General features: G+C 40.8%; 2 protein-coding genes across 3 annotated transcripts; one reads left to right on the top strand and one right to left on the bottom strand.

Annotated features, from left to right (window-relative positions):
* The first annotated feature begins 48,028 nt into the window (after positions 1-48,028).
* On the top strand, positions 48,029-125,445 carry LOC112466024 (dipeptidase 1). Of its 2 annotated transcripts, none has more exons than XM_025033880.1 (11): positions 48,029-48,271; positions 50,514-52,723; positions 65,836-65,989; positions 74,271-74,403; positions 80,190-80,340; positions 84,256-84,325; positions 101,302-101,478; positions 101,940-102,024; positions 106,833-106,908; positions 116,645-116,780; positions 122,381-125,445. In XM_025033880.1, the coding sequence occupies exons 2-11, from the start codon at positions 52,599-52,601 to the stop codon at positions 122,495-122,497; spliced, it is 1,224 nt and encodes a 407-aa protein (XP_024889648.1). In that variant the 5' UTR covers positions 48,029-48,271; positions 50,514-52,598; the 3' UTR covers positions 122,498-125,445. The 2 variants fall into 2 exon arrangements, with proteins under 2 accessions (XP_024889648.1, XP_024889649.1); XM_025033881.1 differs by lacking the exon at positions 48,029-48,271 and adding an exon at positions 48,288-48,552.
* A 6,359-nt stretch (positions 125,446-131,804) lies between these two features.
* On the bottom strand, positions 131,805-140,380 carry LOC112466031 (cAMP-responsive element-binding protein-like 2). The gene is made up of 3 exons (XM_025033893.1): positions 140,254-140,380; positions 134,227-134,348; positions 131,805-132,706 (listed from the first exon to the last, which is right to left on the bottom strand). The coding sequence occupies exons 1-3, from the start codon at positions 140,363-140,365 to the stop codon at positions 132,599-132,601; spliced, it is 342 nt and encodes a 113-aa protein (XP_024889661.1). The 5' UTR covers positions 140,366-140,380; the 3' UTR covers positions 131,805-132,598.
* Between the last annotated feature and the right edge of the window lie 3,799 nt (positions 140,381-144,179).

Genomic DNA, 144,179 nt, shown 5'->3' with positions numbered 1-144,179 from the left:
GTGGCCGCTCAAAATCGAAAGTCATAGAAACGTCGAGTAAATCGACTCACGACAAAATTGCGCCGCTAATAGAAACTGCGAGAAAGCATTTTGCTCGAATAAAATTCCGTTTATTCGATTACATTGTTAATATCCGTTCATAAAATTTATAGCCTTCCGTAGATATTTTTTTCCAAGCTGTCGATACGCGCTTTCCCCCTCCTACCGCTTCCCCGACATAAGCTAATTGCTATTCTCGGCTGTGCAGCTCGCGGAAATAACATCTCCATAAATTAAAGTACTTTGATATTTGCAAAATTTTTTGTACGCCAGCGGCAAAATTTTTTTTTCAATTTACACGCTCGCGAAATGATCGCACGAAATCCGAATGAGCTGCGTGTAGAAAATTTTGATGTTGGCACTTAACCGCGTACAATTTCGCGCTTCAATTATGTCTACCAACGCAATTCGTAGTCGCTCCGGGTCAGCTCGTGGTAGAGGGAAATCCTTATTAAACGGCAAAGATAAGGGAAATCACGCCGCCGGATAAATTTACATTCCGGGCTTGTCTCGCTCGACCGGCATTTATATGCGGAAGCGTTTGACATGCAATATCTCCAAAAAGACATCGCGACGGCGCGCGGCGGTTAAAGTCACCCTCGTAAAATAATTTCTCCTGGCGATACTAGTTCCGCCGGATATCCTTCATCCCTCCTAATCAGGTCGGACACTTTTCACACCGAGTAAAGCCGCGGTATAGTTATAAAGCGAGCTCCGCTTGATCATGATTGATTGAAACGTTGGAGTCGTTATCGCGACATCCGCAACATAGAACGTATGTGAGAGAAACCGGGCGTGTCTGGCACGCGAGGAAAAAAAAGCTGGATCAGCTCGTGTCAATCAGCATGATACTCATGTAAGTAATATCTTTTTTTCGTATCGCGAGTCACGTTGCACGCACGCGAGATAGACGTATATCCGCTTGGACGTCGTACGTCGTGCGCCGCGACGTGTCAGCGTGCGGATTAAGAGCTCGGCTCCTAAGCCGGTTAGATAACGCGGAGTTAATTCAGCTAATTGCATTGCGGGGAGAAGAAAAAAAGCGCACGACCAAGTGCGGTTAGTGGATTAATATGGTATTAATCAGAGTAATTGCATATCACGTCGCGGCAGAATTACATGAAAGCGCCCCGTGATACGTTACATAACCGCGCCCCCTCCGCAGGGGGCTACGATGATATATTTTCTTTTCGCGTGACGAATGTGGACGCTTCACCTTTTTACCCTAAACCCCTGCTGGGCGTGTTTTTGCCCTCTTCCCCTTTTTTCTTTCGCGTATCCTGCCCGCGACAAAGTTGACCCGTGGCACACTGGGCCATTACGAGATATCGATTTGCAACGGATATCGCGCTATTTATAGTGGCATGGCGGCGAGAATGAAGATTATAACGAAGTCGACGAGGTCACATCGGAATACCTGAGGATAATCGATCAGTTGGTTTTACGATATAAATGTCTCACCACACGTAATGGGCACGTAGTGGCGCATATTGAATATCAATAATATTTTATAATGCTTATATTTAACGATCATGTTTAAATAGAGATCAGAAAATGTGACAGATACCAGGCGACGTCGAGTCATAGGAATCAATACGTCCGATTTGTATGTACATAGTTAACACATTAAGCGGCTTTGATGGCAATAACCGTCATGGTCGATAGACATGTCGCATCTTGCTTGAAATTCTGTTGGCTACATGTTACATTTCCATGATGACTGTAACCATTAAGATTATTACATATAATTATACATGTTAAATATTAATGTTCTCCCATGAAATGCAATTCTTCCTTTAAATTCGCGAATAAAAAGAAACTTTTGCAAAATAATCTATAAAATACTTTTCAATTTGTAAAATTCGCCACTCCGGAATGTTCAATTAATAAAAACCAAAATGACATAACACAGGGCGACCGTGCGGTTTGGACATCGCGACCTAAATCGCACGTCTGCTTTAAGTTTCAGCATATTCGAAAAATTACAACGTCTCCCGACTCTCGAAACTCGACAAGCATATTTTATTCTCTAACTTCACCGCTTTAGCGCGGGATATAAAAACGCGAATTTATCGCGTGGGTCTGTGTGCTGGCAAAGTTGGCGGTGACCGTGTGAAAAATGAACACCGCGTATGTAGCGGTGGTCGTTATCGATTGTATTGAGAGTGCAAAAACGTAAACCAGAGCCACGAGCGACATTCTTTATCGATGTTCCTATCATGATGGAATTCTATAGTCCAAAAGTATTTACCGAATTTCACAACGTAATATCTCAGCCTGCCTCGTCTCGAAACGGAAATCGTGACTGGGGATAATAAGAGGTACATAACTTTAATGGGAATCTTTCGAAGCTTGAAACGAAATCGCGTTCTTCTTACAAAGCAATAAACGGGCTGTAATAACGTGATTAATTTTTACGCAGGTATTCGCTTTATTGGCCTCATAACAGTCATAACATTCGATAACACGGAGCCAGTTCTGAATCTATCGATTGATCTGACATCGAAATTTCAGCGAGCTATCTTGTTATGAAAGCTATGAAATAGAATTTCCAGCGAGATTTACGATTTGTGTTCAACTTTATTAATTGTTATGCGCGCGCGTCATTGTTATCGAAACGAGATAATTTGGCCGCATGCCGGCGACGTTCGTACGATAAAATTTCGAGAGTTGCGAGGCAGCCAATTGCGACAGTTATAATCTCGCGGAGACGATTATCATTACCGTGAAATTGCCAGACTAATGCAGTCGGTCAATGCAATTCGCCGGCTGGCTGGCGTAATACCTCCGTATTCTCGTTGCTAATTAGAGTTGAGACGGACACGGCTTTAACGAGTGATACAAGACACGGGGAGTTAATGCGCCGGCCTGCAAATGGAACCGTTAATTTCTGTCGCTGCCTGTCACCGCTGACACGCCGCGTTGTGCCTCGACGAATTACAGAGTCGTCCCGTTACCGGACAGCCGTGATAGCCACGATAGCACACGTTAAATATGGTAAAATGAAAAACATATCTGTGTTACATCGTTTTTTTCTTTTTAATCGCAAACGCGTTCAAAATTACGGTGACGGTTAGGTTCGTGTGAAGGTAACTTTACGCAAGAATCGCGCTAACCTGGGGAAAAAACCCGAAAAACGCGAGGTCGACGCACTCGCGATACAGTTCTCGCGAAAACACGATTTTATTGACTCATAACTACGCGTCCGGTCGGAAGTAATTCATAATGGCTGATCATCCAACATTATTGACGACGGATTGCTAACACGAACGATAAATGAAATATATATTCATATTCATTGTATTCCCTAGTATAATACAGACATAAAAAAAGAGAGATACAACAGGAAAGTTTACATTTTACATAAACCCTCTAAAATTTGCCGGAACGTTATAATTACTTGACTAAACAATTTTAGCGCACTCAGCCGTTCTGCGGAGTTGCAGTCGTTGCGTGTTAAGCTACGATATTAATTAGATGCAAAGAGCGGTACTTCTAATAACAGTTTGCAAGTTGCTCAGAAAGCAGGCCAACAATTCGTAAAATAACGCGGCGAATTTCGTTCTTGCTGCCCCCGGGAAACGAACTGAGAGAAAAAGGAGGATGCGTAACACGATTAAAGTGTTTCCCGTCGGGAGGGTGTGGCGACGATCGGTCGGTTTCCCAGAAGTGGGTCAGCTTTCTGCAGGAACGTGTGCCCCGCTGGATGATATCCATCTTGTCGACTGCTCGATCTGGGTGCTCGCTCGATCGAAGACTCAGAAGAGCTCACTTACGTGCTAGAAGAAAAACAACGCAGGACATGCAGGGGTACAAGTGAAAAGCCGGCCAGATGTCAAACGGAGGTGGGAAGGATGGCGCGGTTTACTCGATCGTCGGAGAAAAACTACGGCCAGCCACGGCGAGATAAACAACAAGCAAGGGCAAATCCATCCTTATAAATCAGGGGGTAGTTGATGTTGTCCTTGGTGTCCCTTCTTTTTTGCGTGCCGAAGACCTCCGGCTCTTTTCCCCGTTTTTTTCCCGACATTCCGTCCCACGTGCGGCATATACAAAGCGGAATCTTTATCGCAGCTCCTTGCCTTCGCGCGTGAGCTATCGGGGTTCAGGAAGCTCGTAAAGAGATAGCGATCCTTTCGCGGGACGTGTGGCTTGAGAATCCCGATGATCGATAGAACGAACGAGGACCCTCAGAAGTAATTTAGACTTCGGAAGGTTTATAACTTAAATTTAACTCTTGTACGTATAACCAATCGATTCACGCTCGAATTAAATTAAACGTAAGTGGATTTCAGGTCTCGCCACATGTGTCTAATATTAACGGCACGAGAAGCAAGATTTACGACACGGCACGGCACGGTCATGAGGAATCAAAGAAATCTACGAGAGTGTGCATTCTCATTCTCTAAATCTAGGGTCATCCCTCAACTGGTCGTATCACTACTGCGTGGATAATAAATATTTTATCGAAATAACCACATGCGAGATACGACCGCGAGGACGTACGCGCATTGGTCCGTGCGAGCACAATGCGTGACTATCCATATTTAATCGTTCCTCGAGGAATGGAACGAATGGCAATTCAATCAATTCAGCGAATGACATGACGCAATTATTTACGTTGATAGCTTAATAGAAAGGTTTATGCTAGAATTTTTACAAATCATATCTGATGTTCGTTAAGTTATCACGCTGTTTTTTTCCAGAAAGACATTAATCCTCCGAACATTTTTTTATTGACACAAAACAGTGGTGATAAAGCACTCGATGACTGAGCTTTATTGTATTTTTAATTAAATACCACTAAAAATAATAATTAATGGTATACACGCATATATCTATTTCCAAATAGATGACGCTGTAGCAAGAAAATTAATAATCTACCTCGCCATGATATAAGCGTTCAACCAGCTCAATCCGCTTCCAAAGAGAAGTAATAGAAGAAATAAAATGTAAGTTATACGAGGTTTACGACTCTATAAAAAAATCTTTATAGCAAAACGTACGATGACGCGCGATCGCGCGCAAGTCACGAGTCTCTCCTTAAGATTTATTATTTATTGCGAGCGCGAGTCCATTGTCGTAACACCTAAAATTGAAGTCAAGTCTTCGTTTCCTGCCGTTCTCTTCCGTTTCATAAAATAGACGGGATCCTTCGTTCCTTACGACCCTCGAGCTCAAGGCGAAGGAGAAACGCCGCGAGCTATTCGATCTATCCCTCGTAAAGCCCTTTTATCCGCGGCCCTTTAGAGAAACCGATTCAACGTTCAGCTCTTAAAACAGAGAGAACGGTCGAGAGAACCAATTGGCTTCTGCTGTCTAATGATCGAGCCTCCGCTGTCGATTGTTCGTCGAACAGCGTATTCGTTGCGTATCGATGATGGAGTTATACTCTTGTAAAAAAAAGAGGGCGAACATGATGAAAATTCTCGTAACGAAGAGGAGAAAGCGCGAAGTTACAGAGGACGGAGTGGCGAGCGCTCTCGATGAAGGGCGATGAACGCGATTCCTATCGACTAGCTCGTTTCGCCACGTCGATTAAAAGTTGCAAATTACGCTGGACGCCCAGTGATTTACGCGCAATAATTCCGGCGATCGCACCTTCCAAAAGGGATGATAACTAACTCGGCTAACACAAAGTGAGTTTATTAATCACGCTAATATTGTAATCGCTTCGAACGCGTCGACGTTTCCATTACGATCGCCGTCGATACCGTCGGAAAACGTAATAACTTGCGCATGACGTGCCGCGCGTGTTTAATTTAGAATAAATCCGCTATAAACGCAAAATTCGACGGATCTGGCGTATCGATTGCCGCGTTGTGCTTTCTCAAACGCGCAAACCTTTTATCGCGACATAAAAGTTGCATCGTTTGTTCGACTACGCAAGGGAAGCGTCCATCAACGACGTCGGCGGGTACGCGGGCATCATCGGACAACGCGAAATTCGGGTATGCATTTTGCAAACGAGCTGAATTATGCCCGGGCAGCGCGGGTCAAGATGCCGCGCGACCACAGGCGAAATCGAATTTTGCATATCTTAGCAACGGTATAACTAGCCGATCGTAGCTGGCGAATAGACAATGAACGTCGAATATCAGCGGACTGCATACCTTAATGCATTATATAAACCACTTGCACAGAGAGTGCTCTATATAAACGCAGAACTTGCATATAATCTACCATAAGGATCAGATGAGAGTTCGTCTTCAATAAATACGATAGGATGCCATAATTCCTCTTAAACTTTAAACATTGAATTATTTATCAAGAAGCGTCTTAAAACTTTTTGTTAACTGTTTCTGAGAGCGATGATGACTTTTTCTATCAAGTAACGAATTCACCGTTATATTGTGCGATTTTACACGTATATATCTCTTCGCGTGATTTAACCCTTTACTTTTTTCGCGGACGGCTGAAATGTTTTTACCACTTCGCGATCATTATGAGGAAAGGGGAGTCTGTGACCTGCAGAGCTAAAATGGCTACCGACGAGCAGCGATTCGTCGGGTAATTGCGTTTTCATCGTGGAACCGGTGGTTACAGCAAAAACCCGGTTAGAGACGCTCGAAACCAATCGCCGATGAAGGAGCGCTTTCTCCAGCTTAGCAATTAAACTTCCGGTGAATCTCGGCGTTCGACGCGTTATTAAATGTTTTCTCGTGCCGAAGCCCCACTATGATTACGCTGCAGCGACTACTTTCGGAAACTGCTGTCCGCGTAAGAACATCGACCGGGAAACAATTAGATCAGCGATTTCTACACTGATACACTTCACCCGCATCCGCAGATTTCCAGAGTATAATTGGCAAAACACAAATAATCGTTGTAAGTGAGAGCTTTTGTAAACTTCTGCCTAAAAGAGCAAATTATCTCTGCTCAATACTCGGTTTTATTCCCACACCAGTCAAATATAATTTCTTATATCATAGATATAATAAACGATAAAATTATACAGCCGTTATAAAATTGCATGAACATTACTCGATCAATTAAACTTATGAATACATAATCAGAGTAATTTTCCGCTTACGTCAGTGCTCGCGTTAAACGACAACATGCGGTTGTTTTTCTTTTAAAAACGATCGGTTAAAAGCATCAGGTTTTTTTCGCGCTATTTTTCCAGAAGTAATCAATGAGCACCTTTCAGCGCACTTTTTTACAGCCGAGAATAAAATTGAAGCGCGCACCTCTTTTCAATACGTTTATTTTGATATTATATGGAAAAATGAAGGCTAAATATTTTTCAATGCGCTAACTGTGAAAATATCGGCGAGCACTGCGTGGGAATCGTGCGCGATAATCCCGCGATTGCGGTATCCCGTGAATCAACGTAAAATTTTCAATCCCGCAATGCGCGACGTCGATCAAAAGGATCTGGCATTTTGGGCGGGCTTCCAATCTACAGTCCATTTACCGCGGATGATAGTAATTCGGTAACTGGAGAATATATCGACGATTTACCCGAAGCGACACCGTAATCGCTCGTGGAATTACAAAAAAATCCTCTACACAATGTCCCCGTCATCGCTCATAAAATATGCCTTGGTAGCCGATAAAATTTTAACGTAGTCGCCATGCAATCTTCTACCGTGTCCTATTACCGGATCAAACGGCCGCAAGAAAAATACATACGCAGATAAGCGTACTTGAAAGAATTAGATCTTCTCTAAACGCGGTATTACACGCGGATTTGTGTATTTATCTTATTATATATAAGCAAGCCCGTCTCCAACTTCCGTCTTTGCGTCTGACAAGTTTGGACACAGTCATAACTCGTATTGTGGTTTCCGGCTGCTGGAGAGACCGTATTTCTTTGACCGAGGTGCTTGACGGTTACAGTACAATTAAACAGATAGATATTTCCATAGAACTTCCGCAATATGAACTATTAGCGAGCCAAAGAGGCGACATCGTGAACTTCGCGGTCGCGTCGGACGTATATGTCCCGTCAACATCGCCAAAAAATCGAATAAACTCTTGTCCAAGCTCAACAAATTTCAGTTTCGCAGGTCGAGAATTTCGTACTTACGTGACCGGGATGCACTATCGTGGCTTCCTCAAATCTCCCGACAACCGCCCCCGGGGCGCGCAAGTGGTTCCGATCGTGTCGCCCGCATTAATCTCAGTATCGGAAACGTTCCGTGGGGCATCGCATTATGTAAACACGGAAGAAAAAAGCAAAAGAAGTACAAGAACTGATACTTCGCGCGCACAAAATGCTAATATCAGCATAAATTATGCAGTTGCAGTTCATTAAATAATTGCGGCTATAAAGTAACGTCGAATGAGGCCTTTAACCCGCCTGCCTCTTATATCTGCGTTATTGAACTTATTCGATTTATAATATGAATATTTAGTATTTGCGAAGCTCGTACGTGCCTCTAAAAATATTCCTTCTCACGTCGCGGAGTGCGTACTATCTCTGTGTAAAAATATTTCCAGAGAATGCACACGCAGAGAAACTACGTACGCTTGCGATATTTTAACGATTCGTGTCTGGTTGCGCTGGCAGCGTCATTTAAATGAAAGAAAAATCCATGCGGGAAACGCGAAACTTTTTAAAGAAACAAAGATACTACGGGTTACGTAGCGGCATCTTGTTTTCAGAGAGACTCCGGTGGGAGACCAGAGAGCGACGCACCCCTAGCAGAATAGTATTTACTCCGGGTAAACAAACTGGCTCGTGTTTAATCATCCTCGCTTCTGCACGATAGCAACTGCTGCAGACAATACGCGTTGACGTCTGCACTTTGATTGTGATATTTGTTCAGGTTGTCGGGACAGAGGGAAGGCGGCTTCAAAGAGCAACGCAAAACTCCTTCAAACCGTCCATCTTAGGTCGATGATAATCGAAAGCTGGAGAGATGTCGGAGGCACTAGACCACGAGATAGGCAAATAAAGACAAGAAATATTTAGCAACATTAATTCGCGGCGCGAAGAGACGAGCGGTTATTGAGATAAAATGACTTCGTTAATGGATGTCTTCGTAATATTGCGGACCTCGAAGGGTAGGGCAGAACTTAAACGAATAACTCGGGTCGCGAATAAAACGAAGATCTTTGCGAAACTTCTGTTCGGAAGAGGGAAACTTTCGAGCTATCGAAAAAGAAAGAGAGAGAGGGGGGGAGGGAGGAAAAAAACAAAGAAAGCAAAGAACGTGAGGTACGAATCGATGAAGCCTTTAGGGATACCGCGAAGAGAGTAAGGTGAAGAAAAAGGTGACCAAAGACTCGGAAGCCAGAAGACGAGAAAAAGAAGCCGGTGAAGTTCGGTAGGCTCGGAAGAAACGGATTATGCAAATCTTCGACGACACGGTGCTAAAACCGAGAAGAGATGGCGGTGCTGATAAAAAGTTTGTCCTTTGGTGAAAGTAAGTACTAGTCGGGGATATCAGTAATTGGATTTAGCGGTCTCTTATATATTCTAACAAATCTCTCCCACATAGATCTCTTGAGGCGTTTTTAGACCGCGCTTGCAGATTACAGCGTTATAACAAGGCAGAGTAAAAATTAATTATTCTTATCATCGTTATTTCCAAAACTGTGTTCATAAATAATCAGTAGCGATTGTTTACACGGAAATACATTTTATTCGTTTTGCAAACGTGAAAAATTTTAAACGCAATTCAATATCGTCGCTTGATAATAATTGACGTGAGACAATATTGGATCGCTTTGTGGTAACATGAAAGCAAGGGGGGAAGGGATAGCATAAAGCTTTCGAACAAATAAATACGTGTAAGGGATATAAGTCATCCATTATTAATCTCGCGTGTTGAACTTTACCCGTTATCTCGTAAATTCTCATACATCGAAGTTGCTACCACAGGCGTTCCTTTCTTTGCCCCGCAATTCTCTACTTTCGCCCATCGTCTGCTTCTCCTCATCTTCTTCGCCAACGCTAGTTACAAGATGCGCGTCCGCAACTTTCATAACTTTGTCGGCGACCAAGAGTATCGTACTTGCGGGGACATAATTTATTTCTCTCTGCTTCTTGTTAAGATGAGAAGGGATCGATTAACTTTGTCAAAGCGGTCATAAGCAAGTCATCGAAAAAAGGGACATAACAAAAACGTAGACTAAAAGCGTACATTAATTGCTATTTTGAAAGTTTATTTCGTTATGATGAAGAATTTTAAGTTTTTCAATTTTCTCCAAAGTTTTTCTTTCTCGATAAAAATTTCATATTAATAATTTTTAAATTATAAAAATACATAATGAAAACTTAATTATAAATTATAGAATTTAGTTATACTATTATTAATTATTTGGAGAGTTATTAATTAATAATCAATTACTAGAAGAATGGAACACATTAAAAATAACACTGCGTTTTAGTTTATTCAAAGATTTTAAAGAATTTAAAGAAATACAGCTTTAGAGAAAAAATTTTTAAATCACAATTGTTTTAAAAGGTATTACGTAAAGACTGATCAAATATAAAAAAAAATCAGCAGAAGGATGTGTGAAGGATAGCCGAAAGGATCAGAAGACTGAAATGCATGGCGCTGAAGGTTCGTGTAGCTTCCGTAAAAGATCCTCGGGACAGAATACGTAATCGCAGCCTCTTATAAGTAGTGCAGCCTTGTTACCGGGGGATTTTTCCCCCTTGGAAATCCGTGGAGCGAGACTTGCGTGACACCAACGACGTGAGAAGGATCTAAAGGGTCTAAACGGAGCGCGTGATTCCGATATTCTCGCAGCTTTGCAAACGGAATCGATTTCTCATTTAGAAAGAACTATCTTTATGAGTCAACGCGCCGCAATAAATAATTTTTCATCGACATTTTCTGTTTAAATGAAAGACATATTCTATCGCCAAATAAGAATATTTTACTTTAAAGATTATAAAAGTTTATGATGTACAATAAAGAAAAATTTCTTTATTTTTATCTTGTAATAACTTATATTGGGAATAATATACTTTTAACTTGAAAATATAGTTATATCATGCTAGAATAAAATAAAAAATAGCGCGATTCGAACCGCTACATTTTTATATACTTTACAATGTCAAAACCGTTTATCCTTAGAATCGTGAGGTTAAGGAATCCAGGTCCTTTCAAGGACCTCGGGGCAGACGACCTGCGTTACGCCAACGACGTGAGAGGGATTTAAAGAACGCGTATCCTTCCATTCACTGACTACCTCGGTAAACGGATTTGAAATTCTGTTGCAGGATTTTCGATAGGAAAAATATTATGATCGCGCGACGAAACTTGATGTCGTTTTAAATGTCGTTGAGCGATTTAAACCTTTTCTGTCTGCATGGTTATCGCGTATCATGTTTCCACGGCGTTTTCTCTAATATCGCTTTATGGGCGCGGAAAACGCTATAAATTTGTTAGCGATTTTTCTTAAGGAAAAAATACGGGTTGCATGCCGGGCAAGACCGAGCGAGGTTTGATTTCGCCACGCTAAATTTATTCGTTTCGCTCATCTGGATGAGCGGCGAGACGTGTATATCCCTCTATGAAATTGTGCGCTGCCGGTCCGCGACCTCGTTTGCACTTAACTACCAACTAGGATGTCGCATGATATTGCCATTTCCGCAGAAAGATAAATAATACAGATGCACTCGGGAGACGTTATTTCGACGGTAGTCAGGTTGCAAAGAGATTTTCTCTTCAAGAGAGACTACACATTCTTACCACTGAAATATGAAAACTTGTCGGAGGGAAAAACAGAAGAAATATATCATTAACATCGTCAACGGTCTTAAAAGGATCATCTCGTAATTGCGCGTCCGCTTTGCGATATAAGGATACCGGCCGGAGGCAGCAATAAGAATTTTCATAGATTTAATAAGCGTATGAAGCACGATGAAATATTCGAGCACGCATGAAGTAAATTTTGCCACTCGGAAAGATCGGGCGATCTTGACTTAAAGTTACAACAACGTCAATTATAAAGTCTACCCTCGTCACTCGCGGGAATTAAAGTTGTGACGCTTATTAAGAGGCCGCTTGTTAACGGCGTATGGATAATGAATATTTACTCATCAACGCGACCTTCCGCGTTAAGAATATTCAAGCAGAATAAAAGCTGCTGCATTTTAAGCAGCAAAGGAGTAAAAGGAGTGTGTCCCCTGGAGACATAAATCACAATTTATCACATATTATACATTTCCAAGAAATATCCTCAGATATATTTGAACTGAAAGTGATTTAAATTAATTTCCGATTCCTTCATGAATAAAACAGACAATCTAATTTTTGTAAAAAATTTTATAAAAATTAAATTTAATATAATTACAAAACGCCATAGTACGTGAATTGAATATTCGAAAATCGCGTGGCCAGAATATTAACAAAAAAATTAAAATAAGAGGGAGGACCAGCGCAGCGAGCCAAATGAATATTGTACATATTTGCGGAAAAAAATATGTTGCAATGGTAGTTTTAGGAACGAAATATTTGCTGCCGTGAAAATCAGCTGAAGCGTTTATTACGGATGTTCCTCCGCGTCCAGTTTTACGCCAGAATTTTTACGCGCGGAAGTGTGTTTCGCTCCGAGCGACGGGACGCACGAAAACAGTATATATGCATGCGCGATTAGCATTTCTGAACTGCCTTCACTGCCGCTGCTTCATATTCAACTTGCCGGGGCCGCAGCCAATCAGCACGTGCTCTCGGTGTGTGAATGAAAGATTCAGCGCGTCGGCAAGCGTTTCAACACTTGTCTTGTGTATAATCCACAGTGGGCGCAAATGATATTCAGTTTTCACAACCCACCGGGGATCAAAAAGCTAAACTAGTTTTGCATCTAATTTTCTCCGCGAATCTGTGTCCCGAATTAAATCTAAATTAAACGAGTCGACGAAATGGCAATCGAAATGAAATTTACCGCGATTTCAGGAGCGCCAGGTAAGTCAAGGGCGAGAAAAACAAGCGTGTGCCGGGAGTTTGCCGGTATTTAAATCTAGCCGCGATAAATCAACATGCTATGCGTCCGCAGTATGCAGATAATTACAATTTACATTTCGGCAGGGCTTTGACGCAAATACGTATTTATTCTGGATAAATAAAGACCACTGAATTTACGCATAAGCGATCACATATCCAACTACACTTGAAAGATTCGATCCCGTCGACACGCAATTATTACCTGCTGCATAAACGAACAAAGTGATTATATTTGCCTCGATATTGTGCACCTCTATATAGGCGTAACAATGCTGTAACGCAGCGCAGCTAATCATCAAAAAAGCATTAACTTGTTTATTCAGCGAGACTCGATAATCGACACGTAATATCGTCCACAGAGAGCTAGATAATTATTATATAGAATCGCACGATTGGTTGTGAATAATAGTTGCAGCTTTTAATTATGCAGTTAAGAATAGTTATGAGGGAGGGGGTAAGGTAAAAACCTAACCTGGCAAAATCGAGTTGCCGAGCAGGAAGACGAAAGCGAACGGGCGAATAGGAAATCCTACCGGATAAAATACCGGGCCGGCAATCGGCGCGCGCGAACGCGTTTGCGACGACGTCTCGCAGAACACCCGCCCGGTCGGCGTTCCCGGCACTCGGCCGGGAGAATGTAATTACCGATTTAATTAATTGGACTTACGGACGTAGAACAAAGTGGCTCGCACTGACCCTCCCCCTTCCCCTCGCGCGACTCGCTCGGTAGCCACGCCAAGTTACCCCGGAGTGGACACTGTTTGGCGATGATAACAATGGAAGTGTATCAATTATGAGCGCCAGCATTGTTGCCCGAGCGTATATACGCTCGCTCTCGCCGCTTTCGCAAGTAATTCTATTGTATCATCGGAACCGACAGAGAAGATCCGTTCGCTGCAGCCGTTTATATAACTCTCCCCCTCCCCCAACCGCGCGATAACGATTAATCGCGGCAACGCACTGCCAACTCTTGCACGGTCTCTCAATTCAAACGCAACTTTAGAGCACGCTTTTGTACATTTACCACGGTGCTTCTACGGTAAATAATTATTTAAAGTTTCTCTCTCTCTCTCTCTTGTACTGTTTTCGTCTAAACTCGAAATTGCATCGGCATCGTGTAAGAAAGTTGCGAGTAAGCATTTCACTTCGTAAATTTATAAATTATAGATAGAGTTGACGCTGTCAGTTTTGCATTTTGGGGCATGCTCGGTGAAAATATTGAAAGAGACCAACACCTGCGTTAAAAGGGGAATATATGCTCCAAAAACAAGAATATTGAACAATTTTTGTGATACAAGTAACTTACCATAACAGACTATGTTTATATTAGCATATATTTTTTCGTTTTAGCAACACATAAAAACGCGTACGTAAAAGTCTTTGCGCAACGTTCCAGTTTTATTCTCGTTCCACCCACTGTGGCCGCCGCGCGGTTCGCGATCTCAATAATAAATATCATCAATAAATATCACTTAAAAATCTATATACCCAGGTATCTCGTAAAAAAAAAATTCTTTTTGGTGGTGGCAAAAAAGTTCCATCGTTTTCTGTATTTTTTCCATCAGGACTATCAGGAGAAAAATACCGGCTCATTTTTCACGCCTGGCACGCACGAAACCAAGTACCGACAGCGAGCAGGGTGGCTCTCGGATAATATTGACATACGAAGGGTTGGATGAAGTAAAGAGAGATAGACAGAAAGAGAGAGAGAGAGAGAGAGAGAGAGAGAGAGAGAGAGAGAGAGAGAGAGAGAGAGAGACAACGAGAGAGAGAGAAGGAAGAGGACGAGAGACAGAATGGCAGACAGAGAGAAAAGGGGATGGGAGCGAACGAGCTGCGCGAACGTGTCTCATGCATGTATTTCACACGAGGATGTTTACATCGGGCATCGTTGCTTCATCGTCCCTCCCATGGCTGTAAATTAATGTTGATGTACACGAAACGCGGATGACGCGAGCGTATACGTTTCATTAATAAAAACTATCACGCCGGAGATTAATTATTATGGAAATTCACTTTTAATCAGTTTTACGACCGCGCGAATGCGTCGCCGCCTGTGTAATTTTTCTCTCACTTGATACGCGCCGTAAATGGCGAATCCGCCGATTCGCAAGGGGAATTATTAACAACTGAATAACAACAGTTACAGACCGATCGATCACTTGGCTTCGACTGCATCTGATCAAATCGGCTCGACGTTGGAGTCGTCATATTATTTCAACGACACAGAAGTGTCATCATAAGTGTCACGAGTAGTGCTAATTTTATTTGATAATTAACATAAATCAGAATATTATTGCAAATAGCAGATAATTAAATGCAATTTCGATCGAATAATCGGGCATTATTAACGGTCAATCCCCGACAATGGGTGTTCCGTGTTCGCATAAATTCCACATTAATTTAATGGCTCCGAAGCATTATCGCGCGCATCCTAGACCGTCGCTGCTCGAGGGTGATCCTTCGAGTGGTAACGGAGTAATACCGGTAATTACAGTTCAAACATGCAATCGGCTTATAAGGACGTCGATCAAACAGAATCGCGTTTGATCATCGTCGATTGTACCCCTCCTTTCTTCCCTACCCCCCGTCTTTATCCAACCTGTTATTAAATTGTTAGGAGCGACACTCGTACTCCGATATCCATCGACCGAGTATCTCCGAATTCTCTGAAGACTCGATAACAAAAGGGTTAGACAATGGGGAAGACAAAGGCATTTCCTTGTCCGTAACAGTGGCATAGAGCGATAGCCCTTTGCCACTGTCTGAAGAGAGGGATCTTCCTCCTCAGGTTTTCGGATAATATTGACACTGGGCAGAGGCTCCGTCGTAGACGGACGAACGACGTATAATTCACGACCAGGGTTGGCTGTTTACGCGCGCGCTGGTGCTAACGACGTTCTCACCCCGGGTTTTAACAAGTCAACGAATAATTCAGCGCTTTAATTACGACGTATGCCCCGAGGGTAGCTCAATATTGCAAGCGGCGCGGCGTGTGCCTGTCGGTAATGCTTCTTCGTCGGTTAGGCGCGCGTAAACACGTGTACATGTACACACGTGCATATACATAGATGGATTCGTATTTGGCGAGAGTCCCGTGTCAAGAACATTCGTTCCAACTTTTCCCATCCTTTAACGCCGCCTTCTCTACTCCGCTCGCTTTATCAAAGCCAACCGACTCGAATTGACTCAAGGATCGCGAGAAATATCGTTTCCCAGATCGAAAGTGCACTGTTTCCACCCCGACGATATGTTCCGGAAAACACAACAAGCCCGGCATTTTCTTCGCGAGACAAGACAAGTATCTCAAAATGTTCACAAGCTCGATATTAAACGACTTAACAATGTTTCCTCATAATTTCAATATCTCGGTCCGACTGTTTCCTTCTGCGAAGAAATATTGCAAGGGCGACAGGCAATGATTATCCTTATATTTACCGCGTAAATAGCCTTGATGCACGGCCAAAAGTCAGGGAATCATAACTTCTCTACTGTATAAAGGGAAATTTCGACGGCACGTCATAATTCTCGAGTCTCTCGAGCCGGAAGTGTTCCTAAATTCGGCATTTGGCCGTCTACCTAATGTACCTCGGCGCAGTCATTATTTACAGACGGTGCCTTCATAAGCACGAGAGCTTCGAACCTTGCACATCCTGCGAATCGTTATTCAAAGTCGACGAGATTTCCGGTCTGCGTGTAATACCATGCAAATGATAATATTTTCTGCTGAACAAGTCTGCGATAGCAATCTATATGAAGTTATTCTAAATCTTTTTCATTTCTTTCCTATAATATTTTTCGAAAAAATCATCCTTATTTTCTCTTAATACAACAAAAATATTTTTTTTCTTATTATTGATTCTCCCAAAACGTAATCCTTTAAACCTAATGAACATCCGGCAGGAAATTTGAACTCGACGCGAAGATAGGAGAGAAGATTATTCTTGTTATCGATATTCTTGACGCTAGAATTACACAGTCGATGTAGTTCCATTCTGTAAATCTACACTGGTCGCCCGCCACTCTTTTTGCCGACCGTCCAATTATTCTCGATGGGGTGGATAAAATGCACAATCGCCGGCGTTGTTCATTCAGAACGATCTCGCTATAGCGTTACATCGCATCTTAACGATGAACATGATGGAAGGAATGTTCAAAGAGAATACAGATCGATTTCAGATACTTTGGCAGCAGCCGAAGAAAATTCTAAGAAAACTCCGGAAAGAATAAGATAACTAAACGAAAAAAACGTGCCGGAAATCAGGAATAGAGATCAAATACATTATCGTTATCTCGGTATTCTACGACTCTACGTGATAATGAAAAAAAATAAAATCTCTGCGCTCTGCGATCTTTCAGTTTTCTTTCAATTATTAGATCTGTCAATTTTTAAATAAAGTAAAGATATCTTTCTAATATAATATTATTAGCTAATTCCATATGAAATATCGTATTCTGAAAGCCTGTTTATGAAACTTTCTTATTAAGTAAATGTCTTCTATGGTAATCAGATATTGTCATGTTACATGATTACATTAAGATAAAGTGGTTATTCAACAAGAGAATAACTCAGATGTTCATTTTCTAAATTAAAAATATGTATTACCCAAATTAATTTCTATACAATGTAAAAATAAAAATTAAAATATACATATCATGAGAGAAGTATATTGTCTGATAATGGTTAGTCCTTCTTCATCCCTAAATAGCTTATTCCGAAATACATATATACCTTGTACCATTTTTTCTTTTTTTTTATTGCGCCTGAAATTTAATTGGGAGCTGTCTACATATTTTCCGCCATTCAATTATTCTCGATCGATCGAACACGTCTACATCGTCGCTCGCCAAAAACGACCTCGGCGCGGCGCGGCGTGCCGCGTCATTCTCCCGCGGCATAAAGTCCTCCAGGAAGTCCTGATTTGAATCTACACGGCCTGTAAAGTTCATTAGATTTAAATATTTATGAGGTGGGCGCGCGCGGGCCGCACAGGGGGCACACGGGCCCCGGGTCAATTTGGTGGCGTAGAGAGAAAACGACTTCGATTCTTTATTCCCGCGGGGAACGCGATGCGGCGGCGGTGCGCGGTGGCTGCATCTTTCTCGAGCGAAAAGTTTTCCAACCACGGATTGCGAGAGGGGGAGACGACCACCCCCGAAGACAAATGGCGAATTTAATTGGCCGGACCGTTCCACGAATTGGAAGTCTTGCCAAGCGTCGCGCAAAACAACCGGCGTCGGCCGGATTGATTGCATAATGCGTGCGGCCGATTTTACTTTCAGATCACGTATTGTTTATTCCCCGTTCCGCGCGTCCCGCAACGCCCGATATTCGTTTTCCTTTCTCGTTATGCGGCTTAGCAATGATAAGCGAGCTCCTCGCTTATCGATAATACAGTGATCGAATTTCCGTAGTCGGCGTCGATCGATACTTCACTTCGTTCGTCGCGATGCAGCGGAACAACTTTAATCGAAATACCGTCATAATTTTTCCAGCTTGGTGAATTATTGGCGACGCCAGTTGACGGATCGGGAATTACGAGAAAAAGACGATACGAAAAATCCCGGAAGCGGAATTCGCCTCAAAGCGACGATCCCCCAATGATACGAATTGTGTTTACGACCAATCTGAAAATGAGACTGTAAACGGTGGGTGGATATGAAATTGCAACAAAAGAGATCGGATCGGCCGTATATGGATACTTATGAGCTGGCTGGATATAAATTTGTCTCTACTCAGGGTTAAAACACGGCTTCCTATACGTGCCGGATCCCACGAAACCCGTGGATTCCAACGCCCGTGCCGGAAGCTCCCGCATTGCACGGATTCCCGCGGGATTCGATCGCCAGCGGGAGCGCGGTTTGATGGACGGGGCGATAAAACTTTGGCAGCGGCGTAAATCAACCGAGATCGGGCTCGGAGAATACCAGCAGCTCGGAGAGCCTAATGCGGACCTTTACTGGGTTAGGACGACGTAGTGGTCAAACCCCATGACGGCAAGATCTTCGCTTGCCCCCCTCCCCCTGCCCCTCCCTCCCCTCCTCGGCCGAGATCTCTTCGCGTGAAAACTCGCATCCGGAACCATAGATCTCTTAGGCTTCTCGCCCGGGGGACTCGCGTTCCAATTTCACGGGGTCGTCGGTCGCCAGCCAAATAAAAGCTTTCGGAAGTTCCTTTGCTTTGCCGCTTTTAACGCAAGCGGGGAAATCGATCGAGAGATGAAACTTACCGGCACGGAACTTCGGGAAAATATAATGAGGTGTTGCGTTACCACCAGGGCATATCTTAAGACGATACACCATTATAAAGTATCATTATCGGCGCTTGTAATCATTAGTCGTAGCAAACTTATCATAAATCACTCTTCTGAAGTTTTCATCCCTCAGCTTTTTTTATATTCTCGTAAGAATGACAGCGCGAGGCATATTTTATAAATCATTCACAAATTGTCATGTAATCAATATGTTAATGATCTATTCATGTTCCAAGTCAAGACGTCAGCGGACGAATCATTAGAAATCGACGATACCGACTCGCAATTATCAGAGATATTATTATAGAACTTTAAAAATTATTAATACGTACGCATATAATTTATACCCAATAAATTTTGAGTCGCTAGACACAGAGCTCAAACTGTGTCTTTTTTCTTCATTTAGATTCCTGAACTGAATCGCGAATCGCTCAATAAACTGTACTTTTCGAATTCTTTAACAAAAACGTGAAATTACGGATTTAAGTGACTACCTTTCCGTTCGCTTCTCATAAAGTTCGCTCAACCGGGAAGAAATCATCATCGAAACAAGGTTGAAATAAGACGATAACTTTGACGATCACCACTCGACACACTTTCGCATAAATATCAATGCAGAAACTAGATAGTTGTTGAATTGTTCGGTACTTTTTGTCTCTAGTCAATATATACAATGTTAGATAACTATAGATAATTGCGAAAGACAAGAAAAGAGTTAGAAAACGAAAGCGGAAATCGATCTCGCTGTCAAACTGTTAATGTAACAACAAAATGTAAAATATATTTTATAAAATCGTACAAAGATCTATGAATTTAATTAGAATGTTTATCAAAATACCTGCTCGCCCGAAAAATTAATACAATCTGCGAAAATTATCTTCAATATATAGATTCACTTAATTATAATACACTTTTCCTCTAACTATTTGATTGAATTTTAATAATTTAGCAAAGATTATAAAATCTGCCGAACATTCTTTAAAAATTCCTTAAACTAGCAAGCAAAGTGATCGCACATTTTTAATCACTCAGGTAACAAATGATCGTCCGCGCTGTTCCATGGTTAGATAGAAAAAAAAAAGAAGGAAAAGAGGAAACCAAGCGAATCGAGAATAGACACGAAGAATGTGCGTCATGGTGGGAAACACCATCGGTAAAATTGGCGGTAGCTCCCGCGTAACGAAAAGACGCGCCAACAGCGGCATGTGGGAAGGGAGAGGTACGGATCCCCGGATAAGAGGAGGAAAAGAATAACAACCACGTGCCTTTATACGGACGTGTACCGACTGTCGCCCCTTGCCAATAAACCCGCCAGGATTTCGAGGCAGCGGAATGAAATCCAGCATTCCGACGGAAACGCTCCACGACCGTCTTTTCCGGGACCGCATAGACGGCGGCGGCACAGCGACTGAAATAATCGCGTCCGCCAGGACGAGGGGAGGGATGGAATTTCCATCCTAGAGAACGGCTAATGGTTTTAAGGCGGCCGGCAATCAGCACGGTCTGCACGGTGGCGGCTAAACAGCGGTTTCTGCAGCAGCACCTCCTCCGTCTCCTCTTATGCGCCTTTTAAACGCATATTGCTTCAGCGTTCCCGCCGCGTGTTCGCAATGGAATAGTCGCATGCCGATGAAATTTTACGAAGCACTTAAAATAAAAGAAAAAAAGAAGAGAAGACAAAAGCTCGTGAGTACTCTGAGAGCGCGAGAGATGAAAGTTAAAATTGAACACAATCGCGGACGAGTGGGAAATGAGACGCCCGCGTGCAAATACGAACGAGAAAAAAGAGAATTGCCGTATGCATCGCACGGCCGCGTGATGTTTGTTGGGCCAGGGCGAATTTATGGCGCCGACCGCGACCGGTAAGTCGGGATTTAGGAAGAAAAATGCTGCCGAGACGCGTATGATTGCGCGGGCTCGCGTTTAATCACGCGCGCGCACAACGGAGCGTGCGGACGAATTTTTCTTCCCAAAGCGGATTAGTCGCAGACACGAGCCCGTGGCAATTATCGCACCGACCGGCGATGTAGTGGCTTATTATTGTGTAATGCGTAAACTTCGTGGCCCGTAAATTACTCGAGAAAAGAGTCGTAACTCTTGCGCGGCGACCGAAAGTCTTGACAAATCTGTAAGAATTTCTGCCAACTGCGATAAAAATGCGATATAACTTAGCGCGTAATTCTCCGCGCCGTTAAAAAGAATATTAGCAAAGTTTTGTTCAAATTTTAAAATAAAAATTGAAGAATGGGTAGTAATAATAGCCCGCTTTATGCGTAGGCGCATTTTCCTGTTAACCGACGTATTCAGAACGTATTCATTTATCAAACTTTGAATCATTCTTCGTGGGGAAGACGCCTGACAAGACGATGGGGTCGAATTCGTTCATAAATTCGTAAGTACTTATGATTTGTCAGACGTTCTTCCCTGTTTAACGCGCGACTCGCTTCGAACTTGCAGCGCTTCAGAAGCGAGGACGAACAAATTGTTCGGAGCTCAATGCGCAGCGCTACGTCTTTGGAATGCAAATTCCGCGTTTCGAGATACGGCAAGAGCTTTCATAATTTAAGCCGATTCTTAATTCGTAGGAGGTCGTTGAGACAACAGACTGGTAAACTTCGAACTTCCGCCTTATTCCGCGAACTGGCATCGAAAAGAGACGAACAAGATGGTTGGAGTAACGAAAGAATAAGAGAAATAGAGTCCTCGTTATATCGCTTATGATAAATGCGCTCTTCTGATAAAACTGCTACTTTAATGTTGCATTAAATAAGCAATGATAAATATAATCATAAAAAAGAGTAGATATAAGTGTCTGTCACGATAACACTAATGCACAATTTTTTGCTGACATGTACTTAGTTATACGATCATCTATACAAACGTCCATCATCTCCTCTTCCTCGTATCGTCCCCTTTTTTCGTACATCAATAACATTTTATTATTATTTTTCCAAGAGAGAGAAACAAGTATAATCATTTACCCACACCATATGTCTCTATTCGCAAAATGTCGTCTGATTCTCGAAACCCTAAGATCTACCATCTCTCGGGACAAAGGAGAGAACTGCACCGCAATCGAAAGTGCAAAAACTCATAATTTTCTCAAATGCATTCGTGAGTAGGCGTTGCGAGTGTGCCGAGTGTTTGTCGTTACTTTCGCTTGCAAGAAACGACCTAGACTCTAAGAGGCACGCAATTATCCTAGCTTCCCTCTAATATACCCGGTAGCGGCTGGAAGAAAGATGCAATGACACAAAATTTCTTCGTGGATATGCCAATAATAATTGTTATCATTAAAGAGAACAGCGCATTCTCTCGAAGGCGGAAACCCTCTTCTTTCCTCTTGCTTGCAGCGTCGTCGGTCCTGAGAACGACAGGGCATGACAATGGAAGACGAAACGAAGGTGACGAATGTCGGAGAAACGACGCGCTTCCGTGCCAGTTGTTTTACGAGGGTGTATCCGGCGTCTATTTACCGTACTTTTTATCCCCACTTCTGTCCCACTCGTTCTCTCACCCTCTTCTACCGTCCTTCCGTCCCTCGCCCCGACGGCTGTTCATCCCGGACTTCTTTAGCGGTTTTACTCGTGCCCCTTACTGCTGTTCCTGCCACGGATGAAGAATAAATGATGTTGTACGGCATGACGTCCCGACGCCATCGTCGACGCCGTCGTTTTTCACGAGATATCCCCGCGCCGGAGCGTCTTTCGTTTCCGATTAACTCGTCGTTATTTTTGACGTCCCTTCCTCCCGTACCCTATTTATTATGCTTGCTATGTACATCATATAGTACTATCGCGTGTCATTATTTCCGGTTATAATCGCAAATGTTAAACATTAAATACATGTATACTTCTTGTGTGTGTAAAAGTTGACCTATGTATAATGTATACATGTGTATAGGGCTAAACGTTTTCAAACCAACTTGATTTATGCTTGTTTACGCTTCGTATCGATTATCCTCACCACACTCAGCTGATCTGTGTATGTTAACGATAATATATGGACGAATACTAAACATTAAAAATAGCACTTTGATTAATATTGGCAATACATAACGGCGCTTATAATAGCGCTTTGGTCGACAACGTGTTATAGCGAACTAACACTTATCTAGAACTCGAGTGACCTAAATTAAAAATTCATTGTTAGAATTCACGTTTTAAATAAAGCCGTGATACACTAGGATGCAATTATATCGCATAATATAGTTATGATATATTATAGAAATTATTATTATATCTTCTTGCAATGCAATCTTTATATTATCTATAAATGTAAAATAGAAAATTAAATTTAATTGTTGCGAGATGAACGATTTTTCTTAGTCTCTTTTTCTCCGTAAAATAAGAACCGTGAAATGCTAGGTGATCATAAATCCTTGTACGACCATTTCGTCAACACAAATGCAACCGGCTTTGTACTCTCGGCACTCGTTAGCGAACTTCTTGCTGATTATTCAGAATTCCTCGCCACGTGCTAGCTTTCTTTCCCGTCTTTCCTCCTGACCCTCGAAGGCGTTAACAAGTAGGCGGCTTTGTGGCGGACAATGCGTTGCACGATGGCGCATTCTTAACGACAGTCACTGCAATTCGTGACCATTCGCGGCCACGACAAAAACGCGGTCGCTGATCTTCACTGGCAGCACGAAAAACCAGCAATTTTATTTTTTATTGTTTTCTCGAAAAAAATAAAACATTCGCGAAGTACATTGCATCATTCCTTTTTATAAAACAGCGTGTTATTTATACGGAGTAATTCAAAAAAAGTTGAAAGATTTTCAGGCATCAGGTATTTGCAAAAATAGACAAAAGGAAATGTCTGTTTAATCAAGATAAGATAAAATGTATTTTTATTTCAAACTGGGCTTTCATATTTCCGTCTTCCACAATAGATATTATAAATATCTTTCGTCTCAAAATAAAATTGGAGATTTTCGTAGGATTACGTAAATAAAGACCCCGAGATAAATCAATCTTTGACCTTATTTTTCGTTTTACGTCTGTCAGAATTATCTATTCATTTTTATGAACGCTACGTAATTACAAATTCTTTTGACTTCTTTTCAGAGCAATTCATACATTTTCCAGTACGTACAATTACCGAATTGTTTGCCTTCTATCGCATTCCGTAAATAACGTGGATAGCATAACATGTCAAAAACCCAATTCCGTTAAACGCGCAAAACAAGCTTCATGCACCGCTAATTTTTGCAACAGAATGCACATACTTTTTTATATTGCTCGATGCTGCAACGCGATATTCTGCCTTGAAAAATTCAGGGCATCAGCGAGATATGACAGAAAACGGGCGCAAAAAAGAAATGCGAGTAGAGAAAATTCAAAAGCTGCGAAATGCAAAATTGCCGGCGATGCATATCGCATGAGTTGCGACGCCGTCATTATTATAATTACGCCTACTGTCGCGATTATTGTGTGTTCACTGAATAATGAAACTTTCTCCTATTTTCCATGAATTTTATTCCGTTTGAAACGCACAATGGATATACCAAACTAATCATGCGTTTGAAATAAATAAATGGTCGGGAAAAATGAAACGTCCGCGAAGTATTGAAAATTAATCTTACAGATACGATTATACGTCGACGTTGTAATGATCGAAGAAACAGAAAGAAGAAAAAAACTAATGGCACTGATATGGCGCATAAATGGCCGTTCTACTCGCCGTTCTATTATCACAACGGGACGCTAATGCTTAAATCGATAACGCCGGCGAAGATGTCAAGTCAAAAAATTTCCCTTATCGCATTTATGAAACATTCTCGCGTCGATGTGTAACTCGCTCTGTAATTATCCTCTCGCTACCATACAATTGTAAAAGATGCTACACCGGAACGACCCGAATTGCACGAAGATACCGTAACGAACATCTCGATCGATTCGGAGATCTCGTTTGTTTCCTAAATTTCGACGCGGCGCCATATCGTCGAGAAAGTCGTGCGGAAATAATTACCAGACCGCTGGTAATGCTACAGCTTCGAAGATGGAGAGGAGGCAGTAGACGAGGAAAGCTTGCGGCTTGACTAATAATGCCTCCCCTACCTCGGCTTCGCTCCGAGCCCCTTCTCGTTCCACCCTTTGGTACAGTCGCTATCTGGCTGTGCATTAAACAAATATTACGTTTCCCTAATCGGGAAACTGGGTGTACTAAAAGCCCGCAGAAGTTTCTACCAAATCGAAATCGTGTACAATCTAGATTTACGAGTATCGTAAGAGCTAGGGTATTGGGAACCGTATATAGATATAACAGATTTTAGATTACTTTTCATTGGACTCGAGACGGAGCGAGTACTACAAGAGTTTACAGACTGTTACATCTGAGAATTGTACCACGAATGAAAATTTTCTCAAATGTAAATGTTAAAATGTAAAAGTCCAGAGAAGGTAAAAGAATCTCGCAATAAGCTTAATCCTAGAATGTAGACGTTATTAAATAGCATTATATATCGATGTAAATATTACGTATAGCAAGAAGTAAATTAATTCCATGAATTTCTTAATTGAATTCTAACTTTAATTAAGGTCGGTAGATTAATTGACATTACGGAAGAGAAGAATAAAGGAAAAACGTTTTAAAAAGTTTGGCATATTCAATATAATGTATATAAAATTCACGTACGACAGCATTCCAGAGTTTAAAAAACAGAATGCAGCACGCAGAGAGAATCACCGTAATAGTGGCGGAAGAAAATCGGGTGTGGAATGACGAAACGGAGACCATCAAAGAATTATGAACACTACGACGAGTTAGCACGGAGCTCGACAGGGAATAAGTGTTTTACGAGAGAACTATAGAGTTGTGTGCATCGCAATTGGCCGCACGAGTATAACGTTGCCACGTCGGGTGTTTATCTTTATTGCCGTTTCACGAGAACGTTTCACGTAATATCCGCGATAAGGAAACACTCGCCGTATGTTGACAATAATCTCTAGACTATTAGAGAATTCTAATGCACTCGATTCAACTCTCGGTCGCAGTTGCGTGAATGGAAAGAGAATACTTTCGAAATCTCGAAACCGTTTTCGAAGCTCGTCGCTCGTTTGTGCGTATTATTTGATCGCTAATAACGATGTTCTGCAAGATAATTGGCACAAATAAATAAATTCGACCGTAATAAACCGTGCGCGAAATATGTAATATCGAGTTATCACATATTAAATCCGATAAATACCTACTGTAATCGAATATTAAATATGTGTTATACTGCAATAAATATTATATCAATAAACACTTCTTCGTGTGATATCATTTTGTTCGAGGGATCAAATAACGAATTAATATATTTAAAATATATTTCGCCGCTGGCACGTGCTTTTAATTAATTTTACTCCGTAATAACTTGAGATGAAGTTTGCTTAATCCATCACGTCGTAAGTACATTATCGGATGCATTAATATTAATGGTCGTCCCCGAGCGTTCGTGTCAATGAGAGTGACGTAGGAAGACACTACAGAATTCGCCTTATTGAGTAAACGTTACTAATTTAGCTCAGTCGTACGCATCGCTTGTTTCATTTCTAGTTGATCGCGTTACGTTTAATATGCGTATTGAACACTCTATGCAGCGCGAGTGCTGTCATTGCCCTCAAGGGACGCGAGCGGATATGAAAGTGACGTGAAAGCGGAAAATTCGATTAGTATTACAGAAACGAGTAAAATTACGACAATCGCTGGCGGCAATAATAGATCCTTAAAACGCCGCTGATCGCGTTTCGCGTCCGTCCGTTTATTTCCGGTAATTAAGAGCTACTACTTCCTCTTAAACCGAGATAATTGGCGCAACTGTAATGTACTCTGTTATTTCGCGGATAAATTTTTGTACATGCGATATAAATATCGCCAAAAATTTAAATGCATAAAAAATCATATTTATTCATACACGCATCCTCATTCGGACATATATCTACTGTACGCTTTATTACCGTTGCACAAAAACAGTGCATAAAAATTCATAGAAATTATGTGGATACTTTTGCATACAGAAAAAATAACGGTATTTCGGTGTGAAATTAATTCGGACGAATTATATCATGTTGCATGATATATTTTTCTAGAGATTTGCTGCAATGTGTCAATCGATAATCCTACATCGTCGATATTGCCGAATGGAAGGTGATCGGCACTTCCTCGAGCTCTTCTAGCGCGGCGGAAATAGGTTCGATTAAGAACAATCATTAGGCATGAGTGAATTTCAACGATTGCAATAGCGATCGAAACCGGTCGCGGTCCGGCGGGCATTATGACGACAATTAAAACATTAGGCTCCGTCGTAAACGACATTGGTGCTTAGCACGGAAGAAAGTATCGTGAGTTAGGTGCTCTCTATAAAAGTACGTAGTCACTCAGTTTTGGCATCCAGTTGTTCGCTGGCTGCACCCGCCGAGATAACGCCGACATGGTTACGTGGGTAAGTTTCTCTCAGTTCCCTCGGAACGTTTCTCTTTAGTCGGTGAAGTAGCTGCGGGGCCAAGTGAATGAAGTGCGCAAAGTTTGTAATCGTTTCTAAAGTACTGCGTACATAATACACAGCGTCGAATACACTCATCGACGAGTAATTCACCTTTAAAGATAAAGATCGTTGCCTCCCTCGCACGCTCGCCCCTTTCATCACTTTGATTAATACGCGCATTACTCAGCTTTTAATATCACGATGGATAGTGGCCACTACGTGATACAAAGCTCCAAATTTATCGTTGACATCCGTTTGGATTTCAGTCCGAATGTATCCGGCGCGAGTTTGCGGACAGTTGTGACGTACAAATGTCACAGATAAAAGTCATTAGGACGTCCGTCATCGATTGCAAGCATTGAAACATTTGCGGTTAATTGACGTGTGCCTGGAAAATTTCGCGTTTCGGAAGCTCGAACGCGTCCCTCTGTATCGTGTTAATTCGGCTAAAAACGTGGCCGGAAGTTTGTAATAGAGAAAGACGGGGCAGACCGCCCCCCACGTGCAAAACACATCTCGCCGTTTCTGATCCTCGTCGCGGACGGCGCCGTCCGCGTTCAGTCGACGTCGGGCGTCGTCGTCGTCGTCGTCAGCATCCGGAATCTTTTATATAAATTGCTTTGTCGCTGATTAAATCCCGAGTTATTAAGCGCCGGAACATTTGCATTTCAAGAAGAATATATCAGCGCTTCGCACGGACGCCACCGCCAGCTTGCTGCTACTACGGAACGAGGAAATTAGCGGCGGCGGAGGCGACGGTGTCGCGACGCCATGGAATGAGATATTGCGGAAGGAGAAACGATGGAAAGGGAAACCGAGATTCCGACTTTCTGAAGTTCCCTCGACAGGACTCTTTCTATTCCAATTGGATACAGCGTTTAATTATTCCCCCATCGAAAGCATTGAGTAATCGTTCTGAAAGCTTCTTCATATCATTCAGCGTCGGTCTCGTTTGCAATTGACATACATTTGGCGATATTATCCGTTCTAAAGTTTACATTAGACTTGAGATAATAAGATTCACTGAGTATTTCTGAATTTATAATTGCATTTGGGTCGATTGAATCTATAATTGCGTTTGTTGGTCGCAGATTTATACCAATATTTTAATAATCTCTTATTTTTAAAATTTTGCATCACGTATTTAATTTTATAGTATAAAATCTGAAAATAGAATTCGCTGTAAATAAAATTCACCCCGTGTTAAAATAACATAGTACAATTTCCGAGCGCAAAACAGATTAAGAAAATATACATTCGCACGGTAACCTAATTTTCATTTCTACAGATCAGTAATAATAGCTAAGAACAAAACGGTTTATATAAGTAAGAAACCCCGGTTTGGAAAACCGCTCAATTAAATAAATCCGGAGAAGATAAAGCGCGAAATCGCATCATAGATTCAATCTACTTTCGTCAATTTCGGCCGAGTATAAGTTCAATCCCGCGGGTGAATCGCAAAAGCGGATTTCTGAGAATGTAATTTGATATCGTCTCTTCGGCTGATTCCCAATTCCTACGCGCGTCAATCCTACTGGAAATTCGAATAAATCACCGGCGCGATTATATTCGAGCGTGATTAATTGATTTCTTGCGGCAAACATACCGCCAGCTGACCACGCTGATTTTCCTAACGGCTCGAGATGTGATTTCGGTTCTCGTTAGTCGAGCGATCTCTCTCCCTTTCTTCCTGCGGGGAATCCGCGGCAAGAAGACCGAAGCGCGATAAAACGACTCCCCGACGATTTACTGGATATTATCTCCGGTTCTTCCGCTCGAGCGTGCACGCGTACACGTGTGCGCGACAAAACTGACTCTGTCTGATACGACACGCTTTATATCTATTGGAAGTTAAACGCCCATTATTCGGGTCGTTTCTTTAGAAGAACTATCTCTCTATTTAGAATGCGATTAGGTAATGGGCAATAGGCTTACAATCTGAATCGTCATAATTCAGGTGTAAGAACAAATTATAATAGAATTATAAAAGTAAATAATTATATCCAAGATGTCATATTCTCACGTAATATAATTATTACAAATAATCAAAATTCATCGCTAATGATAAGTTGCTACTAGATTAACAATCCAAAAGACATCGCCGTTCCACGAACAGGTTCCATTTACCGAGATCGTCTGTCATCCTAGGCGTGGTTTCCGGTCGTCGGTCTGTTGCTGGCAGCAGCGACCGGCCAGGAACCTAAAACACGAGATGAGATTCGACCGCAGGTGTCGCCGGCCAAGCAAGAACTGGTCGGCTCCATCAAGCTGCCGGGACAATTGCAGCCGCCGCGGCCGTTCGTGCTCGAGAAGCTGCCGGGCATTATTGCGCCAGCCGAAAGAAATCAGAAGAAACGACAGCTAGCCGATCTCGGGCTAACCTTCCCGCAGCCATTGTTACCGTTAAATGGCCAAACTCCGCTCCCGCTTCTCGAAACGACTTTTGGCGCGGGTCTCGGTGCCAGCATCGTTCCACGAATCACTCCGCAACCCAAGCAGATCATAACGCGGATAACCGAGACATCGCCACCAATTGGTCACGTCACCTTCGTGACTCCACCGGTCGTTGAATCGCAACGCAGAATTCACGATTTTGACAGGGCGTTTCACCATAAATCCCATTCCTTCCACCATGGACATCATCACGGACATCATCACGGTCATCATCATGACCACCATTCACATCATGACCATCATGCCAAGCACGGCCATCATCATGGACATAAGCATCACGATGGTCATGAGCATAAGCACCACCATGATCATCATGAGGAACATAAACATCACGAAGATCATAAACACCATCATGATGAGCATCATCACCATGGGCACCATCATGATCATGGACAAAAGCACCATGAGGAACATAAGCATCATCATGGTCACGAACACAAACATGGACATCACCACAAACACGGCCACAAGCATGGTCACGAGCATAAACATCATGGAGAGCATAAGCACCATCATGGGCATCATCACCATTCGAAGCATGAACACCATGAGGAACATAAGCACCAGTCTGAGCATCACCATCATCACAAGCATCATCATCATAATGAGCATCATCATCACCATGATCATCATCACGTTAACGAGCATCATCATCATCATAGTCATAAGGAAACTGAGAAACATCATCATCACCATGGACACGAGCATAAAGAGCACCACAAGCATGGGCATAAAGAGGAACATAAGCATCATCACGGACACGAGCACAAGCACGACCATCACGAAGAGCATCATCATGGCCACCATGAAGACCATCACCACAAACACGGACATGACCATAAACATGGCCATCATGAAGATCATAAGCATCATCATCACGAAGACCATCATCACAAGCATCATCACGATCAAAAGCATGACCATCATGAAGAGCATCACCATGGCCATCACGAGCACCACAAGCATCACCATCACGAAGATCATCACCACAAGCACGGCCATGAACATAAACACGGTCACAAGGAGGACCATCACCATGGCCATCACGAAGATCATCATCATGGTCACCATGAAGACCATAAGCATCATCATCATGAGTCCCATAAGCATGGTCACCACCATAAAGAAGATCATAAGCACGGCCACGACCATAAGCATCATCATGATCATCATGGGCATCATCATCACCATGAGGATCATGATCATCACGAGGGACACGACCATAAACATCATCACAAGCATCACGAAGGTCATAAGCATCACGAAGACCACCACCATAAGCATGGACATGACCATCATCATAAGCACCACGAGGACCATCATCACCATATGTTTGAAAGCCACGGTCACGGGCATTTCAAAAGCTTCGGCCACCACTTCGAATCCCCGCCCCTTCATGAAGAATACATACTCTCGGAAGGAAGCGCTGCGATTTCAGTGACACCGCCCATAAAAGACGTTCTAAAGATCACGAAATCACCGGATGTGAGGAGGCTCACAAAGACTGTGTGAATTTAATGCATGAATTATAACGCGAATACACGACAGGGTTGCTTAAAAGCACAAAACGTGTAAAATAAATTACTTATAACAATATACGTCAACAAAAATTAAGAAAAAAATATCTAGTGGAGCAATTCATGAAAGCATATTGAAATAAATTACATAATGTTTGACTTCCTTTTAGATCACTTTTTAACGAGTTTTTATTCATATTCCATGTATTTATTAATTGAAAAATAACTGTGAAATTTTATTAATTAAAATAAATTTAACTTGAGAGAGAGAGAGAGAGAGAGAGAGAGAGAAAGAAAAAGATAAAGAAATACTTAAAAATAGGTCATATTTAACGACATTAAATTTATAACTTTTTAAGTGCTCCACCTTGGCTTTTTTAATTTATTATACGACGAAATACGGTACTCATTTATTTTCAAGCTAAACGTACGTCGCATTAATTTTGTGTTAGCATTTTACCTAAATTCGATATTTTAAGAAATGTAATTTGTACTGCTTTTAAACTAAATATTGCACATAATCGACGAAAGTCACGTTTTACATTAAAACTCTGTATTCTTTAACCCTGTCGTAGAAAACCATCCAACTGAATACCGTTCTACGTTACTCGCTTTGTATTTTCTCGGCGATGGCGTCGTTCGAGAAAACGATTACGGCTCGATCGTGGCGCAGGCTCGCAGGTATCCCATTAAGCGTTGTTTCTCGTTAGTCAGACATTACTCGAGCGTTGTTGACACCTTTGAAATATAAAGTTTTCACCACTTTACGATCCTTTCATTTTTCCACCGCCCTGGCCTCTTGGTATAAAGCCGAGGTAAACGACGGCTCGTTTTTCCACGGAAGAAAGACAATATTTAAGGTTTATGGCAAAGAGCGTATTTTTATGCTGCTGCAAGAAATTTTATCCGCGAGGATATAAACAAATAATGGGGAAAAGGATAGATTAAAGTACGGACGTGTTAATTGCGCCGAGATGACGTTATCAGCGCGTTAATATTGAGAAAGTTCGACCGTACTTCAGCAGAAAACTTCACGCAAATATATAAATCTAATTTAAAAGACGATCCAAAAGTTAACTTCCAATGTAATTCCTTAGGTACCGAGGGTCGTGGTCGTAATTCTTCGGCTTAAGAATAATTTACAGACGGTACTAATTTCTCCCGGCAAGCTGCAATTCATGAAAGCAATTTCTTAGAAGCGAGGGTTAGGACGTGTGTGTACATTGGGGAAGATCCTTCGATACACCGGAAGCGATGCATCTATCTCGCGTGCTGGATAATGGATCGATTATTCAGGGAGAATCGATTTGGCTTTAGGCATGAGCACGCGTAATCCGTTAATGCCCTCGAGGATCTTCCACGACGTTGTAACTCATTCGGCGACAACTTGTCAACGTTAAACGTTATAAACTCGACTTTCAATTTACTATATTGATCGGAACTTTTCGAGGGTTTGCAGTAGAATCGCGGAACGATACAGATCGAACAATGGTAACTCTGGATAAGCGTCATTTCCGGCAGATCCGAAAGAAAAAAAAAACACTTTAGAAATCTTCGGGGAGCATCTCTCCGTCGGAGAATCTTTCCGCACGATAAGAAAATCGAGGCAGACGAGAGATCTATGGGCGGGGATGAGAGGCAGAAAGGAGATGGGACGATAAATCCCGTTTGTGGATTGAATTGACGCCTCTATATCGTTCACGGCGCGTTTCGCTATAAAGGTGTTGCCATGCTTTAAGATTAAAAGGACAGATATGTCCGTCTCCGATAGCGCGATAAATTCCAGAAAAAAAGATCTAATTAATTCGAGAAATATTTAATCAAGTCTTGGTTGGTATAACGTACGGACATAAAAAATTAATAAGAAAATATTTTTACAAATTATCGTTAGCAAAAAAATGTTTTCTGTAATAAGAACATATGAAAGGATGAGCGATATTGCGGACATACATCACTTTGAAAAAAGCAACAAAGTGAAAGTCGTCCCGCAGATGTCGGTCCATCAGTAAATCGTCTTTTAGCGTGATAAGTGAATCAGAGGGCAAAAAGATTCAAGGCTAAGAGAAGCAGGAAGAACAAGACCGACACGGTAAGAGAACAAAAGGAAATAAATTGTATTTGCGAATCGAATTATCAGTCCCATCTTCCTCCGTCGCTCTGCGTACCTTCAAATCGAAATGTTACACCTTTGATTCTAGCTTCATGACTGCACAAAAATACGATGATAATCAGAAGTTATACAATTCGACATTTTTTTTACTTTGGAATAGATCCTTCGCGAGAGTTTTGAATTGAAATTTTACATTTTAAACAGCGCAGTAAATTGCTTAGGAATTACTTTGAAGTTTCAAGCGAGCGGTCAATGAAACATTTCGGAATGCTCGTCCATCAGGAAATTGTCTCTTTGTTGAACGTGGGAATCACCAGGGAAAGACAAAGAGAGGTGCGAGAGACAAAATGAGGATACGCGAGACGAGTGAGCGGGCGAAGATAAATCCTGTTTGCGGATTGAATGGCTTGCCTCGACGTCCCCATCGTGTTCAACTTTGACCTAGAGCAACTTCCGTCTTTCCACAACCGCAAACTTGTTACCGTAATGTGCCTGTAAGTCGGTCTCACTGGTAGTTCTCAGTAGTTAATTAATTAATACAATTAAGCGGCGATGGTGCCCGATATAAAGTTGTTTTTGAATGGCGCGCAAAATATGTCGCCAGAACGGGGGTAACAATAGGTATTCCAAGAAAGTGTCGCTGCAAAAGGCGATAAGGACAACGCCGGAGTAATTGCGAGTTGTCCTTCCATTAGCGAATTATCCCGTCGTCGCGCAAGGAAAACAACGAAGGAACTGAATGCAACAATGCGATAGGAAAGCGAAAGACTAGTGTTTTCGCGAGTCGGAACGTTGGTCACATCGTTGCCGATGCAATTGTTCCGCGAGTCGCGCTGGCTGCGAGATAAGGAAACTAACGACAATGACCATCCAATCAAGGAAAAGTGCAAACGCGTCTGTATAAAGTATGCTCCTAGATAATAGACGAGTAAGTGCTATTGTTTATTCTCGGTGCGATAATCGAAACTAAGAGCTTTCTTTAAAAATTGCGCAGAGCGCACCGATCAACCTGTTTAAGGGTGATATCCGTAAGTTGATTGTAAACGTTAATTTTCTAATGCTAAGCAAACTAACTCCACTCCCCTCCTTCTCCCTCGATAAACCTGTTAATATAATGCAACTACGGTTTAGCGATACAACGCGTAAGTAAGTAATAAAATTATACGAAACTCCGTGGTTAGTTTGCAGTACCGAGATCGTGCTCGATTTACACCTGCACGCAAGCTGAAAATTACTTCCACTACGCAAGCTGTGCAGATCGCAAAGTTCCACCGAGATTTCCGACTTTCTATTATTTCGTTCGTCTTTCTTATCACAGTACATGAAAAGATATCACAGTACATAATCGTTTAATAAATTTCTTTAATTTAATTTGCTGCTGTTACCTTAAATTATCGAGATTTGTAATTTATTTATTTGACTGTTAATCAGCGGAACTCTTTCTATAAACTATATACTTATATTAAAATATAAGGGCAGGTTACTTTGATGAGCTGAAAATGATCATAAAATTTCGATTGTCATTATTCTAAAACATCAAACGTCCTTCACCCGAAGATGAAAAGATATCACGGGGAAAGACAATGGCAACTGCCTGTGCATGACGTTAATTTAAAGTGCGCTACGAGTGCGCAAAGTGAGGATACGTGCAGCTTGTATCTGCACACCGGTAATAAAATTGTCCGATCTGCCATGGAGCTAAGCCACGCACTCAGTCGCTGTCGAACAGACTGGCGCACAATATTTAAATCAAGTCGGACACTCGAGTGTAGCTAACACTCGCATATTCCGGAAACGATCGAACTATTACTCGTGCGGGGAGAAGAGCGCGCGGAAGGGGGGCCCCGGTGCGGTACGCGAATGCTCGTTTGGTTATCTAATTCTGCTGGAAGTTAGGCACCTATCGCGCCGCATGCAAAGTGCATTTGAGAGGGTACAGTGCGGTTAGTTACAAACGTACGGCAGATCCATCGCTGATTCGAGGCAGATTTGTTGGGGTAACAATGCACGCATACAATCGCACGGACAACGCGCGCCTCCCCGTTGTCGATGCACGCAGCGTGCACCGGAAATTCCTTTACGTCAAACTATGCCGTTGTCTGCTGACTTGCGATTAGAGTAAATTCCGGAAATGCAAAGAATATTTCGCGTCTGGGCACGACGGGAGAGTCTGTCAATTTAACATCTTATACGCTAGATACGTCAATACATGTCTCTTGCAATTAGATAACTGTTGCTTTATCGATAATCTCCACAACGCGAAGAAAGATGAGAAAGATTTTTATTAATGCGATCGCGTATTTCTCTCGTCCGATTAAATTAACGATTTCGCAAATATTTAATGAGATTTGCTATTAACGAAATTTAAAATAACTTAGGTATGTTTGAAAACTAGATTAAAGTTCATTTCTAGCCGTTACCGAATGCATAAATTACCGAGGAAAGATATTTGAGTATCTGCACTCGTAACATGCGAATGAGAAATGCGTGTTCTCCGGAAAGAGAACGAGAGAATTGCATTATTGTTTAATGCATATATGCAACTTCAATTTAAATATCAGAAAGCATCAGAACGTGTGAATCATACGCATTAATAAAAATGTAAGTATAGTAATGCCTGAACGTATGCAAAGTACGTAAAGTATACAGAGACTTGTACATAAATAAATATGAACAACGCATAAAAAGTCATAGTACAATATTCTAAGCAGGGACCCGGACCGGACCGGAACCGAAACCGAAAACCGCATATCGTAACCCGTGTTTTTGTCGGACCAGAACCGTAAACTGTATAAAAATTTTATAAAGTCTATAATAAAACCGGTACCGTTAAAAGTCATTATATCTTCAAAAAAATTAAGACCAGAATGTGAAAACATTGGAAATACTGAAGAAATGACATATACGTCGAAATAACATCATTTATTGAAATATATTATTAATTATTAAACATATTTTATACAATCCGTATAAATTAAAATAAAAAATAAAAACATGTGTATGTAATGTAAAATAAAACATATGTATCAAAAATTAAGATTACAACTTAAGTAAATATCCACCATACGCAATATGCATAAGTAAAAAATTTAATTTAATAAAAATTTCAAGAAAATTTTAATAAACCGGAACCGGAAAAAACTAATTTGCGTAATACCCGTATTTTTGTTAGCTAGAAAACCGAAATCGAAACCAAGTATTTTAATGGACCAAAACCGGAACCAAACCGATATCTTTATCCGGTCCGGGTCCTTGATTTAAAGTACGCTACGAGTGCGCAAAGTGAGGATACGTGCAACCTGTATCTAAATGTCGAACTGTCAATACGGAACTCGTGATTCGCGTATTTATGTACGCGAGATACGCCATCGGTAACCAGTCATCATCGCGGAAAAACGATAACGATAATTGCGAGATAAAATCGACATCGTTTCACTGAAATTGGATATGTAACTAAATTAATTCAAAACTGTAGGGGAACGCGGAGCACAATTTATATTTACATATAAAGTTTGCCGCGTAAAGTCCTCTGAGAAATTTGCTATTATTTCTATTTTAATCGCCGAGGGAAAACGTTTGCGACTTCATATTTTCGCAAATGCAGAAGTTTTGGTATTATACATAAGCCGAAATTAATGCCGGATATATCTCGCCTCTTAGGCACGTTCTCCATTCGTTGAATATGTATGAGGAGTTAACGGAAACGTACTTTAATAGTACGAAAATACCTTCATAATCATTACTGTACTACGTTTTCGCTGAATAGCGTAATACGCGCCACCGTAAATCGCGTATTACTCTCCCGGTATTCTAAGACCCAATTATGATTCCATTAATATACACGCACTATTCCTCTTTGACTTGATTTAAATATCGTGCGCCAGTCTGTTCGACAGCGACTGAGTGCGTGGCTTAACTCCATGGCAGATCGGACAATTTTATTACCGGTGTGCATCAGATAGCGGTTAAATGTATACTGCGTAAAATGATCGATTCAAAGCAAGTAAAAGTTAAAAGAGGAAGAAAAACGCAGAAGAGAAAATGGAAGTTCGGGAAATGCGAACGGAAAATTTGCGTTAATGGCCGTCTCGAAAAGTGTTTCAAGCCGGGGAATGATCGCATCGTCGCCTCGAGACGCTCCGCTGTTTAGTATGACAGAAGTGAATCGCCGGACAAAGAGAACACAATTTTAATTAAAGGATTAATTATACGCGGTACCTGAAATTACACACGTGGAATTACATGCGCGCTTTGCCCAAGTACATTTTATGGATATTCCTGCGCACTCCTCGAACGGTATAGCGCGAGTGTCTCGAGGCTGCGTGCGTGGTAGCCCACATGAAACAAAAGGCTTTACCGGCATTTGGTCACACTATCCTACATAGGCGATCCAATGGACAAAAGGACTCGGTCTCTCTATGCACACAGGAAGTCTCATTGTATCTGTTTAGCCGACCAGAGTACACGTGCATTTGCAGATGGCTTACCAGCTCGCGAGCCGCCTACTGCTAAATTTATCCCTTTCAACACGAAATTATTCCTTGGCAAACGTCCTTCACCGGGAGATGAAGAGATATCACGGGGAAAGACAATGGCAACTGTCTGACGTTAATTTAAAGTAGGGACCCGGACTGGAACCGGAACCAAAACCGAAAATACCGTAACCGGTACTTTTGTCGGACCGGAACCGCAAACAATTTAATTTAATAAAAATTTCAAGAACCGGAACCAGAAAAAAACTGTAATTTGCGCAATATTACCGGTACTTTTGTTAGCTAGAAAACTGAAATCGAAACCGAAACCTTTATTAAGTATTTTAATGGACCGAAACCTGAACCGAACCGATATTTTCGTCCTGTCCGGGTCCCTGTCCCGATCTATTCAAAATTCAATTAAAACTGACTTAATTTGCAATCATAAGATAATAATTGTCAGATTTGCAATGATAATTTGAATCATGGACTTGTAACATGCAATCATAAACTTGCAATCAATGCACGAGATAAAATTGGCCTACACGTCGTGATAGGTGCATAAGTTGTACGACAAAGGCGAGTAAATGTCTTACAATATATAAGTAATCTATACTCACTTTTTAAATTCTACCCTAGAAAATAAATCGTTACGGCTGAAACAAGTAAGTACGCCGATTTCGTCGCCATCAATGAATACCAACACGACTCTGGCCGCCGGCCAAATTCCGCGGGCACTTTTATGAATTACTAACAATTTTCTACATGTCGTCAGATTTTCCGCACTGATCATATTTCCAAGCTCAAAACGCGTATTTCCAAGCTGTTAACTTGAAAATTTGTTACATTATTAATAGCGAAGCTGTATCTTGAAAAAAAAGAAAAAAAAATTCAATTTAACGCGAACAGAACTGTGAGCACGTATTCACAAGTTTCAATAATAATTGTTAATGAGGATGGAGTTTATGTTTCAGTAACATTAATTATGTTGGGCTGCTTATTCGGGAATACTTTCAGTCGGCTGCTTTTTTAATACGCTTTTATTTTAACGAGCGAAGTATTTTATTCATTGACGCAAGCTCTGCTAATGAGGAGCGGTAATCAACAAAAGCAATGGGCATTAATATTTCTGTCAGTCTTACGATGTTAAGTAAAATTTCGAAATAAAAACTGCGAGTTTTTAATTCACAAAAGGTGAGTAATTAGTTACAAGCTAAAAATCTACGCTCAACACAACCATCAGAAATTTTCTACAAAAATTCACCGTCAAATTTTCAGAAATTTGTCTGAAATTTCAATAAAATAGTTCGCGAGATACGCAACAAAAATATTATTTATGCCCGAGTTCTCTGGTGTCGAGATACCGCGGGCTATCCATCAGATCGCAAATATTCTCGCTGGGAAAATGGCCGGCATCGCAATCACGAAAGCTCCGCCAGAGCACGAAGACGGCGGGGGCTCGTTCCAACGTGGAAAGTTATCGGTATCTATCTCGACGCGCGAAATCCTCGAAGTTCGCAATGTCTGCCCGTGAAATGGGTTAATAAATCGTCCGGCGTGATACATTTAAGCCGCAGCGCGGCGGCTGAAGGAATTGTTGCAACGCGAAGGATCCAGGGATCGAGGAGCATGGATCTCTGGCAAGAGCGGAGAAAGAGGCCACCGCGGACGCCATCGCGGGATTTAAATTCGTCCGACGGGTTTATCAGCATGCATTGGCCGGCGCACACTTGGTCCGGCGCGAATGCTATTCCTATCCTTCGTTTTCGTTTCCTTCGCAGGCACTGGAGATGCGAGAGATAAAGCCGCGGAGAGAAGAATCGGCAGGGGCCTGGAGGAATCTCGCGAATATGGGAGGTGGATGAATTGCGAGCGCTGCAGGTGAAGGAGGAGAAGGGAGCGATCATAACTCACGACACGTCGAATCTGACAAATGGATCTATCGTCTTGCGTGGTGATACCGCACCATATCATTATGCAGTTATGACGCAAAAGCTGATATCGTATCTGACAATGAGTCGATTTGATTAAAGAGGATCCAATGTGGGTTATCTAGAATTTACTTCTTCACGGATTCTTAAAATTGCATTCACGAAAGAAGAATTTTTACATCGGCGGAAAATCGAAGATTCCGCGCGTACATTCCTTTTACAACTGCACTAATCTGCCGACGAATATTATCCTGCCTCAACGAATATTATCCTGTCCCATGAATTTTCCTTCAAGACCGTTTCTCGAAATTTAAGCGGAGGAAATAGCCTTATCTGTGCGGTGCAGTTTAAAGATGATAACGAGAAGAATGTAAAAGGTCGAGGGAAACAGCATTTAACAATTAGGAACAATTTCTGCTTGCCCGTAGAACTTGTTCGCTACCGGCGTCGTCGACTATCTGGGTCAAAGTTGGAACAACAGGAAAGGTAAAGAGCAACTTCACGAAAGTAAAGAACGAGCATTTCCTTTCGGCCATTAACGAATTCGTATCGTCCAGGAAAAAAAAACAGAAGATTCTTGTTGTTGAGCGCACGGATCATTGTAGCAAACAGTAAGATGTTTTTCGCATGAAGCGCATTTGCATGTAAGTCTGTGACTCTCGAAGTAGTGACTAACTTTGAAGAAAACACGCACTGCTCGAGGCAGACCTCGAGCTAGACATGTTTCATTAATTACGTCTACATCCTTTTTCGTTGATTAAAGTTTCAAATATTTCTTGATGCATAAAGAGATCCTGTCTACTTTTCAAACATGTTTTTATTTCTTCCTTCCGTAGATACACTAAAATTTACTCCGAATCATCCTTCCTTCTACACGCAGCTTCTCAACTTCATTGTTTTCAAATAATCAAACGGAAAATTTGATCGGCGATAAGTGGAGACTGGTGTTGCAGCGCAACGGCAGAAGTGAAATTTCTCGCAGCGTAAAGAAAATCTATAAATCGTCGCGCCGGTCTATTTTTCTTTCCCGTCGTGTTAAGTGACTGGAAAGAATCCAGTCGGCTGCCATGTGAAATGTCGGCACCCTCCGGCTAGCTAACACTCTCCAAAAGCTAAAGGGAATCTATATGATGTTCGGGACCGACCCGCGATTTATCGATAATTGATTGCGTGTTACACCCGTAAATTGCATTGTAATGTTACCTGACGTAAATCCTATGGATTATAGGCTTTCAATTTAGTCTGACAAATTGCCAAGATAGAATTCTTGGATTTGAGTCAGCAAAAAGATAAACGTACAATGTGACATAAGCATGAATTAAATTTTGATTAGAGGTCATTACTTATCTCCACTACACATTCAACGTTAAACGTAGCACAAATTATTGCTTTAAGTGGATTACTCGAAAATGTAGGGCCACTTGAATTAATAAAGGAATCACTCGCGGCAATAAACGTAACGAGGCTTGCGCTTTTATTAACCTGATTGTGCGACGGTTTGCAATAAATACCGAAAGACAACTCGCGGTGCCATTTATTACGATTTCCAAGATGCATCTATCTTCGCGCCGAAGATGGTTACGACAGCGGCAGGCCGTTAATCGGCGCTGAAGAGGCCGCGTCTAACAATCAGACCATCGGGAGCATTCCACGAGGCATTTATCGATAATCGATCGTAGTAGACTCCCGAATCGCAGACGGTTCCATTCTCGTCCCGGTTCTCCTTTGCCCTCAATCCCCCATCTACCACCGACCGCCCTGCTTCCTGGAGCAGGTAAAGGTGCATTCACAAGCGTACGCGCGCGGCAGGAGCACTTAAGCCGTTAGACTCAAGAAGGATCTTGTTTCGGGCTCCACGGAGCTGTCACGAGCACGTTGCGGGGCAGGCATCGACTTGTGTACACGGGCACGGGAGTTATACACAAGGGAGCTTCGTGTGTAGGGCCGGGCCACGCGTGTATATGGAAATGCGTCGTTAGACAGGTGCTTGAGAACCGCACCGCATGCCACTAGGTAATTTCTCATAGGTGCGACACGTCGACTCTGCAGCGACGCAATCTGCCACCTGCAATGGTCCGCTTGCCCCGTCTCTGCGGAGGTTTGCATCGTACGCAAGAAAATAAACGCCGCTGCGCCCTTTTGCCTTCCGTCACGCGGCGGCTCCTACAGATAGATGAATCGCGCCCGAATAAACGACTTTTCCAACGGATATCCCAAGACCCCCGGTGATAAGACGGTGAAAACAAAATCACCGTGGGATAAAAGCAAATGGTACAATAATTTATGAAAACTTGGTAGGAGAAAATTTTCCACAAGAAATCTTCATTCTTCATAAATCAGCTGAGCGACAATCGGGATCCTTATATTAATTTCGGCTCTTAATTTATTGCAATATTCGAGAGCGAATATAAATCTACATGATCGATCTACGTAATCCTTTTGACGAATTACTTTTCTTACTCGACACTTTCGCGACTCCAAAAGAATATCAATCTTTATTTTTATCTCGTTAAAAGGCCAAAATAGGAAGGAATACCGCGAAATATTTCGTTGCGATACAACCTCGCTATGTCGTCAATTATCGTGCTGCCACATTACCACGAATATCCATTAAAAAATATCTTCTATTACGTCACATACGAGATCAACGACACGAGACGAGGCGGGCGGAGTCTCTCCTCTTTCCGACATCGCAAAGCTGTCCGTTTTAAGTACGCGATTCGGAAACCGTTCGGTCTACATTCACACACGAAACATTTTCATCCCGGACTCGCGACTTTTATGCCTATCACGACCGATGAATAATTCACGCGCGGAGCGACATGAAAAATCGTCGGCGCCTTGTATTCTCAGTTACAACCGTTCCGTCGCTCCCTCCCGGAATTCATCGAATACTCTCTTCTAGCCGCGCACAGCGGGTCAATCGATATTCGGTCGATGAGACTAATGGTAGGTATCGCGTAACGCCCGGCCGATGTCGTTATTACGTTGAGATCGCCACTTTGGGCGTGGACGCAATTTGAAGAGATAGCCCCGGTTGTAGCCGTATATTATGAATGAGCCGTGAAAATATCTGCGTCGGAGTCCGATTCATCATCATTTTAATGACGGCGGGGCAAAGCGGTGCCTTTCCATTCCCGTGCATGTATACGTGCGTAAAAATACGCGGGGTTCCACGCGAAAATTGAATAATTTTCAATATCGTTGATCGATGTAAAAATAAAAAAATAGCAGATTCTGTCGTTACAAATTGTTACGGTCCATCGATAGCGTGATCAAAGAGACAGAAAATTCACCATCGAATCGAATAAATTCGCTAATACGTTTACGCTTTTTACGATAAATTGCACGATTTCGTGCCCCAACTGGCGATCGATGCAAAGCGTCTTTTGTGTATTGGTGCCTCCCGGTCTATCGCAATAAATTCTAATTACAATCGAATACTCGAAGATACGCCGGTAGTACCATGCGAATCGCTGCACAATACCATACAGGTGGTGCAATATATGCCCGGCTTTATTCATATTTCTCACGCTATTTCTCCCAATAATCGAGTGTCGCCTGCTATCGCGAGCAGTTATTCCAGCATAATGGACGACAGCTTATAATGGTACCTACCTTATATCTTAATCGTACGTTGGAAAGTATTATTTACTTGCTATAATTATTAATACATATTATAATTTTTGCTTGCTATAACTGCATGAAAAACCAAGACGCGACATTTGTCAAAAGAGAGATTTTAAAAGATAAATGAACTTTATGTAACTTTTTTAAATGCCTAACCAGGTTAATAAAATTTATGATGTTTAAATAATGCGATACGTTTTGATGAATTACTTTTTAAAGACAAAGAAGATTTATCGACAAAAGAAAGAAGACAGCTTTATTCTACTCATAGATTTTGATGTAAGAAGCTTTGAAGCCAGAAAGCCAGTTCATTTTTCTGCATTCACAGGTACCACACCGAGCATCTCAATTAATACCCGTTAAGTACTTATATAGATTCAATATTTCGATTACTTTCTTATAATTTATTAGGATTTCCAAATAAAATTATGATCGGTCTCGTAAGCTCTTTATCCAAAGTGAATAAATAGCAATTCAACATCGGCAAAAAATAAATAGCAATTCAAAACGACTCTTTGATGAAAGAAGTCAAATTCCGTAATACCGATTGCTGTTGCAGAATTTATCACACGTGTCCCTTTGCATGCAAGCTCCTCGCTTACCATGACCCAATATTCGTACATTCGTCGTCGCTTTTATTCTCTACGCCAAAATTGAATTCGATCCGATAACGCCCACCGCTCTGTATATATAGTCTCACACGAAACGCAGCGTCGATCGAAAGCCAGCTAGAGATACCTCGTACCAGGCGGAATTTCTTTGCCGGTTGTATTATATTTTCCCCGTCCTTTATCTATACTTCTCACGCTATTTCTTCCCAATAATCGAGTGTCGCCACGGTTATTCTGGATCGAGGCCGGTTTTGACTTTGTGCGTCGAAATATCACGTTTGTCGGCTGACGTTACATTGAATCGAATTACAAGAAAGAAAAGAGGATAGAAATTATAAGACAATTCCTGCATTGTAAATCTAGCAGTAAATGTCTGTTACGATATTAAAGTGATGAGCGAAAGGGTACGCTTTTCGTTACAATTGAGTCTGACGAGCAAATATTTCCAAATTAACAGAATAAATCACTTTTACTTTGCCAGTCAAAAAATAAACAACAATAGAAATATTAATCGACTCTACTGGCCATTATAATCGCCAAGACAATACGACCACGATTTGGTTCGATGGCCTTGATTATCGTCAAAACGCTCTTTTAACCAATTAATATAAATTGATTAAAAGAGCGTCTTGACAATAATCGAACCAAATCGTATTGCCTTGGCGATTATAATGGCCAGTATATAGAATCGATTAATATTTCCATTATTGTTTTCCAAATTAAGTTTGTTAAATCAAGTATAAGTTTTCATTCTGCGCATTTTATCAATTTCACAAGAAATGCTTACTAATAAAATTGCAATTATTTAATACAATAAAAAATAAATAGCAATATAGGGAAGGTATTGTTATAGAAAATAAATATGAATAATTTTCTAATGTCTCAGGGGCAAGCAAGCATATTCTTTAAATGTACGTCCGTTTTGTGTTTTTGTTTTTTCACTTTTTTGAAATATTAGATAATCATCGAAAGGCGAGACAAGTAACAATTTCAACGAGAGAACGTCAAAACGCCGTAGGCGACCATTCCATCTGATTATCGTTATCATAATTGCAAGGACCGCAATCGCGATGGACTCGGGCGAAAAAGAAGGCAGCGTGAGATTGTGATGACGGCGCCTGTTCAATGTGACGTGTACATAGAACGCACACGACTTCGATTAGCCGCCGGGCAAGCCTGAATAACGTTAACCTGATTTATGGCCAGAGCCGAAGGATTTTCGAAATTTGCATTGGGCCAACGAGAGACGAACGAATATGCCGACGATTATAGAGCCAGATCAGAGAAAGAGAGAGAGAGAGAGAGAGAAGGAGGAGCTGGAGAAGCGTGGCAAAAATCATGGTTATGAGAACGGGTTGTGGTAGGAAGCGGAGATCGAGAGCGTAGCGAAGAGGCGACCAAAAAGGAAGATTAGGCCAAGCTAACGAAAGGATAACTCGATAGAGGTGGTGGGATGGCTCAGACCGAATAAAGTCCCGGCGAGCCAGCCTCCATCTTCCTATCGCTCAGGTAGATCCGTTTATCATCGTAATACACGCGAAATTAGATCCGTCCTCTGTAAACTCTTCGGTTCGTTTTACGGATTTTCAGCCGGTCATCCGCATAATCTCGATTGGAATCTAAAAAAGTTCTTCAGTCTCTCTGAGATTCGTGTAGCACTATTATACTATAACGGTCTAAAATGTGTGATTTCTTTCTACTGTTTCACAAAAAGTTAATAAAATATTGAATCGTATTTTGTTGCCTTGACGCGTTGCCCGCGTCAAAGTATTTAGCAGTCTTCCATTCTGTCGCACCTCCATGAAGCTATCTAAATATAACAATAATTCTGTCCAGTCTTCCCCAGGGAAAAAGAGAGACAAATATGCGAAATTATTTCTCGGCATATTTTCTTTCCCTCCTACAATGCAAAAATTTCCCTTGCTCCGTTATTATCTATGCTACAAAAGCTCGCGCAGCGGTGTAAAGTAATTTACGAAATTGTAGTCCACGCAGTTCCCCCACGGAGACATTAATGAGCAGAATCCTCCTACTTCTCTATGTTGCTCTGTTCTTTTTCGCGGATATTTTATTCTCAAGGCCAATCATTTTGCCATTAACGCAGATATCGCAGTACGAAATACATAGGCATGCGGAAGAAAAATTCAAAGGGGAGTATCGAAATCTTGTAACCACGGCAGTGTTTTGTAACTACGAGGCAGAAACCCAGCGTATCTTGAATTTGGAAAAACTTGGCGGGTCCTTGTTTCACATCGTTCAAAAAGACAACACGCGCTGAGACGAAGTAAGATACGAATGCGAAACGTCAAAGAAGATATTTTCCGTTCGTGAAAGACGTGCGCGCATTTCGTTGAAATAAAAGCTACAAAAAGTGCGCGCATCCTGTAGGGAAGTAACACGACCATTGGCGAGACAGTATATCGCGATGCGTCGGAAGTCGAAGGAAGATACGATATAAAGTTGCCGCATGATACATAACAATGACGCGAGGACCTGACAACTTTCCTTGCAGAGAACTTCCCCGAGCAATAATTCCCGACGCGCTGTCCGAGGGGAAACTTAGAATAAATTCGCATAGACTATAGAGCGACAAATACATTCGCGATATCAGCGTCGCGCGCTCCCGCTAGAGTGAAGGAAAATAAAAACGTGTTGTAACTTACGGATGCACAGATGCACTCTGCGCTCTCCTGCGTTTAATTAGACCCCCATCCCGCCGCTCGGGACCGCGGGTAAAAGTTCTCGTTTGGCAGCGACGGGTCGATATAAAATTGCGAGGTTACAGACCCATCTTCGGGAGTGCCGGTAATTCCGCCAAGGAAAGAAGACCAGCTGAAACCCGGACGTAAAGAGCGACCGCACAGTGGCTTCTTTTTTTTCACTACTTTACGCGAACGAGTAAGTCTCTACGCTGTAAAACTTGCATGCGTACGATGGAAGTTTGACGCGTTTACTCAGAAGGGAAGAAATTTAATTTCAGCCAATCCCAAGTAATCTGCAAGAAAATTCACTAATTCGCTTCGCAAAAATTCAATGAATAAATAAAGCGTTACTCTCCGCCGAAGGATAATATAAATCTCCAAAATAAAATTGAAACGCACGGAATAGCTACTTTAAACGCACGCGGCATTATCTGTTTTGGCAAACCGTATACACAATCCTCGCTAAATCCGCTGCTCTATTACGCAAAAGTGCAATGATAATAAATAAAGCGTTACCCTGTCGCTAAGAAAATAATAGTATCGTAAATATCTGAAGTGAAACTTCGTCAACACCGGGTAGCGCGAGTTTAAGCACGCGCGAAGCTACTCTGTGCTTCGGTAAACCATGTATACAATCTTTGTGACATATGTGTTGTCGGAGCGCACGTATGCACCCTCGCGCGAGAGTTCAGCAAAGATAGCGGAAAAAGAAGGTGGCGCGTGCTCAGCCTAAGATCGCGCGGTGTCGAAGAGAGTAGCGACACTTTGAAAGGTACCAGCGACATCGGAGATGCGCGTCGCGGGTACAGCGCGGCGCGACGAGGCAGCCTCCGTGTAACGAAAGAAGATAGCAGAGAGACGCGGAGGCGCCTGCGCCCTCGAGTGTGCCGGAGTTCCTGCGTGCGTTTCCATCAGTCGGGTCTTCAACTCCGGACCGCGAGCAACGGCACGATCCGCGCCGTCGTCCGCGTCGCGACGCACCCACCCGACGGAACCACCCCATCGGTATATCGGTCGTGATTGCGCCGATCTATCCCACCGCACGTCGAAGAAGAGAGCGAAATAGGATCACGTACGAAATTTCGAGGGCATGCCGGATTTTGCCGGAGCATGTCCTAACATCCCGTTTCCACATCCGTACGCCCGTAAACAGGATCTCGTAATCTCGCTCTCGTAAGGACAAAAACTTATATCGAAAAGCTTGGGAAAAGTTTTGCGCGGGCAATCGCGAGGAAAGTCGCGTGGAGGATCTTATATCGGGAAGCACTTCTGTGACTTTTTACGAGCGGAACAGATGCGCCCTGCATCCGCGCGCGGACTTTTATGAGACGTGAACCGTCCCGCGGAACGACGACCGGAATTTTTGTATATAAGAGTGGAGAGAAACGCCCGCGATAAGATCTCGCGGAAAAGCGTCACGTTTATTCAAATAACACCCTTCGTTGCAGTTGCGCGTAAGAAAAACATTTTAATACAAAATATTGAAATATTTGCATGTGAGTTGCGAAGAAAAATTGTGATGCGATTACTCCGCAGAAGAAAGATAGTTTCGAAAGATAATTCATTTGCTGTACAAATAGATTACAGCGATGAGCGATTTCGCATAAGTTCGCATATCAGTCTAAAATATCATTCGCAGTTTCACGGTGTCCCCATTCGTGTTTGACAGAAAAGTCTGCTTGCGTAACTCGCGCGGAGAATAAGTAGGACTTCTCTTTACGGACGCAAAGTTTCGCCGAAAGCAATTCCAGCAACTTCACGGTGATTCGATACGATTTTGAAAGAAACGCTCGAAATATCTACCGAGAAACGCAGCTGTCAGATGCATCTCCATCGATTCGCGTGTTCGTTTTGCGGAAAAGTCTGCCGTTATCAGCGATAGCTGTACATCTTACCGGTCGCTAAATTAACTTGTCACTTTTCCACGTCACGCTAAAATATGGACGTTCGCGCGCGTCTTCGAATATTAAACTCATGGCGTCGACGAAGTTCCCTCGCATCAATTAGCACCGTCGAACGTGCCCGGTTGTAAAAAAAAATATACTCGAACGGCAAATAAAAAAAATCGAATCACCGCGATGACCTGCATTCGATATGAGAAATGAAATTTTGTTGAGTTTCTCTGTGTGACATCAGTTTTTCATTAAAAGCTCGAATAGGCACGTAGTTTCGACAAACAATAGCAGATGCTAGATAAATATATCCGTTATACAAATAAAATCTAGAATTATTCCAAGCTTTTCACCGTGTTATCTGCCGTATTTTTTCTATATATTAAAAAACGTTACTAAATTAATTAACAAGCATATGTATATGATTGATGTAGGCAACGGTTGTTTTAATTAAATTCTCGCACCGATCATTATCTCACAAACTTCGAAATGTGTTCAACGAGCGAATAGATATTTTAAAATCCTTCAAAACGAACGGAGGAGATACTGAAATTCGTCGTATTAAAAGGCACATAGTACACAAACGTGTGCCGCAGCTGTTGAAAAGACACGATCGTTAATGCCGTTAGCATTAATTAATCATCGGCATGCAGATAAATACCGTGTATCACGGCGGTAATCAGGCGTGAGCGGGCGGCCGCGTCTGCCGATAATTATGAACAAGCTAACTCATTAGTCGCAATCGACGTTAACGGCCTCGTTGTTGTGAGCCATCGTCCCCGCCCCGGTTTTGTCCGGTCTTCTATAAGCTGTCGAATTATTAACCGCACTCGTGTTAAGAAGATTACGCGCCCGGCGTGACGGACGCAATGAGATTACGTGTAAAAAAAAAGCACGGTTGGAAATGATTACGGGGAATTATCAGCGTGACGTTTGATGTTACGATAACTCGAAATGTTGCGATGGTAATACCTACGGGAATAACAGTGACGAACGGATTATAGTCATCAATTATATCGTGCACCGACTTGATCGCCTTTCCGTAATCCGACGCGATGCTAACCAATCTGGTCTCTATTAATTTTGACGAGAGTAAGACATTAATGGAGGAGATAATCATATTATTGCTACAGGGAGACCGAAAATTCTACTCGCTTCGCTCGGGAACTCCGAGTAGCATTAATTTCTCCCGGTACAAAGCAGCATAGTCGCAATTCAAAACCCAATTGTTAATAGGAATATTAATTTTTAATTACGTCCTTTTGACCCACTATCGATTTATTCGGGCTATTGCGCAACGCACTGGCAAACAAAATTTAAAATGCAATTTGATCAAGTTGAAAATTTCCGAAAATAACATAAGATATTTACGCGTATTTTAAAACTTTGCGATAATTTAAATTCAACTATCAATTCGCGTGAACTGCCAATTCGTTGATCTAGAATAATTTTTGTTGAAGATTCCTCCACGCGATAATTCTTCACAAGCCGGGCTACGAGTTAGAAAAATCTACCTCTTACAGGTCAGCGGAAGTTAGAAAATATCCGGACCGAATAGCACGGCGATCCATTTCCGACTGACAACGAAGCCGTTGGCCCCACCATGAGATGCATTCGCCCCATTTCAAGTGCGTAATTAATCGTGGAACTTAATCGAGTGCCGAATTAATCGCAACGGATTTACGGGTCGCGTTGTGTGACAGTGACATTCGCCGCGCGGTTATGAAACACCGCTTATGCAAGTGATTTTGTAACAACGGAGAGGAAAAACGGACTGCTTCTCGAAAGAGAAAAAGAGAAAACCGTGCGTCGCGAGGATACCGGAAGATGGATCGCGTATTAGAAAACATGCCGGAACACTGATCTCCGACCGCGGGAATAAAGAAGGAAACGAGGCAAGGTTTTCGCGCTCGGGTAACACGACATCTTCTTCTCATCGCTCTAATTAATCTTTAGGACGTAACGAGCGGACCGCCTGTGGGATCCTTAGTACAACACCCCCGGCAAGGTACCAATCCTGTGAAACTCTCAGCTGTATAAGGTGGCACGAGTTGTGAGTATAGCGCGATTTAGACAAGACGGTGAAAGACGTGAGAAGATTCGACATTCGAAATGCCGCCTTAATTAACAGAACTTCGGCTAACTGGAATTCAATTTCCTTAAATACACCCGTTGCGGGATAGCTCGATCAAAGCGCGTCGAGCACGAGCCCAAGGTTGGTGCCGACGTAAATTAAAGACCATCGACATCGATAACCTCGCTTAAGTGGTTTCAACCAGCGGCACTTTACATTGGCGAGGATCGCGGAAGGTGGGCGACGTGTCTTCGATTACCGATCGGCTTTACATCTCTCGAGCGCCGGCGAAGAAGTCGATAAGGGCGCTACTCGGTAAGGGGGCCTTCAATCCTTAAGGGCGGATAGAAAGACGACGCAAGGAACGGGGGAAACCTCTGAAAGCCTGTCTCCCTGATCAAACTATCGAAGCAAATCCCCGAGGCAACTCGATGCTTCGAAAAGTCATCTTTGCCTTCGAAGAATTTGCAGCGGGTGAGGTCGAAGTGAGAAAAGCATAAGAAGTACATTTTACGAGAGATTAAGAATAGTTTGATCGAAGAGGAGCTCGTCGAGAGTAATTGATTTCTCGATCGACCAGGTGAATGCCGGCGAAGAATCAACCTGGAAACAGTCGAACGAACGGCAGCATTGACAAACGGTGCGTTTCAACGGGACGGAAGATTAATTTCGAAAGTGGACGAAAGAATTTCGAACTACGGCAGGAGTTGGATGAATCGGTTAAAACGCGGTGCTGTGCTCAAGGACCGACGACCGCATTAAAGACTAGGCTTTGCAGCGCGGAGATATTAAATGGTGGGACGAGTGGCACGCAGTTGGACAAAGAGAGCATTCCACTCGGGGAACAAAAAAGACGAGAAGAATAAGAAGCGCGGAGCGGCTGCATCGGACGGAGTATATGGCGATGAGATCGGAGGGTTAATCTGAAAGGTTGGATAGAACGAAGGCAGGGAGGGCCCCGAAGTAGCTATCGCGACAGCGGAAAAAGTGGACCTTCGAGCCCGCTGAATGTGAGAAATTAGGGTGGGCTCGAGGATGTGTGAAGACGAATGCGCCGAAGATAAGAAGCGCCGGTTGAAGAGGAAGGCAAGCACTGATCCTTAAACTCTGTTATCCTAGCAAGAGAAAAGAAGTGTCTCCACGTGTGGGGAGGGTGATAAAATCGAGTGCGTGGTTCCGGCCGATCTTATCAATGAAAAACATTGCCGGATCTCTCCCGAATCCCGGAGAACTCGCTATTAAGATCTTACAGAATAGTCTCCGAGTTTGAGAGAAAAGTTTCGAGAAATTAAGATAAATCTCTACCCTTGACGAAGGATGCGCTTTAAAATTATCATCGATTAAGAATATGGTAACGCTGAATAATCGTTTCGGGAAAATTAACTAGACGCGCAACTCGAAGGATCCACGATCCTATTACATCCTGGCCATCCTGCAACCCGGTTGAAGGAAGTGCTGCGGGTGAGCCGGTGGGTTAATGGTGATGGCATGAGGACATTAGTAAAGACGCGTTGCGAGTCCAGCGAGGAGGAGGATGAGGATGGTGGTGGGCGTGATGGTCCTTGGTCAGCTACTGACGAGGATCTTGCTCGCGGCCCACGCAGGAGATCGCCTCGCGGCAGCTCGAAGAATTCTAAGGGACGTGCCACTGATAGATGGGTAAGTTAAGTTTCGTATAAACTAAGATATCTCTCAATAAATCAAAGATATCTAATGCAAGTTATTGTATTAGAAAAAAAACAACAACGAAGCAATTAAAGTATAAATATTATATAATTTCATTTAAATGTTTCGGGGTTTTTAAAATTAATTTCATTTAGAAAATATATGATAACTTAAACGAGATAATTGACATCATTTGTTACAAAAAAATTGAGTTGCAGTGAGCATCTAGTAAATTTTTTTCATAATTTGTATTATCGTTTTAATTTATCTGTAATTGCGAACTTGTGAACAGTAGACTTGTGAATTGTGTATATTTTTTGCCCGCAGCCATTTCCGCTTCGCAATATTTCATAAAGCAGTTACAAGCGGAAAATATATGCGCCAAACTAGCTAGTATAATTTGCGTTCGCGAGGAAAATAGAGAAGAGAACTCGCACGAAAATCTGCGGGCCGCAGCTCAGGATGTCAGAAAGATGTTTTAATTAGCATTATTAATATCAGTCTTGAAACAATGCATGTTCGTTAATGACGTGTACGAATTCAAGGTATCAAAGCGTTTTGTTGTGCTCGACAAAAATCCTTGACGTCGGGTTCAAAAACGAAATAACCGAATTCTGTTTCCAAATGAAACAAAAGTCCTCGTGAAAACTTTCGCGATGCAATTCGCGAAAACCGGTAGTAGAATGCCGTCTCGCCTGTTCTCGCACATCTCGCTCCCCTTTGTCACACGTTGACGAGCGGCAGCGAAAAACGCTGCGTCGAAAATTCAACGAATAACTTGAATCCCATCGTATAATCGTTAGCCCTAGTACTGCGAGACACGAATTTACAGCCGGCGAGAACAATGTCGTCGTAACGATGCGCATGGTCGACTTTGTATGGCCGGGCGTGACTCTAATTACACCGGGAATTAAACTTCAAAGGAACGTCCGTCGTGTCCGATTTGCTACGATGCGTTGCATCCGTTCGTGCTTTCACTACCGACAATTCTATTAACCAAACATTCTATTAGTCCATCTTATTAGTAGAACGCCACGTCATATCCAGTCATATTCAGCGAAAATAAAATGAGTTTAGATATCTGACATAATGATCATTACACGTTTACGAGATGATATTAAAAAAGTTAAAAGTTATAAAATATGTTATTAACGCCAAAATAATCCAGTTTGTTTTGTAAAAATAAATAATAAATTATTTTGTAATAATTTATTTAAATCATTCTATAAGTGGAAATTAATAATTGTCATTAAAATATTAATATAATACTCCTATCTCGATATCATCTTACATCGTACATTACACTTCGTATATCTAATTTTTTAAAACTATTATCATAATCTGCTCTTTATAATTAGATAAAGATTCATTAAAGATTATTAAAGACAATTATACAAAAAGATTCAATCCTTCTAATACGGATTATATAAGTGATATGTTAAAATGTTATGCCATGTGCAATTTCTTCGTCTTTCAATGATTGATCGTCGGATACTGAATGTTTGAAACTATAAAGAAATTAATATCCTAGAGACCAACAAGCTAAAAAGAGAAATGCGTAATAAATAAAAAATAAGATTAGATTCAAAATGCAATGAAAATTAAAAATAACTGAACAATACTACGTAAATAAGATTCGCCTATCAGGGTCAATACCCAGGATCGCTTCCTTATTCGAAACAAAAAAAAAACCAATTGAATCGTATACTCAGCCTGAGAAAGAGAGTCGCGCATTTTCGCTGAGATAATGAGAAAGTTTTGCGAGCGCGGAAAAGAAAAGACGTTAATGGAGAGGAGCGAATAAAAAAGAAACTCGAGAGAATGGGGCGGAAGGTGCACCGGCAGGGGACGCAAGGAAGATAGAATTTGAGAGAGAGAGAGAGAGAGAAAGGGAGGAAGGGAAAGGGAAAGAGGGAGGGAGGGAGAGACAGAGAAGGTGGACCATGGATGTTGGTCCTCGGGTTTCTCGGGTTACCCCGGAGGATAGATACGAATTTCCGGTGCTCCTGCTTGCTACAAACTCGTGTATCTCTTCCATTTTCTTCCGTGTTCGCACGCGCGCGTATCTGTGTACCTAAGTACATACACTCGCGTCTGCTCGCGGTAAAGAGTATCTGTATCGATGTATCTAATGTCCGACATCTTTTGCTGCTTTGTGTAAGAATAATTTCATAGCCAACGCGGTATCAAATTTGCGTATCATCATATTGTGGCGTTATGTCGTTGCTTTCAATTTAAATATTTTAGCATTCGCATTTCATAAATGTATTTACATAAAGACAAGAATATGGAAAAGAATATCTGAAAAAAAATGTGGAAACTATATTATAGCAATATTGTGTCGAAAAGTCAACCTAAATAAGCCCTAAGTAATAACCAGTAATAACTTTTCAAGCTGCAAAACGTTGTGAAAACCCGAACTCTGATTTCGCTCTTTGGTCGCCAATTCCACGAGCAAACTTCGAGAAACTCTCGAAAGTAGCTCTGATAAAGGACATCGAGGAAGAGGAGGCGCACTAGCGATTTCCTCGATGTCGGCGAGCCGAAGGTAGCTCGTTACCGATAACGAGTGAAAGCCTCGTCGGACGTATTGTACGCCGAATAATAGTCCGTCCTTCTTGCTCCGGCTCGAGAAAGAAATGCCTCGTGTGGCCCGCGGGCCACGTGTCGTTGGTTGATAAAACCGGGGGGAAATCGTACGCGGAATTTCCAAGCGAGAGAGCTGCCGAGCTTGCATCTCATGCAAATAAACGACCCCAGATGCGATAAGCAAATTCGGCCGATTGTACTTAAACTGCGCGATTATCTCGATTCGATTAAACGGGTTAACGTTTAAAAATCCCCGCAAATGGACGCAGAATACGGGATGCGGGATGCGGGATGCAGGATGCAACAGTGGTAACGTGCCGTACGAGGACTGCGAGGCAAGTCGGTTTCGCATCCATTCCCCGTTCTACATTACAAATTCGCGTCGGTTTCCGTGGAGCTTAAACTCTCAAGTGCCTAATGCATATTTTATGCACTCTCGATATGTGAGTCATAATATTCGAATAATTCTCATAACAGATTGCCGAAGGGAAAATAATTTTCTCTTTCATTTTAAAGTTCTATTACATCCATATTATATGAGATCTTTATTTCTTATTTGACTGGCGTGGTTGAGGGTTTAACGTTAATTATTCCAAGCAAAACATAATAATAGAGTATAAAATAGAGAAATTATAAAACAGAGAGAAAGAATATAAAATATAGAGGGAAAAGCGCGATTAAAAATTACAAGAATGGCGTTGCAATTATCTCTACTGTTTATTATCTCCAAGAACCAGAAACATGGTTCTTAATTCCGCTGGCGCCGTCAAATATATTCGGCCTGTAATTGAAACAGCTTAATGTGGCGTCATCGTATAATTAAGCCACGGCGACGAGTTTCCCGCATTGGAAGGAGGATTCCGCGACAGGAGATCTCGGAAATACCGTTGCCGTAAACCTGATAACCGCGATGGACCAGCAACCGTAATTACCTCGTTACATCGCTGCTGTTTATAGCTTTCGTCTCCGCGCGGAAATATTTAATTAACCACCTTCCTAATTTTCCGGCCGGACCGAATCGTGTCGGTGGGATTACGAGTTAAAAGATGAAGGTACGGTTGAACGAGGAATCCCAACATTGCCGTTACACGCCGAAAAATTTCCGAGTGTTGTTAACGCGAAAAAGAATTGTGAGAATCAGTCCCATGTTAGCAGCATCCTGGCTCTTTATTATAGCTCGACCGAAACATTCTCGAGGGTCTTTCGGGAGTGCCACGACAATGTCCCGAGTGATACTAATTATTTGCAACTAGATTTTCCATGTCCTCTCCTTGCTGTGACAAACCGTTGTTCCCGCGATAGACAATATCGCGTTTTCCCACATATGCGGAAAATTTCGTGCCGAAATGTGATCTATTTAATGAAAATGTTATCCCCTTCTTGTCGGGTAATGCGCTCGCAAAAGTGGGACGCACGTTTGTACTATAATTAGAAGCGTATGCTCGCGGTAGCAGAATTGAGGTAATGTCGTCGAAATAATGAAAACGAGAGCCATTTCCACTGGTATATAACCACCGAGGAAAATTTCACGATATCAAGTGAAATGCTTTTATATTAAATTTATTCCTAAATTTTTATTCAGCAGAGTGAAACGCGGTAATACGTACGGTAATACGGTGAATAAATCAGAGAAAAAAATATCAAGACACTAAAAGAGTTCTTTCTAAACATTTTCAATAAAACACAACACTCGAGCGCTTTGTAATCGACGTAGCGAGGAACTGAATACGCCGCTTCTACGAGAATGATTTTTACGGCCGGCCAGTCGGCCGGCTATCAATCGAGCGCAAATCCCGTAGCGAATATAGAACCGTCCCATTGCGTTATAATATGATCTCACGGTAGCCTACTCTATACAATTCTTCCTTACAAATGAATTCAGTCGACGGTACCAATAATTCGTCTCCATTCTTCTTTCCTTGAATTACTTGGTACAATAGCGGATTTAAAACGAGGATACGAAAGAAGAGGGAACTTCGATCGTTATCGGACAGAGGCTGAGCCTCCTTTCCATCCGCGTTCGGTCGCTCGTTCGTGCACTGTTAACGAACGGCTGCCTGACGAAAGGACTCTCATCCGAGTTCCGCAAGTCCGATGACTTCGCGGCTCGTTAATAAAATCAATTATAACCAAAGGAGGCAAAAAATTAGCGAGATCGTTTGAGGATGTTCGCGGGAATTTTAGATTAACGAACCTGACATCGAACTTTTGTGTCTTCTAGGCTACTACTGCACACTAGTTTCAACTCAATGTTTTTTTTTCCAAAATAAGATCTAAATTCGTTCATACTTTTGCGTTAACATTTCATCGTAAAAAAATACAAAAAAAAGATGACGAGTAATACTAATAATAAGGTAGGGGGCCCAAATTTCGTCCCCTAGTCACTTTTTCGTACCTGGAGACCCTATTAAATGATGTAAGAGCTCAAAAATTTGACTTTCACAAGTGACTCTGTTTGCCTTTCATTATACTACACACGTGCTGGCGCCGATAGCGCTTTTAGCGACAGGACCGAGAAATTAAAGATGACGAAATTAGACGCGAGAACGAATTTTGGGCCCCCCACCTTACCAATTTGCTTAGAAAATTTAATATTTTTATTAAAAAAATAGTTTACCTCTAAAATAATTTTATGATTATAAATTGGAATGATTTATCTTACTAAAAGTATTGTGTTAATGTTAAATGTTAATATGTATTCTCGGACTCTAATCTTAAGCCGGAGAAAGGATTAACATAAGAGAAAAGATATATATCTTCTTAAGCTTCGTCTCTTTCGAGGGATGTATCGTTAACTCTTCCCGTTCCATGGCTCCTGTTTTCGATTCCTTTCTTATCTCGATGCAGGTATAGCCGCTCAAAAAAGAAAACACCCTTATTTCCCCACCCCAGTCCACATCTACGAAAGTGGAACAGGCTCGATGGCTCGATTGTATTCGATGAAATCGCCTGCAATCGGACGACGAGAGAGATTCGAAGTAAATTGGAAATGTCCCGCGGCTCTTCTGATTTTTATTTTCGTATACAAAAGTCGTATCAACCAGGTAAATGAAAGCAGGCGAAAAGACGAAGACTCTGCTATATACAAAATAGTTCGTTATAGCAATGATTTTCGAATTTTCTAAAGAATTCGATCGCATTGTTCGAGATACAATAATCAGATATCGCGCGACTGCTACGGCCGCGTTTCGATAACGAATTTTTACGACAATTGAGATCGTGATCACTCTCTGTTGAATGTCGATTCCGGGAAAAAAGTTACGATCTCACATATTTGACGATTTTACATTCACACCAATGAGAAATAATATTTTTCTTGGTATGCCATTTTCTTGAGAACAATTAATCAGAAATTCGCATATCAATAAAAATAATGTCGTAAAATTAAAAAAACCGTGTTAGCGAGGAATACTTTATGCTACAGTGCGTGCGAGAAAATTTCAGATAATTTAACAATTCCGGCGTATTCAATTCCTCGCTACGTCGATTACAAAGCGATACAATAGCGGAGATGTCACCGCGGACTCAATCAAATAATTGGGAAAAAAATATACGAGAGGGGAGATATATCGTGCGCAGCGCCAAATGGAAAAAAATTGCGCATTAATCAAAATCAGTCGACGTGATAATTAATTAAGTTTCTTCCGAGAGAGATGTTTCCAAGCCGCAAATTTCGCACGGGACGGAAGACAGATGGCGGCGTTCATACCGAAGGTACCTCGAAATTCGGACAAAAACACGCTAGGTACTAATCCGGGATCTCATTCAGCCAGGATACTGAGTGGTAGACGGATTAACGGAGTAATTTGCAGCGCATAGGAAGTGCCGAGAGAGTAAACGATAAACTGTCCGGGAGACGGATAAAGGGAGGAGAAAATAGTTACGGAGAACGGATACGAAGTAGCAGGCAAGAAGCGAATTAATCTACCATATGTTGGTAGATGGTTAAAGAATCAAAGAACTTAATTTGTGCGAATCCTAATTCTAATTCTGTGACCATTGTCAGATGGAAAACCAAATCGGAGTAGATATAATTACAAAAAAAGAAGGGTGTAAGTAAATATTCGTGTATCTAGAAAAGGAACGAATATACAGGCGAGTGAATTTGTAAATGCGCGAGACAAAGGGATGGATACTCCGGCAAATATCCGACGGAGGAGACAAATCTTCGCAGCTATACGATCGTCAACGGCGAATGCGGTGAGACTAATTTTCGGTACCACACGCTCGTCGGGGTCCACGATATATGTGTGTGCGCCGAGAACTGACAGACACCAACTTCCGGTGGAGTTAATGTAGCAGCAACGCGTAACTCGATTTCACGGAGTTGCTCGAACGCGTACTGCGCGGCGATCCCGGGGACCTCCCGGGGACAGGATCCTATTCCCTGAAATCGGATCTGGATCTTGGATCCCAAAACGTGACTGAAAACTCTCGGATGAAGTCCGAGAATCGGGCGAACCGGTGGGACACGCGCGCATGACGAAAATCAGGCGACGCAAACTTTTGCGGAACAACTGTCGCGAAATTTCATTGATTCCGCTCCCGTTCACGGTTCGAATGGTAAATTGGGAAAATTTGCTTACCCCGCTTCGTTAGTAGACCCAAAGTTCGCATCCTGCGCAAAACGTCATCGACGGAGCTTAATTTTCGTAATATTCCGACTTGTATCATTTGATTGAAAATTGTGAAGGTTGGAAAAGGGGACGGAATATATTAAAAAGCGTGAAATGAAATAAATGGCAAGAATTTGAAGAAAAAAAGATGATTTATCGATTAACTTGTTTTTGTCTTCGATTATTAATCTGATTCTGTAGAAACTTCAAACGTGTATAATAATAAAATTGTCCGAAACATCAGGCAATATGCTCAAAATTTTTTAATCTTCTACACCACAATGTAGCCTGTTCCTCGCGAGTTTCATGAATATATGAATACATGAAACAGGCCATAACGTTTGCGTACGCTGAAGTTAATAAAAAAGTTAATAACGTAATAGAGATGTAGCACGCAAATAGCGCGGGGTCGCGAAATAAATTGTCACCGTTACGGGGAGTATCAACCCTTAAAACGTTGCAAGTTAGTTTCATGAGAGTAACTTTAAAGAGGTACTAACGAAGTTTACTGGTAAGCCCGCGGTTAGCATGATGAATCAGAGAGCTCATAAATCAAACCGGAATGGTCGAAAGCATCGAAAAAAAATTGCAAGATAATCGTCGATTTGTCAGTACACATAAACATAAGGTAGGGGGCCCAAATTTCGTCCCCTAATCACTTTTTCGTATCTGGAGACCGTATTAAATGATGTAAGAGCTCAAAAACTTGACATTTGCCTTCGTTAAATATCCCCTTACCTAAAAACCAAGCCAAATCGCCTGTATACCGAACCGGAAATGAAACCGAAAACCGAAAACCGTACCGTAACCAGTATTTTTGTCGGACCGGAACCGTAAACCGTATGGAAATTTTATAAAGCCTATAATAAAACCGGAATCGAAACCGGTACCGTTAAAAGTCATTTATATCTTCAAAAAAATTAAGACCAGAAGATGAAAACAGAAAACAATGAAGAAATGACATCTACGTCGAAATATCATCATATTAATTATTATACATATTTTATACAATCCGTATAAATTAAAATAAAAAATAAAAACTTGTGTATATAATGTAAAATAAAAACATATGTATCAAAAATTAAGATTTACAACTTATAAGTGCATATTCACACACGCTGCAGTATGCATATGTAAACAATTCAATTTAATAACAATTTCAAGAAAATTTTAATGAACCGGAACCGGAAAAATTGTAATTTGCGCAATATCGGTATTTTTGTTAGCTAGAAAAACGAAATCGAAACCGGAAACCTTTATTAAGTATTTTAATGAACCGAAACCGGAGCCAAACCGATATATTTTCGTCCAGTCCGGGTTCTTGATTGTTAGTACCCAAAAAAATTAATTTCAAAAGTATCTATTTTCGGCGAAACCAAAAAAAGTGTCTCTCTGCGATTGATGCTCCCAAAAAGAGCGAGCGGTACGACGATTTGTCAACATAAACATATCTCGTAAAACGCGAAAAACCGGTTACAAGTCGCGTGCATCCGCAGAAGCGGCTGTAAAACGGACGGGCGTTGATCTTTAGCGGATTATTTTTAATGAAAACTTTAAGCGGAAAGAACGATCATTCGAGTAACCCCCTTGGAAACGACCGCTAAACTCGCTGCTCGTTCCGCAAAGGCAATAGATCCGAACTGCGTCGGTGCGCACGACCGGAAGACTTATTTGCATGCCGGGTAACGTAACTGCGGCAGGCAAACGGAATATACTCGCCATTCATATGCATATACGGGACCAGCACCTTATCGCGCTTTGCCAATTAACCACCGGCTCACACTACCCACCATCTCTTAACCGGCGATCCGCCGGTAACCCTCCCCCATATCGCTTCGACAAACGGCAAAAATTCGTCGGTAGTTTCGCGAAATCGACACCGAAGTTATCTCGGTTCTTAAACACGCATTGCCTTGCCTGAATATGTATGAGGTGATCACGAAGGGACGAAGTTTAAAAGCATGGGATACCTTTGCAATTATTAATTGTGCCGTTTAAAACCCCCGCTATTCGAGAGCTCAGATTTAAATAGTAGCGAGAAAACGCCAGGCACTTGCCTCTGATGCGGTAATATTGACGCGATAATTATAAACTGCCATTATAATCATCGTCGCAATTGCCTGATAAAATTTCTACCCGGGAATCATTATCTTATGTAGTAGGAAAAAAGACAGACGCGGAGTCTTCTCCTCCGCGCCCTACACTTATGTAAACATATCATGCGATATATAAAAGATAATTTGTCACTTACAGGTACGATGCGCAACAGCGGAGTTATAACTGCATCGTAGCTACGTTGATCTGTAAAATAAAAAAATATCCAAGTTATTACGCAAGCGTTTAAAGTAATTATTATTTTAACAAGGAGATTATTGTATATTATATATATATATATATATAATGCACATTTTGAATTCTTTTATTCATTTTTGAATAGATATTTATTAAAGTAATTATGTAACTGCTATAAAAAAGTTATTTTTAATTATAGGAACGATATAAAATTTTATAAATTAAAAATTTATTTCTCATAAATATAAGAATCATATTAATTTTGATACTTAAAAAAATCTATAAAATAATTCTATAAAATATAATATCAAAGATATTTCACAAAAATAAATGATTAATTCCATGCAAGAGAGTATATCAAATGTTAAATAAAATAAAATATTACTCACCCCAGAGTTGCTCCGGCGTTGCCTGATGCCCTTCCCGGGCCTGCTCCTCCTCTCAGAATCCTTTGAAACCCATCATCGCCGATGCTTTGCACGGCACTCCTAAAATCAATTAAGTAAGATGCGATGAATGTGAATTGTCGCGACTTGACTTTTTGCGAATTCAAACATTAAAAATACGACCGTCGGCTCAACAGGCGTTAAAAATCCGTTAAAAAATTCCTCGTTATTCCCTCTCGTACACTCTACCGGCAGGAATGCCTGGACATAATACATATACATATCAAAATGTCCAGACATTCCTGCCGGATGCTGGTCAGTGTACATTCGCGCTTTTTCACGCCGATAATCGCACAGTGTCGGCTAGCAGAAGTGAGGTTAATGGTCGCGCGACACTTTGCACGGAACAACTCGGAGGAACTACCCTACGTAGACATTACCTTACTATTATCGTCCGCGTCTCCCACTCTCGCGATGTCTCGCGAATTCGCACGGTATGCAGTCCAATGCAGTCGGCGTTGATCGCGACGTCGTGAATCCACAGGAGATAGCGGAGTACGGAGTAGCGGAGAGCCGTGAGCCGTGAGGGTGGGAGGCGGGGAGAGACGAGGAGCGTTCGGAAATCGCGCGGCCAACTTCATGTCGACGCGTCGCGGCGATGCGGACTGACGCGGACGCTACATCTGACGACGTTACCGCTGACTCCAATTCAAAAAATTACTGACGGTTAAAGCAATACACGCACTTCGGAGCGACGACTTATCACGACAAAAGGGACGCGCGAATACGAATTGCGAATAAATCGCGCCGCGCGATATCCGGAAATGCGAAATGCGATCGGTCGCTACGTCGCGAAGGATCTCGCCCGGCGAACGAACCTCGATCGTTCGAGCACACGTACCTCGCGCAATGCGCGATTTCAGAGATCACCTGGCACGCCGCGAGTTCGTGCCGCGCAAGATAACGTATCTGAGAGAACACGGGTCTATTCGCTGTATACGTACGTCTGTAATTATGACCGTTACTCACCAATAAACGCGTTGCGACGTTCACGCAACTCGGAGCTCCGGAGCGATCCGTCTCACCTCACCGCCGCGCCGCGGCGCCGCGCCGGCCGGACGAAAATGGCGGCGGCACTTCACTCGCGATCCCGCGCGATACCGCGCGACCCTACGCGAGTCAACTTCACACCTGATCGAAACGCCGACGGACCGTTTAAAAATATAAAATCGACGCGCGGCACTGCAAACACGCGCGATACATTTCGTATTCCGTAAATCCCGTCGAACATATGCGATATTAATGGACACTCGATATATCTCACTGGCTTTCTGCTTTAAATCGCGTTATTCGGAAATTCGATAAATCCGCACTTCACACACCACACTGCTACCATCGCGCTTTCGATCCAAAAATCACAGAGTTCACAGAGAGCATAATGTACGAAGCTCGATACTAGATACGTCTTGTATTGCCACTTGATCGTTAACGAGGATAACTGTCAGCCTTAAACTGTCGCCACGAGACGATAATTTGCACTTCTCAATCGGCGTCGTTTCATATATCGATCGTCGATGCTCCTTCAACAATGAATAAGTCGAGCGCGCGATGATACACCTGCGTGGGGAGCGGACCGCGGCGCCTCGATAACACGAGTGGTGAGAGTGGGGGTAGGGTGATTAGGCACGCGGCGCGAGTTGTTTACGCAGGAGCTTGCGACCGTTAACAGCCGTACGTTTAAACGTGCCTGCCGGCCGGCCGGCTCGGAGCAAATATTTTTTAAGTATACGCGATTGATAAAGACAAACGCGCGGTACGCGGAAAGCCGACGCGACGCCGCGACGTCGCGATTGTACGTATCTTCTCGTGCTAAGCGGATATGTTTCAATCTCGTATCGAGTGCCACTGTGAGTGAACGATTGCTGTAACAATTAGCGCGCGTAATCAACGGGTGTCTCTTCTACGATACTCTACGCCGCGACGTCCGAGCTTCCTTCATCCATTCACGAGAGAGTGTGAAATATCGATTGATCGGGTAACCAGCGATACATGATATATTATATATCGCACCTTTTAGCTGCGAGCGCAACGTTACACGTGTCGAGCATTGAGAGTATTGAGACGTTACAAAAGCAAGTAAAATAAATTGAGTGAATAAAGTATCTCGCGCTGTGTTAATTTATGATATTATTTTATGTTTATTAATGCAGAAATATTAATATGGAAATCAGAAGAGCACGCTGTAATTGTACAATTACGAATCGTTTAAATGAGATTTATTCGAATATTGTCATTAAATACTATCTACGTATTTCTGTTCCATTTTATCAATATTTTTAAAAATTAAAAAATTATAAAGATTTCTTATAAATATTATGTTTCTTGTATTGTCAAAGAATAATCTTTAAAAATTTTTTCAAGTTCTTAATTATGCGACAAATATATATATATATATATATATATATATATATATATATATTTGTAATATTCTAATATTAATAATATCAAAAAATTCCACTTTCTAATAAAATATAAAATATACTTATTTCGAAAGAAAATTTAATATTTGGCACGTCAAAACGAATTAAATTCATATCTCATCTCAACAAGTATGCAAATGCATTCTTGTTTCCATGAAGCATTCTCTGTAACTTCGCGGAAAATAAGTTTGACACAGCTACCGAGTCCACCTGAAGTTGGACATCAGATAACGCTGTTATAAAGGCCAAACTTTGGCTATCTAGAGTTTCTTTGGTGATATTGTAGAACGAAATTACAGGACATCGAATTTTCTCGTTTGAAGTATGATTAACACCGGGAGCAATTAAGTTTAAGCTGTGAGCTCGAACAAGAGATGAGAAATGAAATGAATGCGTCTTGCATAAGTTGCAAAATTTTTGCCAAGATAGTCTGAAATATTCTGTCAATGTCCAAGTTTTTAGCCATTCTCTTCACAAAGAATCGCGTCGCAACGCTTTGTCTTTTCGGGAAAACCACGAGCGCGTCCGTGTGAAACAATTTTATCGGGGAAGTGTTTGATAGGAGTTTTCGCGCGCGAAATATATTCCGTGTCGCACACGCGTAAAGAATGTGTATTCCGCCGGAATAAGTTTATCCAACTGTTTTACACCGGCATGTCATGTTTAGCTTAAGAAGTTTAAAGGGTGGAAAAGTCACGGGCGACGTGTACGCGCATATATCGATCGATATCGTTTCTTTCCAGGCACAACGACCTACCCTGGAACATACGGAAGTTCCTGAAGAACCAGCTGAGGGAGTTCAGGTTTGATGACCTAAGTGGTATTCATCCCTGGTCACGGAGCGCTTGGAGCCACACAGATCTCAAGAGATTGAGGCAGGGCATGGTTGCAGCGCAGGTGAGTTTAATAATAACGCTAGCAACAAGAGTTCGTCAAAGTTATTGTTGCGGCTGCAGTTCGCTCGATCTATCGCGTGACTGATTGAACGTGCGGAAAATATTCCGTTGAATAACGCGCAGGTTCGTCAACGATTAATTGCTGTCGATATTTACCTACATAGAGCCCGAATGGCTCAATTTTTAAAAGTAAAATCTAATAATTCGTTGAATGACCTGACTTTTACAGAGATACTTCACGAAAATGAATAAGAATACCCCCCCGTAAAACTCTTAAGAAGATTATTGGAAAGCTGCTTATCAAACGTGATTTCTTGAATAACATTAACTACTTGATCAGGTTTTCATTGCTTTAATTATATACGTATTAGGCTCATGAGTGTTTTTATTGTTTTTTAATATTGTGTTTTCATATTAAGGATTTTGCATAAAACGTATAAAAAATAGATTATGATTATTTATTGCTCGTTAGGGAAAATGCACATCGTGCTGCCACGGGAGATAATCAAATGAAAAAAGATAACGTTGTTGCGGATTAATCTAAATTTCTCTCTCGGTTTTCGAAAACAGACTGGCAATTAGTCGAGCTTAACATGCGATTTTCGCCAACTTCGTCGCAGCTCGCGAGTGAAAATTAAATCCACGCGAATGAGGGAATCGCATGTCACCTTGAAGCCACAGTACCGCCAAATTGCAATTAAATGTTCGCACGTAGAACTCGACCTGCAGAGTCATCGACAATTATAACTAATTTAAAGTCGCGTTAATCCAGTCTGATTTAAATTCAAGCGGTTGCCGACTCACAGAATCGCATGCAGTTACTCGTTCATCAATATTGTTACGAAATGTTCGGCGTATCCTAAAGCCTGTTTTGTTCGTGGCAAGCGGGAATTATTAATTTATAGCGTGCCGTGTACGTAACTCAGCTATAAATCAAACAGCAGCGGTGCCGCGCCTAATAGCAATTAATCGATTTTACGAAGATTTCACGCCTACGTTAAACATGAATGTGATGATGCTCGCGACATCGGAGCGTCAAAACGCGTTGTGTGAATTTCGTGATTTCTATCACAACAGTAATAATTTAAAATTTTGCGTTACGTGACGTTTCCTCGCAGAGAGGAATACATGCCACAAAATGTACGTGTCATAGAAAAGAAAAAAGGCTGTATATCGAGCGTATTACAGTAATAGAAAAATTAATTATCATCCGTGTTACATCGTGCGGAACAACCTCGTGAACGAAATTTGCCGACTAACGCGGACACCCGAAATTATCCAGCAGATCCGATCTTCCGTGAACCGTGAATTTAACGAATATAAATTTGATCTTTCCGATCGCGCAGTTAAAGCTTTCACGCGCGACGCTTCCGCCGGGCGATCGTTAATAACGGGGATTAATCTAAAATCGCAATTAAGATCTGACCGTAAAAAATCGCCTCTCGGTTCAATTAACGGCGGGAACGGCTCTTTAACGACCCGAGGAAAATCGAGGCGAACTTGGGCAATTAATTTCCTTCGGTTGCCCGCCGTGCTTCACGTGCCGCCGAAAATTTACCACGACACGATCGGTTTCCTCCCCCCTCTACCCCGAAATACCTTCGATTAATCCCGCGAAAATCCCTTTCCGAGTGGCTCGGTATCGTATCGAATAAACTTCGGCATAGCGCGCGAAACTTTGCACGAAGTCGGAATATCTACCGAGCATTGACTCCCAAACCACATCCGGGGTAGCCTAAAGTGTTCGTTAGAAGTAAGAGAGCTAAAGTAGGAAAACAGCAAAAGTAGCAAAAGTAAAATTTTGATATACTCTGATAACACGTATTTAAAGGCAATTTTTCCCGAAAAAAAAATAAAAATATGCAAGTAGTCAAAGAACATAAAAGATTTACGTATCGATTAGAATTAAATATTGCTCAAAAATTAAAATACGCTGTAAATAACACGAATACTCGAGACCGTCCCGATTGGTGCTATGTACATTCCTTTATATAAAGATTTTCTTCAACTTCAAATGTTCTCATTATCAAAAATTACTTCCCTTTGTGCGTCGTAAGCTTATTGCATTTAAAGTAACTCTCAAAGGAGAGCAAAGGCTGCGTGGAGAATTTATTTACGGTACTTGAAGCGCTCGCACAGAACGTGCCTCTGAAGACGCAAAGTGCATAGTCGAGAGTTAACGTAGAAGGGAAAGATAAAGACGCGTATATACAGTCGCGGTGTGCACGCAAAGTAGTCCGGCGAAAAGTTTTGGGACGCGTGCAGATAAAGATATTCCTCGAAAACGTGTTTGAACGTTGAACCTGACGTGCTGCGCATGTAGGTCGTCATACATAGCCCGTGGTCCATTCGAACGAGAATCTTGGCTCGTGTTAAATAAGTGATGTGACTCACAATCAGTAATAGCGTGGTATACCGGTCATAGACTCTATACGATACAGCGCGCGAATCCATTTAAGAGCCCGATATCGGACGGCCTGGTCGGCGAGAACGAAGCGTGGCCCGTATACGCGCACGTTCCACACTATACATTCTTAAATGCATTGAATCTCGGATTAAATCGGAAGGAGGATTACGGGAGGATTTCGGTCTCGCGAATGCCGATATTCATTTTCGAGGTGCCGCGTGTGCGTCCCTCCCCGCCTCCCCGCCTCCTCTCTTTTCCGGTAAATCCACGTTTTTTCAAACGGGGATTTGAGGCACACGCGCGTGCGGAAATCGTTAAAACGCATTACGAATTAACGAGACTGTTACTCGCGCTGGAGATAAGTAAATAATACATCGCCGGAGATTACACCGACGTGAAACTTTTAGTTACGATGGAATCTGTAACCGCGACGGGATGCAGAAATCGAGCGTTCCCGACGTTGGCGTCGCGTCGAATGAAAGCGTAATGTCGAAGATCGCCCGATGTATTCCTACGTCGCCTCGGTGGTGGGAAGGAAATTTCTCAAGAGACCTTTGAAAATACCATCGTTCTCGTTAGCAAAGACAGTCTCGGGGTGATCCCAGCTATTAAGCGTCCCATTTCCAGACCCATTTATGGTGAGCGAGATACGGTGGGTCGCGATAAAGGGGTTGCCGTGATTCGAAAAGTCGTGGAGGCACAACGTGGAATAAGGCATCTTTGAAAAGGATCGAGGGTCTTAGTCGTTCACCTTAATGTTAAGGTATCCGCTTACCTTTTAGTACACGAGACGGGGGAGAAGCCAAATGAGCATCCACCGAGCTAACGAGAAGACGTGTAAATGCGCGCCATTTACTGTAGCAGGGTAATGAAATCATTAATGTTATTAAATGGAATATTAATTCGACGCATAATGAGTGGAGATGCTAGTAAAACGCATCATGTTTACCATGCGCGCGCCAACATACCGCCGCGCGTTACGAGCAATTTTTCATAATTAATGCCAATCTGCGATCGCGAGGTTTGCGAGTAATAACGAGGAAAAATTACGGGGATGATAGCTCAGCGCAACAATGCCCGGATAATTACGCGAAAACTTTTTCATAGATATCATATTTTTATGCGAAACAATTAATAACGCAATTAAAATTGGAATGCGGGGTAACGCGAGAATTTTGTAATTATACTATATAGGAGGCACGTAACGTGAGATATCGCATAGAACGTCATTAATAATAATAGAAGCATGCGCGATCGCATTTGTGCTGTCCAATCACATTTATACTTTGACTTTCGTTCAATTTGATTAATAACCGAAATTTTATTAACAATATAATTTAAAAAATTTTTCTGATTATCCTAATACAATCTTACATTGAAACTTACAAAGCGGAACCTTTGTGGCGATCGTATAGAGTCTGCATCTCGGATTATGTTCCGACCTCGACAGATCCCTTAAGATATCCAGCCTGCCAACATCAGGACGAAAGGGATAACCACTCGGTTATGTCCATTGGGACGAAGGCGCGTACACATTCATGTAACATGTACATAACGCGTACACCGAGTGTATACGGCAGCCAAACCGAGGCTGCCGCCTCGATCTATCACTGTCCTGGTTAATTCAGACGAGCTGGCAGTAGCCACAACGGAAGGTTACTCGCCATTGATCGCGTGCCGTCGACTTGCATAGAATCTTACATGGCATCGTGGCGTGAACGAGATTTTTCATCCCTTTGTACGATCACTTTTTCGACCAAACGCGCGACAGAGTACAGAGATTAATTTTGCTACTACAATATTAAAATTTCACTATTAGATAATACTCGAGATTTGTTAATTCTTGTATGCAGCATTTTTCCAACATTTTTCAAGAAAGATCCTATTTATTTGGAAAGACCATTTCTCTTGTATAAATAAGGAAAAGAATGAAAACATCTCACTACATCTCCTCACGCATAGTACACTGACGCATCGCAGAATGCGAAGAATACGCGTGACAAATACTTTCGTTTGAACCCCCGGGCTGTCTATCTCGAGAAACCTTCGGCACTTCCGGTACATCACAAAACGCGAAAGTGCATTCCAACTTGAGATGAGACGAGGCTCTCCGATTTATCGCGTCGGTGGATTCTCGGTGGGAATTTGCGTTACACTTTCGGTGACTTCGTTGCGAGAGAAGCAATTCGTACGAACGGGAGGAAATTTAAATCTCGCATGGTTGTTTCGGAATTTTAGGTACGAGAAGAGAGACCGATGGAAGATGAAACGCCAACGGCGAAACACAAATTCCATTTTCTCTTTTTTTTTTTTTTTCATATAACTGCGACCAAATTAAATTTCCATTATTGTCACGATCTCTCCTTATATATTTTCACATCCAATAACTGAACGAACGGCAATAAAAATGCAATTGTCTCATGCGTATCAATTGGATATTTGAACACGATAAATTTTTATAGCCAATTTTCGCTTCAAATTTCGTTAGTACTATTATCTTATGTCATGTCCAAAAAGCACGAGTAATAGTGATTGTTCAAGCGAACAGCTTATGCGCCAATCGCTCGCATATTAAAACCATTATTATTAAAGTGCAAACGTTTTGTCATTCAATCTATCTCGAATCCCCACAGATTGGTCAATCGTTAATTCCTTACAAGTATCATTTCATATTTATCAAAATACTTTAGTATAGTTAGTATTATAGTATTATTAATTGATGTATTTTGTAATAAAGGCTAACAAGCACTTTGAATTATTTATATATGATAAAAGTTTCGTATTATTTTTAATATTATTTTAAACCAGGAATTCTTAAAGATTTTGTAAGCTTGTAATTTTTTAAAAGTCTGAAAATTTTTAGACATTTTGAAATTTTTAGGAATTTTAAAACATATTAGACATGTGTGAAAAATTGTACTGTTTTATAGTTTATGTTTTTTATTAAAGATGATAAGAATGTGCAATAATATCAGATTTGAATAAAGTTATGGTTTATATAATTTAATCACAACAGTAATTAATCACATTTATAGTAAATGGTATTTTTTACTCAGATGTTGGTATAATTTTTACCGTTTATCGAAGTTTTTAGTATTGAAAACTTCCAAATTTCAAAAATTTTTAACAATTTTGACATATTTGATATAAAAACCATTAAATTGCTCAAAAAGCTTTCGAGATTTTTTAGCATTTATAGAGTTTTAAGTTCTACAATAAACATTTAAAAACTTATGGAATAAGAATAATGTACAATCATGTTTTAATACTTTGAGAAATGGAAGTAAGCGACACCACCCTTACAGAAATTTATTACTGTATAAGTGATTATTTGGCTAGTGATTAATTACTTATTTTGAGTATTAAAAACTGTGCTTTTAATATTTAAAATAAGTAATTAATCACTAGCCAAATAATCACAGTACTAAATTTCTGTAACGGTATAACACGACACGTTTAAAATTTATACGACGCCAAATGTGAGAATTAAAGTAACGCGATGAAAAAGAAAGCAATTTTTTAAATCGACTTTCATGCGCGGTCCTTCGCGAAGTGGTCTGCCCGGAGTAAGTTAAAACGGCCGTCTTAATAGCCAACTCGCCATACAGCCATCGTAATATACAGCCACAAAATTGCTAAAACGTACATAAGAGAGACGGCCCTTACAGTTCGCCTTTAAGTGGAATCGCAGACGCGACATATGTTCTATACACCGAGAGGAGAGTATTTTTACGAACGTCTGACCTAAAACTCGCCGTGACTACTGCTCGTTCTTGTGCGAGGCTGAACTGGAGGTGCGGAAGGGAAACGTATACATACGTACACACGCGCGCACATGTTCTGCGAACGTCTGACCTAAAATGCTGCGGTAACCGCTTCCTTACAGTGTCCAAAGAATGGAAGATGAAAGGTGATTGTGCTAATACAGATGTCAGTAATATTCCGCTTAATATCCCTGCATTTTCTCCGATGCAAGATTAGCTCTGTTCTTATAGTCTTGTAAAATCACGTTTCTTCCACCGTGACGTTTGAAATTAAGATTTCGCGTTTAAAATTGAGATTGCTGATAACGCGACTGCGAATCCGGAACGGAACGGTGTCCGTTTGTATATATGAACATATCTTCTGTCCCATATAAAAAGTAAGAAAATTATAATATCAGGCATTAATATCAGTTAATATTTTGTCCATTACTAAACAACTCCAAGGATAATGCTCAAATAGACACCATTGAGAATTCCAAGTCTTTTCTTTTTCGATTAAAGCGCCGCAAGTAGTTATTTAGCTATATGTATATGAAGGCAATTAGAAGTTAGAGTTAGAAGCTCCCGTCTTGCTCCCGTTTCTGTTTGGCGCACCGACATTAAACTGAGCGAGCGTAGGCTGAACTTTCCGCTGTCGTTGAATTATTTACTCGTCGCAATTAGCCGTCTCGCGGAAGAAAGTCGCGGAAGTATTCGAAACACAGACGTCTCGAATGTAATTACGACCGCTGGCATCGCGCGCGATTAAAGCCCGTCACTATTAGCGGGCGTTGCGACTCGCGAGAGTGTAATTTCTGTCGGCGGCAGACGTCGAAGCGGGACCGGGGGATGAGCACGAAGAAAAACCGGAAGAGCTCTCGCGCCTTCTCGTGTACGTTGATTTACGGCACCGCGACGGTAACCTCACGCTTCGGACATAAATTTCGTCCGCGTTGTTAAATAAAACTTCCCGCCGACGACGCGCGATGCGCGCACTTGTGCATAATGCGGAAAATTCGCGGCAAAGTAAGACACCTCGGCCTCGGTTCCGACCGGGCGCAAGAACTTAATGTTTCTCATTTCCAAGTTCCGACGGTGTCGTCTGACGGGACATCAGCCAGCGGTCTCTTGATAAGAATTTATTAACTTCGCTTAATCGCGTTTTCTCGTTTTCTTCGAGAAAAATATGTGTACGGACATAGTGAAGCACACGAAAGGCAAGGAAAGAAATCTAATCACCGGGTTGTTTAACTACAAATGATAAACGTCTAAAATATGCGCATAAATTCCCTAATGTCAAACGGATGTCGTAACGAGTAGGAGAAACTAATTGTATCGCCGTACACGACGATCTCGCGTGACGGGAGAAAACAGAAATCGCGATCTTTGCATCGCGTGCCTTTTTAAAATCGCATTATTATTTTTGCAACGCCAAGTACATATCGTGCATGGAGCGTAACCTTAAGAGACAGCACATTCAGAGAATTCAAATTATACCAAACCGAGCCGTTACATTCTTGTTTTAAACATTGCATTGCAAAGGGACTCTTAAAGTTTTCGTTATTTATGATCGTCGTCGATATCAGGCTATAATTTAAAATGCAAATAACCCCCGCGTTTGTAGACTGTACGTAATACGCATTTAATTATTCCTAGCGTTATCAGATGTTGGATTAAAGCGGAGCATTATATGTGTCAGAAAATATCTCGTATAATTAGAATACGAATGCGATTAATGCTATCGTGTTTTAAACGCGAGTATAAGCCCACGAGCCAATATTGAATAAAGATAATCCTTTGCAATAAATCGCGACATTTTTATCGATTTTAGCTTTAGCATAAGAACAGCCTACTTTACATTACAGTATCGTTATAAAATATATCCATTAACATAATAAATTCCATAAAGTTCGTCGATGCAAAATTTCCATGTTTTTGAAATAATGAAATAATAATCAATTTTGAATTTGTATACTCGTTGTATATAAATTAGAATAAAATATTAGTGTATTATACGATTTTCGCGTATTAAATATTAAAAAATTAGGAGCGCCGCTCAACGTATTTACGGATTAAGCAATAAATTGATAAGTGCGATTTAACTCACGTATTTGGCTATTTTACTGTTGCAGTTTTGGTCCGCGTACGTGCCCTGCTCGTCGCAGCATCTCGACTCGGTCCAGCTGGCCCTGGAACAGATTGATCTCATTCGACGATTGGTCAACAAGCATTCGGACAGTATGGTTCTCGTTACCACAGCGGAAGGTTCGTACTTTTAACCACTCATTTACGAGCTCGCGAATGCGACGGTAAAATTAAGAATACATAAGACATTAGGAACGTTAAATGCATCGCGAGAATGAAGATTCGCCTCGCGATACATTTGGCGTACGGCCAGTTAGATTTCGACCTCAGCTGCGCTCGATACTTTGAACACTTTCGATTGAGTTCGCTCGGGGTCGTCGGCACTTCACCGCTCACAAAAATATGTGGGCGACGGTCCGCGGGAGAACTTTCGAAAGCCATCAATTTAAAATCCTCGCTATTTTTCAGTCGACAGAAAATTTATCCACCTCGAATTACAACGAATATTCCACTTAACCCTTTAATGCCGGCCATATTACTTGATAATCCGAGTTTCGCCCGGAGATTAATGTGTTACGCGGCGCTGGATCAATCTTGCATAATTGCTCGCTATATCAATCTACTCCCCTACCTCCCCTACCGACCCGGCTAATGTTTAAAGTTACAGAGACAAAGTCCACGGTATAACTCCCCTCGTCCGTGCAAACAGATTTTTAGATCCATCCTATGAAATTTTTTCCCCCGGCCGTTATCCGCATTCTGCACCGACCCTTTCCTGGTAATCTCCGTGTCTCGCATGTTTCGCATGTTGATGGATATTCGCGAAAATAAAAACATAACTGGAAAATGTCGTCCTCGGAAATGTGTCGTCTGCAGCACGTGTTTGCCGCGTACCCGGCGTCTGGAGCCAGCGAATCGCTACAGCATTAAATTTTCATTGTCGAATCGTGTTATCTATTTCCCGCTTCGACATGTTCGAGATCCCGTGACACTTGGAGGCAAGCGAGAAATCGTCATTTTCCATTCCGCGCTTCGTTCTCACATCCTCCCATCATCTTCGCTACAGATTCTTTCACTCAAAAATTTAGAATGCACTTTAGACTGCGAGGAAGAAGCGCTATCCGGGAAAACGAGCAATCGCTTTTCCAACGTAAGAAGCATCTTTCGACCTCGTCGAATCCATTTCAGGATGATCCGTCGAACAGTTGAGTTTTCCAGGCGATGTTACACTAAAGAATTGGAAAAAAACGAGAGTGTAATAAGATCGATCCGGGAGAAACGTTTCTCTCGCATCAGTTCTCCTCTATTTTTAAAAGCGAAATTCCCACACAGAGGATGAGAGTCTCTCACGCAGCACTGAACAAATTTATTGATTCCATAAAAAATCTGATGATGATCCAATACACTCGTATTGGTAAAAATGTAACATAGTATTTTGACGCTTTTCAAAAATTTCATTTACACGATGAAATTTGTATGCCACTTTGTTCCATATTCGTTACTGCCGCATCGCAACAACAAATCGTTATAACGTTTTCCATTTGTTTTTTAAAAGATTTGAATTTTTGATAGTAATATTGGCTTCTCTTTTGCAAAAAGATTAAACAAATATTATAGTTCACTGAGATTTCAATAAAAGTCAAAAAGATATACAGAAAAAAATTAAAAGATTAGAATATGGTTCATACACATTTTTATTTTAGAGATTTCACACATACCGTATGAATTGCCTCACTCTTGCGATAATTTATCAATAGCTCCATATACATTATTTATCAAAAAAGAAATTGCTTTAAAGATATTTACTGTTACATTTATTCTTATAACTGTAATAATCGTAATGTTTTGATATAACAAACATTATTCATGTCGAGATTTCGTAGATCCTCTTTCAAACAAAAATTGGTGAATCAATGAAAGAAATAACAGAAAAAGTCCAATACAACATGATAAATCTGCGACATCATAAAAAAAGAACAAGAAAAAGAACATTATTCCTGGTAAATAGCATTGCTTTATCGATTATCATATGCATTTCTAAGAAAAGACGGATTCGCGTTACAGAGAGAGTTTGATATTACGAGAAATAGTCATTACGCTTCTGTTTCTCCGCAAGCACTATATGAATAGAAATTACAGCCCCTGGGCAATGAAATGAATATTTCAACCAGACACGAACTTAAGCGATATTGACGTATCGCATTATATTAAATTTTTACGATATTTATTCAACGAAATCTCTGCGATAAAATTATTCGAAGAAGTTTAAAGCGAAGGAGATTGAAGCGCATTTTGCTAAGTATAGATTCGGGATTATCTGGTATATAGAAAATTTCATACAGATTCCTGAACTCTAATGGAATATGTCGTGTTTCTTTTTCGTTTTTTAATAAATAACATAAAATTCCTTCCATAGCTTTTCGCCACTACGGTTGCTATTGTTTCTCTCTTAACGTTCCGTTGCTTTCGATACTATTCCTCTATCCTTTTCCCTCTCTCTCTCTTTGTTATTTTTAATGCGTCTTATTTTGCGAGGATGTGTACACGTCAGACGAATTCCTAGAAAATTTCCTATATTTGGTGAGCAAATATTTGCTGCTGGATTTCGCCGTCCCGCTGTCACAATGCGCGCTGTCTAAGCGTAACGCAAATCCGATGGGAAGATGATAGAACACGAGGAAGATGCGCCGGATGGTAAATTCCGACTGGATTGGAAAAATGTCGGTCCGGCGCTGCCGACCGACGTGCTCCGTTCGATAACCCCGAATGTCGACGACTGCACGTCGCCGCGCCACGCCGCGCCGCGCCGTATCCATATGTAAATGAACATAAAATACGCATATGTACGTTCATACATACGGACAGCTGATTGTACCGAAACCGACAGCTCGTCCGCGTATTCTTCGCGTCGCGAATTTTTTCGCTGCTGATTAAAAAAGGCCAAGGTATCTCAGAGAAAGAGAATACAGACGCTCGCCGTAATTCTGCGACGTTGTTCTGCATTTTCGTCCGATATTTTCAAGTGTCGAATCTACCTCGAGGAATGACGTTTCTGGAGGAAAACAATTTTGCACGTACCGCCTATGATTTCGTGTACCTGTCTCGACGGAAAAAGAAGGTCGCGTTTAATTTTCGGAGCTGCATTTGCGTTTCCACAAAGAGAAAATCACGTACCTATACTTCACCGTACGCGCGCAATCTATTCTCGATTCATATTTTTCGAGGCATTACCTCCGCTTTACTGGCAGTGCGCGTTATGCGAGTGTTGATAGAAAGATAAACGATCGTATGTCACCGTAAAGCAAACCGCGTGCCCGTCTTTTTAAAAATATGCAAATTTCATGCACGTTACACACACGGTAGCGCGTTATCTCTCCCGGCTGGAAAAGGGGGGTCGCGCGAGGAGAGTTCGCGAGCGAGAAAGTACAAAATATAGCACTTTGGGGAAGCAATCTGCCAGATGGAAGAAAGGGCGCCGCTAGAACGCGGAAGATGAGAAATTCCACGAGGAATGGAAGAATGTTCCTGAAACCATGGAGCCCCGCCGCGCCGTAGCTCCTCCGATAATGTCGAAACGCTGGTCTTGGTATATACGTGCGCGGGCACGTACATACATTCGCATGCACTTCGTGCAGAATATATATACGTGCATATGTACGTGCAGAGACACCCGAACCGATACACTCGCAGGTTCAAATGTATCAGCGTTACGTGCGGGCGGGTGCAAAAGTATAAATCGCGGGACGCACTAAATCAGGGGACCATCGACAGCACGCGTTTTATTCGCGTCACTCCTTTTTCGTCCGTTCGTCCATTAGAGAAGCCGTAATACAACGTAATCGCCGACCACGTCAACGGGAAAAATTAAAGCCGCGACAAATGACGTTTTCGCTATGACGCACGCGATTTATTTCAGGAAATGCGAAAATGCGGTCGGAAGAAGTGCATCGTTAAGCTTTTTGCCGTTTACAAGTCGGGGTAGGAAAGGGACTCGTTGAGGGTCGAAAGAGTCGGCGCTAAAGCGATCTTGAATAGACACGTCAGAAGTTTTCGTATTGAAAGATGGCTTCCGCGATCTGTCTTCCTAAAACAGGATTATACATTTAAAAAGTATGCAAATTGTAGTACAGGCACTCTCCTACTTACGAACTTTCGTTTCACAAACTTTCGCGAGTATACGAACAAAATTATAATTCGTCAATGCCAGCGCTGTGAGTCGCTTGCATGAAAAAAAGATGTAGAACCATTTAATCTTGAAAGAATAATTCGTGCTTTTGTAATTTAAGCAAATATATTTTGTATGTTCTTTTTTAAATTTAAAATAGAATAATAATTTTAAGCTTTACAAACGACTTTAACCTAAAACTGGCGTGTCCTTAAATCGTAAAATTGAATTTATTTCCGAAAACTTTTTGTCCTATACAAAAGCTCTATCTGCATGAGCTCTTCAATTATCGATCGTTCGGCCGGCACGCGAGAGCGTAAGCGCACGTTGAACGTATTAAAAATATACACCGGTATACATCGTAACGATGCAACACAGGTCGTTATTATGTATTCCGGTTACTGCTTTTGTGATATTACCTCGCTGCGGAACGATATTTTTAGAAGCGCGATAATCCGCCGTCGGCGTCAAGTGTATTACTTCCACCTAGCTGCCGTGAATTCTTTGTAATTGGATGATAAATTACACCGCGCACTTTTTTCCCCTTTTATCGGACTCGTAAGCCACCATAAGCCGACATCGAAGTATCGCAGACGGCCAGTAAGAATTCGCATGGGGGGGAAAAAAAGCGTTATAAATATATATTCGCGCGTATCTATGCAATTTTACGCAAACGTATTGACAGCGAGACACTTCGCGGAGCCCCAACGCGTATCCAATAGGGTATTTTAATCAAATCCGCAAAACGCAGACCGCGAAATTGAATTTCCCGATACCGCCGACCAGATCTCGCGCCGCGCCGTCGAATTCGATTAAGCGATTAAATGTCGCAGATCGAATTCGCGGAACGCTGACAAAACGCCCGATTACCGACTGATTAAGAGCTCCGGCTCCGTAAGCCGAGCTTTTCTTCGATCGGCTTGGATTTCGGGCTTTGGGGCGTCGTACACCAATCACCGGGTTAATTAACTTTTATTTACACATTGTAATTAACGATCGTCGCGATGAGACATTCCCGATAATCACGGGCAATTTGAAAGATTTAATTAATCTGACGAGCGGAAACGTCGGATAAGCTCGCTTAATCATGATCCACGTGCATCGCACATTGTGCACGTAATTGAATTTTACACTCGCATCGTTCACGCTCGAATAGCGCAAAATAAAAGGGGAACATGGAAGTCGCGAAAAGATATTACGTTTAACTAAAGAATTTTTCTCCTCCGATGGCACTTTCGTCCCGGACACAATTCCGGAACGTACATAGGTACATACATACGTCCATCGGGAGCGCGCGTTTCGGCGCGACTTCGTCGTTGTTTTCCGATGTTGTGCAAAGAGAATTTGCAAACTTCGCAGATCCACTTACCATCGGTATTACTTATCGAAAGCACGGCCGGAACTTCGTAACGACGTTCCAGCCGTTATTAGATTCACATGTCATTCGCGTTACGTGCAAAAGCTCGCAAGAATAAGATTATTCCGCCGAGAAAAGTTAATGGACGATGCACGATTTTAGACGAAACGTAAAAGAACTTCTTTCCGCTTTTTTGTATATAATGCTAAACGGTCGCGAGGGTTAAAAGTGCATCATATGCGGGGTTTATCTGCCTGAGACACACGTCCGAAACATCTCCTCCACCTCCGAATTATCAGGATCACGTAATACAAATCTATCCTGTCAGAGCAAGAGTCCGTATAATGATGACGAGACTCAGCTCCAGATTCTCGCTATTACTAGTGAATAACGGCGACAGGAGGGAAGGGATAGCGCAAAGTAAGTTATAATACATGATTTCAGGTATCGAGAGGGCGCACAAAGAGGCTAGATTAGCGAGCCTAATAGGGGTCGAGGGGGGCCATGCTGTCGGAGCGAGTCTGGCGGTCCTGAGGATGCTGTACGAACTGGGCGCCAGGTATCTCACCCTCACGCACACGTGCAACACGCCTTGGTGAGTGTGCCAGCGCAGAAATAAGAGTGTCGGCGATTAGATTCTAAAACGATGCGCAATGGAGAAGCGAAAGCAAAACGCGTTACACGAACGACCGGCGTCCCGTTACACTCGTATCGCGCAAGCTACAATTTCGTTAGACTCCTTTAGAGTTATATGTACATAAAATCGAACTCCAAGTCAAGCTCAAACCCGTTTTATTCAAATCAAAGCGCCAAAAGCACTAAAAGCAATCTGATTAAGGCGAAAGATTGCTCGCTACCGCATGGCAACTTTCCAATGCTAAAACCGATCTATCGAAGCTCAAATATATTCCATTTTTCACAAATATCTTTGTAAGAATTCATCGTTAGAGCGTTACAAGATATCAGGAGCATGTATCTAGCGAACGAAAGAGAATCGTCGATGAAAATGCAACTTGCGCGCAGCGCAAAGTTTTCCCCGCTCCATCGCGGTCGGGATAAAAACTGAAATAAAAACGTATCACCCGATCTGCGTTGATGCGTAAATAGCGATTACAGTGTAGAATTTTATCGTCTGGCTAGGGAAAATGGGCCTTAAAGCCGCGCAATAACGCCGGTCATTGCGGCAGATGCAATCGCCGGTGCCTTTGCAGACAGGACCTTTCATCCGCGTTGCCCAGAGCAAAACACATGGCCGACGGTAGTAATTTCAAGCCGTACAGTTTCATTCATTTCCCGTGCATTAAAAGCTATCGCTTTGAACGCGAGCAGTAAAACGTTTAACGTAAACGGATTAAAGTTCCTATAATAGTTCGCGCGCGGACCGTAAGAGATCAACGGCATAACGTTACCGCGCTGTGCGTTTGGGCAGTAATCCGCAAAATTCACAGCATAGTTTTACGGTATTACCGTGGCCTTTCAAAGCTACGGCCGCATTGAAAAAAAAAAACGGTAATTGCAGTGTCGAAGGATCAGTTATACAGGTTGTTCGATTTTGTAGAGCATCTAATTCTTTATACTCCAAAAAATATTTCGGCTATTTCGTTAAATTTTAATTTTTATAAAATCAACCAAGCGATCTAACAATATGACATTTAAATCAATCTCATTGTAGAAAAAAATTCCGAAATCCTTATTTCTCAGAAAACACGAAAACCTGCGATGGCATTATTAATTCATTCACAGAAATATTCAATTATTATTTTGTTCTATTGCTTCTATATTAATGGCCAAAACTTTATCCAGCATTTAAATATGTGTCTACATAAAAAATTATATAAGATTTAGTAAAAAGGAAGATAAATGTTCAATATTTTAGGAGAAAAAAGTAACTTTGACCCTTCTTAAAATTTAATTATACAATATTATCCCAGTCCTCGGTAAAGTTTAAGTCTTTTCCCGCACGTCGAACTGTTTCGTTTCGCGGATAGGGAGAATAATGTCGAGCGGGGATGTGGGATTACGTGAAGATCGTGCGGCCCAGCTGGTGCCGCGGCAAACAGTGTCGAAATATTGCCATGCGACAAACAATGGACGCATTCGCGAGCGGCAGTGAACTTTTACGAGACGTCTCTCTACAGCTGCAAGACGAACGCGACAGAAAGCTTTTCGAACGAACTGATGTATCGCGGGAGTATCGTGCGTTTCGACGCGCCATTCTCTTACAAAGTGGAATGAGCTCCGATCGATCTGTCTCTCCCGGTTTCGGCTTCCGATTTTATAGCGTCGCGTTCTGTTTTACGACGTCGCGATGAAGAATCGTTGCTCTATTATAGATAAATTTGATCGCATTATCGGCGTTTATCGGCTGGAATGGATTTATGTTTTTCTTCCGAACTCTCTTTTCGCCACCTCATAAAGTTTCTCAATAAAGATTTTTTATCAAGACCGACTCGACAGAAATTTCTGGTTAATTAGTGCGATAGCAATATTTTGAAATTTCTATGTGACTTTCCCTGCAATTTAATACTGTTATTTACTGATTACATCCAGATTAAATTCACGCGTTTTCGTCTCACTCAATTAGGCAACATGTTCATTACATACTCGTTATGTTTGAAATTACCTGGGGGTAATTTAAACAAGAGGTACGGTTACGTAAAATATCACGTTTTAAAAGTTTCCTCAGCATTTTCGTATAACTAAAAGAATAAAAGAGAATTTTAGGCTATTTCGAGTAATACCTTCTTTATTACGCGACGTAATAAGAGACACGCAAGACGGCAATCAACGTGCTCAGTTTATTTCACGAGTATATTTAACCCGGTCTAAGGATACCTCCACGTTAATGAAAATACACGCAAAGCGCCGCATCGATAAAAATCATCAAACAATAGGAGCGTTGCCGGGCATTGCCGGGCGCGATTTATTTCCGCGGCGATTCGGTATGCGATGACTGCAGTTATATTTCACGCGTCCCTGCTTGCTCATCCGTTGCTTTGCAATTAAATCTCGCGTGTAACATGGTAAATCCCGCGCGGATTAATATATATTGTAACAATATTACACGCGTCCGTCGAACACCCGGTATTTTACGATAGATAGGGCGATTACGACGCACGGTCGAACAAAAATGCGGCGGACCCATTGTTGCTGTCGCGCCTCTCCAGGCGCGCGACCATAAATCCGCGAAATCGCGTTTGCGCGCGCGACAGGTGCCCGATCGTTGAGTCCCGCGCGATTAAGTTCGATACGGCGGGAATGTCCAACGACGGAACCGTGTACAGCTTCGATTGGCCACTCGAAGCGAACGAGAGGGAAAGCCGCGAGATTTAATGGCGCGTGTCCGTCGCCGTCGCCGTCGTCGTTCGCAATTAAATCCGCCGATGCGGCTAGAACTTGTGTAGCCGATCTCGATAGTCGAGTCGAGGATAGTAACGCGACGGCCGATTATGGCTCGGTTATCGATTATCGCTACCATTATTGCCACCGCATCATTGCTCTATTCGCGACGGCTTAAGAGGATACGGCGCTAATGCGCACGATTGTCAGCGTGGTATTACCTCGAGTCCTCGAGCTGACGCCTAAAGCACGTCGTACATCGCGCATAATCCCATCTACATAAGATATTTAACTCCCCTTCGCCTCCCCGACGACGGTTGTTATCGCGATTAGTTGTGTGCCCCGGGAGAATTGGAATGGCGGTTATGTGATATGTGGACTAAAAGACATGTATACCGAGAAAATTGACTTCTACAGAAAGCATTAGAGAAACTTATTTCTCCACGTTGACACGGAAACCGGTCGCTTTCTTTCGCATAAAAGCTATCCAATTCAACGGGACGCAATTTACTTGCGCGTTACGTGACAAGGTCCAATTATCAATATATCACGCTGCAGGAAAATACACTGTCGATCTTATCGATGGTCCAGAAAGAGATGTTTATAATTATGTACTTCAAAATAGAACCGTAAAATTTGCGGATTAATATAATCTATGTCGATTTTTATATCTAATAAAGCCGAAAGACGATGAAGTTTTTATAAAACTATGAATTACTCTCTTACAATTAGTCTATTCAGTTTTAAAATATCCGAAGACAGATAGCGTGTAAAATTTTTATCTAGTAGCCCGCGATCTGTCTACATGAAAATTTCTCTATTGTCTTTACTATAAAATTGGAAAGCTGAAGGTATCGGTAATGAGAACTAAGCTTAGGTTTACTTCGCAAAAGCATATATCGGGTCCAATAAACACCACTGTGTAATGCAAACTTAATGAAGTCGCGTACCAGAATATTCCCGAGATCATTTGAAATAGAAATGAGTTAGTTGCGGTATATGATTGCGAACTAGCCATTGTGGCTCGCCTCGAGCTACTGTCCTGTAACTGATTCTATTGCCGTATTATCGTTAGCATTACGGGGGCGTGGAAATCTATGATTAGAGGAAATTCTATCGCAATAACATTCACGATTGTAGCTACTGAGTTACTGACCTGTTGGTTCGTTAGGGCAGACTGCAGCACGGCGGACGAACCCGGTCAAGTGCCTCAAATCGGTGGTCTCTCGAATTTCGGCAAGGTGAGTAAGAAAAACATGCAAGCTCATATGTTAGCAAATTCTCATATTTGTGAAAACGTGAAAATCAATATCGAACAAGAATATATTGCATGAAAGATAATAATGTACTGTTATTCATATGATAATATTCGTAATATTCCATTTCTTCTGAATTCTTCGCGAAGTTGTGAGATTTTGCGGAAACCGCAAATGCATATTCCGATTATGGCATCGAGCACAATTTCACTATACGCGTTCCTCTATAAATCTATCACATTCTATAAAATTATTTTCGCAAAAATGTCATGCATCTCCCTTCGTCATACACGCGATGTAAAAAAAAGATTGCAACCAGTGCTATCAATCCCGCTTGCTATTATTTATGACGCAGCCATACGTAAAATGAAATTGGAAAAAAACAACATAGGTGTTCGCATATTGAAATGCAATACGATTTGATTGCGTTCCTTTTCGAAACAAATCTCTCGAAATTTTCCGGATTAACAGCTGTAAAGTTCGATTATGGTGTCAAACAGAATTAAAACGCACTTTCTGTCCGCTCTCTGCTCGTTGCGACAGAATGACCGATTTTGACCGCGTCAGCCATATTCCAACTGAGAGTTTAATCGTAAATCTGGTGTGCTCCGCGCCGCTTGTATCGACGTGTCGTCCATAAATATACGGATTTCAATGAGAATTTAAACGAAAAATGGTTTCACCAAAGTGGAACCGAAATGTTTTTGGTTCAATCGGAGATCCATCGGAAACTGTGATATCGGATTTATTGCTGCGGCGATTTCGCGGTAGATCTGTGCGTATGCACAAGAAAAGCTCACGTTATAACGCAGTAATAGCATCGAATCTTATGACCATTTTCTCGTTGCACCGCATATCTCGGTCGCAAGAATAATAAAGTTAATGTTAATGCGATATCTATTGGTGTCGTATTTTATACTCCGGATATCACTGTTCACTAATGGAACATTAGACAGAAACCGTCAGTAGTTTGACATTATACTCTTAATGGAATCATTATATATTCCTGTTACGTATTCCATATAATGAGCAAGTGATTATTCAATGTAACTGTCTTCAACGTTTCGACACTTTAAAAGTGTTTGTAAAACAAGCACTAAATTTCGGAAAACTCGATTTCGAGCAATCTACCCGATCAAGCTGATCCTCTGAAAACTACTAAAATGGATGGAGCATGTTTCGAAGTTCTACGGCACCATTGTTCGCTTACATGACGAAGGACGGTTAGTCCAACGGATTAGTGGTCGTTTCCAAATTTACTTCAACTCCCTGATACGCCGGCTCTGTCCATTACTGTTAGAGTAGCTACTTAACTTTTAATATGTAAATTTCATCGCCGAGAACTTTAAGAGCATTATATCTTTCTCTTCATAAAGGCTGAGGGATATTTTGCGAGAGATATATTTTGAATAACTCGAGTTTATTAAAACACTTTACAAGATACACCGGAGAAAATATTTTACGAGAATTCTGCATTTTCACAAGCAGCGAAATACGCTCTCTCGAGAAAATCGTACGGTGATTAAAACAGTGGTGACTTTGACGACTAATTGCGCGAGTGGGTAATATAATATCCCGTGTTAGTTTGAGGGTTAACTTCGCGCTACCAGTCCATTCGTAAACGATGACGCCATTCCTAGGCAATCACTTAAGAGCAATGCCGCCTCTCACCTTTCAAGGATATATCTTCCGCTTGTCAAACTTTAAGTTTCTCGCGAAAGTGTCACGTAGAAGGGTCGTTGCGAAACTTCACGCTAGGGAATAGTATGAGCAACAGGGATGTCACTCGACAGTCTTCATCGATTTGGATGAGCTTAGGAAACAGCAACAATAAACTTTCCTCAGCCATTTCCAAGTTACGAAATTGCCGTAATTGATCCAGTTCCATTTGTGCCATTAACGTTGTTTCCGAGTGGCTCATTGAATTTATTTCGATTATCGAAAAGCGAACTGAATTCACTGGTAAATTGGCATTATAGGCTCTCTCGCGATAGAACGAACGAAGAAAGCGCGCTATAAGTTTCTCGAATCGTTTTTTTATATTTTTATATCCGTAATTAATTCAATATCCATTTTAACTCGCTCGAAGTACTTTCACGCTGGTTTCCAATTAATCGATTTCTACGTAGTCTTAATCACCGTAGATGTTCCGTAACAGAAATTTTGATTGTGTTTGCGACAGTGGTATGGTTAAGTCCTTGCCGATCAAGGAGGAATTGAATTTGCACCACGGTGATGCTTCGAGCTGTTAGTTGCACGCTCAAACAAACCTCTAAGAACTTTATCGCCGTGAGTGCGGGGAACTACCCAAGATCTTGTTCCATTATCGATAGGACTACGTTAGGAACAATGTTTAATGAAATCGTAACGTTTGTGCGAGATCTTTCTTTCACTTCTGATTAACTTTAAAAACTTTACGCATATATTTCATATATAAATTTATTGTCGAGCTTTGTATTCAAACAGTACACTCTTTCATATTTTCTACGAAGCAGAATTAACTGCTTTAATTGTTTAAAATTAAACTTGCTGCTTAATTCACGGCATACGTCTACGGCATGTCTACGGAGATAAAATACGCGTCACTCGTCGCAAACAGCGGCGAAGGAATTTTCTCAAGTTCTTCCCGCAAAAAGATGCACTTGCTATCTCATTCATATTTTATGTGTAAAGTAACGCCAGTCTTTCCCATTGCGCGTTTATTCATCCGTACTGACGGATATCATCCGTCGTTCTTCAATGCGCGGCAAATGGTCAGGAGCAGGAAATAGAAAGCAGGAGAGAAAGTCGTAGACGATCCCAAGGGCGTTTTTCGACGGCCGAAGACGCATGCGAATGACTTTAGGGATGTGGTACAAGTGTAAACCAACCGCGGACGTAGAAATTGCTCAAATATTCAGTGAAAATGGCGCGACGGTGCACCGACCCTTATCCTTTTGGGACAAAGAGAGATTTATCGTGTCTTCATCGCGTCTAACTCGATACAAACGCGCGTCAAGACGTAAGTAAAATCTCGCTTAAGATCTGCATGATAATTTTCGTTTTATAATGGCTGAAAACTGTGAACTAGAAGATAGATCTATTAAATCTAAAGTAGATAGGGCTAAAGAGATTACTGTGCGAGTGTGACATACCAAAAGGTATACCAAGATATTATATATTTTTCCATTTTTCCCGGTCTTTGCCTTTTAGATTTGCAACACGCTATGCAGCATAGATTGCATTTAGTCCAAATTGTCGGAAACGAAAACAAACGGGATTGCTAACCGTGACAGATGTTGCGATTACGTAACACACATACTCTTTGGTTGACTCCTTTGCAATGAGCATTTCGTGTCACGTTCTCATGGTACTTTAACAGTATTCTGTAGATTCGCATCTTATTCCACGTGCGGAACGTAAGGTGGAAAATCCCGGATTCTGGTAGGCGGTACCGCGGACGTGCACGATTAAAAATTCATAGAAAATCTTCGAGTCGGTACGATTTTACGGAATCTTGGATTTACTTGAACTTCCAGAAAAGTTCAATTGCATTAGTCCAATTGTATCGCTATGAAAATCGGTTTCGTGCGCCAAAACTTCCTTGATCGCTCAGAGACCATTTCGGTGTACAAATAAATTATTAAAAAAAATATATCCGTTATTTTTTTACGAGTCGAAATACCTTGAACTTCTGCAGGTATCATAATATTGCAAAATTGAATAGTTTCCTGGAATCTCTTACAAATACCACAAAATTACCATGACATTGTCTGGGTACTCAAGTGAATTATAACGCCCCATTAAAAGGGTTAAAGTAGAATTGCGTGTAACTTTTTTCTCGCGGTTTGCGGCTCGAGTTTACAGTTATTAATGCGAGTGAAAGGAAACGTTAACCGTGACGAATCCCCCTTTGTTCCTAAAAAGCCCGCCACTTCTAACGGCCAAAGCCACTTTCGTCCATTCGGGAAAATACCAACGACGTGCTTCCCAGACGTTCGTCGAGAGCCGCAGCGTATTTTCGCGGCGCAGAGGAATAGGGGGAGGGGGCACGCAACTGCAACTGAAACGGAGCACTTCCGTCGACGTGCGGAATTTACATCGCTCGCATATTCGTAGGCGAGTTAACGCGACTCGTCGTTGTCGTTGTCGTCGTCGTCGTCATCGTCGTTGTGTCGGTGGTTCTCGCTTTCGCCAGTAAAACAAGACGAGTACGATGCGTTTTAACGGCTGTGGCGATAACGTAGAACGGAGTAGAACCGTGCGCCAAACTGTAGTAGAACGCATTTCAATAGCGAATTTTTTTCAGGAAAAAAACGAGAAATGCGAAACTTTGATTGCTCCGTGACTAAATGCAAAATACATTGATATTTGTTGATGCAATATTATAGACGTCAACGAAAAGACTTCGTTATAGAATAAGGTTTTTAATTAAAACAAGGAAAATTAATTAGAAGAAACCTCCACTTTCGCTAAGAAAAATGTATAAAATTGTAGATATATTTTTAGAAAAAGGTTATATTAAATTTTTGCGCGAACTTTTTCATAAAATTTCATTTAACTACGACTTTTTGGATTACTTATTTTGCGACTAAAAAGGAAGATCACGGCTGCGGCCAGCGTTGTTCGGACGAGTTTTTGCTGAGTTGTATTCGTGGTATTCTTGAAGAAAATATGCAAACGGCCGTCACGACGTCTCCTTTATTTTCGAGATATTTGCAATTCAAAGTTTGCAATTAACTTTCGCATCAACTTATAACCAAATATGAACTATATACATTCTTATCATTGTCAAATATCTTCTTAAACAACAGTGATAACGATTACTTCAAGTGACCTGGAGATACATATACCTATATATAATTTTGTAACGCTTCAAATCCAATAATATCTCTAAACTATTTTGTAGCATCACCAACAAACAATATAACGTCGTAACTCACGTTCCGCGTCCAATATCGACGCGACATCAACGAGATGGAGGAATTTCGAGACGAAAATTCTTGCTCGCGCCAATACACGATTCTCTGCTTAGCGAGCTGACTTCGATTCTCCAAGTATCGATTGCAATTGACCGGACAGATTCGTGCTCCATTCGAGCGATTCGGCCTGCTTCTGACACGTTAGCTATTTACGTTCGCAAACTCTCTTGTTTCACCTCGTCCCTCGTCCACGCCACACTTGAGCCTCCTCTACTTCAACCCTCCATCGTCTTAGGCCCTTCTCGTTTCTCTTGAGGGTAACAGTTTTTGAAATACTGCGAAATTTCACGGAAGGACTTCATGAATCCTTATTGCCGAATCTACTGCGAGGCACAAAAAAGCCAAATCGCGAAATAGGAGCTCCAAAATGAAACGAACAGTGCATTAAGAAAATCAATTTACAATCTTCGCATTCTCTCCAGTGTGAACTAGATCTTGATTTTTGTCAACGTTGTATTCCCAAAATGAATATTTTTTCTGTATGGACGCGTATGGTGGTGCAAACATTTTATTTTGCAGATTTAACGACACGCACGTGCATTTCGTTGCGTTTCCCAATTCAATGGGCCACGGACTTTCCACCGTTTTTCATTCGCAACGTGTACGCGTGCGAAAAGCCAGAGTTGAAATTCCTGTTATTGACAGGTCGAATTTTTAATATCGTGCTCTCATACTTCGTGAATTCCAAACTGCAAAAATAATTGCATTAGCTCAATTTTCTACACGCACTCAGTCTTTCTAATAGATTTTTGGATATAACGCCGAAATAGTTTTAGCGAAAGAAATATTGTCAAAACAATTCATTTTAAGCCATTTGAGAGCGGACACTTCTCTAAAACTATTGGCGAAGGTATACAACGCAATATCAAATTTAAATAAAGGCTATAGATTTTTATTGCGAAAGGCCAAAATTTGTAATGCCTGATATTTTTTATAACATATATTTCTCATTCCGCGGAATTGTTCCGCATCTCTCCACATGATCTAATCCGTAGTTTATCTTATTCTCGTTTCCTTGTTTCTCGCGATTCCGTACTCTGCTCTCTTTCTTTCTCTCTTTCATCTTTTTCTTACACCATCACTTCTTACGAGCGGTGACACCACGAGAGTAGCAAGACCGGCGGAAGCCATTTTCGTGGCACAGCTATAATTTACGTAACTGCATAATTCTTCTTGTTTCCACTTATGCAATAGGAACAACGGCTGCGCCGTGCTCGTAAAGATAAAAAATTGTCACCAAGCTCCCGAGATTGCTGGGCGTCCGCGGTAGTATTTCACTTTTACGGAGTCTCTCTTCACACGGCTAACCGGGGATTCTCCCGCGTCCCATCTTTTTCACCTTTCCCCTTTACCTTTCATTCTCCATTCGCGTCTCCGCCTTGTGTCCCCTTTCACGATATCGGACCGGCTTTAACGCGACGCCGATTAAGATCTAAAGAGCCCTCTCGGCGTGTTTCCATTTCCTCCGAAGGAGATCTCGGCGAGCACCCTCAGAGAGACGTTCTCCTTCAACATGATCCACGCGCATACACCGAGCTTAAATCAGACAACCACTTCTGCCGGGTGTTTGCCCTCGCAGCATCAGCAGTGAAATCATGTAACATGGTAATCGCGTTGCACGGCATGTATCTATTGTGCTGGGGGAAACGGCAATGCCGAGCTACCTTCGGGGACGATTCGCACAATAATCGTACGCGCCGCGCATTTCACGGGCCGGGTCCCAGTAGACAATCGGCGGAATAAAGGATTCCGATCGAGCCGGTAAACTGCGCGTTCCGATAATGACTCCGCCGATCGCAGTTATCTTATTTTTGAAATTGCAGCTCCCGGCAGCTCCGCCGCGTAGAATGGGGCTGGCCGTTCCGATGCTTGTAGAACGGAGAAAGGAGGAAGTTTAATAGGAACTCGCGGAATGAGCGTTGGGACCGCAGCCAAATAGCGAGGTCTCGATTATATCGACGGCGAGCATAAACAGGAAAAAAGTTCCGTACCATCTTATTATCTTCAGCAACTAGATAGATAACAAAATTATTTTTCCAATTAGTTCAAAAAAATCGACGAAAGTTTTTATCGTATTTTATCTCAACGTAAATAGCGTTTGATAGTTTAATATTTCAAACTGAATCACAATTTTCTCTTGCGTCAGAGTTTAAACATCAACGACGCATGCCTCGGGATTAATCAATCGATCTTTAGAACTTGGACGGATCGTTGAAACATACACATCTGCGACAGTTTATTTATACACGAAAGTTCACGCGGTGTCAGCTCGTCGTCGCAAACGATCCAGATTGGGTTCGTTCCGGAACATCGATAACCGGCATTAAACCTTATATCGATTCGAGTGTGTTGAAACATCTGGTCAAGCAAACGTTCAAAACTTCCATGCACTGGATATAGACGGTCTCTGTCAAGGGGCGAACTCGACACCGATACGATTCGGTGCCCAGGATGGTCGAGGGCCCCTCTCCAACTCAGCAACATTCGACGCAATCAATTCGGTTGGTTGGCCGGCTTAACTGTTCCGATATTCCGTCATCTGGGACAGTGTCGAGTCGACGTGTCTGTTTGGAACAATCAAACTGGCGCGATTTAATCTACTGAATTTGTCGATGAAACTGCCGTCGTCGTGTTCGACGGTGTAAATGATGTTTCCTTCGCATACCGAACCGTCTCACCGCTTGAGCCTCGAAATCACATAAACCATTTATATCATCGACGAAAATCGAATGTCATCCTCTTCAAATCATTCTTTTCTCGTGTCCCTGCTCATAACTAGCGTGGGATGCCCATGTTATTTCCAGTGACAATTTTTTGACTACAAGCCATTATTATAAATAAATGATGCAGAAAAATTTCTTCTACGTCTTCTTACGTCTTAACAGCATATATTAAATTACATCCGACAGATATTCGCGAAGCATTCGCGAATATTTAGAGCTTTTTGAATATTCAGGTACTTGAGAATTCGTCGACCTCTTTCCCAGTTTCTTCCGCAGTGCTCTTTCCGCTTCTTGACGATGAAAAAGGGATCGACCTAGCTGCACGCTGGCTAACTGTGCCTCCGTTGAACCGAAAGTCGGGACATTATAAATCTTCACGTACCGTGAACCAGCCGACACGCTACTAAAACCGTGAGAAGTGATGCGCATTATCTGCAAGACTACGACAGATTTTGCCGGTCCTCCTATTGCCTCTCTTTCTCTTCCTCCCGCACGACCCATTTACGTCGCGTCTGTCTTATCTATCGTATCGACACGATTTCGAGTAAATAAGCTGACGTTCTGCGCGCCAGTAGAAAAGGAATCGGGCGTTTCCCGCTTCGAGTCACGGATTACAGAAAGCACGGAGGATCCACTCGACCGTAAAAAAGCTCGCGATCAAGATGGATGGATGAAGTAGAATGTTTCCCAGAGAGTTTCCATTTGGAAATCTAGCGGAATAATTCAAATGTAACTTTTTATGACGCGAAGAACAGTCATTTCGCAACAATATAAAGCGCACGAACGGTACGGCATATTTATAGGAAACTTTCTTTATATCCTAGAGAAGAAAATATGTATAAAGAGCATTCCTCGGAACAATCATAATTTTAATCATTTTTCTTCATACATATGTTTAACGCACAATTTACTCAAGTTGATCTGATACATATCTAATATATATCTTCCATTCGTTTTAGTCATTTAATCGACAATTTTTTATATTTGCTTAAAAAATACACGGAAAAAAAAATTAGCTACTATAGCAAATTTAGTCGTAAAATATAAACAACTAAAATTTTTTGCAACAAGAGCTATAATTTAGTAATAATTGCAAAAAGATTTTGCTACTATTGTTAAACTATGGCTTTCGGTGCAAAAAATTTTAGTTATCCGTATTTTACGACTAGATTCGCCATAGTTGTTAACCCTTTTTTTCCGTGTATATAAAACACAATAAATACTAATTTTGGTATGTCCGTTTTTATACGTAATGTTCGTCGAATAAATTTCGACACAAGTATCTTTTGCCCTCGCGTAACAATCCAGAAAGAATATACTCCTTTTCCGTCCCGTTGCCGCCCATATTGCAAGACCCGTCTCGCGGTAGGAGCTTTATATATGATCCCTCGCTTTTCTTTTATGCCTCGGACCGGTATCCGCATCATTTCTCACCTACACCTGAGCAATAAACAGGTTTTCAAGCACTCGCTGAAAATTCCCGGCGATACTTCAGAACTGTAGTCTAAAAAAGAAAGCCGTCGAATCTCCTTACTTCAACGCCATAAAAGAACATAGGCACTCTTCCTTTTAAAGAACGTCCCTCCGATCTCTTTGATGTATACATTAAACTTTTTCAATATTACTTTCAAATCGCTACTTAACTCTCGCGTTATGGACAGAAGCCCTTATTATATAACACGCCCTTATTACTAGTTACCGTCGCTCCTTCTCTCTTTTGTGCACATTTATCCTTTGTGCAATGTCTTAATTGTCTTAAAATGAAATTCCTTTATTATATATAATAACTGTACCCTTAATACTCGATTCAAAGATATTTTCATATCACAAATAAACCTGTGCTCGTTCCTTCTTTTTCTTGTTCGTGTATACGTGTAAAATATATTAAGAGACATATCGTACTATAATATGGAAGTCTTGCTCGTCTAGTGAGCAATGAAGCAGCCGTGTGTATGGAAAACCGCTGAGAAAAGTAACAGGATCCGATACCTAGACCGTTTCATCCCGCTCTCTTCCAGTCCATTCCCCTCGACCAGGAATGGGGATCGTTCTAGTGGGAAAACTTTCGTAAAAAGAAAACGCGGCTACCACGACTCACGTTGTGCAATAGTATGAGGAAATACGTAAGCAGCCGTTAAGGAAAAGAAAGTAGAAGGGCTGTGCCTTTATACGAGAAAAGGGAGACGTTGAAAATATACGCAAAGATCTTCGGACATTTAATAGAGCGTTGCGATTTACAAAATCCTTTTCTGTAATTATTATCCGGAATGATCTCTCCTAGGAAACACTCGTCTCGCTACGGAAAAGCGTCAGATTCAACGTCGCGTAAAATGGATTTCCTTGAATAAGTACAGCGAGCCAGCAGAGACAATATTTCATTTGCAGCAGTTTATTTAATTATTTTCTGGCATATTCGATTAATATCCTCGCGTATCTCTACGACCTTTTCGAATAGCGCATTCTCGCGCGTATTCCTTCACACGTTTTTACTTTCAACAGCAATACCCTCGAAAGAATGATTATTTACGACTGCGTGCGGTGAAGAAAAGCATTTCAAATATGCGTCAAAAGGATGTAGAAAAATGAAACTTTAAAACTAAATAAGATGTTGAACATGAAACCGTGCGCCTTTATTGATTAGAACATTTTCACGGCTTGCATATCATGATGAAGAAATGCCGAAAATTGAAAACTACGCAAATGCTCAATCAAGCAAAAAACGAGGCCAATATCGCTGACGTGTTGAATTGCATCTCACTTTACGCGCTCATAGTATGGAAAATTAACTGGCGAAGCATGAAAAATCCGACGACGAGTCTGATCAAATCGAAACGAGTCCGTTATAAAGCCCTTCCCGACCCCGTTGCATATGATTGCATAGTCGTATTTGTCGTATTTTATTTGTACGTAAATGGTCTGTCGCAAAAACGATTTAAAATATGTCATAATTTCCGAAAAAAAATTTATTTCTTCTTTATTGGCTGGGAATTGGAAATCGTGTATAAAACAAAGATCTCTCGTTGTAAAATGACGGTAAAAAAAAACCAATAAAAACTGAGGTTATTGGAAGCTGGGAGAGATATCGAATTGAAAGCGAAATTAAATAATCCGCTTCAACTTTTTTTAAATTACATTAATTTCCTATTTCTTCAGCCCAATGTTTTATTCTATTTAAATTTCACATAATCGGATAAACTTAATACCGCGACTTCTTCGTAATATCTCAGAGAGTGATCAGCATTCACGATGCTTTTTAGTTTTTGGGTTGTATCGTATCAAAAGTGAAGCGATTTAATCAGCCACCCACAACAGCGATATCGAAAGAAAATAGAGGATAAGTATCGCGCTTCCATGATACGCCACGTACACGGGCGGAAGATAGCTTCGCTCGGTGGGCTATACGTATCGCGGAGGTATCTCTTTCCCTGTTACAATATATCCCGAAGCTACGTTTTCCAACCTTCTACGTGACCCTTTGTATCGACGCGACGTGTGTGGATCCTGACGTGCACTTACACGCGCCCACGTTCGAGAGCGATCCGTCGAATCCGATTCGCATCTCGCGTGCATGCGCACGCCAAAAGTGGCCGATATCTACGGATCGTTGCTACACCGGCGCTAAAAGCACACTCAGTCACACCCCGATGCTCTCGCTTAATTGCTTCGGCAAAGCCCTTACCTACCGAAAGCGCGGACTAAAATCACGGGAAAGGAGCAAGCCCATAGGAGGATCACACGGGTCTGCGTCAAAAGTAGGACGCGCGCAATTCTTTTTCGTGTGTCACTCACTCATCTCGACGCCCCGAATGCTCTTGAGCGCTTTTTTTTAATAATGTGCGGAATAATGTTAAATAATACACGACGTCTCCTTATGTTACGCACTTGAGTGTTACATTGAGTGGATACATGAGATTCCACTTCGATGTACGTTGCTGTTAAGATGCAACTTTACTTCTTCGATGATTAATCACTTTGCGGAGTCCCGATGGAATCGAATGGGATTGTAATAAACAAGATAAAAACTTCAGCAAAAAAAGGAAGAAAGAAAAGAAGAAAAAAGAGAAAGAGAGAAACAGAAAAATAGAGAGAAAGAGGAAAGAAAGTGAGCAAACTGCAGATGGATGATTTATTATGCCGCACTATCCCAGACTTCCGAGGACAATAGGTTAATATTTCGCGAAAAAAGAATGAGAATCGAGAGAAATGGGTTATACGTGTGAGGAATAGTCGATATTTCTTTCGCGAGATCATTTCTCAGAGGCTTCGACATAAGGGCATTAATCGCCCAGTCAAGGTACTTGTCTCGCATCGTGCCCCCACCATCCCCCCCCGTGTCCCCGCGCCGGACGGGCATTAACTACTTACCACGGTCGACTTCGCGACGTTATCAATATTGCAGCTTCCCATTCCCTTAATTTCATAAAGTTCGCGCGCTTTAGCGTGTACGCGGGCTATATCGGGGGCTCTTTAAAACTGCATTATCGTTTCCTCTCGGTCCGCTCCGATCTTAATTCCCGGGATCCGCGGACTATCTCGTAGGCGCCGCTGAACTTTCAAACACCGGCCCTTTATTAACTTTCTCGCTTTTTACCCCCTTGTCCCTTATCCCCGACCGCGCGCGCGTTCGGTTCTTAACCATCGACAAACTTTAGTGAGCTGTTACCAAAATCGATTTTCACTCTCGCGCTCGGGATATACAGATAAGACTTAATCCGTTTTAACGTAGCAATAACGTGAACGTTGGTACTCTCAATGTAGCTGCAATGCTGTATTGAAATATTATCGGAAGTCTTGGAAATGACGTTATTAGTTTTCTTCAAATCAAGAATAAGATGATTTATTGTAGACTTGAGAAATATATAGATAACAAGAATATTATATTACTTAGTTTCACCCGCATTTTCACAAAACTACATTCACTATTGCACAATAACATCACGACAGTGCAGCTCGCGATTATTCCGTGAAACGGAAACTATATGAAACTTGCGGCCAATATGGCGGCCCGTACATGTCGACTTATGCAGAACGTCGCGGATCAAATTTTCGCGAATTGAATTCGAAGAAAAGCTGCGACAGCTCTCGTGGCAGTTTCTGAATTAATTCGTCGCAACCGAACGCCAGAAGAGCGACACGGATGTCCAGCGAAGTAGCAATATGGCAGTACAGCTGGCCGATAAGTTTCCGTTATGGGTTGACCGGCCGCCCTTTTGAGGCCAGCTGCGTGCTTGTTCTAGGAGTTGGCGTCTAAATAGTCGCCAGGATGCCGACAGTTTCGCAAACTGAAGTTGGACGATAACGGCGGTCGTGGGCGACGGCAAAGCGCGGATGTCGCAGAGGGTAAGTTTCACCCCCTGAGAAAGAACACGGGATGACCAGCCGTACGTCCCGTCCCGCCGTCGTCGTCGCCAACTTGAATCAATCAAAGTGTCTCGCGTTCTCGCATATATCCGCGAGGCGAAGGAAGGTTCGCGTGTTTTCCATTCCACTTGCTCTCGGCACCGATTCGCCGGGTCACTCATCGGAAAAACTTTCGGCATTCCGAATCGTGCAATTTCCTATGCAACCAAAGCGAAACGTCATTCACTGATCCTCTGTCTCCGCGAAACGAGCGAGGAGACCAAATCTTGTCCGGGATTTAGCCAGTTCGTTTCGATCGAGCGGAAAATGCATTTCCGGAAAAGCGACTTTAGAATTGCAAGGGATTGAAACCAGTATAATTTCGGAGAATACAATTTTGAATGCCGCCACGTATTCGCGAAGGGAACCTTGTAAAATGGACAACGCGTCTCAATAATATCGATAAACAAAATGTGTTTGATAAATAAGTCAACATTATTTTACAGAAGTTTTATATAATTCATTGTATATGTTTTATTTATTATTAGAAAAATTATTGTAGATAACACAAATCGAATAATAGCTAATGTGGAATTTTTTCTTGTTAGAATTATAGCATCCAAAAGTTTAAAAAAAATTCATTATTATGAAAGATTTATATTTATATATAGGCAAAAGTATCAAAAACTGCCTATTTTCTATTGTTTAAAGAAATTCGGCGGTTGGAATTTTTATCTTAAAAGTTTCAATAAAAGAGATTTATTTAAAATCCTTTATTTTAAAAATCTTATATTTTATATGAGAGAAACTAAATAAAATGTTATGTTATACAGTCATTCTAACAATATGCAACAATAAAAAATATTAATATAATAATTTTAATAAAAATTCTGTAAAAAGCTTTATTGAAAATAAAAAATTTTAAAATTATTCCGCTGAATGATTAAAATTTCAAATTTAATTTTATTTACCTACCGTAATTTTGATGAAGAGCATTATTTATTCATATAAAAATTTCCTTTGTGAAGGAATATTTATTTAACCTGGAAAATATCTCTTTCCGTCTCTATCTAGTATTATTAAAAGACCAAAAAATCTCTCTATTATACGCGTGATGCGTAATGTTTATAACGCCAGTTCGTAAAATAAAATTCCAATAAAATTGGGATGCTTAATAATATAATCGATGATATTCCATACAAAATATTCTATCACCATTTCTATTAAATAATATAATACATTGAGGAAATCGATTTTGATTTGTCAAGAATGATGAATACCAAAACTGTATCGATTGCGGTGAATTAGCTTTGTCTCGGAGTCAAAAATCGCGACTAGGAAAAAGATTAGACGCAGGGTGAGAAGAGAATAAATAAAGGGGTCCCCGACCCCTTCCTCGGTTTTCGCTCCGAAAAATACCTGAGGGAGCAATGAATGGAAGAACGTATCTATGATACGAGTGGATACCTTTCAAAAGGACTCATGGGAGAATGAAGCTTATTCGTCATCCTGTCGGCCGATAGGTCGTACCACCATTGCGCCACCTTACACACCCCGGAGATCCTCGAGGGTGGATTCTTCCAATAACCAAAAAAATATATATATCGTCTATCCTCCGAAAGATATAAATTCACTATGAATGTGCTGGTAGTGAGTTCATAGGTTAGAGTAATAATGTATCCCATAAAAGAAACCCCTACTAATCTTCATCAATCAAATATTCATGTACAAATGTATTTTGCCAATGATTACTCGCTATTTCATCTCACGACGTCTTATAAATCGCTTGTAAATATATTCGTCCGCGAGAATAAAAAGACATTCTTTACTACAAAATCAATACAATAAAATTTATAAAATAATGCATCTCTTTGATCAAAGTACCTATACGTAGAAACAGAACTCTAAATAATCAATCGCGATTGTTTCTTCTTTCATTAATCCGCTATTTTTATTAAAATTTACCGTTTCCAGGCAAAGGGAATAAGGTAACTGTAGCGAAAAGTCGGAACTGGTCGCGAATACGCGGAATGCCGCTTCAGAAAGTAAATTGCTTGAATAATGGAAAAGAATCGCTTGAGCCAGGCTTACGCATCTCTCTGATCTCTTTCTCCCCTTTTCATCAAGGCTGCTAGCCAACAAAACCAACAAAACACTATCCTATCGCGTGTCACTCGCACGTGGCCAATCTCAATTGCACTATTCTCTTTCCACGATTTTATGCAACATGATTTTTCTCGAGTTCCTGACTTTATTGTAGTCTTATTAAAAATGCATTTTATAGTTTTTTTGAAAAATAAGTTTGCTATAAGAATATCTGAAGAATTACATCGTAATATTAAAAAAAAAGCAAAGGTTTATCATGCAAAAATTTGATTAATAAATTTTTTATATTTAAATCTACATGTTTCCCAACATTAATTCTCCATTTAACGCGTCACTCAATCTGTTACAAGATTTACACACACGTGAGAGTTCTCTCTATTTATCCGTCACCTCGAGAATCCTCTCGTGCAGCTTTCCTTGTGCCTGAAGCATCCACAATGAAAACGAGACGAAAGTCACGCTAAGAATCCGTCACTTGAGAGAAAAAAAAAGCAGAGGCACAACTATGGCAAAGCCGTGGGGAATAAGAAAGCTGAGAAGGAATCCTAAGACGTTCAGTTTATCACGTTGCCAGTTTAACAAAGCATTCTCGTTTAACGGAGATAACGTTCACCGCGCAGGAAAGAAATCGGAATTCGTGCGACAACTTGGCTCCTAACAAGGATGACTCTTCCGTGCCAAAGAATTCAGAGGGTTTCAATTTTCATCGCTAGTTTTACGAGACTGTAGATATTATTGTTAACAATACGCATATGCATTTAACAAACACATTTTTTAATCATGTTTTATCTCTTATCAAGCGTTTTAATAGGTGCTTTCCATTTACATCAAAACTCAGATAATTCTCACTTGTGACGTCGTTCTATCCTTTTTGGCAATTAATGAATAATAAAGACAGAATGACGCCACAAGTGAGAATTATCTGAGTTTTAATGTAAATGGAAAGCATCTAATATATTTCATGTATAATAATTTTACTATAATTATGCGTTTTCTAATTTTAACATAAAATCGCCCCAGATACTGTAAGATTTTTATTTTTTTTTTCTATAATAAAGATAGTAAAAATTTTATTTCACCGAAGCTGTTTTGTTAGCTTTATCAAATACTTGTATAAAATATCACGTTATGTTCTGCGAGTAATACGAGTTGCAAGATATGCATAAATCTTAGATACGATTGTTATCTCTTAAGCATATTGATCGGCGAATGCAGCCATAAGAAATCCGACTTTTCGATTTATTTTATGGGCCACTGCCCCTCGCATTGGCATTCTTCTCGAGAAGGTTGCAGCTCCAGAAAGAATTCGTTCTGAAGCTCAATCCGACTCGCGCAATAAGTGTCACTGACCTAACGTGCACGTACTATAAACCAGTCCTTCTGTTCCACTACTAACACGAAATTTAATTCGAAAAACAACTCGACAGATACATAACAAACTCTCAGTTCGTTCTACTTTAATTTTAAGGAAACAGCAACAATAAACAAGATTCGAAGTACTCTCTTTCTTTCTCTTCCGAATGGCTCGTCCAAATAATTTATCAGGATCATAATCATTGCGAAAAAAATAATTTATAAGAGGAGTTATGTAATAATATGTACATTATTACTCTCGAATGAATCCCGGTGAATCTCTGCGAGTCCATGTAATCCGGATTAGTCGGTTTATCGCAAGAATATTCGAGAGTTGCATCGGAATGTTTTTCGACGTTAACGCGAAGTCTGAGATTCTCCAAAGTATTTTAATCCGCGGTGCCTCGATGCCATTATCGTGAGAGCGGGCATCCGCGAGTATCGAAACTATTTAACGTTGCACTGTGAAACTTTGCAGAGTGTCGTGCTGGAGATGAATCGACTTGGGATGATGGTGGACCTCTCTCATGTCTCGGTGCCCACGATGCTGGCCGCCATGACGACGTCGAGGGCACCGGTGATTTTCAGTCACAGCAGCGCTCACGCTCTTTGCAATTCCTCGCGAAATGTGCCTGACCACGCGTTGCGACTTTTGGTAAGCTCGTCGACGACGAAGCAGTGAAAGATAACGAGCACGTGTTACGCATTAATTCAAAGCATGTATTACGCGATGACCTAGCTCCGAATAAATTGCCTCGTAATTATACACTATTAAATATTAAAGGATGAAATGTAAACCAAATACCTCGAATTATATAACGAATTTTATTACTTTTAATTGCCATGTGTGTGTCAAAATTTATCATTTTAACATAAAACAGTATTATTTTAACTCCTTTAGTATATATAGTTAAATTAACATTGTTTTGGCCAAATTAACGAGGAACAATGGCGATCTACAGAAATGGTTAAAAATGACTTAAATTGAGTATAATTTAGCACTACGAATTTAACAGTGTATAAGCACTCAATTTTCAAATTGATAAATAATTTCTTTTATATTTTATCTAATCCATTACGCTAATTGTAAGAGGAATATGAATACTTTATTTACAGGCGCAGACCGGTGGTATAGTTATGGTATCCTTCTACCCCCATTTTATCAGCTGTGGCGAAAAATCGACGCTCGAAGATGTGGCAGGTGAGCTGTGATATTTATTGTTTCATTTTGATTATTAATAGCTATGTGATCGCGAAACCTGTACCGATAAAAAGGGATGTTACACCATCGGTTTGTTTGCCCCTCGCAATGTATTAAATAAAATTTCATGAAATCCAATCAACTGTAAATGTTTGTGTGGATTTAAAAGCTCGATATTTCTCTACCAAAATATGTGATTATTTTTTAAACAACATGTATGCACACGTAATACAATTCAATATTTGATAAAATCAGCTATTTTCCGCATTATATTTCCATATTTTTCCAGAATATGTAAGAAACAAATATAACATTAATTAAAATGGCATATGTTTTTCGCAAATGTCTTTTTCAATAATATAGCATTGCTCCGACGTGCTTTCATTTTTCGTATCTTTAAGCACGATAATCGTTATTCTTCGCTGTTCCAAGATAACTAATTGAGAGGGAAACAAAAATCGTGTGCAATTAGTCCATTCTTTTTTCGACTGACGTACCTTCCGCAACTGAGCGGCTTTTAACGTCGCCGTTAACGTTGCAAAGAGAATATTCGAAGCGTTTCTCTGCTGAAGCGAGCAAATGAGTTTTCACGTTAGGTGCCAATTCCCACGGGTTGCTATCATATTTGCATTATTATAGAGCGGCTCAAAGTTCCGAAGACATTAACATTTCATACCGCGCCGGTAATATAAACAGCTATATATGTATATTCTTGATACAATTAGATATATACGAATCATGGGAATAGGATTTAATCTAGAATGTAGTTTGGAAAAACACTATGTGAGATTAAATTGAAATAAAAAATATTTCTCGCTTGAAATGCAAATTAATTATTAATTATTAAATATTAATTGAAGAAAGAAAAATGATTAATTTAGACAGCCTGGAAAAAATAAAATTTTGTTGCAAGGTGATATAACTTTTCCAATAGTATTAGTACGGTATAGTGTGCTGCATTTTATAAAGTTAACTGTATACCCTTCCGCACCGAACGAGATCGATCGCGAAACCGAAGCCATCATGTATAGGGCGAAACCGTAATCTAAAGTTCACACTTTTTGCGGCGAAACCGCGGTTCAAAGTGCATCCTGCGAAGACCGAGTGTTTCTACAGGCAAACGTGATAAAAAAGCGAAACGTTCGTGACATGGGAGCAACCAATTCCATTTGCGGTATTGTCAAACTATGTAAATTTTTGTAGACACAAAAATGAATCCTGATCTATAAAGCAAATCGTTATCGTTCGCTCTCGTCTCTGTAGAAGCGGTAGAATAATTAAAAGTTATCTGTAATTCATAATCCCCATGTAGATAATAAACGCGAGATAATAAATTCTTTAATTTTGTCCATTTTTCGTCCGCTAATCTCCGGGATCTCGCGTGCAAAAACAGTCTCGACTCAGAACCGCAGAAAATTTGTAGTTTTCCTAGAATCGTGATAATCTCCATGTCGCCATTACCCAGTGTTTCCACGTGCTTTCTACAAAAATAAGCGGATACGATGTACAGTAATGTTGCCTTGCGGCATAGAATTTTGGCTCGATACGATTGTAAATTTTACGGTATCGCGCGCGACAATGAAAAATCAGTCATTGCAGCACGTGCATCTCGGATAATGCGTCGCGACCGTGTAACAAAAGAAAGAACAAGTAATAATTGCTGGTCCAGATGGCCGCGCATCGGACGTAGCGTAATCGGACGTAGCCGGGTGCCTGAATAATCGCTTCCTTCCGCAGGCAGCATCTCTAATTGTTTTACATCGATGGTTACCGAGCCGCGGAGAAAATTATGTCCGCCGGGGGAGAGCGGGAAGAAAATTTTTTGAAACGGGAATTGTAAAACGGGAAATGCGTTATTAAATAGCGGGCGCGCAATGATAATTTCAGTATTATAACGCGTTTCTCTCTCCTCTCTCTCTCTCTCTCTCTCTCTCTCTCTCTCTCTCTCTCTTTGCCCGTGGCCATTGGCGCCAGTATTACGCCGATGATTGATTCGAGCGCGCTTTCGCCACACATTCGCCCTTTTCCCTCGCCCTATCCCACTGCGCTTTCCAACAAAGCTGATCCCATGGTGACCACCGCGTCACGCGCGCAACAATCGCCCCGAGTTAATAATAACAGCGCGAGTCGCGCTATCGCAGCTCGCAATTCCCCGCATTACGTTTGCCGAATAACTCCTTCTTTGTTTACCGCGTGAACGCAATTTTCTCCATTTGAGCTCTGTCGATGAAACCGCGACCGAAAAGCATATCCGTCTTCGCCGACGTACACGTATGTCACAGATGTTGCGGAAATTATTTTCGATCCGCGTGCTGTTTAAACCCTTTGCACTCCGGCGTTCAACATCGCATTCGCAATCGAGCCTCTAAATTACATTCAACAGGCTTCACACACATACGCGTCGTATTCTCTTTTGATCCATTGGCAAAACAATCATAAATTTTAAATTACAATAGGATTGATTTTCTTCGTGCTAGAATATACGCCGCGGATTCGTCACACAACACAACTCACTGGAATACGTTCCGTTATATAGCAACTCGTCGTTTACGCAACGCTGTTTCTTCATTCCCACTTTGTAGGACTTTGTATATTCTGCGCGTGTTTCGCATACGGAGCATTAAAATGCACTACATCCCGAGAGACATTTGCACGTTATTCTACCCAAACAAACGTCAACCGCGCTGTTTACGTCGTACATGCAAATCGAAAGATCTCGCAGCAACGTGCTAATGGCACAACCGTCACGACTCACGAGATGCAATGCAAATGCAACCTCCTCCGTTTATGGCAACATTCAGCAGTCATGCGACAAAGTCACTCGCGTCCCTTAACGGAAACACTTTACTCTCTACGCAAATAGTTTTCATCTTTTGTTTTTTCATTTCCTTTCGCAATCAATACTGCGCTGCGATACGAATAATTATCTACCTTCGATATAAATACAGAAATAATTTTTCTCAAATTACCTACGTGTAAAATCTCGTTAAAAGCAGAATTTCCGATCAGCCAGGCCGTCCGCTCATCTCCTTACTCACCATAACGTGATTTTCTATAGCCGCGCTTGGCAACGACGTGCCCCGTTGAATCGTGATCAATTTTGAAAGACCGCACCGAGCCGGCCGACATATAATTTACGATATAATGGAGATAACGCGGGAGCAACACGGCGCAAATATGAAAATCGAAATTTGTGACGTTTCTGATATGTTGTTCCGCATCGCGCGGCAACTCGAGCCCGAACAAAATTGCGGTGCAATGAGGCGCGCCATTATTCTACAGTCTGATCGGCTATGAATTATGTCATTTAGCCGATCGATTATGCATGTCGTGTCTGCGTGATTGACGTGCCGTTATCCATTATGTGCACTAAGCTTTGTAAATGCATTAACGTTCATTAGACAGGCACTTTTCTTGTTGATTTTTCGACGCCAATAATACGTCGCGAAGAAGAAAATAGCTAACGACGATCGGTAGTCGATGGCTGACGCGTATTATATTCCACAAAGTTAAAGAGTAAAGTTAAAGAGAGAAAAAATCGAGCGTTACGTTTTCACGTGAAAATGATCGACGATGTTGTTTACAGAGATCAATCTAAAGTTAATTGCATCGCGGTATCGATCAACTGCGGTTGTTTAAATTAAAAATATACAAAATAAATACAGAAATAATATTTTAATTAATTCATTTAATACAAAATAATCCGCTTGCATCACTCAAAATACCTATCACTTAAAATGTTAAAATATAAATATTATCCCCTGTAATAATTCACGATGCAACAAGCGATTGAATTTATTCAATTAGCCGAAGATTGAAATTCGTTCATATAATTCTGATAAGTACGTGAAATTGTCTTTTGGATTTTGCATTGCTGCGGATTGTAAATTATATATCGTGATGTATCACGTTACCGAGGTGTAAATTATATCCGTGAGCGCGTGCGTAACCATTTCCGAGTTAACAATAACATCCGTCTGACGGATATGCAAATTTTCATTGTTTATGCGCACGTTCATGATCTCATTGTACCTATCCAAATTATTGTTCGATTTTATCCATCTTCGGCGGGGGAGGAGACACACTTTGAAACTTGCCTATTCATGGGAGAATTGCATTTACAGATACGATTGCCGGCAATAAATAGAACGTAATCCGTCTACCTTCCGGTTATCTCGACTGGAAGATTAATACGCTTCCGCGAACCTTTTCCTTTTGGTTTTTTACGATTCGCGCGACCGCGCTAATTGCAAATGAATTTACCGTCCCTTTCGATTTTATAAATCAAATAATAAATAGGAAGACGAGTCCGCGCAGCGTTAACGGATTACTTCTAAGTTATTCAATTCGCGAGCGCAATATTCTCTTCTATTAAAAGTAGGAATTAATTATGCGCATCGTGCAGTATTCTGTTAGCAATTATGACTAACTACATAGGGGACGCAAACGCGACTGCAGTGGTCGTACGACGTTATACGTCAAATGTGTGTGCAAAAAAAATATGCGTTGTGCTGGCGGACAACAATGGAAACGGAGGAAATAATACATAATATAAGTGTAGGTAATTTTCTTTGCGGCTCTCGGAGAGTAGTAACTCACCGTGTTATTAGTCGCTGTTGAAAAATCGTCCGCACTGCATTCGCACAGGCAGTCCGAGCTTGCAGGCCAGCCCGCGGTTAGGGTGGCGAATGTAATTTTCCTCGTTATATGGCAAATGAGCTATACGGGTTCTGTATATCGTGGTACGCTAAGCGCAGCGGTCATTACTACGATTGCGTAATACATGCAATTTTCGTGATATGTTACAGCACACATCAATCACGTGCGGAAGATAGCCGGGGTGGATCACGTCGGCATCGGGGCTGGATACGACGGGATCAATTTGTAAGTGCGACGTATTCGCAATAGCGTGAATGTAATTGTATGTCAAACGCGGCAGATATACCAGGAGGAAATATCTCGTCGAATGCCATAATTAGTTACAGATGGAATGGCACACGATCGATTAAAAGGATCGGCGGATATAAATCCGGTTGTTTCGACAATAAAAAGTACTTTAATTTCAAGCAGCGGTTGCATTCGTTCGCATTAACGATACGACTTTCCTGCCGAGCGAAAACAATGCAAATTCGTAAGCGCGTACCAGTTCCGCCGAACTGATTGCGAACCAGCACATGCAAGCGTAGAGAAGTTTTCGGTTACCGTTGTATGTAGTACAGGGTATAGATCAATACGTACAGAGCTACCGATCACTTGCGGTGCTCAGAGACAGTTGAAGTCCCTTCCCAAAATTTATGAGAGGAGATTACTGGGTTCGATTTCGGATGACCATCAAAACGCTCGGTTCGATACATCTCGCTTATAACCCAAGAGTAGGATTGAAACGGAAGGTAAATAATATACGATGGGAATACGTTTAGTTGCGAGGCGACTTCATGAATATTATTTGAAACCTATCGATTCTCCACAAGAGAATCTATCGCACGAATGCATTTTTAAAGAACCCCATACATAAAATTGGTCTCGCGAAATACCGGATAATATTCAACCGTTTGTTAAAGAACAACCAATATTATTTCGTTCTATTATTCGCGCCTTTGTTATGCTTTCCATGCGGTTTGTTCAGCACGGAAACGACGCGCGGAGCTCTTCTTTGCCCGCGATAACTCGATATATATAGAATCTGCTAAGTAGACGTGGGAATCGGCTAGAAGGTATAAACATATGAACACATCGACCAACCCTTTTTGTTAAAAACGTCGACCCTTTGTGTCGCGTTACTAAAATTGCGGCCCCCAGCATTAAGGGGCACAACTAGTGTGACACTTTTGAAAAATCGATTTTTTTTTTTTTGCATTTTTCGATAGTCTATAGCTTCAAGAATAACATATTAAAATTTTAAGAATGGATCTCAAATAGTTTTTGAACGGCAGCCTTCTAAAGAGTAGCTGCTCGTCGGTCAGAAACGTGCATAAGCTTCGAAAGAGGGTTGATTAGCTCGAAGGAAAGCTTCAGCAACCCAGGAGGTACTTTCTTGAGGAAGAAGAAGGTGAATTATATGGGCCTGGAATAGCAGATTAGCTGTAAATATGATATTTCTCAATCAAACAATGAAATCAATATTTTTATCTAAACGCGTTTTTCTCAAAACGACATTTTTCAAATTTGCTGCAGTTCTAACTCGAATACAAATCATCCGATCGACTTGAATTTTTTTGGAGCGTGTTTAGTATTTGTTTTTCTATACAATGACCTACCCGTTTTTTTTTTGGATGAAAAATGTCAATTTGCCATGCAAAAAACCGCGCGATTTTTAAGCGTAATTTTGAACTTTTTTTTTAAAACTCCGCCATTTTGTTGGATTTTAATTTTTTTTCATAATCCTAGGTCATTGTACGGGAAATACCTTCTAGTTGAACGGACATTTTTTTTTTTTTTATTTCAAGCACTCTGAAGGCCGCAATCACTGCAGCAGTGGGAGCACGTTTTTTTTTTAGAGACTCGGGAGATGACACATAAGTCGCTGAAAATTGATTATTTTCATACAAAAAAATTACTGCACATAGATCATTTATACACAAATATATTCTCAAAATTTTAAAACATTCGATGCAATACTTTTCTTTTAATAAATTCCCGAAAATCACCTTTTTTTTGGGCAGTCACACTAGTTGTGCCCCTTAAGCTTAGTGAAAAAATTGACAGAGTATGAAAAAGAGAAAGAGAAGGAGGGAAAAAGAGAATGAAAGAGAGCAGGTAGAAGGAGAGACAGAGAGAAACAGCTCTAACCGCGAGTAAATTGAAGGTAAGGGGATAACTAAAAAGTTGTTGAGTTTCCGGGATCCGCATGAAAAACACAGATGGCCGCGTCTGGTGTATATGATACAGGATTGAAAAACAGTATGGATGCATTGAAGCGTGATTTGCAGACCAAACGATAAAGAAGAAAAACGACGCGCGTAAAAGATACGCCGCTGATCGAACCGTCGCGATATACGGTTTTTCTGTATTTTCATCGGGCGACAATATCGAATACAAATGCAGGGAATCGGGAAAATAAACATGTAGCCAGTTATTATATACGTCGGTACAGCGAATTATTAATGTTTATAAACATTTTCATTTTCCTTTTTTCTTTAGGAAAAAAAATAAATTCAAATTTAAAAGCTAAATAATCAAATCTGGGGTGCTAATTTCCGATAAGAATACAACTATCAAAAGTATCAAACACGTGCTTCCATTTATTTTTCACAAATAAATAAATGTAGTCAAACTCAGAGAAAAACCACAAAACAAACAACGAAAATTAATAAATGAACATACCGATCATGAATTATAAATTATATTATTGATAGATTGGAAATCATATTAAATATACAGAATTGTTTTATACATTATTTCTAGTTTTTTCGTAGAAGTATTCAATTATCGCGGCTCCAAAATAAAAATAGGAGTATATATATCTCGATATCGAATTTAAAATCAACAAAACATATAAATTTCACATATAAATTAATATAACTGAATTTCCAATAGTAAGTATTGATGGATTTTTACCACATGAGAATATATTTATAAAAAAAACAATGTGGAAGAGAGAGAGAGATGAATTATGATCGTAATTAAAATCACACTCGACTAACAAGAATATTGAAGACTAAAATCTACTAAACTTTACTAATTTTTATTAAGTTTACTAAGTTTTATTGAATTTGTTGTCGGAGAGAAGCGCACAAAAATTTTCAATATTTCCAATGCTTTTAAATCTTCAATTGATATTGTACTACCGTTTAAAACTTATCAATTTTAAACGCAAAAACAATCCACACGTTCCATATTGTTTCATTTAAATTCAATTTTTATTTGCGGTAAGAGCGTTGGACAGATAAAAATTTTATTAAAGTGGTTTTTTCACATCCAATCATCGTAAATTAAAATTGATAACGCAAACATTGTATCAGGCACAATGCGCGACGCTGCGTCAGTCATTTATTTTATTACATCATCCGCGTAAAGATTGTTCTTTCGTTCCCATTCTTAAAGATTTCGCAGCTTCTTCACGAAGTAAAGTCTGAGATTTCTGAATGCGACAATTTCGAGAAGAACGACGCGAATGACAAGGATGCACTTTAGTGGCGTTATACGAATGAAAAAGATGTCGCACTGGAATGAAAACAATGCTCGTTTCCTCCGCACCCAGTTTCCAGCTTCTCGCGTTACGAAAGAAAGGTGTTTTAATATCTGCCACGGACATTCAAGGTTTAAAGTTACGCCACTCGTGTTAGAAAAAAATTTGAAACAGCTACCAAACTTCCAACATATTTGCGCTCGGTTGGAGAACGCCGCTTAAAACAGCAAGGATGTTCACAGAAACTCGAGAAGAAGGAGAAAAGCACTAGTCTGTTATTCACATACAATATACATACACTATAGTCTTTCTTTCAAGCCTTTCGCAACGAGCGTATATTGGAACTGAAAACTAACAATATTGATGGTATATAATATCTTCTCTCGCGAGCATGCGAAAAGTAATCGATCAAATTTTTTAGGGAGGAGAGGCGCATTTTATCCGCCGGGGGGACTTTTATATGAATTCGCGGCGAATTCGTGGCAAATAAATTCGATAACGTGTGCTTTCATTGCTGACAAAAACCGTTCTCTCGCAAGTATATTTAATTTCGGAGATAAAACGATGTTATTTCCGTGTCAGAGGGATCACGTACGGCGAATCGTACGGTGAAGCGTTTCAGCTAACATTCGTGGTCGAAATTTCAACGTATTAATCGCAATAGGCGAATATCAGTAGAAATAGATTACTATAAAACATTTTTCTGGAAAATCCATTTGCCGTCATATCGTATCAGAATTTGCATAAATTTTCATAATTTTTAATAAACATTTTCTCATGTGCAACTGCAATGATATAAAAAATTCGATATTTGCATTTCTCGAAGCCGGAGTAAAATCTTCAAAATCGACAAGTTCTAAAAATCTTCGGGAATATATCCATAGACGTGAAAAAAATAAATAAATCTTTCGAAAAGTCTTGTCAACCTATAATTATAAACTCAACAAGAGTAGTCGCAGTAACGATCAACAGTAGCAATAAACAATTCAAGGAGGATGCACGTTTGCCAATGGCAAATTTGCACATCAGCTATTTGCCAAATTAATCAGCAATTTGTCCCGCGGAAAGGAAATTACGCGGTCCTCGAATTTCATGCAGAAACCGTGCCGACAACTGCATTAGAAACAGTCATGCCTGAATCCACGACAGAAACGCCGCGTTCTTAATTGCACGTTAAATTAACTCACCGGTTGACAGCGCGTGGTTAAAATTTCAACGAGCTAATCGGGGGAACCGTTCCGCAGGGAAACCCTCGATTCGCCGGCTAGTGGCTCATTGCCTCCACGTAGGAAATTGGTCCGAAATACACGAAAGCCGAAAGCACGACGCTATTTATTCTTCGGCGATCAATGCGTTTATTGCTACGCCCGTTGCATTTCCACTTCGTCAGCCGTTTCAGTTCGTGAATTTTACCATGTCCACATTGCGACACGGCTACAAATAACTCCATTGAAGCAAATAACGAAATAATATATAATACCCGGTCGACAAACTCACGCTGTGTTGCCTGAAAATCGAATCGACTATAATCTGCGACTATTATGATATGCGAATTCTAAAAACGATATCAGTTTTTCATAAGCTTCCTTCATCAATAACCTTTATTTTTATTTGACCAAGCAAAACGAGTTAGAAAAAACATTCTTCGAATTATCAATATTATTATAATAATAAGATAATATATATTAAATATATTATCGCAACATTATATAATAATTTCAAATCAAGCAAAGGCTCTTTTATTGCAAAAGTTCTGGGGATTCCAACCAAAGTGCAGTTATATGTCTTCCATTTAATATCTAGAAAAAATACTGACAATGGCGTAGCCAAGAGGGACGAAAGTCATCGTTTTCGTCTGAATAAACTGTTAAAATTTCAGTCAGTTAATCGTAGAAAGTATCCGTCTCATCGGTTATACAAACCGGTAGTTCTCATATGAAAGCGAGAAGCGACGGGAATATTCGTACGAGATGGGTCGGAAAAAGCGTTGGAGGATGTGTTTAATTATTTCTAAAGGTGGAAAGAGGGAGAGTGGGTCACGCGCGGAGATAGACGACGAGACGCGCAGGAAGTACGGGGGCGAAGAGGTTAAAACTGGCAGGACGTGGGGCTGCTGATAGTCCTGCCGGCCCCAATAAGCTTTTACGCCAGATTAAAATTCATATCGGCGCCTTCAACGGCCGGTTACAGCATCCAAGTATAGTATCCAAGAGCCAAGAGTAGCCGCTTATATGGACGATCAAAGAGTTAGCGCATCGCGCATATCGTTAGGATAAAGATGATGTGTCAAATCTAAAGTTCTAAAGCGAAAAGAGAGTATATATAGAGACTTGAGAGAAGGTTTTTTTCAAATTACAAATAAATTTCCTTTCTAACTTGAGAAACTAACTGCTTTTTTCACAAATTATTAGATGCAAATAGATAATAAATTTGATTATCTGCTTAATTTCAATCGGCCTTCATTTTAATGGAATCTCAATGCAATGTTCAATTAACATAAAAAATTAAAAATGCATAGAAACATTTGTTGCTGAAGAATAGTTTACTTGGAAGTCACAGAGAATTGCAGATATAAAATTGTGCAGCATCCTATGCCTGCGATAGCAAAAGGTAAATGTTACGTCCAAAGTCTTATCGTCCTTTAACATCCAAGTCACGATCGCGAAAAAGGACGAAGCGATCGTCGATGGACACTTCCTGCCTCGGGTTTTCTCGGGGGAACCGAGAATCCGCGTGTCGTTCCTTTCGCGGAACGATCCACCGGGCTTCGTGCTTTTCATCCCCGTCCATAAATCACTGTCACTAGGGTTGAGCGAAACGTATTTTCCCGCGGAAACGGCATTTTTGAATTCGATTCGGTCGCACCGACGGGCAAATAGACGAGATACGAGCAAGACGGGCAAAAAGTAAAAAAGCGAGCCTCGCGCCCGAGAAAGGCGAATCGATCCCCGCTAACCGCGTTGTCGTTGTTCGATGGCGTACTTTTACGCGCTCCGCGTTGCGCGGACATACATTTTTACTACGGATTTAGCCCGCATAAATTCGCCGCCAGGTATCTCGTCGCGCGCGGCGAGAAGTATTCGCGCGGCGGAGAGAAGCGGTCGCGCACGCTCTTTCGGTCTCAATCGGTCTCTCGACAAAGAGACGGCGGACAGGATTGGAAATTTCGCGAATTGGAACAACGTTTGTGACCATGCTGGTCAGTCAACAGCTCTCTACAGCGGCACCCCGGATCCTCGGACCGTCACGTTTTGGAACCGGCTAACATCCACGAGTCACGACGAACGGTCGTGGCATTTGCGACAGGTCAATATTTTCATCAATGCACAATCGCCCGAAGCACAACTATTTATTTGTAACTGTGGTTACACAACAAATTCCACGTATACCGTTCATTCTCTATATGTACAGTGTACATATGAGTAATTTATGACTATATATACATAATCTTACTTTCTTAATCATCATTAGTTTTCATCATCTTGATAGTCAAATTTTATTTTATATATATATATATAATTCTATATGTATATAAAATTGTATATAAAATTCTACCCGTTAGTAAACAACAGTGTAAAAATATAGCGCGATCCAGTTACATTGAATATTGTACCCTTTGGGGATGCGGTGTCTATTTGTTTTCCCGATCATGGACGAAAGAAATCAAAGTGCTGGGCAAAAAGTTTTGCACTTTTAATAACTTTTAAATAAAACATTTTTTATCTGTGCTTCACGAAGCTCTAGGGAATCTGTAAGTAAGCTTTATTAACTATGCTAAAAAGTACAGCTTAAAATGAGTTCATATATATACACATGTCGAATATATGCATAAACTGAATATTCGTAGATTTTTTGAAAATTACTTTTTATTTCGAAGGAATTTATGCTCCAGAAAATAAATAAAATAATAATTGCTATTTTTAGATAAATATTATCAAAATCATATCTCGCGCCTACAATTATTTCCAAAGGGCCATCAACATCGTAAATCAAAATCGAATATTATTATTGGCGTTCATAAGCGCATTGTTCTCGGATCGCGTGCGATCATCTCGCGTTTACAGTCAGTGCATGATGATGGACATACTCGATTTGGAAATTTCCGAAATTGGAATAACGACCCTCTGGATGCGGTCGGCCGATGCGTACAATATACAGTTGCATAACTGCCAGTTTCAGCCGGGGACACGACGCGCCATGAATAAGTCTCTAACCGCTCTTGTTGGCCCGACATTGTCAGCCGAGCAGCTTTCGACAGCTCATCCCCCTGCTTTCCGACCCCCGCACTGTTGTTGGGTCTTCTACGAGCTCTCGTTATAACGCCCGTAATGAGAATGTCGAAATTCAGTCTAACCCCTTTTATCGGCCCGTCCACGCTCGCCGTCAGTAACGCGAGGCGATTCAATGTATTATATCTTCGTGGCACGAGAGAGGTATATCGATTGCGCTCGTTCGCATAACGATTCCGGAGATAAATTAACGGAACTGTAGCCTCGATGCTAGCCGAACATGACTGCTTCAGTAAATATATGTATAAACGCAGACGAGCCGATACTCTCGAATCGCGAATTCGAGGTTCGAGAAGATATGATCTTGTCTTTGCTAAGAATAAAATTTAAATTGATGACTCTCTGATGCAATTGTAATTCAGACAATTTGTAAAATGATCTCGACAATCCTTAATGCTTTTCGGATGTACAAGGTGCCCCGAGAAAGATAGGACATTTTTGAGCTTCGAGATAATAGCTCTCTTTGTTAAAAAAAAACCCGTAACTTCCTTTTCTGTGATTTAAAAAAATATTTTTCCGCAGAGTATATTATTCTCCGCGATAGCGTTAAATCGGGTCAAGTGAATTTTGGTCTCGTAGCGCATTTTCGCCCTCGGCTTATAAGCGAGGATCGCATAAGGTAGGAAGGCGGACCCGCTTTCTCGGCGTGCCTCTCTCAGCACAGTAAAGTAAGTTCGCCGCAGTCACCCGGCGTACTGGTAATTAAAGTAATGAAGGATAAACCGCCCGAAGTAACTCGTGTAATTTATCCGTGACTGCTTCCCGACTAGCTCATTATTGTACTTTGTGACCTTCCTCCGCACGAATTTACCTCTGCCCCTTCCGCCTGACGCGCAAAACGTACGTCCAATTTTTTACAGCTGCGATAGTCTGCAAATAATTGTTTTGTACGAAATTGGTTTATATACGGTCGAAGGAGAGCGGGAGCATAACACAACGGTTGAAAGCGTTACTCTCGTATCGGGGAAACGCGAAGAGACAACCCGGCCGCGTTTCGCAAAATAATTCAAACTAAACATTTGTTCACGGGAGAGAAATATGTCCGAGATAATATACGGGGAAGAATTTGAATAAATAATATTTAATCAATAATAAACACGAGTGGTTTGGTTTAGCATTATTATTTCAACGCCTTTCATGAAAGAGCTTACTGGTGACGCTTACTCCTCTCTCGACAAAGAGACACTCTCTCCGGAGAATAGCGTAATAAAAGCTGCATCATTAATCTCGCGCACGCACATATTAATTTACTTTTTCAATTCGCGCCGCTTGCATGCATAATAGACGAGAGCTTTTTATAATGTGATCGCGTTAAGGTCGTACCTATATACACACTGAATAATTCAAGCGGACGGAAATATAATTCACCAAGTCGCGGTGCAATAGATAGAAGAATCGCACGTGTCGTAAAATTACCGCGGTAATACGCGCAGTCCTTTTATAGGTGGACCCATAAAAGTTTCAAGCAGTTTTCTAATTTAAACCCCCGATGCTTTCTGCTTCATTAAAGCCCTATCTTATCGAGCGGAAATATTCATGTAAATTGTGGCCTTGGTGCGCACCGTACGTTCACAAGCTGGCGCTCCACGGGACGGACATTATTTCCATATCGACTTTTATGGCGCGCACGGCGACGAAAATTTATCGCAGCGCGAGAGCGCAGTGTTTTAAAACAATATTTTCGCGGGGATGAAGAGAGACGAAATCATTTTCGTCCCTGTTCGCGGCTCCATCGGATGCGACTCTAAATGTTGACAAGTTGCCAGCTGTCATTTCACCACAGCAACAAAACTTCGTTTTCTATGACTTTTTCACATTCTTTTTCAAGAAAAAGAATGAATTCTTTTATCAAACTAGTGTGATTAATTTATTAGATTGAAAAGAATGTAATGCTATTTTCAAACATTAAAGTAGACGTATCAAAAGTTTGTCTGTAAAACTCCTATAGACTCAATAAAAATATTGAAAAATTTTTTATTTCTTCCAACTTAATGTTAGCAACGTGAATCCCGATAAAATATAATTACACATTTTGTTTTATAATTACATCTCCGAATATATCTTTAACGTCCTGAGCGTTCGAAATTTTCACGCCTTAAAAGAAGACGCAGCTCGATTTTTATGACATTTCTATTCTAATCGATCATTTCGCGGTCTCATCTGCGAGTCTCAATAAAGTCTCATCATAAATTCTTTGCCTCAGGACACCAACGGGTCTGGAGGACGTCAGCAAGTACCCGGAGCTCTTCGCGGAATTGCTAGCGCGTGGATGGTCAGAGAAAGACATTCAGAAGTTGGCTGGTCTGAATCTTATACGGGTGTTCAAGGCGGTGGAGCAGGTAAATTATTCTCTAGTCAAAGAGGGAAAAAGAGAAGAGAATCATCTCTCTCAGGTTCAACTTCTCGCATCGCTTGATGAAAAGAGTGGACGCGTGTCGAAAGTGGAAAAGTCGCATCAATAAAAGGAGGACAGAAAAGAGAGAAAGAAAGAGAGAGAGAACATAGGAGAGTGCTCGTTTCTACCATGAAATAACCGATGGCCTGGTTCGGGTTAGCCGAGTCGACCAATATCGGATTTAATAAAGCACACAAATCATGCATCCGGCCTGCGCGCTGCATCGTCGGACGAGAGAGAAGCCGCTCGGGCAGACCGTGATTTTTGTTCCCTTGGAGTGCTGCCAGTCGTAAAACCAGCTGGCACCATCCGCCAGCCCGTCCGATGGGCCCCTTTCTCTCTTTCTCTCTTTATCTTATTCACGCTTATGACGTACAGCCACGACTACATGTGACGTGTGTATTAAAGCTCTGAAGTATCGTTCAGCATCGTTCAACACTGACGTTTCATAATATGAGTACACTTCACGAAAGATAAGCTCGAACGTTCGAGAGAGGATCGTTGCATCTGGAACCCTCTTTCGCTCGTCAACGTTAATTAAAACTCAACGCGGCGCTATTACGTATAAAGTTACGAGAGCCGCAATTGTTCTCCGTTTAACAAAAAGGAGAAGTAATTAATAATAACTTTTTATTGTCTAGTTTTCTATCGAAATAATGATGAAGGAGAATATCGACACAAACGTTGCCGAGCATTAAAGTTGCGGTGTCTAAAGGATTAAAAACGATTAAATAAAACGATAAACTTCTTTGTTCATTCATTTGTAACATTGTGTCGATATTTGTTAATGAGAAGCATATCCGTTAAAAATTCAACTCATTATCCCCCAATGGTTAATTAAAATTGAATTAAACTTGCTCTAATTTAATTCGGCTTCTACACTTTGGCCACTCGGATCGATTAATGTCTCGTATATTTCAATGTTAAATGCCCAGTTTCGCGAAGTGCAGTCGAATGCAGATCGTCCTACTAGAATTCCGGCGCACCTGAAAATGTTTCAGTTCTGATATTACCCGGTGGTACACGCCCCGACAGGAATGATGTGAGAAATTATGTGCGCCGGATGTTCCGGATGTTTGAGGACGCTCAGGATGGCCGTTGTTGAAATTACTGTGATAATTTAATTGCGGTGCGGTGTGGTCAACGGAACCGCGGGTTATTCGTCCAAAGCAGGAGTCGTTTATTATATTTAGAGAAGAATGTGTGTTATACCTGTATATATCTGTATATACATATATTCGAATCGTAATGTAATAAACGCGCCGCGGTGAATTACGCGTAAAAGCGTAAATTTTGCATTCGCGTGGCAATTCTCGAGCGTCGGTTTCCGTAAGAACAAAGATATAGCGCGACCGCGCGCGATCGCACGCTGGCTAACGAATAGCGGGGGAATTAAAATTATCCTCTGAATTCTTCGATGATTTATTATCGCGTCGCGAAAAAATGTGTCGCGCTCGCGACTTTGAGGGACGCGCGCGAGAAAGCCGCGGGACGTTAACCCGCGCGGTACAATGAAAGCCTAATGGACGCGTATTACAAGTAAGCGCGTCTCTCGCCGCGCCGCGCCGTTTTAAATTATTCCAATCTAACTCGGCGGATGCAATTTTCCAGATCCGGTCGCGGAGAATATTATTTGATTATCGGAATATGAAAATTGTAATTTGTAGCGCGAGTCACGTGGAATTTCCGCGCTTATGAGTTTCTTCCGGCTGGGAGACGGCAACTTGCCATTAATTCTCGATGTGCAAATTCGCGAAGAAGTCGTATCTTCTTACGCGCACGCACACACACACACACACATACACATGCGCATTTGCGCCTTCACTCTTCTCATCGCGATGAAGTCGAGGAGGTTGGGCGAAGGGCAAATCCTTTGAGCAATTCCAACCCATCTCATCGCCGTTTTCCACCGTTCCACCGTCGTTGGTGGTGGACCGGGTTACACAGCAGGCGAGAAACGTCGTAATTGCTGAAATAATGGTCGTGCCTACGGCACGACGCAGCGAACAAAACGGTGGCGATTACGTTACCTTGAAATTCAATTCCGCTATTGTTCCTCACACGGAGAGGAACGGAATTCGAAGGAACTTTGATACTGTTTCGTAAGACCACGGTACTCCCCCCCCGGCAAACGCTCGCCGTAAGGAGTACGTCGTCTGGAAACAGTCGTGCAAATTCCTGGGGCGTAATATAATGCAATCAGTGTCGTGTACACTCGCATTATATGTATATCACCGTGCCACTTCGAAACATGGTAATGTCGGGCTTCTTTTTTTCTTTTCTTTACTACCCTTTTTGTTCTTTAAGATAAATTGTAATAACTGTGATCCGCATATTTCTCTTTGAGAGGGATTTATTTTTAAAATGTTGCGAAAGAGGTTTACATGCATGCTGTTTTCCTCTCCTTTATAAACATGTACATTTGCGTATAGCGAAGGCTTTACCTCTGCCGTTGTTGCTTATAAAAGCAGACTTAGAAACAGAAACAGAGGAATAGAAACAATGTGATAATAGAAATAACATGAATAAATTTATAATAATGCCCTTTCTAAAATAATTAATTCAATTTTAAAAAAAGTAATGATATAATTTTTCAGTAATTGCGAGTATCGTTTTCATTAGATTGATTTACGGAAAGCGGAATTGAGTTTCGGTCTTTTTTTTTAAGACTTTTTCCTTTCATTATATCAAATTCCTTTCATTAGCGAAACCACTGATGAACAATCATCAAAGTGCGCACACGCAATATTGCTATTAGCATCGCGCATACCGTGCCATTATTGGCTTGCTGCGCATCGATGTTTACCACTGTAAAACTTTGCTGAAAACGTGCAATCCAAATTCTGCCCTCATTTCATCCGCATTTTACCTCGTCGAAACAATTTTACGTATCGTAAATATCGGAGTACGTAAAATATGTCTCGACAAGTATATGATTTACTATATAATCCGCCAAAGTGTCTATTTTCAAGAAATACGAAACTGTGATCAATATATGAGTATAAATATGTATATTTGTAATACACAAATTTTTTATGTTTCACAAGTATAAAACTCAAGTATTAAAAGTTACAAGTATTAAACTCAAACATGTCACAGTTCAAAAATAATTTTCATTTCATGATATTTAATTTCTAAAATAAAAATTTACAGCTTTCAGCTTTATGCAGTTCTCTCTCCAAATTGAGAAAAATATGAACAGTAACAAGACAGTCTGCGCATTTATGAGAAAAATCTTTCAACATCCATTAATTTTTAATCTCTCAATCACTTTTCTTCGAGCGCCTAATATTTTGAAGAAAACAAATATCAGTTTTAAAGCAGAGCATATGGAGAAATTGGCTAAGAGAAGGCTATTACACCTGTGAGACGTCCATATTGCTGGCATTTATACCGCAACGTTACGCGCCCGAGGCATGAAAGCGACAATAAAGGAGGATTTGATTAGACTGTCGACGTTCTCCTATATCGCCCTCTCATTTCCTTTTCTGCGTTGTCTCATAGCCAGAGATGCGCGCCGCTATATCGCTCTCTGTATTCCTTAATTGGAAATTCAGCGGGGCGGCAAAATGAAGCTTTACATATATAGGGTTTACGTCGTGGAGTGTTGAACAAAAATGAATATAAATGTCTAACGTAACACGTGATATGTGCACTTTTCTAAATTACTTCTCATGTTTATATTAAAATACATAAAAGAGAGAAACAGAGAGAAATAGAAACATTGAGCCAGTTACAATTTTCGTTTTATGTTAAATGGTATCGAAAAATTATCTTTGTTTTTTTTACGTAATATATTTCTTATTTCTATTGATATAAGAGAAAAAGTTCAAAGCTTTACAATGGTTCTTTTTTATCTACAGAAATTATTGTAGGAAAATTTCTCTTATTACACTTTTTTGACAATAGCCATATGCTCTTCTATCTCCTTCGCACAATATTGGTTTCTAGCTGCGTACATGTAATGACCGAAAAATTGCAGTTGCGTTTACGCGGCGTAAATATTTGTGATAGAACGCCGTCTTTCTGTGACGCTCGTTTAATTGAAAAACTGCGGGGTGGATTTCGGGCGAGAGTGAAATTTACGCCACCGCCATCCTAATATGTATTCCGCCGGGATCGACCTGCCCCGAATAGAGAACGTCGTTTTCTTACTTTATGAAAGCGAAATAAATTTTACAAAGCGTAGAAAAAACGTGGCCGGCATTTCCAAGTCAATAAAAGCTTTTTACATACCGACGCTGTATCGATAATTTCCGTACAAATCAGGAAAACTCTCTTCCTCTCCGCGCTATAAAAAATATTTTATATTTTTCGAAGCGTCGCGGGAAAAGCGCAGGAAGGATCTCAAATCTAATGACATTTTTTTATATCTCTCCTCTATATGAAACATTCATTTCTTTCATTTCTCTTCAAATATTGCAGATGCAACGTACTTTCAATCTGTTTAATGGAGGAACATCTAGTCAAGCCTATTAACTAGCAGAGCATAACGGAATTCTTTATATCTTTATAATTAGTCGAGAAAGAAGTAAAAGCATGGAAAATATCACAGCAAATAACGAAAAATCATTCGAAAAGCATATGGAGTTTCTTTTCTTAATTCTCTTATCATCGATCTTATTTTGTTGTTAGCACCCGTAAATTGCTATCGATGTAGCAAACTACAAATGCTTTAATCTCTTCTCGAGATAGCGACTTTCGATTCACGACGTTGTACATTGCGGCGATTTTTCGTCGTCACGCGGAAAAGGGCGGCATGTCGCGAGCATCGCTGACGCGTTCGTCAGCCGTCGAAAGCTTCGTTTTCGGGTAAAGGCCCGTGGAAGGTTAATGGGCTTCACCGAAAATTGATGGGCGCCGTGCAGCCCGTGTGAAATACCGTACACCGCGCCGATCTTTTTTCCCTGCGCGCGCGCGCGCGCTCAGCTTTGCCTTTCATGAACGCTCGTTCCGGGAGGCGCGCGGGCCTTCGACCTTTTTATTTCACTTCCTACAACGGCAATCGCCAGGCGCGATTTTTCCTGAGAACATTCGCGAGACGCGCGCGGTCTTCCATCTTTACCGCGCCCCTCCGCCACGCGGGTTTCAGAAGCTCGACGCGGCGTCAAAATTCATCGGCTTTTTTCACGAGCCACCGGAATGCACTGAAGAAAAATGGGGAGAGCCGGCTTTCAAGCGCGCCGCGACGAACGCGCGCTTTGTAAACGTATCGATCTGCTCACTGTGATACGAGCAATTTAATCTTCTTACGTGTATCTAACCGTTTCAAAAGCTATTTGTATCTTCAAATCTAGGAGTACTGTTAGCGTCGTCCACTTGCGATTCATATGGACGTATATAGGTACGCGGATTAACAATGAGTGATCGACGGCTATAAACTATGATTGGTAGTATTGTTCCACGAACGCCAGACGCTTCGATGCAGGTCGACGACCATGGTAACGCGTATCAAAGGGCTAAACGTATAAATCAGCGTAAGCCACGCTTTAGCAGTCAATAAATCACATTTACTACATCGTAGCATTCTCTATGTGTGTGCAGATTCGCGACTACCTGGCCGCGCAAGGTATGGAGCCGCTGGAGGAGGAGATCCCACAGGAGGATATAATCGGTCGCGATTACTGCCGTTACAACATAAAGCGTTTGATGGCGCCTTAAGCTGTCGGAATCCTCTCGGCGAACGCCGCGAAACGTAACTCGCAAGCGGTCAAGTGATCGAAACGGAGAGATAAGTACAGAGGGAGAAAGAGATGGAGACTGAGAGAGAGAGAGAAAGAGAGAAAGAGAAATAGCAGGACAGAGAGAAGCGAGAGCAAAAGTTCACTGCCCCAGCGGGAGTAAAACTCACCCTTTATAACTTTACTCCTAAGTTCGCGACCCCTCGCATCTCCTAGAGACGACACGGTATCCGCTGCACATACAGATATGCACACACGTTCTCTCTCTCTCTCTCTTTCTCCCTCTTTTTCTCTCTATCTTATCGTTTTCGATCCTTCTCGACGTTACTCACGATTCTCATCTTTGTACGTAAGTAGGTAGATAAACTCGATTTCCGCCAGGGATGCCACAGCCGTGAAATGCGAGTGTTCGCAAAGGATATCGAGACGGTCAGTGGAAACGTCAGTACCGACTAAAGGCATGATGCCGTGAATAAAAATTGCAGTTAGATTGACCAGACATGTCGCTAAGTTCTCTCTAGAGATAAAGTAACATCTAACTTGCAAGTTTTACTTCCGTCTTTTAGCTTCTATCGCTCGATCTGCTTCATGCGTGTAAAATTTTCTGCGTTATAATTATCGCGCATCTGTTGTGCAATATGTATAATCTATGTTATATATTATACATGATCTTCTCTTATTACATATTAATTATTGTTACAATCGTTGGAGCAATATTCAGAACAATAATTCTCATTATAATTAATAAATATAATTAATATAATATTTTAACAACGCCAACTCGACGTCTCTCGAAGAAAAATTAGAACAGGATTGATTAAATTATGCCTAATTGCTTCTTTATAGACTTTTATAGATTAGAATGTTATTAAAAAAAAAAATTAATTTTAATTTAATCGACTTGCCTCACATTTGAAAAGATCGTCATATTTATTAACCGTGTCGCAGTCTAATCGATAATGAGCAATAATAATGGTGCACCGTGTATTAATAAAGCGATGGCCCATTAATTTGAAACTACCACGAGTAGTGCTATTGTAGTGCTATTGATTACTCGAACGAGCTATTGGTGAGCCATTGTACAATTTAATTACTTACCCTAGAAGCAAAATCAAATGTACGCTGTATGATGAAATGCATGCAGAATTACGCTAAGTGCGCTCGATAACACCAACGTGCAAGCTTTATATAGTAATTCAAATTAGTGTTCTTGTCCATCGTAATTTATTCGCTCATTTGAATCATTCAATTTATTTGCCTGTTTATACTACAAAGAACAACACTCGCCGTACAGTCGGGATCAAACATTTGGATAAATTTTAACAAATAAGAGAATACGATTTTGTAAAATGATTGAAAACCACTACGGTATCCGATTACAGTGTTGCGGTACTGATACATACACTCGTCATGCGATAGTGAAATGAGAAAGCGTGCCTCGCGTGCTTTCGTCGGTAAAAGAGCCAAATTGGCTGCAAGTCAAGCTGTTAATGCGGCTGGGAAATGACTAAAAGCGAAGGGCCGAAATATCCGAAACTAGCACGACGATGGAAACGAGGCGGAAACATGCACTTTATCACTGCGATACGAAGACCAACGCGTTTGTATAAAACGTTTAACAATTTAGCCACACGGGCATACTCGATGTTAAAATTTGTACTCAGCGATTTCCTCGTCGAAGCCGGAACCAAAAAACTGTCCTAGTCAATAATTATGCTATGTATACATCACGACCGATTACTTACGACGAAACTGTCGATTATTCAAGTACGAGTGAACGATCGTTGAGAATGTAAAATCGTGAACGAAAGAGAGACGCGTGCTTTTGCGTGTGTGTGTGTGTGTGTGTGTGTGTGTGTGTGTGTGCGTGCATTGTACATATGGTACCTGAAGTCGAAAAACATATTATTCCTCCAACACGTCAAGCCGGCCATGTTGGATCGGAGAATCAGGTCACCGAGTGTCCTCGATCCTTTTTAATCTAGACGCAAAGCGCACACGAAGTCGCGTCGATGGGTAGCTAAAAATTTAAAATCGTGTCTCGATTGTAACTCTCGCGGTATTTCTTTTTTTTTTCTTTTTCAAACCTGACCTTTCAACCTCGCCGACTGCGATTCCAGATGGTAGGCTTGACCAATCGTGATTCATCGGGGAGCTACGAATGGGGCTAATCGCGATGCAACTCTCTAACGACGTCGACTATTGTAAGTCGAGTACGTTGCTCGATAAAATGTAAGCCTTTCCTACGATTTTACACGGTCGAAGTTGACGTTGTATACACGTACATATACGTCGGCGCGTGTCGCGAATTGAATGATGAATTTTTTAAATTCTATACCGTAATTATACCGCACCGTCGTATGCGATTCCGATGAGTCGCAAGATATTTTCATCTCGTGCGGCTCTGCTTTCGCGTAAACTGTTTTGCACCTAAATTTTATCACAGCGGAGAGAGAGCTCGATGATTACATCGGGGCCTCGAATGAACGCATCGATTTCCCTTGTGCCACGACGATATGGTCGTTAATTCTCCATTGCGTGGCAAATTCTATTCCAACGCGAATCGTTTAAAAAAAATAGAGGAAAAATGTGTCGGAAACAATATTTGCAAATTACGTTTTTTATTTGAAATAAATAACAGAAATTTAATTATGTTTTTACCGGGCAATATTACGCTTTACGAAGGGTACGTGAACATATGTAAAATTTCAGATTTCATTTATTTCTATTGATGAAGGCAACACAATACAATCGAGAGTTAATCGAGTCGATCCCTTGCGCAGAACGTTCGACTAATTTAACGATTATTTTCATGCGAACAGAACGGGATCGACGAAACGCGAGTCTCGTAACTAATATCCTATAAGGTTTCGAAAGTTACTGGTATCTAAATAAATCCACGGCAAATCGGACGCCGTCGTTGCAAAAGCGACCGAGTCCTCATTTATTTCGGTCCTTCCCCACATCTCTCGGTAAGTATCATAGCATTAATAATTTGCATCTAACTTGTACTGACGATCTGCGGGTTACGATATTTTGCGAAAATTACGAATTCCAACCAAAAAAGTGTAAGAATATTAAAATAAATTATATTGAAAGATAAAAATTAATTATGCTAACATCAAATTTGATGATAATCAATTAACATTCAGTAAAAAAAACATATCTTCTTAAATCTCATATATTTCACAAAGACATAAAATCAATAATGTTAATATTATCAATAATTTGTCATTTGTGATTCTAGTGTCTCAAACGAATTTAATTTTCTTGGGCCATAATCTTATGAAGGGAACTAATTTATGTTCTTCCGTAGGAAACAAAAAAAATCGACGATTACCGAGCAAATTCACGTGTGAATGCGTGGTCATCGAGCGAGAACGGTGAGAAAATTGAAAAAAAAGAGCGGGAACGTCATATGCCCATAGATGAGCGGACGACTTTTCAAGGATAATTAATTTCCCGGTCATTCCCAGAACCCTAACGAGCTCGTTAAAAAGTTTCGACACGTTTAGACCCGGATTCGGCCATGGAAAAACCATTTAAGCTTCTTTTCACCGTCGGACTGCGGAGCTGAATGGACGACCGGTTTCTTCGCGCACCCCACGGCCACGTCTCGGAAGCAACTACTTTTTTCCCCCGTTTTCCAATGTCTACCTCGCGCCGTTACGACCCACCCTCTCTTGCACCCTATCTCAATCCCTCGTCTCGCCATCCGCTTCTTCGTCGTTTCACCTCGCATCCGTTCCCATCACCTCGGCAGCAGTTTTCAGCTTTTTCTTGCCGTCGTTTGGCTGACATTCCGCCGCAGAAACATGGAGAAGACACGAACGGGGATAGAGAGAAAGATAAAAAGGAGAAGAAAACTAGCCGTGAGTAAAGGAACGTTGCGGAAGGTGACGGAAACGAAGGGGCCACCACTGAGAGAGGGTCTCCGGCGAAGGTGGCGAGTACCAACCTCTGAGAGGAGCCCACTCTTTGTTTCGCCTCCCGGCGAGATATCGGCTAAGTTTACTTGGTGGAAACTCGACCTATAAATTTCATCCTTTAATACGGGAACGTATAATATGAAACCGTCGAGTTATACCTCGCGGCCGTTTTAAGAAACGCCTGACGGCGTTATTCACTCGGCCCGCTCGCGTTCCCCTGGACGGAATTTGTTGGATTTGCAAAAAGTTCGCGAACGATATTCCTGAGTGCTCCGCAAAGTGAGCACGAGGCGCGGAATAAAAAGAGGTCTTGAAGTTAAGAAAATTCTATAGCCGCATCCCTCGTGTACAGAGAGTGCGAGGCAGAAAGGGAGGAAGGGAAAAGAAAGCACGTGATGCATTATTTTACTTACACACGCTCGAGCTATCACTCTTAACCAGAAATAAGCTCAGGATGGCATATTCGCATTAAAAATTTGTTCCACATACAATATATAATGAATTGTTTAACTGATGAAAAAAATAATTGTATTAAAAGACCATTATTCGAAAACCCGCGTAATTATGCATGATTTCTAATAACTCGGATAAAATAAATATGAACTTTTATTATTCAAATAATACATAAATAATTTTGGATAAGGTAACGAATAATTGTTATATTTAAATATAAATGATTCAGATAGAAACAAAATTATCCGAATAATTAATCAGACAAACAATAGCGCTGGCTAAGTTATTTAAAATTATTCTAATCCTGCTTCATACGAAAATATCTCTTAAAGTATCTGTGTTTAAAAAATTTGCAAATTATAAATTTCACATGTATGATTCTAATTTATATCTCATTAATAAAAATGCAAACTTAATAATGGAATTATTATGTAGACACGATTTGTTGCACAATAGTTTCACTGGTTAACCAATGCGCTCTGTTTGAAACAGTTAAGCGCACGGAAAGCGCCTAAGGTGAACTAAGATCAGCTAGTCTCTCTCCTTAGGTGGATCAAGTATATCTCTCCGAAATTTCGGACTTGGAGCGATACAAATATGAGTCCTGAATCTCTACAGTGCCTCGAGGTGGCATCGTGAGATACCGGCAAACCTGTTCACTCTGTAGAGCGCGGCGATGGAATTAATGCCGCATTTGTATGAAATTTGGCCAACACTGGCTCAGAATTCGGCTTATACGATCAAGGAATCGTACCTTGTCGCGGTGGAAGCAGGTTTACGATTCGGTCAATCGTAAACCTTGATTGCTCGGTCCTGCTGAGAACCTTCGTCCCGCAATGTACATAACCGCCGTTGGTTATCGCGGAGGAGTAAGATATAGAGACCAACTCGTTGGTCGTTGAAGCTGACTCGTCCTCGTGAATATTATATACATCGTAACGTGATCAGTACAAGTATCCTCGACTTTATCTCGTTCGGCCTATCGTAACATTCATAGTCATCTTACGAAAGCAAATACGCGTCCCATCCATCAAGAACTAAAAAGACGAAAGATAGATCGATGTATAATTTAACTGCACTCATGCTAGCTAGAAATTTTTTATACCGAGGTAATATATCTAAATTAAATCATTAAAAATGGAAGAAATGACAGATTTCAAGAATTACGAGACGAATTTTATGAGTAACTTCAGGTAATTTAATTTTTTCCAACATGACAAATTTCCGATATTAAATAAGTGTAATCAAATTAAATTTCCATATATTAAAAGCCGATTCGAAATTTGAGAGGAAATAAGCTCGTGAGGCTCGACGAGTTTTATAAAATATGCTGTCTATAACCTGTTTAATTATTCAACGCGAGCTTTGCTATTCAAAAGATGAGACATCACGTATGGTCATGTATTCGTATACGTCGCTGCTTTATTTCCCCCGATAACTCCGATAACTCCGCTTTGTAAAACTTCATACATAAAGGAGAAACCGAAACTTCTCCGTAAGTCTATATAATTTCATACATAATTTATGCTGTGTATTCCATAAATAACCACGCGTGCACTTCCGTTGTAGACATTTATATGCGATATTTGCGTTCTTTGAGCATCAGCAGAATGCACCATGGAAAATGTTTTTAACGGACCAGTAGCCAAATACAATTCCGTTTATTTACCACTAAAAAAAACGTTTATCTTCGGTAACATTTGGAAAAAAATAAATTCAGTCTAGAGATATATCTTCCGCGACACGATTGACACTTTGATATATATGTGGGAAGCGTCAATTTTTCACGGTACCTATGCGAAGATAGATGCACGCGGAACACATCTCGATCCCTTCGACATCGAGAAATGGCCTACCTAAAATTTTGGGGTAAAATTTTCTTACAATAAAGTAAGTATAGGTCCATACAAAATCTTATATATAAAGGCTGATCGCACTGTATATAAAGATATGTTATTATTCAAATACAAGCTGCAACAATCTTGATATTTCTCGAAAGAGCTATTCTAGAAGAAACGGTTTATCTTCTAAATTTCTTTAACTTTGCCTAATGAGAATAATCTTAATTTTTCAATGTAAAAATGCAGTGTATCTCGCATTCCGCACACCACCTTGTTTGTAATATCTTCGTGAAAAAATTGTGGACATTAAAAGAACCACAGATTGGATGTCGTGATCTGCTTACGCGTAATACTGCTTAGAATAACCACAGCAACGCGATAATACCCGCGCGTATCATCCTTTCGAAGGCACATTTCTTTGAACAAATAAAGAAAAAAGAAGAAGAAAGAGAGGGTAAGAGAGACGTGAAAATGGAGTTTTCTCTCGTTTCTCAGCTCACGTTCTCGGGCTTTGCGCGTCGCTCACTTTGGAAAATAGCTTCCGTTTACTTATTCTTCTCTTTTCCGCTTTATCGACTATACGTCTACCGCGATCTCCTTAATAAGACAAACCTATCAATGTATTGGTGACTTGACAAAATCATCGTTCCTAGATTTAAAAATTTATCGCGAATTTGGAGTTAGTCCTTCCTTAGTAAAAATATCGAAAAAATTTATTATTTGTCGTAAATATTTAGCGTTACATATTTCAATAACTATAGGCCTTAATTAAAATCCTGTTAAGATTGTAAACTTTACTCGAAATTAACAAAAGATTTTTGAAGAAATAAGATTTAAATTAATAGCAAGTCTACATCTGAAAGAAGCTTAGCTCTACAAAAATTTCTTTTCTCAATCATGATTTGAAAGCTATTGGTAGCCTGACATTTTCACCGAAGGAAATTCTAGATTAATTCTCTAAATCAGAGAATCAAAATTAAAGTCGTAAGACTTTAATTACCCAGAATACGCTATGAATGCAAAGTGCAACGAACCATCTCGCAGCTCATAATTACGTTGCATCCGCTAAGCAAAAGGTACTGACCGAAAACATTTTCGAAGTATCGGAATAAATTTCGAGCGGCGAGAAAAGCCCGGGGTCGAGAGAGCGCAGGCCACAAGTATTTCCTCGCTCCGCCGGATAGCCATATTTTTTCTCCTTATTTCCGCATCCCCAAACGTGACCGCTATTTTTTCACGCCGCAATGCTACACTTTATGAACTCTGCGCCCGACACGTTCGTCCGTCCATCTGTCCGTTCATCCATCCAGCAAGAACACGCGTTTCCCGCGGCAACGAAATTGAATGTCCGCGGTTTATGACGCACGGAATTGCGTATCGTTAACTGTCGGCGCAAAAGGTGGGTATATGTACATGGGCACATCGCTAGTTTTTTTACGATCCGTGCTAATGCTCCTCGCAGAACATCTACGAGGGCCTGAATGAGCTTCGAATGAGATCCGTCGAGAACAACGCGGAAAATGCTGCGGGCAATTATGCGCTCAACGCGAGAAAGATTTTTATGTCTTTTTAATTCTACAAATGTAACGCGGAATATTATGTATAAAATGTACAAATATGTCTGGTTATTTATATCAGCTACAATTTAAGGAAACAATTTAAAAATGTTTAAATTAGATATCTTTCACTAAAATTTTAATTTAATAAACGTAATAGCATTACTAGATATACATATAATTACACGATATAATTTATCAGGAAGAATCGACTCATATAACGTCTCTTATCCAGAAAATAGTTATTTTGTACTCAGGCACACAACGTGTAGAATATATCATCTCCGGACACTGTCACAACTAAGGCCATCGTGCCAGGAAGTACATTATGTACCTACTATACAGCCAGCTTAATAACAATGCGAAGCACTTGGTTCTTTGCTCGGTACTTTAGTACAATTTGATATTTACGGAGCAATATTTCAACTTTACACTCCGCCTAACACGCTGATTTATTGCGACCATGGCGAGAAAAACGAGAGAGAGATGAGTTTTCTTTTCTCTTTTGTTTCCACTTCCGCTTTATACATGTACCAGCAAGATTTTCCTACGTTTGTGAGGAACGTGGTAAAAATCGATATTTCTTTCTTAATAGGAAGGTAAAGTCTGATTCTACGTGCGTTGTGGTTAGACGGTGATTTATGGACATGGACGTGATATTTGGCAAAAATTTTATTCGAGCTACGTATACGAATTTAATCCTCGCATTTTCACGTTACCTGTCATTTCGTTCGTATCAATGGCAGCTTTCGAAAAAAAAACAGAATATTTTGTGCAAAAATCGCTTCGAAACATTTCCAGTAATAACAAAATATCACAAAGCTAAATATCTGAATAAACCGATTCCGCACACTTACCCTCCATAAGCTACTAAGTGAGCAAAAAAAAAACAGTAATTCGCCTGAGGATCGAAAAATAGAAAATATCATTAAATCAGTATTCCGTACAGGGATTATGCTCTTATTCGTGACGTTCAGTTCAATCGATGCCAACGTTTATAACATCGTTATCGTCGCAATTATTACTACACGGCAATATTAAGCTCGTTACTGCTCGAGTTGATTAAAAGCTTCGAGCCAAATTGCGTAACAAAATTCGTTTCAAATTTCCGAATGTAATCGCGATAACGGCGATATCGAATTCATCAATTTTTTCTTCTTTTCAACGAACCGCCGAGCGAACGCAAGAGATGATATCGTCTATGGACGCATCCGCAATCTACGTAAACGGGAGCGGAGATTTCACGGTCCGATATATATCCCACGTCAAAATATGCAAATTCCCATTGCGCAAAACCACGGCATCGCAGTGTTCAAGATGCGGTTTCGAAATAACGCCGGATATGCATTCTTTGCGCGCGAGCCAGAAAAAAGATTTCACGTTTCGCTAATCGGGCGATCCTTACGCGGTGCAAATGTTTTTTAAGTAATTCAAAAGATTTGAGAAATTTTTATATTTAATTCTCATGCAGGAAACTCGGGAAAGGACGGTGAACGTCAACAGGCCTATTTTTCATCGAAAAATATTGGTTTTATTTGACTATCAGACTCTTTCGTACACATATATGAATCAACCTGTGTAATGGCGTTAATTTGTACAAAACGATGATTTCTCTGCAGTACAAGAATACCACGCGTTGATAAAGTTCAAACGAATCGGTGAACGGTCAACGAGGAGATCTCGCAACGACGCCCTTCAAACAGACAATACTGAATATAGACTTTGACATACAACGACCGTTTTTTTTTTCCCTTCGAGGCGTAACAGTAATATATCTATAATTACTTTCTTACATCGCAACAATCATACAAGGGAGGTACATTCCAAGCGTGAGGCCGTAGAACAACCGACCGATGGTCTTAATCAATAAAAAAACATGCGTCAACGTAACGAGAGTCGCGATAACAAAATGTACGTATAAAAAAGGTAACACGGTGAGGTAACGAGATAAATCGGGGATAACAATCCCGCCGTTTGGGAGAGAATCGGGAGAAAAACAGAGGGAAGAACTTCACTATTCGCATAAGAAATTCTCGAAAAAGGTCGGAAGATTCCCTTCTCGCGGTTCATTCAGTGGATCAATCGCGGTATAGAAAACGCCTAAGGTATAAATTCTTAAAGGAGAAAATTTCAGATTCGCCAGCCAATTATTTCCTATTGCCTCGAAGAACAGTAAAAGAGAAAGAGAGATAAGAGAAGACGGAAAGAAAGCTCGACTACGAGGGGGGTTTCGATCGGAGGAACAAGATAGATGGAACGGCTCGATCCACGTGACTTTCTTATTCCTCGCCTCCTTGGCCGCTTAGTTGCTGCTGGGTAGTTCCCGCTTCAGCGAGCCGTGTTCCTCCAGCATCGCCTGAAGTCCATCGGGGACTCGACCGGCGTCCAATTCCTGAGTCCACTGACGATACTGTAGAAAAATAACAAACAGTGGTGTGTAAAGTACGTTTATTCCGTCTCTCGGTCCTGTCTTGTTCGTACTAAACCGTCGTGCGCTGGAGATCTTCAGTGGAATCAGGAGGATTTGGGAACAGCATCGTGGATACACAGGAATGCCGGACTTGTCGGGATTTTTCAACCGCTCCTCTTACTCGCAATACTCGGCAGCTTAATCGATATAAGAACCTCGAAGCATCGATGTCAGATATTCTCAAAGCACCTTGTTAACGAATATTCCGTAAGAAGACAAGATAAATAAAACCCAATTAGTATTTAATAAACAAATAATTTTTTATTTTAAGCTTCTTAGCAAGGCCTTTGTCCTTTATTATTCTATTGTCCTGCCGTTGTTGAATTTCACTCAGATTTATTTCTGTGGAGCGTAATCGAACAAAGTGAATGCTAATTTTTATATAAAACCACGGAAATTATTTGTACGAAATATTTCCTACTATAGAGACCCATAAGAATAAAAATTTACGACAAACGACCGCGTGAAGTACTCAAATAATTCTAACAAATACGAGTGCTTTTCTGCAAAAACAAAGCAATGAAGATGCGAATAAATACTCCTATAGTCGCATTGCTAAAGAGCGAACCTTTGTATTCCGCCAGAACTTTACACTTTTGCGAGTAACTTAGTTTGCACTTCGAAGAAAGGTTTAAGGAAGACGATAAGGAAGACGATGAGAAAGGCAATGGAAAAGAAAAAGTTACGAGGTTCTCCAGCTTCCGAAGAATTTGCTTTGCTTTACGTTCGAGATACAACTAATTCAGGCAACTTTAAGACATATTTTCTTCTAAAAAAAAAAGGAAGAAATCTTCCTTCGATATTATAAGCTTTATATATATTTTATTCGATTAATACAATATTAAAGAACATAATCAAAAATTAAGATATGCATAAATCTTTAGATATGTTTGATTTCTTATAAACAATAATTTGTATAAATATATACAACGCTTCAGACACTATTACAGTGTCATTCCTTATAAATTGTGAAGATTGCTGTTGTAATAAAAATTATATGGTAATAATTTTCAAACTATTGAAACTGATAAACTTTCCGCGAATTAAATATCAGAATAAATATTGGAACACATTATCCATCGTTTAACTTAAAGTGCATTTTACTTCGATAAAATATCGACATTTATATTTAAGAAAGAAGGTCAGTTACTAAAACAGAAATATCGAAATGTGAAAGTGAAAAATTTTCCTCGATACTTTCGTTAAAGAAAGAATTGCATTCAAGTTTTACGAAGAACAGCATATCTTCACTTTCCGCTAATTATTATAGAATACCCTAACAAATTAAGTCGCAATTTTATAAGCCGCAATGCATTACGAGCATTTGTCTTTTTATTCGGCACGCAACTTATTCGTCATAATACGTTCGTTTATTCTTAAAGAAGAAAATTCTAGAGTCTTTTCTACTCTCCATTTTCGTTTGTTCGTTCGTTTATGGAAGGGTTAAGAATATGACTTACCATCTCGAGCTCTTTCCGCAGAGCAAGCACCGCCTTTTCTCGGTCGGCCACGAGCTCCTCCAGGTACTGATACCTCAGCTTCTTGCGAGCACGGCACTCCCTCGCACTCTGCCGGCTTCGTTCTATAACAGAATAGCAAACGAAGAGGGTGAGAAAACGCGGATCCATATCAATACGAGGAATCAATGCATGCAAAGCGTGGCTCAATCCTCGGGACGAAAGTTTCGAGCCCGAATTCGCGCCGAGCATAAATTTCCCCGGTTTTCGGCGTCAGGTTGTGACGTAACGGCAAACCAAGTGACAGATATATATATATCACGAGCTCTACAAGAATTCACGATTTAATAATGTCGCCGAACGCGCAAGACGCATGGTAATGCCCCGCGGCATATGCGACCGAAAAGCGGAAACTTTTACGAAGACGGACGGTGTGTTACGGTAAGCTATGATTTTGTTCGAACGTAGGGAGGAAAATAAACGTGTCGCATGTCGGATGTCGGAGCGAAATCGAAGCTCGATGAAATGCGAAGCCGATTTAAATAACGACGTCGTTGCAATCTGAAATCTGTAATATTCAAATCCTCGAATCCTATACGGTTTTAGAATTTTATCGGATCGTCGATTTCTGTGCGTTTTATATTCCAAAATTTTCTGCGAGCATTGCGATTCTCGAATTCCGAAAGTCTTCCCGAGATTCTTGCATTCTAAGGCCTGTATTTTATTTCTTTATAGTCACGTTTCTCTGCTGAAGAACTCACAATCAGCCGAAACTAGTCGTCGAACAACACGATGTGATTTAATAAATAGACACCCCAAGAATCGACTTAATTTAATTTAAACACTCGTTACGTCATATCTATATTCTAAGTAATAGTATAGTAAGTTAACTTACATAACTATATTTTCAGTTTAATAAGATAGATTTAATTTAAAAAAAAAGTTAATTTAATGCGCTACAATAGCTCGACCATCGAAATTCATTCGAGATACAGGAACAGAATATTTGGTACACGTTTATTTCATTTGTTTCATAACGCGTTAATTGTAAAATAATTTGCAGCGATGCATCGGTTATTATGCCTGTTTTGAACATAACGGCCAGCGCTGTTTGTTTCCGAAAGGTCGCGCGCGGGTATTAAAACTCGGTAAGGCACACAGCGGCGCGAGCCGCGTGCCGACGCATTATCTTTCGAGATGTAAGCACGCCAAGTAGTCCAAACACGATCGTTTCCTACCTAGCGATTATCGGATCATGTAATTATATTAAATCTTGCATTTAACGACCCGTAGATATATCGAGGCGGTTACTTAGCGAAACGATTCTCGAAGCAAAACTTAATACGGATGTAAATTGAATAAAACGCGGAAAACACGAATTGCCGGATTTACTAATACTCGAGTAATGAAAGAATGCGATGTATTAATTAATTTTTTAACTTCACGTTGTGCGTTTTGTGGGACTTACGCGTTCGAAATGAATGGCGTATATGCGATTACTAAATTTCTCGCGATTGCGGTGTGGAGAAGATAGCTTTTGCCATCCTTTCGCGTTATTCTTTCATCGGAATACAATAAATCGCGCGTCGCGTACAATTAATGTCGGGAGTGCCGGACAAAGTATCGCACGACCGTTATATTTTGACGGCTACTGTGCGCACGATTGTAATTAATCGTGTTTTCGCGGGTGTTGTATTGTGTAAATGCAATGAAAAGAGTCTGAGAGGAGGAGGAGGCCTAGGAAAGGCATCGGGTGACGGCAGAGCGGCCACAAGGTAATCAATCTGTTATTTATTTATTTATTTGGGTTAAGTTATTAAAATAAGAATTAGAAGAAAGACCCTCAGTCGTGAATACTTGCAAAGAAATATATATAATTTCGAAATATCTGTTTTGAAGCCTGAGAATTCAGTATGCGCAATATTTTTTTAAAATAGCAATTATTTTGAAGGCTGCTATATATAATTTGGATTTTATATTTATATTTAGCAGATCGATGCAGGCGCAACGTAATTACGACAAGTCTGCCGTTATCGGTAAGTGACAATTAACGCTTTCAATTTGAAATAATGGATCTATGAAAATTGTATCGTAAAATATTTCTATATGTATATAAAAGGATAAGAATACTGTTCAGAATAATAAGAATGATAATTCAGATAATTTCATAGGTTCATTGTTTGAAGATTGGATAGGCTAGAATAAATTAAGATAAATAAATATTTACGAATTTATAAAAGAGAGTTCGATATGTTAATGCGTTACTTAATTATTGGCACATTTTAATCTTTTACTACATGACTGAATATTAATTAAGAGATATATTAATTGTTTGATATTTATACAGCAAATTCATAAATATTTGCCAAACATTTTAGAGAGGCAAAATTTTCGGGAAATACAATTGAAAACATAATGAATATAATATATTAATGTTATAATTTAGGTAATGTATTTTAGTATCAAAATAAATATTAAATAAATTTTGAATTTATTGCTTTCGTAAATAGTAAAAAATAAAGAAAATGAGAAGGTAGTAAAATAAAACTAAACAAGTGAAGATATTTTTGGAATATAAAATTCTTATCTGAATTTCTTCATGGTGCTTGTATATCATGAACAATAATGAATAGAAGATATTTATGTGTTATTTTTACAACATGATAAATAAAAATAGATATCCGTAGAATATGGTAGCAAAAAAACTGTATTTAGTTGTAGGGATGTTTTATTTTTCTTCTCATCTTTTCCACAAACATATCTTTACTAAAATTTAAGGTCTGCACGTTTGGCCTCTGTGTTATTCCTTTTCAGAATAAAAGATATGTTATATTGACGTAAGAAAGCAGTACTCGGGGATTCTTTCAATATATATCTCAAATAAATATATAAAAAAAGTATACACGAAATACATTACAGTCCCACAACATCCAATTAAATTGTTAAATAAAAATGCACATTAATAATTATAAGCTATACTTATTTAATATACATATTATAATACATCAATTTTATACTAATCTATCCTAGCCTATATATCTATTTATTGCTAACTTAATTTTATATCACTTTATATCAATTAAAGCAGCATGAAATAATGAAATGATGTGAGGTACATTACTTACGTCGCGTATGTGACATTTCGCGAAATGTCTTGGAAAAACTGTATATTGTTTTAATGATATCAAGCTATATTTGAATAATCGTGTCGCCTCAGCTATGTACACAGTCTCAGTTGATTTCTAATCAAAATAAGATTAATCGCGTCTTTATTATAAATATATCTTTCCTCTTTCTCTCTGATACGTTTTTAAGACTAAAAATACGGACTAAAATTCTCGCATTCAAGCACAAGATTTCAAGATTTGTAGCTTCGATTTGTAGATTCAAATTGATTTTTCGATTGCGAGAGAACTGTTACAGACTTTAAAGTTTCCACGCGTTATCAGATTGTTAAATAGTTTCACAAATGGCAAATGTCCTTTCGCGAGAATCATTGCGCGTTTAGGTATAATAAACGTCTTTTAGGATCGAGGTCCGCGAACGCGCTATCGTTCACGGCTCGCCAGACTTGCTTTTTACGCGGCAATAAACGTCACTCGTTTCACTGCGGACCTTTAAGGGTGACCAAGCCGCCGGCGAATTTTTGCAGTCCGTAAAGCATCGATCGGTCCAGCGCCGTAAATATTATCGGAAAGAGATTCGTCGATGTCGATTGAAGCTGACGCGCGATCGGTGTCGCGCCTGGAAGATCGATACCGGCGCATCGCGGAAATTAAGCGTTCTCGCACAGTCAATTTGTGGCTCCATTTAGGATCTCATTGCAACGGCCGACATCTGGACCAAATCGAGGCGAAACTCGGACGGATTTAAATAAAAGCCGCTTCCGTACGGAGTAAAATGGAGAGTTCGTTCGTTCGCGTGGCCAAGAACGATGCGAAAAAGACTCACGCGCAATTTCCGCCGATATGTAGGTCGTCTCGAATCCGCGGGACATCTTTTTAACGACAGACAGGAGACAAGCTGAAGAAAATACGTTGTTTTAATCCTTTAATGAAGCGCGACCGCTAAATCGACCGTTGCACGGAAGATCCAACAAAAACAGCGAATAGACGGCGATTGAAAATTCAAGTTTTCAGAGTGATACTTTTTCAGGTTAACAACTTTTTAACGGAAAGATAAATTCACATAGAACTCTGAAAATTAATGTTTTATATAAGGAATTAATGTTTATGAAATTATAAATTAAATTTGGAAGTTTCAGTTTTAAATAATCAAGGTAGAATATTTTGCAACACATTGCTGTACTGTAAATTTTAAATATGATTTAATTTTCAATCCATATACATTAAAACTTAATGCAAGTAATAATTAGCCGCAAAGTTTTAGCTACTGATTGAGAATTATTTGTACCTGGGAAAATATCAGACGGATTTGAATGGCATGCGTTCCGGAAAAGAGGCCGCATCGCCGTCGGAAAAAACCGTAGGCGACGGCGAAACAAAAGGGAGAACGAAATAGCGCGCGTTAGGCGATTATAAAGTTTCCCCGTTCCCGAATGAGAAGATCACGCGCGTTCCAGAAATAACCCCGCGAAATTACTCGGTGCTGGTCCATGCAACAGCCATCAGCGCGGCGGGTTAGCTTCTCACCCAACCGCGCTCCTTCTATCTTGCGCCTTTCTCTTCCCGCTTTTGTTACCCCGAGGAACTCCGCGGCGACGAAATGGCGGAATTGCAAAATAGCCGAACGATAACCATACGGTGAAAGCGTGCCTGGTAATCCTCGTTCGCCGCGGTATATCGAGAAACCGCTGCGGGGGTGGCCTAGATATAAATATTCATTCGCAAAAGAGATAAACGTTCCTAACGGCGATTCGCACCGTTTCGTACAACCTTTTCGGCGTTCGGAACGAACAACCGCAAACCGAAAGTTTCGCGCAATCAGTGGATACGCGATTCCCTCCTCGCGGGAAAGACGCGCTGTTGCTGCCACTATATATCGAACGTTTTAATCGAGAGACGCGACGGACGTCGACATGAGTACGGACGTAAAGCCAGAGAGCACAGGGAATGGCCGATATCTGCCACATCCGTTTCATTGTCTCGTAGAATGTGCGCTATCTTTCTATTTTACGCGCGTTTTCGCACCTTGGATTAAAGAGACGTTGACGAGTTGAGAAGCCGTATAGATAAAGTCAAGCTACTGACCGATATCCACTCGTGTCCACGTTACTATTCCCTTGATCACCGTCCTTATTACTTTTAACGCGCACTTTTGCCTCTCTGATTTACGAAAAGCATTCTTTTCCTGACAAACTAACAATTCAAAAATATATAATAGCGCATTCGTATAAAATAATAATTTCCAGTTGCTATCAAGCAGCATTTAATCGATATGTTCGCTGTATAATTTATTATATTGTCTATACAGCCTATTAAAGTATCGAACAACAGAGGTGGGCAAAATGTAATCGAATCGATAATTGATTGTTGTATTTTAAATAAGCAATTGCTTATAATTTACAACAAAATATTAATCAATATTCGATTATTATTGACAAATAAATCATAAAAATAATCATTGATCGCAGTTAAATTATCAGTCATTTATCGTAGAATAATTATATTTTTATTACAATTAAATAACATATGTTATATATACTACCGAAGAGATTATAATAAAGACAATAACTTCGTTTCATTTTCTGATTATTAGATAGTAATTAATGAGTAATGATGACAGACCGTCGATGCAATTTATATTTATGCATTATTTAATAATAGATTTCAATGATAATTACTTAATTACTGATTCCAAATTATTTCACTAATCGAATTGCGAAAACAATCAATTGCATTGTCGCACAGTTTCATCGTACAAGTGCGAATCGTAAAAAAACAATTTTAGTTCTAATCGCAACAATTTACCACCGATAAAATCGTATTGTTACAAGCGTAACGGCAGCGAAGCGAAATGTTGAAGCAGATGTCTAGGATGTCAACAAGTATCCTTCATGTAGCTACTTACCGAGCTTAGCTTTCATGTCCGCCTTCTCCGCCGCCTTCCTTCCAGGCTTGCGTCCCCTCTTGCCCCCCTCTTTCCGATCACCGCGAGATCCCTCCTGTAAATGAAAAGACATGATGGTTAATCGCGGAAAAATTCGTCATCTGATGGGGTAAATATTAATGAGCTACGAGCGAATCGTCGCACGCTTTCTCCTCTCTGTCACGAACGAGATATCGGGCGTCAAAATACAGGAATTAGCTGCTCGTTAAAACCAATCCATTTTGCACCTGCGGCTTTGCCGCACCGATTATTGGCTTTTGCCGACTATGGAGAGATTGGTGAATAATCATATCGTGGATGTATTTGCGTGATGATGACAAATCTTACGCGAGAAGCCGAGATGGCATTAAAAATTGACGCGTTACAAAACGCACGGCTGGATTATTACGCAGCCTACCGAAACGAAAGCGTACGCGCGCGTCATGAATAATTCGCCGCGGGGTAATTTACGATTCAATCGGGCCGCGGTCTCACGTACGCGCGCACACGCGGCCACCATAATACCGCTTGATCCGCGCCGGAGTTTCGCCCCGATTAATATCTTGAGCGAGATACGGCGGTGTCGTTTTCAATGGAAACAAAAGCTCATTGTGTCGCCGAGGAGAGGGATCGAGCCTGGGGGAAGGTCCGCTCCGGTGAAAAGCTCGGGGGATGAAATCGTCTCCTCCGCCACGAAGATCTCCTCCCCCTGATCGTAAACGCGAAATGAGCAAGAGCTCTCGCAGAGTTCACGATATATCCCTTTTTCCCACGGCCACAAAAGTGCAATGAGCGTTATTCAATTTCTCGCGGACACGCAACCGAACGATGCCTAATAAACGTCCGCTTTGCCGGCGACACAGTTACTCAGCTTTGAGTTTTATAGTCCTCGTAACCCAGTCCGTCAGATGAAATCGAGCGAAAGACCAGACGTGAACGAGACAGCCACGTTTATTTTCAAGACTTACACACGAGAAAAATCGAGATACTCTAAGGAACGTCATTTTATTATTGCCTACATATATTTCAAGACTTTATTCTTTTCACTGATGCTTATCCCTTGTGAAATTTGGAATTGACCTTTATTAGAAAACTTATTCTTAATATATAATATTTAAACGTATTCTTTGCATGCTGGAAATTGGATATAAAATAACATATCCTTAATTGCAAGATGTATTACTTACAAAGAGACTAACAATAAGAATTAATTTGCAAGCCGCGTTCTTTGATGGTATATGGATTCTCTACGAACTTGACGCTTCATATACGTATCATACGAGACGGAGTCACCGTATCGCGAGGTCGTTCCTACCCATTTCCGTTGTCCCAAGAATATTATTTATGCAAAGCATACGTTTGTCGCGCGTACAAACCGCCCAGAGTCAAACAAACGAGTGACGCGCATACATTTTCGCGAAATGCATTTTCGCACGGTTCTCATTTCGTCCCGTGGCGAAAAACGGGCGACCGCGCGCGAAAACGATTTCAACGTGGAATAATTACCTGGAGGAACAATTTCGCAGCCTTGGGAGCATGGGGAACGATACGCGGACCGCGACACGCGCCAGATAGAACGCGCTCACCATCTTCGTCGACGAGCCATTAAAATTTACACGCCCCTCGGGCGCGGTTGTTGCATACCGCGGCCTTTAGGTATGCATACGCGCTCAGAAGTGACAAAATACAAATTTCGCCCCTTTTAGGGCCGCTGTTTACCGTTACGACCTGTCCGTACCGCTCAATCTTATCTGGTATTAAATCTCCCCGAATCCCGTTTCTTTCTCCCTCGAGTACTTCCGGGTTTTTTTAACCGGCTCTAACCAACCTCTTGTTAGCCACCGAGCCCTTCCTTTCTCCGTTCCACAACCCCTTTTTCCCTACGTGTATTTTGTGAGATAATTGGAATTGATTTCCGCATACAAAAAAATATAGAAACGTCATAACTTCGAAATCTCGTGCAGAGAATTACGCAACGGTCTGTAAATCGAGAACGTACCGTACGCAAATAGAGGATTGTTCGCGGCCGCATTTTACGGTTCGTAGTATTGCACTGACGAGACAAACGATATGGATGTAAACATCTCGTTAACAAATGTAACATATCTTTCATAATATTCCAGGAATATTGAGTTATCTGTCAGCAATATATTTTTTTGAACTGCTTTGTTTACAATAAAAATCTATGTGCTAATTAAATAATAAAACTGAGATTCTCTCAGAATTTCGAACTAAAAAGTTTTTATAATTTAACTTTAAAATGCAGATAGATTATTTTTCAATTAATTTTAAATAAACTTGACTTTTTTAAACAAAAATATAATAAATTTAATAATCGTAAATGAATGTTTTTAAAAAACTTTTAACTTTTAATAAAAGGCGATCTGTTCCGAAACACTTCATATTTGACACAGAATTATGTAAGTTCAAATTGCTTTTCTCTTTTTTAACATTTCAAAGAATAGAATTTTTTAAAGTTACAAGGTATGAGAGAACGCACGTTACATTAATTGCAAATTGTGACCAGGCAGAAATAATTAAAACATTACGAAGCACTAACATTACGCGAGAGCAAGTTCAAAATTAGTATGATAAACCGACGAATGTTTCTACCGCGTGAAATCGTATCTCCGTCATAGAACACAGAAGATCCGCGGCTGCAAACCCTTTTGGAATCTGCCAGACAATTTACTAACATTGACATTTCCGTCTACTTCCTTGTCCTCACCGTGCCGCAGACTCGCATATTCCAACCACAAATGCGCCTGCGAGCGCACAGACTCTAATTCCGAATTCCGACTCCTTCTCCTGCATACGACAGCCCATTGACGACGACTTGCTCGATCTACCCGATCAACGAAGAAACAATCCATCCGTTTCAGGACTCGATAATCGTCATTTACTATGCTCGATCGTCGCGGAGAGTAAGGGTATATCCACACAATCTTGCATAGGTGCATAAGCATATGCGTAAGAAAATGGATTGGTCTATTTTTTTTATGCACATGTATATGGACCAATCAATTTTCTTATATATGCTTATGTTTATATGCTATGCAAGATTGTCTGAATAGACTCTAAGTACGAACGCGTGTATAATGCAACAGCAAACACGATATCAATAGAATATTATGCCGGAAAATTTTCATAAATTATATCCGACATTATCAACTCGCCTTTTATTACGTCTCTTTGCAAATTATATAATTATATAATTAATATAGAATGTATTTTCACGTCAAACATGAAGAATTTGAAAACAAAAAATAAATGGAGTATTAAATATAAAATAATATTCAAGACTCTGTGAAATTTAACTCGCATCCTCATCAAAATGGGGTATGTCGTTCTCTGTTTTAAAATAGCAGAGATGCAATCCAAAATTGGTTTATTGAAGATAAAGCAATTTTACAGAATTATCGGAATTAAAGTGTTATTTGTAATATACATACATGCGTTCTTTAATTGACAGTCTGGGTGAAATTTGCATTTAATTATTGAACATCGCGTTTGATTGATGTAGTATCATGTAATAACAATATGTAATAAATCTCGCATACTTCTTTTTCCGTTCACGTGCAAACGAGGGAGCCTAATAGCACCGAACTATCATTTCATAGCGATTTTAACGGTCGTCACAACTATCGGAGGTGAAATGTAAGATCCCGTCGTCGCGCGAATGTAAAATTTTATGATATTTTTCTCTGACATTTCTCGTCGTTATCAGCGAAAACATGCGAGGCAATGTTTCTCGTTTAAAAAGTAATTTCAGTTATCTAAAACTCGATTACTGAATGTCGTTACAGAAAATTGAACATGGTCCTACCAGCAGAACGCGAGTTTCCGTAAAGGCAATACTCGTTTTAATTTTTCTAATTTGCATTTGCATGAGAAAAAAATCTGTTAGC

Source organism: Temnothorax curvispinosus, unplaced genomic scaffold, assembly GCF_003070985.1.
Source record: "Temnothorax curvispinosus isolate PA1 unplaced genomic scaffold, ASM307098v1 QBEX01015766.1, whole genome shotgun sequence".
Taxonomy (NCBI): Eukaryota; Metazoa; Arthropoda; class Insecta; order Hymenoptera; family Formicidae; genus Temnothorax; species Temnothorax curvispinosus.
This window is presented reverse-complemented; position numbering and strand designations above follow the sequence as displayed.

Excerpts from the sequence above, each read along its gene's own strand:
- LOC112466024 (XM_025033880.1), top strand. The coding sequence starts at position 52,599 with ATGAGGATGGTGGTGGGCGTGATGGTCCTTGGTCAGCTACTGACGAGG. Across the intron at positions 52,724-65,835 it reads GACGTGCCACTGATAGATGG|GCACAACGACCTACCCTGGA; the intron begins GTAAGTTAAGTT and ends GTTTCTTTCCAG. Across the intron at positions 101,479-101,939 it reads ACCACGCGTTGCGACTTTTG|GCGCAGACCGGTGGTATAGT; the intron begins GTAAGCTCGTCG and ends CTTTATTTACAG.
- LOC112466031 (XM_025033893.1), bottom strand. The coding sequence starts at position 140,365 with ATGTCTTTTCATTTACAGGAGGGATCTCGCGGTGATCGGAAAGAGGGG. Across the intron at positions 134,349-140,253 it reads GGACATGAAAGCTAAGCTCG|AACGAAGCCGGCAGAGTGCG; the intron begins GTAAGTAGCTAC and ends ATTCTGTTATAG. Across the intron at positions 132,707-134,226 it reads TGCGGAAAGAGCTCGAGATG|TATCGTCAGTGGACTCAGGA; the intron begins GTAAGTCATATT and ends ATTTTTCTACAG.